General features: G+C 38.5%; 9 protein-coding genes and 3 pseudogenes across 9 annotated transcripts; 8 read left to right on the forward strand and 4 right to left on the reverse strand.

Moving 5' to 3' along the window:
* The first annotated feature begins 13,062 nt into the window (after positions 1–13,062).
* Positions 13,063–14,189, forward strand: LOC121055790. The gene has a single exon (XM_040529050.1). It carries the CDS (start codon positions 13,108–13,110, stop codon positions 13,978–13,980), a length of 873 nt encoding a protein of 290 aa, XP_040384984.1. The 5' UTR covers positions 13,063–13,107; the 3' UTR covers positions 13,981–14,189.
* Positions 14,190–19,262: 5,073 nt separating this feature from the next.
* On the reverse strand, positions 19,263–24,271 carry LOC102708755 (glutamyl-tRNA(Gln) amidotransferase subunit A). Its single transcript, XM_040528552.1, has 14 exons — positions 24,258–24,271; positions 23,370–23,634; positions 22,623–22,715; positions 22,421–22,537; positions 22,108–22,332; positions 21,946–22,028; positions 21,749–21,849; positions 21,210–21,333; positions 20,962–21,116; positions 20,741–20,877; positions 20,489–20,659; positions 20,161–20,385; positions 19,842–20,075; positions 19,263–19,694 (listed from the first exon to the last, which is right to left on the reverse strand). The coding sequence occupies exons 1-14, from the start codon at positions 24,269–24,271 to the stop codon at positions 19,596–19,598; spliced, it is 2,043 nt and encodes a 680-aa protein (XP_040384486.1). The 3' UTR covers positions 19,263–19,595.
* A 2,286-nt stretch (positions 24,272–26,557) lies between these two features.
* LOC102701308 lies at positions 26,558–30,621 on the forward strand. The gene is made up of 2 exons (XM_006662906.3): positions 26,558–26,933; positions 29,635–30,621. Exons 1-2 carry the CDS (start codon positions 26,632–26,634, stop codon positions 30,128–30,130), a joined length of 798 nt encoding a protein of 265 aa, XP_006662969.3. The 5' UTR covers positions 26,558–26,631; the 3' UTR covers positions 30,131–30,621.
* A 72-nt stretch (positions 30,622–30,693) lies between these two features.
* On the forward strand, positions 30,694–31,526 carry LOC121053194 (germin-like protein 11-1). Its single transcript, XM_040529114.1, has one exon. It carries the CDS (start codon positions 30,702–30,704, stop codon positions 31,383–31,385), a length of 684 nt encoding a protein of 227 aa, XP_040385048.1. The 5' UTR covers positions 30,694–30,701; the 3' UTR covers positions 31,386–31,526.
* A 2,376-nt stretch (positions 31,527–33,902) lies between these two features.
* Positions 33,903–41,196, reverse strand: LOC102709038 (respiratory burst oxidase homolog protein B). The gene is made up of 10 exons (XM_006663435.3): positions 40,460–41,196; positions 40,203–40,359; positions 40,048–40,096; positions 39,452–39,565; positions 38,507–39,325; positions 38,210–38,421; positions 37,796–37,898; positions 37,514–37,593; positions 35,432–35,937; positions 33,903–34,351 (listed from the first exon to the last, which is right to left on the reverse strand). Exons 1-10 carry the CDS (start codon positions 41,094–41,096, stop codon positions 34,242–34,244), a joined length of 2,787 nt encoding a protein of 928 aa, XP_006663498.2. The 5' UTR covers positions 41,097–41,196; the 3' UTR covers positions 33,903–34,241.
* A 29,219-nt stretch (positions 41,197–70,415) lies between these two features.
* On the forward strand, positions 70,416–72,385 carry LOC102709322 (annotated as a pseudogene).
* Positions 72,386–74,752: 2,367 nt separating this feature from the next.
* LOC121055815 lies at positions 74,753–76,548 on the forward strand (annotated as a pseudogene).
* Positions 76,549–90,774: 14,226 nt separating this feature from the next.
* LOC102701867 (probable xyloglucan endotransglucosylase/hydrolase) lies at positions 90,775–94,651 on the forward strand. The gene is made up of 2 exons (XM_015842688.2): positions 90,775–91,343; positions 93,985–94,651. The coding sequence occupies exons 1-2, from the start codon at positions 90,859–90,861 to the stop codon at positions 94,382–94,384; spliced, it is 885 nt and encodes a 294-aa protein (XP_015698174.1). The 5' UTR covers positions 90,775–90,858; the 3' UTR covers positions 94,385–94,651.
* A 2,382-nt stretch (positions 94,652–97,033) lies between these two features.
* LOC102702141 (aminopeptidase P1) lies at positions 97,034–106,866 on the reverse strand. The gene is made up of 16 exons (XM_040528732.1): positions 106,662–106,866; positions 106,454–106,517; positions 104,714–104,853; positions 103,662–103,946; positions 103,415–103,537; positions 103,046–103,297; positions 102,144–102,230; positions 101,900–101,967; positions 100,707–100,770; positions 99,839–99,973; positions 99,678–99,758; positions 99,120–99,174; positions 98,522–98,626; positions 98,353–98,424; positions 98,089–98,213; positions 97,034–97,603 (listed from the first exon to the last, which is right to left on the reverse strand). The coding sequence occupies exons 1-16, from the start codon at positions 106,773–106,775 to the stop codon at positions 97,436–97,438; spliced, it is 1,938 nt and encodes a 645-aa protein (XP_040384666.1). The 5' UTR covers positions 106,776–106,866; the 3' UTR covers positions 97,034–97,435.
* A 3,132-nt stretch (positions 106,867–109,998) lies between these two features.
* LOC102709606 (UPF0481 protein At3g47200-like) lies at positions 109,999–113,830 on the forward strand. The gene is made up of 2 exons (XM_040528553.1): positions 109,999–110,625; positions 113,090–113,830. The coding sequence occupies exons 1-2, from the start codon at positions 109,999–110,001 to the stop codon at positions 113,828–113,830; spliced, it is 1,368 nt and encodes a 455-aa protein (XP_040384487.1).
* Positions 113,831–120,536: 6,706 nt separating this feature from the next.
* LOC102709885 (UPF0481 protein At3g47200-like) lies at positions 120,537–123,258 on the forward strand. The gene is made up of 2 exons (XM_006663437.1): positions 120,537–121,175; positions 122,521–123,258. Exons 1-2 carry the CDS (start codon positions 120,537–120,539, stop codon positions 123,256–123,258), a joined length of 1,377 nt encoding a protein of 458 aa, XP_006663500.1.
* A 5,946-nt stretch (positions 123,259–129,204) lies between these two features.
* LOC102710164 lies at positions 129,205–130,831 on the reverse strand (annotated as a pseudogene).
* Positions 130,832–144,179: the final 13,348 nt, after the last annotated feature.

The following is a 144,179-nucleotide window of genomic DNA, read 5'->3' on the forward strand; positions in this document are numbered from 1 at the left end:
TGCACCATCTCAATAGTTTAACCCCAAATCAAGGCAACACTATCCAATTAACCTTTTCCCTTCTCTCAAACTTGTGGGCAGACGTCACATGCACTTGCACCCTCGCCTCAAATTTTCACCGTATGACTTTTTGCTAAGCCATCAACATTGATGTAGTATGATAACACCAGCACGCTGTTGTCGCTAGGATGGCAAATCTATCACGCCGACCTTGTACGGCTCGATATAAGTGTTGGTGGTCTAACTAAAAGGTTTATATAAATAAAATAATTTATTAAAAATGTTTAAAAATAAAAAAATCCGAGAGAGGGGGCTTTAGTAAAACAAACAAAGGAAAAGAGCATACATACATACAAACAACTTTTTTCATCTTATTTGAAAAAAATTATGATTATTATTTTTGTTTTAGTTAGATGATAAATAATGAATAGTTACTTATATGCGACTAATATTTTTTAGATTTTTTTTAAAAAATTAAATAAAATAGATGGTCAAATGTTGAATACGCAGATTGTTTTTTCTGGAGGAGAGTACTAGCCTACTCTCTTTCTCCATAATTTCTCAGCTGCATTGTGATGTGTGAGTCCTAGGGAGTTGGCACGCATGTGTTGCTGCAATGGGGAGGATGCATGGGTTGGAATTGGAATCCTCAATATTGAGGATTTGAAAAGAAGAGGGGTAAATTAATTAACTAATCAGATTCCGTGTGTGTGCAGGGTACGCATGCAGGAGTTGTAAAACCCAAGGTCATGCACGGTTTCAGTTGCGTGCCAATGTAAGAATATTTGTGCACACGCGCACGTATACGTACGTACGTGTGACGCTCGTGTTGGGCTGTGTGAGCAACGAGAAAAGATGCACTACGTAGTTGTAACTGTTGAGTGTTAAGTACTCTCTCTGTCAATACAAGACTACTAGTGTAATTTAGGTTTTAACTACTTGATGACAGATGACGCAGGAATTTAAAAGACTAGTATGCCCTTCATTACTGTAGAGAGAAAAGGAAGATGAGGGATAGAGATGAAAACGGTTAGAAAACTATCTCTCTCGTTTCCATTTTTTTTTTCAAAAATGATAGAGGCGGAACGAAAGGATATCGACATGGTCGAAATTTAACGAAAATATATCAACAAAATTTAATGAAAGGATATCAATCGGTAGAGAGAAATGCATGTTGAAAGCAACAATATATAGCACTATATATACAGCGTAAGGATAAGCATATGACAATAACACTTTGTAATTTGTACTCACATCATATTAGTTAATAATGAACTAAGTACAGAGAACATGAGAGAAATTGTTGTTTGGAATTATTGAGTTAGATGGGCTGATAGGCTGTGTGGCTATGTCTGTGCGACTTAGGGAGGTGTGGGTTTTATGGGCATTCGGGAAATTTTCGGAATGTTATGTCCTAATATGAAATTCCGATAAAACGGTCGAAAAAGTGCATTACTGTTTTTGGACAACTTTACTGTTGTAATTTTCATTTCCGAGAATTTTCTTTACTAGCTAAAATGGACTGAAAAAAGCAAAAACGACAACTAGTACAATCAGGATTTTTCATACCATTTTCAATCCTAATGAGAGGTGTTTCTTGTTCAATAGCTAAAACATTGAAGAAAAATTAATATTCCCTCCAATTGTTTAGGACAATATTGAGGTCAAAATAGAACTTTGAATATTAATAATTTTAAAATATTTAGTTTTAAAACACTAGGATATGCATATATACAAGTCTTAAAAAGTACTTTCATAAAAGTTAAAAAATTTGTCATAGAAAATCATAGTTAAATGTTGTGAATTATCAAACTAGGGGGGAATAATGAAGTGGTGTTAAAATGTCTTGTTTATCTCATTTTTAAAGCATGATCTTTGTTAGATATTTCATATATATTTTAATATATAATACCGTTGACTTTTTATTACATGTTTGGCTGTTCATCATACTCAAAAAACATGTGGAAAGGTAAGTTATAGTTTAAATGTATTTGATAATGAAATCAATCATAGCAAAGTAAATAATATATCTCTAAATTTGCGTGTAATAATCAGATTTTAATTTGTTCCTTCCATCTAACACATACAACGTACACCATTTAAGAGATATATCATGTATTAATATGAGTTACCAAAAAACCAGAATGAATCCCCTGAGATGTTTGAGACTTTGAGTGCATGTTTGTTTCCCATCTACTTTTTTTATAGATCTCTGTCTCATCGAATGTTTGGACACTAATTAGAAGTATTAAATATAGACTATTAATAAAATTTACCCTATACTATGGACTATTTCGCGAGACGAATATATCAAGCCTAATTAGTCCATAATTAGCGAATGTGATGCTACATTAAATATTTGCTAATTATGAATTAATTAGGCTTACAAAATTTATCTAATGAAATAGTATTTATTTATGCAATTAGTTTTGTTATCCATCTATATTTAATACTTTAAATTAACGTCTAAACATCTGATGCGATAAAAAACTTAAAAAAAAAGTCTCCGAATCCAAACATTCCTCGGAATCCCCTGGAAGAGAGGTGGAGCCACGGTGAAGCCCCAGCAACAGCAGGAGCACGTACGTACACACTGCTGCAGTGCAGTTGTCCTGTCCAGTGCAGCGAGCTGTGCAAATCTAGGGAAGAAGAAGAAAAAGAGAAAAGAGAAAGGCGATGCGAGCGACGAGGGGACAAAGGCGTTCAAAAAGGAGGTGGGAGACCAGGAACGCTGCCGTTGAACGCCCACGTCGCGGTCAGCGAGCCTGAGAGCCAGACCCAGCACGCACACGACGGCGACGACGACCAATAATACCTCACCCACGCAGTGCAACGCAGCCCTTTCTTCTCGCACCGTTGTTATTAGGCCTGCTAATAGGTTTGATAAAAATAGATTAAATGGGTCAGTTTTAATTTGGATCGTCTTTGGTTTGGTTTAAATGGATTGTTACTTTAAATGGTATGCATTGGATTGGGTTATAAAGACAAATAGATTGATATGGACTGGATTTGGTTAGCTGATTTTAGGTTCTAGATAGATTTAACCCGTGGAGGGCAAATGGATCCTTTAATTGTTAGATAATGGATAAGAAAATAGCATATGTGGGACCTATGTGTAGAAATTGATCAAAATTTGCACAAAGTTGCTTTTATACTTAATAAATTATCCCACCAAATTTTAGTCAAATTTGATAATTTTTTATAGTGTGAACGCGAGTTTTAAAATTTTAGGTCCGAGTTTATACATACCAAATGGCTGCATCCATTTCGCAAGAGTGGATTGGATCTATTTTAACAAAATAGATTGGAGTGAGTTGGACTAAAATCGAAATTGGATTGGTTTGAATTGGATTGGATTGGATTTTAATAAAGAATAATCAGTGCGGGTTGTTTTGGTAAACTAACTCGCAAAGAGATGGATTGGAGTGGATTTGAATTGGATTATACTCCATTAGCAGGCTTAATTATTATTTAGATAATTATCTTAAATTAATTTTCTCCCTATATTAGTTATTACTTTAACAGAACGCATCTCTCATGTATATTTTGTTAATATTCTAGAATCATCTTCTCTCATATTATTTTTTATTCTCTGCTCTTAAAATTGGATATTAAGATAATATAGCTTCTCTTTTTAATATGGACAATGCTGTAGTTTTAGAGGATGAGATAAGTATCTGCTAAAATAATTTTTTTCATAACATACTCTATCTGAAAATAGACTTGAAATAGGATATCAGATGGAAATGTTCGCAATGAGGGATAGAGGTATGCTTTTGGATTTTCTGTCTCCCTACGTCAAACCTCAACTGTTGGAGTGAGCTTGCACCCTGATCATAAATCCCAACGCATAGCATCGTTGCTACCGGTCAGTAAGGTGAGTGAGTCCACCGTCGTTCCCTCCAAGCAGAAACCATTCTTGGGTGACATGACTTTGTTTAGTTGTAAAATAATTTTAGGTTTGGTTGTCGCATCGGATATACAAACACATATTCAAAGTATTAAACATAGTCTAATAACAAAAAATTATAGATTCTGCCAAAAAAAAACTGTAAGATGAATTATTAAGCGTAATTAATCCGTCATTTGCAAATATTTACTGTAGCACAACATTATCAAACCATGACGTACTTAGGGTTAAAAGCTTCGTCTCGCAATTCAGACACAATGTATGTAATTGTTTTTTTCCTACATTTAATACTCCATGCATGTGTCCAAACATTCAACAACGTGAAAATTTTTGTTTTGAAAACTTAACAGGTAATATGGATGAATGGTTAAAGTACAGAGATATGGGGGATGAAGTTTTTTTGATGACCATCCAAATGGAGATATAGATGAGTTGTTGTTTCTGTGATGTTCTAATATGAATGATCAGTTATAGTACAAATAGATATAGAGGAGGATTTTTTAAATGGTCATTCAAATAGAAATATAAAAGATTAAATTTAAATGAGCTATTGAGTATGTTTTTAAAAATGTATTATGGTAATCTAACCCTATGCCTCGTTTAAAAGAGCTTCTGCTATGTATAATTTGTCTTAAAATCTCTGCTTCCTAGACATTAGATTCTCACCTGATTTTTCAGAAATTGAATTTAGATAAAGAACTATAAACTAAATGCCGAGAGGGCCATTTTTGCTTTTTAAAAAATATAAAACTTTTATATCATATTCTTAGCTATCTAAGAGTCAAGGATGAAAAATAAAATACGATAAAAAAATTCAAAATCAAAGTTAAAAATTTAAATTTTGGATTATAAGTATTCGTAAAATCGAAAAAATGGGATGCGAGAAGCTGACCTAGAATGAGTATAGTTCTGCACTATTTATTTTCAACATTAGACCATTTAAAAAATTATGATTAATATTTTTTATTGTGTTAGATGATAAAATATAAATAGTATTTTTACGTGCAACTATATAATTTGTTATAAGTTATTTATATAAAACGAACAATCAAAGATTGGATAGTTAAATCGACAGATACACATGAACTGGGACGCAATACTTATGAGTGTTAAGGTGGTGTTTAGATGGGGTAAAAAAATTTTAGTCCATGTCATATTGAATGTTTGGAGACTAACTTAAAGTATTAAACATAGACTAATAAAAAACTACTTTTATAAATGAGAGCTAATCGATGAGACGAATTTTTAAGCCTAATTAATCCAATAGCAAATGTCTACCGTAGCATCACATATTCTAATCATGGATTAACTAAGCTTAATATATTCGTTTTGCAAATTAATCTAAATTATGACATGTGCTTTGTAATTAGTATATATTTAGAGCATTCCCAACAGCTCATCTATCCCATCCTCTATCCTGAAAATAGAGGATGAAGACTGCAAATTAAGCTGCCATTTATATTTAGAAAGAGAACCTTCATATTTATATGATCTCTCTCCATCGTCTAAAGAGATATAGATGATATCATATATGAATGATCTAGTGGAGTATAAAAAGATATGAAGAATAAAACTAATTTAGATGATCATACAAATGAAGATATAGATGATCAAATTTAAATGAATTGTTAGAACGCTCTTGAAACTTGCAAAAATCTGATGTAGTGACTATAAATAATTTACTGTTTCCAGCAACACCTACACTTTTCGGATGGAGGAGGAAGACGACCCCGTAAACCCGACACGTGTATGAGAGAGAGAGAGATGGCATCGTCTTCTCATCTGGGTACTACTCGCCGCCTTGTGCTCCGCGCCGGCGCCAAGATAAACAAACGCACACATGACATGCATGCAACTTGTTTCCAGGTCTCGATGCATCAGCTGTCCACTGCACGTCTGCAGCTGGAAAAGGAGCGCCCATGGCCGGCCCCAGCCCCAGCTACGCCTACTAGGAGAAGCAGTAGTAGCTCCAGCATCTACAGCCCGCCGGCCGCCCGGCCGTGCAGGTCCGGTCAAAGGACCGGCCGGCCGGGCGCCGCGCCGCGCCGGAGCCGAGAGAGAGAGAGAGAGAGCGAAGCCATTGGGGGGAGATCTCGAGGCATGCAGGCAGCCATGCTTTTGCAGCTCGCTGTTTTGGAATTTCCGCCAACAGTATGTATAATAGCAGGCTATAAATCAGTTATAAACATATTTTAAATAGATAAGAGAGAAGAGAAGTGAGCTACTAATTTGTAGTCAGCTGTAACACGAACTTCAATACATAATATGTGTATAACATGTGGGACATGGTGGTATATGTTTTATAGGTAGCTATTATATGAGTTGGCTATTAGATTGGCTATAGGTGAATTGAAGCAAGTTTATTACTCTAACTAACTATTAGCTTCAAATTATCTTACAGTCAATCTAATAGTTACTTTATATAATACTACATCTGTCCCGAAATAAAATCATTTTTTGTTTTTCCGTGTCCAACGTTCGATCATTCGTCTTATTTGAAAAAAATTTGTGATTAATATTTTTGTTCTTACTAGATGATAAAATATAAATAGTACTTTATGCGTAACTAATTTTTTTAAGTTTTTATACAAATTTTTGAAATAAGACGAATGGTGAAACGTTGGACACGGAAAAATGAAAAATGATCTTATTTCAGGATAGAGGTAGTAGTTACTTACAATATATACTACTCCCTCCGTTTCATAATATAAGATGTTTGACTTTTTTGCTTCCAATCTATGATCATTTGTCTTATCCAAAAAATTATGGAAATATCATTTATTTGCTTGTGACTTACTTTATTATTAAAAGAACTATAAGCATGACTTATTATTTTTTATATTTGTATTAAATTTTGAATAAGATAAATGGTCAAACGTTGTAACTAAAAAAGTCAAACATGTTACATTATGAAACGGAGGTAGTTACTAATATCTGATCCCACTCATTATACACACGTTGTGTTTTGGAGTCTGCGCTGCAGCTGGCTGTCTGGCTATAAATCTATAGCTCGTCACTTTTCTCTCTACTCTCTTATCTTCTTAAAATATGTTTATAACTGACTTATATTCTGCTATTTTACCTGCTCTTATATTTACGTTTGTAAATTAAGATTACATTTTTTATTTTAAATTTGAATTAATTTCTAGGTTTTTATTATAATTTATTTTTCAACTTACTTTTATGAACATGTACATAAAAGTTGCATTCATATATTATTTTCTATTTGCAAATATACTATTTTATTTATAATGTAAAAGCAAATACTTAGGAGTAAATCAGATGATCTGGAACTTTCGACTTTGCACTGCACCACCATGGAAAAGACCACTCCAGTGTCGTCACGCATGCATGGATAGGACGGCACTGCGTGCGTGCGTTCGCGCGCCTCCCTTTCCGTTAAGTTTTTTTTTTGCTTTGACCCGAATTCATAATTCATTCGTTGACTCGTTCGGAAAGGAATCGCTCGAGTAGTGCACATGAAGCAAAGGGGCCTTCTATTGATCTAATTCCTACGTCTGCACAGATCGGTTGGAGCAAAGTAGGGCTTTGTTTCAAAGTTTGGTCACGTAGTCATCATCGATCCAACATCTGCTTGTGACTTAATTTTGGGCACTTTTGCTATTGATCAAACGTTTGAATTTTTATTCTTCTGTCAAACACGTGCATAATGTATGAGGGTTGGGGGCATGGGTGTGTATGAGATTTTTAACTTGCATGCACGTCTTTAGATTATCATCTAACGATAATGACCGAATTTGATTGATGGAATTAAAATTTTTAAACATTTAATCACTAGGCGGACCTAGTTTTGGATAGTAGTTCCCGAAATTCGGATGTTACGACAACTTTTAGGAATCCCAGACAGAAGAAAACCTGAAGAAAACGGATTCTGGAGGAACTTATAGCAAGTGATATAAGGAATACAATGGAAAATTCTTTAGGACGGATTAGAGAGGGGAGTAAATAATCCACGGTAATAATCCGATAGCATCTACAATGCTACACCTTGTGGTGTCGGTAAGAATAAAGAAGTAGAGCATCAGGGATGTGTTTTCTCATTCATTAAGGACAAAAGATGGCTAATATAGATTTAAAAATATACTTTATAAATATGAGAGGATAAAATTTTATATGAAAACTTTTCTGAAAAACACATAATTTAGTAGTTCGAAAACTATATAAAAAATCAAGAAAATCAAGAAAGAACTACCAATAATAGAATACAACCAGATATACAAACAGCGAGCGAACCGAGCAACGCTCAGGTCACTAGCCGCGCAGGCGCATGAGCAGCTCACGTGAGTTCAGTCCCTAGAATCGCAACTCGCATGTCTCACACGGGGATTTTCCCCTCACACGCGTGCTCACCTCAAAATCCTAAGCGTGTGATACAGACGCGCACGTATGTGTGCACGTATATTATGGTATGAGTGTGGTGTGGGTTCACGTGCGATCCGAGTTGTGCCCTTTAAAAAAATATACAAACGGCGATCCGATTATAAGACGATAGTGACAGCTAATAATAGAACGCAGCCAGATGGTGAAATTTTTTTTATTTTTTAAATTTTTTAAGAAATAATTTTATTACTAAACCTTCGGGGAAAATATTTTCATCGTATGAACTTTTTGGCCACGCCACCAACATTGACGTGGTCAAACGGATTGCACACCATTGTCGACGACGTGGCAGCATTGTCTTGCCACGCCACTGACAATGGCGCCACGCGATGCCAAAAAGGTTGTGTGGCAACGCTGTCTTGACACGCCATTGTTGGTGGCGAGACCAAAAGATTCAGATTTGAAAATATTTTGCCCGGAGGTTTAGTAATAAAATTATTTGTTAAAAGGTTTAAAAAATAAAAAAATTTCCCAGATGGTATTAACGACGATGGCAGCTAGGGAAGGGAAGGAGAGAGTTTAGAACAGCCACACCAATCTCGGAACAATTAATCCCAACCTCATGCAGCCCCCTGTTTCAGCCATCGGACAAACAGGCGAAATAGCGGACAAAATCACTGTTCCAAAAATGACTGAAACCCCATCGCTAAACTGCATCCAGACGAACGGTGTTTCCATGCGACTGACTTGACGACAACGGGAAGAGTAAAGCCTAGGCCGTTGGTTTGGTTGGAACTTTCAATACACTTGTACACCCAGAGTCCCTTAAAAAACAATCTTTTGATTTTCATGTTCATGATCATCTATTTTATTTTAAAAAAATAAGAGATTTTTAAATAATTAGTCAGACATAAAGTAATATTTATGATTTACCATATGATAAATACAAAAATATCAATACCATTTTTTTTAAATAACACGAAGAGTCGAACATCGGATATGAGGACTGAAAAAATGATTTGTTTTGAGGTGAACGGAGTATTTTCTAGTTGATGCTCCATTTTTTCATTTTCGTTAGGTTTATAAACCAAAATTTTATTTTTTTAATTTTAAATCTAGAGTAGATCTTTAGGTTTTTTACCATGGAGATTTTATATCGTTAAGAACAAATTCATAAACTATTTTTTATTTACAAATATATCGTTTGTCTTTTTTGCTAAAAAAAAACAAAACGATTACCCATTATATATCACCGAGCAGAGCAATGCCTGCAGTGCAGTGGTCTCTGGTCCAAGCCATGCATATGCTGCTTGGACTCGATCCTTTGACAGATGGTACGTACCAACCTAACGACACATGATTGTTGCTGCTGGCCTTGTTGTTGTTGTTGTTGGTCCAACGCAACCAAAACCTAACAAACATATCAACTTTTTAGCCTTTTATCACTATTGATGATGAATGCATGTTTTGGAAGCAGGTGATGGCATGAATGCAATGCATGATGATTTGAGAAATTCAGTCTTGCAGAGAGGACTGACGATATGATCGAGCTAATACGGTTGAACATTCATGCGTCGACAAGTTTCATGAACCAAAAACCAAAACCAAGTTTTGCACCTGCACCGCTTTCTTGGACCTTGGAGTAATCAGCAGTACACAGTTCTTGCTTGATGAGTTGCCCTAACTTCTCTTCGTTCTAGAAGGCTAGCCGGTGTTGTTCCAGAAGGCATCACGCATGAACCGTATAGCAGTGACACTGTTATTGTTTTTTTAGTTCCAAAAATTTTTCTTAAAAACATCACCATAAATCTTTGGAAATCTAAATAGAGCATTAACTATAGATGAAAAAAATAAACTAATTACACAGTTAGGGGGAAAATCGTGAGACAAATATTTTAAGCCTAATTAGTCTATGATTAGTCATAAGTGATACAGTAACCTGTATGTGCTAATGTGCTAATGACAGATTAATTAGGCTCAAAAGATTCATCTCGTGGTTTCCAGGCAAACTATGAAATTCGTCTTTTTATTTACGTCTGAAAACTTCATCTAACATCTGGTCAAACGTCTAACGTGATATCTAAAAATTTGCTTTTCCCCGACTAAACACACATTGAGCATCAATGCGATCGTCTCAAGTCCAGTGCTAAGATGAAACAGTTATGATAATTTGGAACTGTGGTATTTCCATATATACCTTCTTAATTTATTTATCTGAATGCAAGGATCGTTTGTAGTCACTGTAATTTGTAACGGGTTTACTATTAAAAACTTTATTTGACACCGTTGATTTTTAGATCTATAATCTTTCGTCTTAGTCAAAAACTTTTATGTAAATATGTAAATTTATATGACATTCTTAAAATTTCTTTAGTAATAAATAAAATCATAAGAAAAAAATTAATAATTATGTAAATTTTAAATAAGACGAATGTTAAATATAAATCCAAAAGTCAACCGTGTCAAATAAAAAACCGGATGGAATAAATATATCATAGGATTGTAGGAGTGAGAGGTATTTCCATAAGAGAATTAAGAAGAATGGGATAATCCGAATGTATCTTTTTGGTTTTTTACGGACATAAAACTCTTGCAAATCAACGACTTGATTCCATAGCAAAAGCTTACATTCAACATTTTTTTTGGTCAACCTAGCTAGCAACTTTGCTTCCTGGCAAAGTTTAGCATGCCATCAAGAAGGTTTATCGTTGGAGAATCGAGTGCCTTACGATAATATTATTTTAGCCCTATGATAAAATCATCGTCGCAATATAGTCAGTTTCAAGAGCTCTACAAATGTACAAAATTACTTTAACCCTAAATGTTAAAACTCCACTATTTAGTCGTTTCTTATAACTCTACAACAATATTACTTTAACCAGACACCAATGTCTATCACAATGACTTGATTTCCTTGCAACCGATGTGTAGCTAGAGTTTTTTTTTTCATCAAATGATTTGACTCCATGGCACAGATGCATGCAACCATAATTTGATTTCACAACAATACTACTTTGGCTAACTTCTAAAATCGCATGGGACACTTGAGTTGGTTCCAAGTGTTCTACGGCAATATTACTTTGAATTGGACACCACAATGACTTGATTTCATTGCACAAGTATAACTTTACCAATTCTTATCAATCTAGCGGTTTTGCTTCTTGGTTAAGTTCACTATGCCATCAACAAAGTTAATGGTGTTCACTAAATCAAGTCCTATGTGACAATATTACTTTAGCCAAGCGCTACAATTATTTGTTGCACTATTGTTAATTTCAAACGCAGTACAACAAATGCCCAAAAAAAAATATACATGCCACACTTTAGCAAGCTCTCAGAGCTCCATGGTAATATTAATTTAACAAGACACCAAATTGTTCAACAAATGTAGGCAACTAGCTAGACAACCAATTGTAGTGGTTATTTTTTCATCAATAGCTTGATTCTATTGCACAAATGTAACTTCAGTATTTTCTTGACCACATGTTATCGAAAAGTTTTCTTATCAATTAAGTGCTCCACGATAATATTACTTTCGCTAGCCTCTAAAATACACTCCAATCATCGATTAATTCCTTGAGTAGCATATCGGCAATTTTAATAATTTCTTTACCACACTTCATCGAGAAGTCATAAGGACAATCTAGCGATCCACGATAATATTTACTTTAGTCAAATCTTATATAAACCATTCGTTACTCTTTAAATCGGTTCCTCGCCCTTAAAGCAACCACACAACCTGCATAAAAAAACCCCTATAGTCCTACACACACAAAACCACTACCGGACATGCTACACAATCTTGAGGTTAGTACTGAGTTACTAACCGATCACAACCACAAGGCACATTGCGTCCCTGAACCTGGAGAAGAACTAGCTCATATCCTATGTCATTACGAGATATCTTATATATGGAACCAGGAGAATATGATATATTTATTAGTGACATAATAATAATAACAGAAGAAACATAACTAAAGGAAATGGCCACATTCTTTATCTCTTCTTTCCAACTTATATCATCTCATTTTTCATATGCCTTTCTCTAGAAATTTATGGAAACATTATGTTAAAGAAATCATATCAATTTATTTTCTAAGTTTTTCTAACTAATAATTAATTAATAACGGCGGCTACTCAAACCGCTAAATGATATGTTTTGCTAAATGGTATGCTTGTTTTAAAGTTTCTATTTAAAACTTTATCATATTGTATTTCTAAAGTAGACTTTTAACATTTTAATAATTATTTCTTTTGTTTATATAACTAATAACTATTACAAAATTTTATCTTTCGGCTACGAGAACAAAACGCAGCCAAAATGCTACTCCGCTGCGACCTTTTTCCTAGCCTCGTGTGTCACACACTCAGCGTGGTACTCGTAGCCAAAATGCTACTAGTTGTCACGTTGGCCCGCACGCACGCTCGACTCATCCCCACGTAGTCCACGGTCACACTTGGCAAGTCCCTCCCCAAACCTTATGCACGCCTCGAAGTGGGCCCCACCCTCTGACACCGCCTGCATCTTTTAACATATCTATCTATCTATTAATTTATATTTATATTTATATACAATAATTATTTATTTATAGCTGGGAAAAAGGGCACAACAAAAATTAAATAAAGAGATGCCAAGCTGTAGTGACGAGCCACGCTAAGATCCAAAAGAAAAGAAAAAAAAAACTGCCAGTCAAAGTGTCAAACCTGCCACCCCCATGTGGGCCCCACCTCCACCCCCTCTCCCCTCCCCCCTCTCTCTTATACCCACCTCCTCCCACACCACACGCATCTCTCCCCCAACCTCCACCGCCACCGCCACCTCGCCGGCGTCCGTCGCCGCCGCCGCCGCCATCGCCATGAAGCAGTGGAGGTCTCTCGTGTCCCTGCACTCGTCTGCGCCGTCCTGCTTCCCGCAGCCGACCGCCGCGCCGTCGCCGTGCCCGTCCCCGCCGCGGGAGGAGGAGGGGAAGAAGCAGCGGGAGGAGGAGGCGGCGGTGGTGAGGCTGGTGGGGAGCGACGGGAGGGTGAGGACGTACAGGAGGGCGGTGACGGCGAGGGAGCTGATGCAGCAGCACCCGAGGCACCTGGTGTGCCGCGCCGACGCGCTGCTCATCGGGGAGAAGATCCCCGCGGTGGCGCCCGGCGAGGAGCTGCAGCCCGGGCAGGCCTACTTCCTCCTCCCGGCGCACCTCTTCCACTCCGTCCTCTCCTTCGTCTCCCTCGCCTCCTCGCTGCTGCTGCTCCTCTCCGCCTCCACCCCGTCCGCCCGCGGCGCCGGCGCCGCCGGCGGCAAGAAGCAGCGCCCCTTCGAGCTCCTCCGCACCGCCTCCGGCACGCTCCAGATCAAGTTCTCCGACGACTTCCTCCTCGTCGACGACTCCGCCGCCGCCGACGGCGGCGGCGGCGGCAAGGCGACCGACCCGCCCGTGCTGCGCGGCGACAAGAAGCTGGAGAAGGAGTACGAGGAGCTCGTCGGGTACAGCAAGGCGCGCCGGTGGTCACCCAAGCTGGAGACCATCCAAGAAGTCGTCGCCGCCGCCGCCGCCGCCACCACCACCGTGGACGACACCACCGCCACCGCCACCACCAGAAGAAAGGGTCGAGGCCTCCCCTTCCTCGGCAGGCTCGGCAGCCGCCGCCGGCGAGACCCACCCACCACCACCACCACCACCACCACCACCACCACCCTCGTCTGCGGCAATGGCAGCGCGGTGGCGTGCTCCGGCTAGACCAAAACCTAATTAGGGGGTAATTAAGGGGGGTGATTAAGGCATTAATCTCGATCCAGCTCTGGTTTAGGCGACGGCACAGCTTCGCCTGTGCCCGCATTTGTAATTACAGAAAAAAAGTTTTGTCTTGGTGCTAATTTGTAAATGGATTTTCGTTGCATTCTGATCAGAAAAAAAATGAGAAAAAGGAGGCAAAGATGGATGGTGGCAGGCAAAATTTCTCCTCACTTTTTGCTTTCCCCTTCTCAGTTTCTGGTTTTGTTTTTAAAAAACTTTAAAGCAAGTTTAAACTGCTTCTCTCCATTTCACATCCTGTGTGCGGCAGTGGTATCCCAAAAGCCCAAAATGATTTAAAATATCTTCTAGCTTGCTCGGAAGGAAGGATTTTTGAAGAAATTTCGCGGGAATTGATGGTTCTCTTTTTGATGAATTTCGTGAAAATTGAACTGATTCATTTGTGAGGATCCTGTATAAAATTGAAAATTTCGTAGACATGTTCGTGCATTGTGATTTCAAATCAAGTTCGAATTCAGCTTTGACAAAACCGTTTGATGGAGCAGTGCACACTCACACACTCACACACCGAGATCTCTGCATCCATCCATCCACGAATTTTAAACCAAAAAACCGCACGTAGCACAAGCTTTGGTCAAAACTACAGTCCAGCACCGCATTCAAGATTTTCAAGGCACGCACGAATTTTCAGATGCCGTTTTACCGAAGCAAAGTCAGCCGGAATAACCGAATTCGAATACAAATCCAGTCAAAAATGCTCATCATGACAGGCGGTCGTTAGGCAAAAGGAACCCAAAAAATTGAAAGTTAGAAAAGGAGGTCCAAATCACTACGGTGTAAACCACGTACTACGTAATTAACCAGCGTTTCCAAGCGGATCAAAAGAGAGGCATATTCGAATATGCCGCTACGCATTACGTAATCTTATTATTCCCGATTAGTACCAAGAGACTATTTTTTGTTCTTTTTACTAGCCTGGAACGAAAAATAAACTCTTGACTAAGAAACTCCTAAACTAACTTTAAATTTAGAACTAAAAATTTAAATTTTGAGTATTTTTTGTTAGCCATGTAGTAACTTTTTTTTACCAAAGTCTACAGTAATTACTTTTTGGTCGGTCACTGTGCACTGAAACGCATGTGTGGCATGTGACCGCGTGTGGTTCGATGAGATGTCGAGATGGGAGCAGTTTGACCAGGGTCAAAATTAAAGCCAAGATTTGAAAAAAAAAAGAAGGAAATTTAAAAAAGAGAGAGAGGAGGAGGAGGAGAGCACGTTCTCCGAGGCAAACAAATCAGAAAAATTCGGGCACAATAATATGATACTACTCCTTCCAGCTCACTCACTCACTGATCGCCGGCTCCGATTCAGATCTAAATCCGGGGCGCTAATCACACGCCCTGATCGCTAATCCCGCTTTGATTAGGGCTCGCCTAATGGCGGTCGCCGGTCAAAGCCGTGACACTATCATGATCCCCCTTTGCTTTTTATTTTTTTGATTAGAATTCGGTGTGTGTGTGAGAGAGAGAGAGAGAGGTGAGAGTGCCGGCAGGTGGGGCCCGGTCCCCAGCCTGTCAATGTTGAGACTAACGGAGTAAGTGTGACCTAGGGGACCCTAGGGCTATTTTGTTATGCGATGACACGTGGATCCAGGGTCATCTCGGTACCCATTGTACTAAATTTTTAGATTTTTTCTTAAAGTTTATTTTATATACGACTTTTAGATCATTCATATATATATATATATATATGGATTTTTATTCATAATTTTTTATTTAAAAATATATACTGAAAAAAAAAGACCAAACAAACAATCACCGTATAAGGTAGAAGACGAGGGCTGCGCTTGGCCCCTCCTTTCCAACCCAAGGATTCCTCGTTTTTTACATACACGTTTTTCAAAATGTTAAACGGTGTATTTTTTTAAAAAAATTATATAAGAAAATTTCTTTAAAAATATCATATTGATCCATTTATAATTTTATATAATTAATAATTAATTAATCATATATTAATCTATTAATACTTTTGCACGCTGGATAAAACTAACACCACCCATCCAGTGAAAAAGAACGCGGCCGATGGCTTTTTGTGGCGGTGAATTTTCGCACGAAATATTTTAGATAGAAGATTTGTGTTGGATTAGTTTTGACTATATTTACACGTGGCGACTTGGGTGTGGTGGTGTGCCGTTTGACAGGGAGGGAACCGGGAATCATGTGCACTAATTGAGTGTGCTAATGAGCCGGTCAAAGCTGGTGCTTGCTCTGGATGCAATAAGACTTCCCCTTTGCTTGCGTTGAACTCATCCATTATTAAGAGATTGAGCTATTTATGAACTAGGAGTGGGCGATTAGCTATTTATGAACTAGTAGCTACTGGTATATGTCAATGGCAGGTAGGCTCATGTTAGTAAGATGTACTATCTTTATTGTATAATGTAAGACTTTTTACCATTGATTAAATTGTTAATAAATTTAGATATATATGTAAACAATACACATTAATCAAAAGATGAATTTAGATATAGATAAAAGTTCTTACCATATGAAACAGAAGGAGTACTTTGATGGAAAAGATTAGACATTAAAGGAAACATACGGTGAGTATTGTGAATCTAGATTGCAAAGAAGCTAAAGTGAGTGTTTGTTTGGACTTCTGGTCTGAGCTACTTCGTGGCCATGTTTTTTGGAACTAATATAAGTTTCTTTAGAAAATTAAATAATTTATTTCTCAGGTTCATAACTATTGTTATTAAAAATTAATTAAGTGTTTATGGCTTGTAGCATTTCTCCCGAGCCTGGTGTGAGAGAAGAGGGGACAAATGCCATAAGGATGCCTCCAAAGGGCATCAACATCATCAAAATGAGGAACAATCATCAAGCTTTCATCAGTAATTTCCTATCCCAGCACACAACCAAACCGTAAAAAATCGAGGTGGTGCTAGACCACCGTATCGGATGATTTTTTAACCTAGACGGTGCTAGATTTGGCCACCGGTGACCACCACTCGAAACCTCTCTCCAAGCGGCCATAGTGACCACGAGAGGAAGAAGGGAGCCCCGCGCGCTACTGCCCTCCTTGCACTCGCCCTGCTCTGTTGGCAGCTGCTTGGGTGGATGGGAGGAGTGGCGACGACCACCGGAATAATTAACTTTTTGTCACTCTTGTATTTGGTTATAATAGATTTGTTACTGGATCTATATGTCATAGATATATGAAGGCTCACATGTTATAATAAATCTGTTATCATCCAATTTCAAAAGTGGCAAAAAGTTAAATACCCCCACTCGGTTGGTCGTTACTCGTGCCGCCCTGGAACCGAGGGACACAAGGCCTCAAAATACAATTGAGATTCTCTACCTTTGTCGAGAAAAATTAGAGAGGAACGGTGTCGTGACTTTGAGAGTATTTTTAGTCGTTCGATTCGCAACGAACGCGCGGGATCGATCGCTGCAGTGACAATAAATAATGTATATGCTACACTGTTAAACTGTAGAGTGTTGTAGCACCAGACTCATTTTACTGTGTGTTTTTATAACTTTTCCCAACCAAATCAGAGAATCCGAATTGCCTAAAATAAGGTAAGCTTCGACCTTATGTTTGAACACGGTCTTAGTTTTCCTGTACTTATTCATTTCTGAATTTTACAGGCATTGATTTTCATACCCTTGTGTGAAATTCAAACTTTTGATAGGAGTCGGCAAATTCTGGATTAGGTGTACTGCTAAACAGGGCTTGCCTAATAAGGACCAGAGACCCTGCCTACCTGCCAGTTGGGTGTGAGTGCTAACTAACAGAGAGCATGAGAAAATTTCATTTGAGAATAGCAGTTAACTGCACACGTGGCGCCCGGAGCAGCAAGCATGGAGTCATCACTGCTGAAAAATTAAAGTGTAAATTAAACAACTAATTAATCAAATGGGCCCCTAGACTATATCTATATTTGTAATGGCTTGTTTGGCTTAGAAAGGTAGCAAAGCAGTGCAGTGCTGAGCACACAGGGAGTTTTGACCTGACAGTCAAAGATGGGGCCTTGGATCCGGGCTTCCAGCCACCATTATCTGCTCCATCCCATCACCTACATTTGTTTAATTATATTAATTAATTATTAATTATGTAGGTTATGGCCTGCCACTTGTGCAATATAGAACACCCATCACACCGTCTATATTAGCTGTGCTATTCTGCATAGTCAATCAGCAGAGAGGGCCATGCTGGAGTAATCTATACAGATGTGTATTATACAGGGTAATTTTGTAGCTAGTGTATAGCATGGTTCATTTTTTTACAAGATGTGAGCTGCAAAAAACCAAAAACCAGGTGAAGCCTAAGTTAATTAATTAATTAGATGGTTGATAGATCTACCTTGGTTGTATTTCAATTTGGGGAGTGCTTGAAGGTGTGGTTGGCTAGAGCTTGTCGTTGGCACATAGAAGAATATTAGGGAGTGTTATTTTGCGGTTGTAAGAGGGAATGTAAAAGATTATTTGATTTGTTTGACATCTATTTATTGGTATAAGCGCTAAACTTAATTACTATAAAATTGAAATTAAACTTGCATATATAAATGTTTTGGAAAAAGAAATGCATCGTTTAGCCGTTTGTGAATTGTGAGTGGAAAAGTTGAGAAAAGAAAACTGAAAATACGCTATGTATAAGAACAAGTCTAAGAGAAAATTTAATAGTATAGTTAACTATTAGCTCTAAATCATCTATAGTCAATCTAATAGCCAATTCATATAATAGTTACCTATGAAACATATTTTACACTATTAATATCAAGTCCTACCTATCATACACATTTTGCGTCTTAGAATCTGTACTACAGTTAGCTACAAATCTATAGCTCGTTACTCTTGTTTCTCTTCTCTTATCTTCTAAAAATATATTTATTTATAACTGATTTATAGTGTGTTATTATACCTGCTCTAAGTCATTAGTGTATATTAGTTATTAATTACTGTAAAATTTGAAATATATTTATTTAAATTTAATATTTATTTATTTAACTTTTTAGAGAAGCTTTCTACATAAAAACATATTCTGACCGTTCGGGAAGCGCACTGACAATCACACATTCACACTGTTAGTCTCGCTCGTATGATTTGTAATTTGAAATTTTAGAATTAATTTAGTTGCATTCTCATTTTATTTATATTTTTTATTTGTATTTTAATTACTCAGCCTTAGTTTTTAAACCACTAGAAAAATATATGTATGTTTATTTTTAAAATTTTCAAATGATAGGACAATGACTACCCGGTGAAATTGACAAAATATTGCCGGTAGTAACTTAGCCCCTCAAAATAACCCAACCTGAAATTTATCATGCTTCTATGAAGATTTAAACTCATTACCTTAAGTTCTACTTAGATCATTGCAACCATTAGACTATACATATCTTTTCACTAAGCTGTGTATACATATATAAACATTTCCTTTACTTTCTCCAAATGACTTGCAACTGAGACAGATTCTGCAAGGTCATATTACTACATCTCATTTTTCTCGATGAAACTAACACATTGGGTTTGATGATCTGAAACTTCAGCTCTGATGCACACGCCCCCATCATCACTCAATAATCAGGCAGCTTCTTACCGGTGTACATTGTCGTCGGGGCCTAGATCGTCGATCGGTGGCCGCTGTGTGTGGTGGTCGGTGACAGATTGGTACGCCATTGCCAGGGCTAGGGCCTGCGCAAGATACACGGATCAAAACGACAAGCCATCATCACTACTGTTCTTCACGCCAACACAACAGAAAAAAGGTTTTATGGTCTGAACTCTGAAGGTACTGGTGCCATCTAACAAGATGTCCTGAGATGATCAGAAAGCACTTACAATGTGGTCATGGTCAGGAGGAGCGTAGATGCCTGTGGTCACGGTGGTTCTTCTCCTCGTGCCGGCTTCGGGTGGGTTCTCGATGCTCTTGAAGCCCGTTGGCACCACGGCCACCGGCATCCCCACAAGGTTTCCCAGGCAAACGAGCTCCCAGTCAGTCACATTGCCAATGAATGCGTCGACGGTGAAGCTCTCTCTGACTTCTTTTATCAGTTTACACCGCGCTCGCTGCGCCTGTTCATTAAAAGAACAAGGATACAAATGATGACGAGTCCGATAGGCAAGTATAAGAGAGGGGTGGATATGCTTAGTAAAGCACCTGCATATAGTCTACTGCTGGGATTAACCGTGCACGGCGAAGCTCCACCGGCCATTGGTCTTGAGCTTCATAGTCATCATCATGTCCCTCACGTTGCCAGTTGTCAAAGTGTGCAAGCATGTCAACATCCATTGTGATGTTCAGAATGGACTGGACTGATTCGACGGTGTAATTCAGCTTGAAAGGCACAAGCTTAACGCCCTTGGCCGAAAGAACGTTAACAACCTGATATGATGAAATCAATAAGAATTTTAAGCATATCTGACGAAATCAGGATTGAGTAATATAAATAACTAGGCTATTGCGTACAGAAAAATCTCCCAACTACCTCCATCTCAGCACTGTCAAGATATCCAACAGTGAGTTGTGTGATGTCAACATGAAAGGGATCCTCTATAGCAACTTCACGAGATGAAGGATCGCTAGCATCCTTGCCACGAATTGCATCAAGTACGACAGCACAATCTATTGCACTTCTGCAGAAAGGACCAAGTTTATCCTGCCATATAAACCAAGATAATCATCGTTCAAAAGATCGACTTAGATATGACTGGGGAAACATAGACTTTGCATGGAATACCAAGCTCTCTGAAATGCTCATGACGCCGGTCCGTGCAACTGTTCCAAATGTTGGGCGCAAAGCAGTTACTCCACATCTAGCGGCTGGATATGTTATGGAACCTGCAGTTTCTGAACCTATTGCAAAAGGAACCATTCCTAGTGCAATGAAAAATACTTTGTTGAGTATTTGAGCGCATATATTCATCTTCTTACACATGTAAATAGGCTGTAGAAATTAACCTGCAGAGGTGCTAGCTGCTGGCCCTGCTGATGACCCAGTAGAAAACTCCTCAATGTTCCAGGGGTTTCTTGTTCTTCCCCCAAACCATATATCATCGTAGGCAAGTGAACCTGTTACAAGTTTTGCTACAAGGACTGCGCCAGCAGACTTCAGTCTGAAGAACATGGCATACACAAAAGAGGAAGTAATTAGAATTGATTTTATAACATTACTCAAACACGAAGTACATAACCGAGAACAAACAAACCTTTTGTAGACAAAGGCTTCAATATCAAGAACTTGGTTCTCAAAAGTTTTTGAGCCCCAAGTAGTCTTGTAGTCTGGCACTGCAATTATATCTTTAAGGCCATATGGGATGCCATGCAAGGGACCTAAAATAAAGATTTGTTAATGCAATTTTTGCTGTTGACCATAACATTGGTATGCAATGTACTTGCTTCTAGTACGACTTCGACCAAAACAGTACCCTAATAATGGTATAGATGAGAAAACTTTTAAAGGCAAACAAAGGAGAGAATCCCCACTTGTAACACAGTCACAGACATGGATTCATCTACGGAAAATGCCAGTAATTAACATTATGTTCCACAGGTTTCAGGATAACAATGCACTGCAAACAAGAAGCTTCAATAGTGTATTATGTAAAAAAAATTTGGATCATTTCCACATGTGAGCTACATGTGCCATAATATATCAGAGACAATAGACAAAAACAAGATCAAGATTACATGAATATAGTGATAGGAGATATTATCTGTGTGGATCTAAAGCAGATTTGCTATGTACCAAGATATTTTCCTTGCTCCAGCAAGTCATCTGCCTCTTTTGCTTGTTGGTATGCTAAATCATCAGTGACAGTAATAACGGATTTGATAACAGGACCATACCTATTAAAAGGAGTTACATGACCAAAATAATACTACTCTTGAGCCTCTTATAAGTCCATATGAAACAAATGACGAAGACAGAAAAATGGGCTTAACCTCTTTAATCTCCTTAAGAACACATCAGTAAGTTCATGTGATGTTAACTGTTTTGTCCTGATTAGCTCTCCGAGCTCAATTATCTGACACGAAGATGAGCGGATTGAGAGGAGTTAATTTGAAGTATGTAGCCTGTATGATAAGATAGTTAAAAATACTGACCGACATAAATGCAATATCTTCATCTTTAATAGGGCGATATACTGAAGAACTATGGGGGTAGTCAAATCTTTTTCTCTCACTGATTTTGCTTTCATCACTCCATGATGATTTGAAGACCAGAGCAGATGGGTTATGCAATCCACCGTTCTCCACAGCTACCAATTTCCGGTTGTCTCTAAACGCAGGTACATTAAATTCTTTTGCACCATCTTCCATCTCCCGTAACTAGCAGAACATAGGTAGTGTAGACACACAAAAAATTAAATTAATGCACTACTTGGCTGTGGAAACTAAAAGAATATTTCGAAAATACTTTTGAATCGTTGAAAAAATCAGCATCAAAGTACTTCATGGAACCCTTCAAGGCAATCACACCACTAATTGGTTCTTTTCTGAAAACATCTTTTGCAGAAACAGCTTCCTTTGTATCCTGAAAATGAACAGACAAATTGATATCTCAAAAAAACAAAGGTGCAATGAAAAGAAACTGAATATCCAAAAAAGAACAAACATGCCTTCCAAATCTTGTGGTATTTGGAGACAAGAGTATATGAGTGGCTCTTCCCACAGGTTGGCAAGGGTAACCATGAGCACTTTGTTGGCCACGCCTGTGTTTCAAATAAAAACAAATAAGTAGCCATAACAGTGCTTTCAACAGGAAGAGTTACAAATGGCTGACATTAGGCAAAGTGAATCGGCCATGAATTGAGGCTCTGAACAGGAATAAACGCCGAGTTATCAACTTTTAAACAAATATTATACTTTCTATTATCAGTCTAAATAGTTAAAACTTAAATGGAGAAGTTTATATCTGTATGAACCCTTGGTTGTGGCCAAAAATCACAGGTGCACCCGGACATTTTCAGCCATTAGACAAACAATCTTAGAAACGACACCTGAACTTACTCCTGAACTCAGGAAATTTCAGCACAGCAGCAAAACTAGGGTAATCTACTAATCGGCAAGTCCAAGACCAAGAGCAGGTAAAACAACCTATATTAATTGTCAGGACTCTCACTATCCACAGCCCCCGGTTTCTTTGACCTGACAAGATCAACAAAAATCTCTAAAGTGCACCGAATGATAACGCAGTCGCAAAATGCCAAGAACATTCTTGTGCAGTTTCAGCAAGTTCAGAGATGCAATCAACAGCATGGTGGGGGAATTGGGGATGCAATTAAAAAAAACAGTAGGACCGGTTTGGGATTCCAAGAACTAGTCAGAGGGGGGCGACAGGAGGGTGAGAGAGCCAAGGGGCTTACCATTCCGGCGAGGCTCGCGATGCCGCCGGTTCTTGGCGCCGGCGCGGCGGTGGCCGTTGCCGGGACAGAAAAGGAGAGGAAGAGCAGGTGGTGGAGGAGGAGGAGCAGCAGCAGGAGGCGGTGGAGGGGGCGACGTGGATCCCGCATGGCTGACACTTGGCGGGAAGGGGGGAGGCAGCGAGGGATGGCTGCAGCCTGCAGCCTGCAGCCTGCAGGAGGGAGGACCGGAGGAGCAGCTGCTTGGGAAGACGATTGTAGTGTTGGCCTATGTTATCAAACCAGATAAGTTAAAATACTTTCTTATTTTATAATTATAAAACTCATTTAATGATCTCGTCAAGTCAGTAATTTTGCTAATATGATACCTTATTTAATGTGTATTACATCTTCATAAAATATAGACTGGTCTTAGTGATTACTATGATATTCATGCTTAAGTCCTTCCCTTTCATTTCTTTGTCACTTTCATCTATGTTTTTTTGGGTTGTTGGAGATTTGGGTTTTGATTTTGATCTTCATGTGTATTTTGGGGTTGTTGAAGATTTGGCTTTGATTTTGGCCATGTTTTTGGGCTCCAAATTCTAACTCCTAACTCAAAACTTCTACTTTAATACGATCTATGTCTTGCAGGAGCTAAAGTGTAACTCAAAACTGTTTTGCTAACTTGGTCAGCTCCAGAACTTCTAAAAGAGTGCACTGTGCTAGGTCGATAATAATACCTTTGTGGTTTTAGTAGCAGATGAGTTTATATAATTAGAATACTAAATTAGAGAGTAAATTAGAGAGTGGGTCTTTTAGAGTGAAGTGGAGCTGTGTAGAAAAAAAAACATCTCCACACATGTAGTTCATTTTTTATGAGCAACTCTACTAACTCTGTTCCAAAAATACTGAATATTTACCATTTGCGCACAACTCCGGTTCTAATCAAGTTAGAGTTGGAAGCTATAGTTATGTCAAATGGGCTCTTTATTTACATCTTATATTGTGAGTGTGACTGTTATCATAACTACCTTTAAAAACAAGACTATTTCACGGGTTCTGTAATTATATGTTTCAATTATATCTACGTACGGCTATTTGAAAAAAAAAGCATGTTATGAGTTAGCCACGGTCATATATTTTCTATTTTTAGAATAACATTTATCTAAACTTTTCAAACATTGACTATCAATCTACATATGCTAGGTTTTATTGTAAACTAAACATTTGACATGTAATTAACCCTCACAGTTTTAAAAGTTTGAACAAATCCTATCCTAAAAGGCAAATATTCAATTGGACATATTTTTTATGGAAGGTGGATATATAATTTGTTAGCCTTGAAGTTGGTGGTTTGTTCACAACCTATTATACCATTATACCATTGAAATCTTTTATGGTTGGTTAAAATTTGCAAGATTATGTGTACTTTAATAAAACCATCACAAACTACATATTTATGTTATTATATTGAACTACATATGATAAAGTTTGTATCATAGTGTTGACGTCAAAAGTTTACTGATGATGTATTATACACGAAGGCCTGAAAGTCAATCTAAGACCGTTTCAGTGCATGACCTAAATTTCTAGAAAACACGGGCGTGCCAGTCAGTTTGATCCTATAACTAGTAACATAGGCGTGCCAGCCATTATCTTTATAAATCACTAATTAGATTGTTGTCATCTTGAGTTTTATTTTGAGTTGTCTTCTTTGAAGCGTCACTTAAAAAAAGCTTTAGATATTCACAATGCTAATAGGTCATACTTGTCTAACAGAAATCACAAAATTCCGTCGCTATCCACTGCACAAATCACAAAATTCGGCCCTCCATTGGCCCACGCAGGCCGATCATGCGCTGTGCAGTATGGAAAGCAACCAGAAAAAAAAAAGCAAATAGAGATTTATCCACAGTCAGTAAACACAATTAATCTAGGGATAATGTGATAACAAATTTACCACAACTAGATTCTTTCACACTAGTAAATACGCATTTGCTTATGCATACTGTTAATATTTTTCTTTAAGAAAAGCATTCTCTGCAAAATTCTACTTCTCTGTTCTAGAATGTAAGTGTTTTTAGTATCGTCTAGATTCATGTGAATTCTAATGAATATTGATGAATATATAAAACCATACATATATAGATTAATCATAGGGTTGGGCAATATCAAAAAGTTTTTCAATTTGGATCAAATGTATTACTTAGGATTCTGACTGATATAATCGTATAGTCATATCCGCAATCATTAGATAAATAATCATCATATTGTTTTAATTCTAAATACGCTATAGTGTCCTATATATTCCGTATTATATTTGAACCCGTTTGCAATATGTGAACATGCTACAAGTTATATGGACCCCTAATTAAGCCCAACTCCTTACTGATTTTTTTTTTGCAGCCTAGGACTAAAGATAGACCTCATTTCATGGGCCCAAACATTTCTAGGCCCAATGACCGCACTCCAGTCCGGGCCCACCTCCACTACCGGTTCCTCGCGCTCGCGGTTGATTAGAAAAAAAATTTGCATCGAAAAAACAAGTAATTAGTCAGTGGACACTGTAAGATCATAAATTTACTGGAGGACAGCATAAAAATGTAATAATTAGCTAGTAGACACTCCGGCCATTATTTTATTTATTTCTAAGTTAAAAAATTTAAAAATAACGAGATTACCCTCGGTGGCCGGGTTGCCGCTGTCCTCGCCGCAGCTGGGTCGCCGCTGCTGCCATCGGCTCACTCGTTCTGTAGGCTAGGGTTTGGATGTGGTGTGGCGCCTAGACCGACCGGATCTAATTTAACCGGACCCAGTCGGCATAGCGAGTTGACCACCGAGGACAATCTCGTTATTTTTAAAATTTTTGACTTAGAAATAAATAAAATAATGGCCGGGGTGTCTACCAGCTAATTATCATATTTTTATGGTGCTCTACAGCAAATTCATGATTTTATGGTGTCCATCGGTTAATTACGCGTTTTTTCGATCCTCTAGCAAATTTTGCAAAAAAAAAAAAAAACATTCCACGTGTTCGCGGTTCGCACTAGTGACAGCCTGGCACGATCTTGAACCGTCCGATCGAGATCCGACCGCCCGTGCCTCCCCAGCCACGTCACCTCCCACCCCCGGCGGCCACGTGTCCCCACCTCCCACTTCTTCTCGCCGCACGCCGCCGCCGCCGACCGGATACAAAAAAAAAAAAAAACGCGGCGCCGCGCGCAAGTCCGCGAGAGCGAGAGGGTGGGACGTGGGAGTCTGGGAGACGCTGCGGCGAGCGGAGATGGCGAGGGGGAGGGGGTGGGCGCGCGGGGCGGTGGCGTTCGCGTGCGCGGCGGCGGCGGTGGCGGCGGGGAGGAGGTACGGGTGGGACGGGGAGGCGGCGTTCCGGAGGCGGAGGGACGCGCTGGGGCCCTGGGCGGCGCCCGCGTACGTGGCGGCGCACGCGCTCACGCTCGCGGTGTGCCCGCCCTACGCCATCTTCTTCGAGGGCGCCGCCGCGCTCGTCTTCGGGTTCCTCCCGGGCGTCGCCTGCGTCTTCTCCGCCAAGGTGCTCGGCGCCTCGCTCTCCTTCTGGATCGGGAGGTACGGACGAATTTCTACTTCCCCTCGTCGTGTTTTCGTTTTTTTTTTGGTTTCGTTTTCGTCGCGGTCATCAATGTTTGTAGGACGTGAGATCTACAGATACTGTATCTGTGTCCTGATCTAGCAACCCCGAAGGGGGCAAAAATGTGTGTTTGGCATCGATCATGACAATTTGGACAAGAATTTTGAGGGAAAAAGTGAGAAAAAAGTATGATCTTGGATGAGTTGAGAGGAAAAAACCTGACATTTTGGTCCTTTGGGGTTTCTTGTGTCCTAGTAGAAAGTTGTAAGATTCTTTACTTGTTCCATGTAGATTTGTGGGGATTTTGCTTTATATTGACTGGACTGTGCTGTGCTTATGGGATTAAAGAAGTACCGCGATCTAAGGGAGATTTGAGATTTGTTGCATTTCATTTTTTGATCAACGGTGGTTTGGTAGGTTCTAGAACTGAAAAATTGCAAATAAACTACTCTGTAGAATATTCGTCCTCTTTGAGGAATTGCCAGAATACATAAATTCGGAAGCTACCGAGATGAAAATCAACTCAGCTGTCTAACCTCTTTTTTTTTCCTCCAAGTGTGCTTATGTAAATCAGCAATAGATAATGTACTACTGCAGTAGGAACGATAAGGGAACTTGGACTTGAGATCCAGAGGGACAATGATTCAATGGTTTGAACAGAACACAAGGGTACACTGCTAGCAGCTTTAGCCAGTAATTGACAATGTGTCAACAGTAATTATTTTAGCCCAGGAGAAAAATCAGTGAAATGATCTAATGATCAGGCATCGCATTAAGCTAGCATATACATGTAAGATCATGAATTAGAGATTCTACTCTAGTGCCGAATTGCCACACACCTCATTCAAGACTTAATTCATCATCACTGAGCAATTATTACCAAAACCTGCCACATATATCATGCAAGCATCCCAATACGGAATGAGGCACGTCACTTTGCAAGAATAAAAAGGGGTAAACAAACAACTCACAGTACACCTACCAGCTGCTAGTATCAAGGCAAAGCACGTCAATGATGACGCTGCTCTTGAAAACCTATTCAGGGCTGCTATGTGAGGATTCACCAGTGATGGTTTATGGAGATACCATTGCTGCTAACAACATGGTGTGGTACACCACCGCACAATCCCGAGAGGCAGTTGAATGCCACCCAGAGAAAAGACCTAATCACCTAGCCAAGGTAGATGAAGTTGCAGCACGAAGCACATGCGAATGTGCCTGGTCTAGACCACCACAACTGCGTGCAAACACATGATCAGTTCCTCCAATTTGCAGATGACCAGCACACACACAGAGAAGCCATGCCATGCCACACAACCACAACCCTTCATGCTGCAGGATTGACTAACCACATCACGCTTCTAGCAGCAGCACCCCTTATAACCATGTGCTCAGCATGGCTGGTGCACATGTTTGAGTTTGGGAAGAAGGTGGAGTTCACCACAAGAGCTCAGGAAGAATGGCAAGATTCCATATATTGAGCCTTAAGACTGGAATGGTCACCGCCCCCTCCACCATGTCTCCTGAACACACAACGTAAGCTCGCACATGGAAGATGAGTGGCCAGTAGAGCAAGGCACCCCCTTCACCCCTGCTTGATAACTAGGGGAAACCCTCACGTCATGGGTTTAAAAGGCCTAAAGCAGGCCTGAGGCACTCACATTATCCCCTTTTTCCTTTCTATTCTGATGAAATCTAGGTAAAAACTTGAATATTCCAACAATACTAACTATCAGCTTGTGCACAGCTAATCTAGTTGTGAGGAAAAATCATAAGCTGACTAATAGCGACTATGGTTATCTTTTAGCATCACTTTCTGATGCTGATGTTGTATAGGCTGTCTGTTAATTGCCATAACATTCAGCACTAACATGATTTTTTATAGCAAATCCAAATATTGTCATCTTTTGCAATGTACATAACCTTTTTCAGGTCTGCTTGTTCTTCTGTTCTTGAAAGTTGGATGCACTGTGGACGTTTTTACACCTTTCTTTTTATTATGGACAATAAATGAGGTCAAATTTCAGCTAATAAGAAACCATAATCTCTTTGCTCTAACACATCTTGATGTGTACACTATGCAGGAATCTAGATATAAGGCCCACTATATGTTGATGACTTGATTGTTTTGCAGATTGATGTCCTGGATAACTTTTTTTTTCCTGGCTAAATAAAGAAAGTAAAATCCCATCTTACGTGGTTGGGTAAATGAACTTGACAACTAAATTTAGAATGTTATATTTTGGCTGGTGATGCCATGCTAGTTAGCTCTTGCACTTATGCTGGTTCCATACTGAACATTGATACACTGAAAAGCGACCGTGCATATTTAACTATACTGATTGTCTCTTCAGCCCCAATAGCATCATCACGTTAACCAGTCTAAGTCTATAAAACTGTACTGGGATCTGGATGTACATCCTACTATATGTCCTGGATCACAATCGTTTTATCTTGATAAAGTAAGTAATTTCCCCATCTCTGTGTTTATTGGGAAATTGTTCTATGTCCATTCATTTGTAAATAGTCCATCAGCTTCTGTAGGGCTGTAACCATGGATTTGTGCTGTTACCATCTAGACTATATTTTCCTTTTTATTGCTTAAAAAGAAACTTATAGTCTTTCTTAATTATACCTTTAGTCCTGGCTCTCTTTGCTAATCTATCTTAAAATTTTCAGGGCAATTTTCAGAATCTTTACTTCAGCAATGGATTGGTTAAAGAGTAACAAGTACTTCCATGTTGTGGTTAAAGGAGTTGAACGTGATGGCTGGAAATTTGTGCTACTTGCTAGATTTTCTCCTCTGCCTTCCTACATCATTAACTATGCTCTATCTGCCACCGACGTTGGGTTTTTCAAAGACTTTCTACTTCCCACAGTAGTTGGTTGCTTACCGATGATCCTACAGAATGTTTCGATTGTTAGCCTTGCTGGAGCTGCAGTGGCTTCGACCACAGGATCTGAGAAATCTCGAATATATTCTTACTTGTTCCCGGTCCTTGGGATAATGTCTAGCGTTCTCATTTCGTGGAGGATCAAGCAATATTCTTCTGCCCTTGTTATTCCTGAAGAGCTTAAAAATCCGTCTACTAATGGAAAGGCTAATGTGGAATGTAAGCCGACTTCAGTACTGTCTGAAAATACCAACTTTGGGGAAACTAGGAAAAGAATGTGACCATCACAATTTCTTGCATATTTGCACTGTGAAGAGCTACTAGTACAAAACATGTTGAGTTAGATGCAGACCAAGATGCCACAGAGGTCAATGACTACCGTAAACTATGCTGTCTGTTTCATGCCATTGTTTTTGGGGCATTTAACAGATGCTCAGTTTGCTACTCTCTTATTTCTGCCTTTAAGCTCTTCTCTTTCTGATAGATGCTATTGCAAGGTGAAACTACGTAGAAGTTCAGATGCTGTATCTAAGTTTAATATGGCGGTTTAGGATTGTCTTGTTAAATTATATCCAAGGAAACCAGTATTGGTTTTTCTTCCCCATTTGTACTAAACTCATATATAAACTTCATAGAATCAAGTGTTCTATTGGACCAGAATTCAGAACTATTGCTGCTGTTCCAAAGTACAACAGCTGTATTAGATTTTTATTTATAAGCAGTTGTACATATATACTCTTCTTTACCCACAATCCAAAGCAATTTCTGTAGTGAACTCCAAGAATCTTAGCACATTATACTCAGACTTCTGACTTTGGTTGCACTCCTGTCTCAAACACATTATTTAACCCCATGTTCATCATGCTTCACTGTCTTTGTGTCCAACAATTCCAAGATATGAAGCTCTCCACTGTCCTATGTTCACACATTCTTCTCCTTGGTCTCTTTACTCCCAAAATCCTATCAGATAGCCCTCCTCTTCAGGATGTATGCCCTATGGCACCCCAGGGTGAAAGGAAGCTATTCATGAATGGTTTCCTCTGCAAGAGCCCAAGCACCATACTGGCCTCTGACTTCAAGACATTGCTGCTCAACCATGCTGGAGACCTGGAAAACATGGCCCGGTCATCGGTGAACATCGTCACCGCCACCGAGTTCCCTGGCCTGAACACCCTTGGCTTGTCAATGGCGAGGGCCGACATCGCGCCCAGCGGTGCGGTCCTTCCCCACTCTCACCCAAGAGCATCAGAGATGATGTTTGTTCACAGTGGAAGTGTGGTGGCAGGGTTCTTTGACACCAGGGGAAAGCTGTTTCAGAAGACTCTTGCTGAGGGGGATGTGTTCATCTTCCCTAGAGGCTTGGTTCATTTCATCATGAACTATGGTTTCAGCCTCGCGACAACTTTCTCGGTGCTCAACAGTCAGAACCCGGGTGTGGTTGGCATCGCCCATGCAATGTTTGCGCCAGATTCAGAGGTAGCGGAAGGGCTGATGACCAGAATGTTGAGTTTCAGAGACATGGGGATGGATGGATGATAACAGCACTGTCAATTCACCATGGTTTTACTGATGATGGGGTTTATTCAAGATCGTAGATACATACAGATGATGTTTTTTATTCCATCCGTTCTATATTATAAGACTTTCTAGGTTTGCTTAGATTTATCTATGTATCAATGTATATGTTTTGTATATGTATTTAGATTCATTAGCGCATAAATAAATCTAGGCAAGACCAGAAAATCTTATAATATGGAATGAAACGGAGGTAATAATTCATATCCGACAATTTCACTCAAGAGTGGTGTTGTAACCATGTTTATACTATATGATCCAGTTGCTCGATTACTCTTCAGCTATTGTGGTCCTGAATCTGAAAGATGCAGCATCTCATCACACAAATATTAAGACCAGAAACTTCAAAATATTCCCTTACAGGTGGCTGAAACGCAAGATCTTATGCCTGATCTCTCTCTGATTCTCTTCCTGTCTCTGCCAGTCTCATTTGTGCTTCACAAGCCCAGATTGCACCGTTCAGTTCGTTCTTGTGTCAATCGTGACGTGAAAAGTGCGTCAAGCAACAGCCATCCTCCTTGCTTCATCAGCCTTCCTTTGCCTTTTGCTTTACTCAGTGGAACTCTTACACCCATTTGTTTAGTAATTAGTACAGCCTTTTGCTTCTTGAAAGTGAGCAGCTTCTCTTTCTTTCTCTCCCTCCTGCCTTTCCCTTTCACCATGAAAGCTCAGCTCCTCTCTCTGATTAAGCCAGGCAACTTGGGCACCTGGCCAGTGTGCTACACACAGAACTTTGTGAGATGCAGTTGTAACTGATGCTGTTTAAGAGCAAGGCTAATAATATAGCCAACAAGCTAGTTATAGGCTTTTTTATAGTCTTTTTTTAAGCTTACTCATTAATGCAGGATTCATATATCTTTCTCACAGAGTTACTTGGTTTTTGTGCCCAAGTTGGCTATAAGATTACAACCCACCTTCACTCTCTCCTCCCCTCTCTCCTTTACATCAACATTTAGTTGGTTTATAGCCTGCTATTATACTTGCTCTAATCATTGAGAGTCACTGTGCTATATATTGCTGCCACACATGAATGTGTGGATAGCTTGTTAGGTGATCAATTTGTCTTGGGAGATGGAAAGATAACATCAATTTTGAGTCCCTAGTGTTCTTGTCAAGAATTTCTTTGATCAGTTACAGTAAAAGTGGGTCTTTGTGAAAGGTGGTCACCTAAAGAAACTTGTGGAGTTTATGTCTCCTCTTTTCGTTTTAGATGACTTGGTTCTCCCATCTTTTTCAGGATGAATTCTTCATCATTGACATCTTGGGGTGCAAATTTTGGAGGATTTTGAAACGTCGGTTTTGCTTCGCGGACATATTTCCTCGCTGATAGTGATTTTCCATGATAATGGCCTTTCTTGTTTTCACAAGCAAAAAATTGAGGAAGATTGAAAGGAAGACTGTAGTATTAAACAATATATATTGATCAAGAATATATAGAACAACAGAAGAGCAGATTATTCAAGAACTTGCCATATGATGATGGGTGAGAAACGTTTCTAGCTTTGACCAACTCTCCAAGACCAAACAAAGGTGTGCAATTTTTTTCTCTCTTAAGAAGTAAAAATGTCAAGAATATTAAAACACAAAATATTGACCCTAAGCTTTACTTTTAATAAAAATACTTTATGAATAGAATATGCTTGATGTTCAGGAACTAGCAGCCTCCAAGTTGATCCTGCAAACGGGAGTTTGTCAGTTTGTATGTGGTTTTGTCATAATTGCTATAGAATCATCAACATCGTTATTCATATAGTTACAGTCAGGGTGCACTACTTTGCATAGCTAAATTTACTTATTGATAATAGACAAGATTTGTATCAGTCAAGTACTTGGTTTATCCACGAAGTCAAGCTGAAACTTCTTTATCATGAGATAGATGGCAACAGGATGGTATGATAGTACATAATCTTGACCAAGATAACTGTATATGAAAAAAATATATTGAATTATCTGATTTCAGTAATAAACAACTAAGAAAATTACATCAAGTTTGGATTGTCTGTGACAGCTGGCAGAATTTGAGACTAACCTTGCCTATCACAATTCATGACTGGAACAGGGATTAGATAGAGTAGCTGTAGAAATAGTTAAAATGGAACTAAAGAAAAAAAACTGTTTTTTTATTAATTCAACAGTGCATTTACAGCCTTGCAAAAGCATTATTCTGCAATATGCTGCACTCCCCTCTTCATTATGCACTTGACAAAATAGAATGGAGTAAAACATTGAAGGAACAGAAAGAACAGATATTCCAAAAAGTAAAACCAAGATAACTACTCTACTTGCTCTGTGGGCCAGGCCTACCATCATGCTCATATCTTCTAGAATCCTAATATGTTAGCAGTGCTCATTGGTTGAGGACTTGAGGTGTGTGGTTGTTCATGTTTGTTGGCCACCATGTGCAGTGCTCCAATATCAGGTGTGGTCTGCAGGTCCACAGTAAAGTGTAGTACTTTCTTTCTTGCAATGTGCATGATTTTCTTGTCCTTGCCAAACATTGTTGATAGTTTTGACCTGATTAGGCCTCCATCAAACTCTCTACAAGCTACTAGATAGAAGCTGATTGATCAAATTGGCTAGTCTAAGTAATACAAAAGTATATCTGGGAGAAGATCTGTACAAGGGGGCATTGGATTATTCTTCCAGAGCAAAAAACTGATGAAATTCTCTGACCAAACTGGCCAGAATCAAGCAATACCTACTTTGATCTAGTCCCTCTACAGTTTCATATGTATGTCATATTTTGTCATATGTATAGAACTTTGTATGTACTAAACACCGTAGTGCGAAAACTTGAATTTTGATTCTTCCAGAAAACTAGAAATTCTCCTTGTGGAAGTCAAATTTCGTCGACGTCTTTCTCGAGAAGTCTTGCGCAAGCTCACGCAGTTCCTTCGTCAGCACCGGCGCTCCGCAGTAGAACACCCCTGGTGATGTCAAAGAAGAAGAAGAACGGTTAGTGTCATGTTTCAGAATTGCTACAGTACATGCACACAGGATAGGATGCTGATTGATCAGGCTTGTAGGTCTTATCCCCAATGAGAAAGGATTGAGATGATAACATCATGCCTGACAATGATACAGTTAGGTAAGGGAGCACTTCTTGAAAACATGCACAAGCATATCTTTGGAATCTTTTGGTTTCATGAGTGAAGAAGTCGAAGATAATTCACTCATGTATTGTTAATGTATATCTAGGTTCTAAATGGACTGTACATCAAGTGGTTGTAACTATCAGGAGGTAACAATGATTGGTCAATCCATAACTTATATACTAATATGATTCGTATTCAACCTAACAAACTTCCCCCCAATCCACAAACTAAAAATATGAATAAATCTCAAGCCTGATGTTGCTAATGCTATTCATGATGCATGTATTGCTTGTTAAAAGAATGCAAGACACCTGTCAAAAGCTTTGGCTAAGAAGTACCATCTTTTCACTTATTGGCTGAAACTATCAGGAAGCACTAACAATGATGTTTTTTGGGTTACCAAGCATTCAGTTGCAATCTAATTACCAATCAAAACTAACATTGACTAATATGCCCCACCCCCCCTGTTCTCTCTAGCAGGTTACTGTTCAGTCTTAATAACTGCTTCACCCAGTCCATCACTAGTTCAAATTGAACACTCAACCCTCAAAACTCTGATCATGCTTGTCCCCATCAGCTAGATCCCCCAGAAGAAAGCTATATGCCAACCCCATTTCAAATCAAACCAGCTCAGCCAACTATAGCATGATCAATTCTAATTTCAGGAAGCATGCAAGGATTAGCTAAAGCACAATTTCACCCCCCTTAAGAAAGTATGTGTATGTACCAAAAAATTCATTCAAAATTTTTGTATCCCAAGGTATTATCAAATTTTCCACTAGAAAATACAGTAACCATCGATACTTTCTCAAGTACGGTAAAATTGCTCTAAGTTAAGAACAATTGAGGAGCAAGACGACTGCGACGATGGCGGCGGCGGAGGAGGAGGAGGAGGGAGGGTGGAGCACGTACCGACGCGTTGGTCGCGGTGGTTGAGGGCGATGCGCTTGTAGACGTTGCGCCAGTTGGGGCGGGCGAAGTGGGTCTTGACGCGGGTGCCGGAGACGACGTCGACGCCGTGCTTGGCGTGGTTGAGCGACTGGAGCATGGCGATGAGCGCCGACCGGGCGTCCCCTTCCTCGTACACGCTGGTGCAGTAGTTGTGGAGCTCGATCACCCCCTTCTTGTCCGTCTCCGCCACCTCGTCCATCACCCCCCTGAACCACTCGAACGACCCCTGCTCCCTCGTCACCCAGTAGAAGTAGGCCCGCCGCGTCCTGAACGACGACGGCACCGACGCGTCGCCGCCGCCGTTCTCCAGGTCGCCGTCCAGCTGCCGCATGTTGTTGATGATGTCCTTGATGATGGAGATCATCGGCGTCGCGCCGATGCCCAGCCCGACGAGCAGCACGATGTCGTACTGCTTGTAGTCCTGCGCCGGCGCCCCGTACGGCCCGTCGATCAACACCTTCGGGAAGCTGCACCCCGACCAAAACAGACAAAAATTAATTCTTTTTGGCGCCAAAAACATTCATTTCATAAGTTTGTTAATTAAGCTAAGTTAATTAATCATCATGGGTTAATCGTAATGTAAAATGAAAAATGGTGTATTCTAGCAAGATATTTCTGTGGTGTTGAATTAGAAGACCCAAGGCAAGAGTCAGACGTGGAGGGCTACTAGATAGGGGAAAAAATGGAATCTTTAACCCTATATTTTACATTTCAATGATGCAGATAGAACATGAGCTGACAATATATGCTGTTCTCCTGTCACCAAAAGATTTTATTGTTTGTCCCTACTAGAAAAAAATATACATATTCCATTCTTATTCTACAAACAAACAAAAAGGAAAATCAATGGAATATGTGGCTTGGCACAAACATCCCCCCTTCACCGCCTTATCCTCAACTAATGGCCGTCTTCCACAGCACAAAAAAAAAACTTCACTTTTATCTTTTCTCTCCCCCCAAACTCATTACCATCACCAGCCACTATTCAATTAGTGCAACCCACTTAAATAATTTACCCTACCATTACACCGACTAAATTATCACTAACCTATCTACCAAATGTCAAAGATCATGCTCTACAGAACAACAAAGGTGAACTCAGAACACATATACTATATTCTATATATATGTATGCACATGATGAAGACAAACACAAGTGTCACCAACAGAAGGGAACACAACACAAAGCCATGTGAAAGCATGAGCCAGCCAGCTTTGTACTACTACATTTCTGTTCATGGCTGATGCAAGAAATGATCTCACTCTCTGATTCTCATTCTCACCCAGTGCAAGCTTAGGTCAGAGCCTCAGAGATAATGCAAGCCATGCACAAGAGAGAGAGAACACACTATATGCATAGATATTCCACTGGAGAAAAATTACTATATCCGTCCCTAAATATTTGACGTTGTTGACTTTTTAATGTATGTTTGACCATTAGTCTTATTAAAAAATTTATATAATTTCTAATTATTTTTATATCATTTATTTATTGTTAAGTATAATTTTATGCATATATATAACTTTACATATTTTAAAAAAATTTAAATGAGACGAATGATCAAACGTATATAAAAAGTCAATGACGTTAAACATCTAGGGACGGAACGGAGTGAGTATCTTTTAAGGTCAGAAATGGTGGCTACCGACTCATGTCACACTTTGATCATGCGTGGAACATATACTAATTAGTAGTGGTAATTATGTTTACACTGCCACTAGCACCATTAATCCTACCAACCACCAAACCTGCCATGAGCCACACACAAGTGTAAAAATGGTGCGCAACAGCTGACCCGATCACACTCGGTCGCAGCCCTGACCGGTGACCCGGTTCGGTCCGACCCACCGGGTCGCTTTCCCCCACACGCTCATTGCAAGGCTGGATCCGATCATGTTGGACCATGCCTGCCAACTACATTTTGTGCTCTGTTTTTTCCTTTTATTTTTGGGTGAGTTTTGAATAAGAAGGTGAAAAATTGAAGTCGACAAATTGATGGAATGCGATATTTTTTTTGAGGTATGGGGGGTTGTGTTTCTTACCTTGGGTTGGTCATGGCGCCGTCGCGGTCGTACTCCGCTCGGAGCAACCCGCTCTTCCCCTCTGTCGGCGGCCGGCATACCTGAATTCGTGTCGTGATATTATTAGTGTTTTTAGTTTAAGAAAAACGTGTAGTGATTTTGTTATAGCGTAAATGTTAGCAACAGTAACAACGGTGACGATGATAATATTAATAATAATAATGAGATTTGGAGGGAATTAAACTTGGATAAGATTGAGATTTGTGATGAATGGAGGAGGGTGAGATGGGACTGGCTTAGTACCCTTGAGAAGACGTTCTTAAGCTCCCGTGTCCAGTCACCGAGCGTCCTGATGTGGACGCTGACGTAGTCGTCCTGTGGAGCCGACGTGATTGAAAATGGGTGCCTGTAGGTGGGGACACATGGTCAGCACTCCATCTTTTATTGCAGATTACTATATGCAACAAAATCCATCCCATGGCTATCTTAGCCATCCTAATAATTGGAAGATGATGCTCAAAGTACCTCCACTTAAGAAACTTTTAATTGCTTAATCAAATCAACAAGACCCACAGGGGATTTAACTACTTTTTTTTTCTTAAAAAAAGTAGTCTCCTACGCCATACTACATGTATTTAGCCACATGGTTTTATATATACGAATATGACCGGACCGGACTGGACCGGACAGCCTTAATGGATCGGATGATGCGCTTACCATTGGAACGGCGAGACGGCGGCGCAGTTGACGAAGATGTATTGGCCACTCTTGTACCTGAAACCCTGTGGCTTGGAGAAGTGCAGCGACAGCACGTTGCCGGGGTACACCGCCACCTTGAGTATCTTCACCGGCCGCACGCTCGACCGGAGCGCCCTCGTCAGCCGCTCGCACGCGTACAGGCACATCGGCACCGCCAGGTACATCCACGTCTGTGCCACGTCAGCAAACATATCGCCCCGTCAGCACCGCCACGTAGGGTCGAAACACCAAGGACACCAAGTCGAAGCCACTTACGGTTTTCTTGTACCAATCCTTGGTGAGGTAGAGGTAGTGGCCATGGACGATGAGGAGGGCGTAGACGACGACGAAGAAGTGGTGGGAGTACCAGAAGGCGTTGAAGCCGGTGAGGCGGTTGAGCGGGCGCGGGAGGCGGAGGCGGCCGCGGCGGAACCACGGCGTGGCGAGGGTGAAGGCGACGGCCATGAGGACGAGCATGACGAGCCCCGTCCACCCCTCGGTGCCCTTCACGAACCACCAGTAGTTGGGCGGCCGCCGGTCGCCGAAGAACGGCTTCATCGGCTCGTACTCGGCGTCGGTGGCGTGGAGCAGCCGCGGGAAGTCGCAGGTGAGATGGGAGATGATGTGGAGCCCGGCGCCGACGGTGATGCCGACGGCGATCACCTTGTGGAAGTTGAGGTTGTCGTCGAACGGGACGACGCGGGCGACGGCGGCGCGGTTGCGGATCCAGGTGACGGTGTTGCGGCAGACCGGGAGGAGGATGAGCGCCATGTTGAACTTGAGCGTCTCGGCGCCGCCCTTGGCGACGCAGACGCAGTAGCCCATGACGTCGAACACGGCGCGCCGCCGGTACTGGACGAACTTGTAGGAGAAGAGGCCAGCGCAGACGGCGAGCCAGAGGAGGAGCACCCAGACGCGCCGCCAGTTGTCCTCCAGGAAGTAGCTGGCGCGGCGGTACCACCGCCGGAGCGGGTTGGGCTCCGCCGTCGGCCGGAGGTTCTGGCTCAGCATCTGGCTCAGGTTCCGGCTGTTCGTCGTCCCTATCCTCACCGACTGGCTCGGCGCCTGCAGCAGCAGCATCTCCAGGTTGTACAGCTGCAACCACAATACCGCCATGGTTGACTGGTTAGCTCCTCCATTCTTCGCTACATCCAACGATGCTGCGACGATCGACTACGACGCCATTGTTGCCGCCGCCGGCATTGACAGCGACATACATACCTCGATGTAGCCGAGGTTGCTGGGGTCGAGCTCCTCCATGATGAGGCGGGCGTACTCCTCGGACTGCTCCTGCACCTTGGACAGCTTGTTCGCCGACGCGCTCAGCGTGATGATCTGCATCACCCATCATCTTAGTTTAATCACTTAACCCCAAAAAGATTGAATCTTTCTCGGTTTTGGCTACCAGAAAAACAAAACACGATCTTTCTTAATCAAAATTCTGATACAACAATAAATTTAATTTAAAAAAATGCAAGTTTGGTTGGCCATTGCGATCGGGACACGAGCAAGAACTTGAAGTAGAAGACACCCATAAAAAGTCAAGCAGAACATGCCGTCCTCAACGGATCAGGATGTGCAGTTAGTAGAACTGGTCGATGATGCTGATGTGCAAATGGCAACCGGCAATTGAGTGTGAAGCTAGCTAGCTAAGCTACCATACTATCTTAGAACAAGAAACAGAGACCGAAACCGAAACCAAAAGCCTTCTTCGAAATACATGAATTTTACAGGAATTACCAAAAAATATATATATAATTCAAATTCTAAGATGGTATGTTCTTGGAGGGACACAAAAGTGGGTTTGGTTGGATTACCTCTTTGACCTCCTCTTCTGTGATCCTGCCGTCGGCGTTCTTATCAACCCTGTTCATTAATTACCGAAGCAGACAGTTGGTTAATCCAGGCGTTAATGGATGGAATTAAGAAGCTAATCGTTTGGTTAATGGAGATTAATGGCGGGGTTGCGTACATGTCGAAGAAGGTTTGGAGACGGCTGTCGAAGCTGGTGTCGGAGATTTGGTCCCAGAACTCGAGCAGCTCCGCCTTGCTGATGCTGTCGCCGGAGATGTTCCGCCGCCTCGCCAGCGCGTCGAACAGCTCGCCGGCGAACTCCAGCTCCTTCATCCCTGCGGTTGGAAGAGGTTTTTTTGGGTGATTAGTTGAAGCAATTGGTTGGAGGAGAGGAGGAAGAGGAGGACGAGATGGTGGTGTGGTGGTGAGGCGTACCGATGCACTGGCCGAACTTGGAGCGGGGGAGGAGGCCGTCCTTGGCGAGCTCGTCGAAGCGCTTCTCGACGGCGGGCCAGCCGGCGCCGCCCTCGGCGCGGCTGATGAACTTGAGGCCCTTGAGGGCGTGCGCGGCGGCGGACTTGGAGCGGTCGATGCGCGGGCCGCCGGCGCCGCCGCCGCGGCGGTTGACGGAGGCGAGGCGGCGGAGCTCCTGCGACACCTGCTTGATCCGCGACGAGGCGTTCCGGATGACGGAGTGGCCGAACGACGACGACCGCTTCTCCAGCGTGCGCGCCAGCAGCGTGACGTCGGAGTCCTCCGCGCCGCCCGCGGGCTTCACGCTGTGCACCGCCACCGAGTCGTCGCGCACGTCGAGGGTGATCTCTACGTAGTCCTCCTCGTCGTCGTCGCCGCCGCCGCCGCGCCGCGCCGGCGCGCCCGACGGCGCGGACAGCGGCGCCGACACCGACTCCGCGAACCTCGCGCTCTTCCTCATCCCGGACCTCTTGCTCAGGGGCCCGCTGTGCGGCACCAGCCTCTCCCTCTGCGGCGGCGGCGGACCCTCCGCGCCGGCCTCCACGATATCCCCCGCGCCGCCGGCGCCATCCGCGGCGCCCGCCCTGCTATGGTTCATCTCCACCTCTTCTTCTCCGGCGAACCAAGAATCACTCGAGAAATCTTCTCCAAGAAAACTCTGCTCTCGACGGAGGAACGGCGGTTTCGTGAGGAGGAGGAGGAGGAGGACGGTGAGGTGGGGAGGCGTTTGGGGCGTGGGGGATATTTATACCGACGTGAGGTGGGTGAGGGCGCTTGCCGTTTACCAGTCGCCGTGGTGGTCGCCGTCGTCTTCGTCGTCGGCTCAGCCGCGCGCGCGCGCGAGCGAGCGAGGTGGTGGGGTAGGTGCGTGCTGCGTTACACTGCTGCTCGCGCTGCGTTTCGTTTTTGGTTGTGTTTTTTTTTTCGCGGGAAATAAAATTCCGCGGTCAAGCGGCGGCTGACGCGGATACGGACCACGCGTATTTTTTTTAAAACTATTTTTCTTGTGCTGAATTTGGGCTCGTTTTTGTTTACTTTTTTTAATATATAAAAAACTTTTTTTTGTGGGCGTCCCATTTCACTTTGCTTTGTCTGCTCTTTTTGGGGTTACAGGAACAATGCAGGGTCCCACAATTTTCGATAGTGTTCGGTTTTAAATACATAATGTCGCTGACGTATAAACACATTATTAATTATATGTTCTATTTGTAATGCATAGGCAGTACAAAACAAAAATTTTCACGCTATCACATTAAATGTTAGATATAGAGTGTAAAATATAGAAAAAATAATTACATAGATTACGTATAAATACGAGACATATATTTTAAGCCTAGGTACGTTATGATTTGATAATGCAGTGCTACACTAAACATTTACTAATAACAAATTAATTAGACTTAATAAATTCGTCTTTCTGATGAATCTTTAATTTATTTATTATTAGATTAAGTTTAATATTTTAAATGTGTGTTTGTATATATGATGTGACAACCAAATCTAAAATTTTTTCCCAACTAAATAGACCTAAATAGCGACGTATAAACATATTATTAATTATTTGTTCTATTTGAACTGTTATATACTTATTAGTTGTGACTTAATTTATCATTAAAGATATCGTAAGCCTCACTTATATTTTCAGTTAACTGTGTAAGTTAATTACGTCCTCTATATATGAAATGTTGGAGCAGTATTTGTTTTCAGCGTCCGTGCGTCGTAGTAGTATAGTTGATCGTATCTCTTGTGTGCGTACGTATAAGTTGTGTATATGCGTTTTCGCCGTGCATCGCGCGTGAGTATCAGAGCATGGAGCAACTCTAGTAGTGTCTTTTTGTGCTGTAGCATTCAGGATTTTACATTTTTTTTCAATGCAAAAGGAAATTAGGGGATAGTAATTTCAAACTTTTGATATTTTGTAGATTTGATATTTTTTATTTTATTGAATTATTCTTTCATACAAAAATATAACTTAATAAAATTGTCGAAAGTTCGTTCCAAAATTATGTAAGCCTGGTCACATTTTTTTTTCCAATTTAAGAGAGTTTTCTCATGGACATTTTTGTCTCTAAATTTACGTAAGTCCGACAATTTTAACCGTGGTTACTCTAAGTGTTCTATTCACTTTCTTCTAGACGACTTCTCACCGACTTCAAATTCGTTTCATCTCCACACATTTACTTAACTCTTATTAATCACTTAGATACAACATTTACGTGAAATTTTTGCATTAAGAACACACGCTTCATTCGCACAGTTAAATATTTTTTTATGACACGATACTGTTAGAAATAACACCATAAAGTCATTCACTGAGAATGGCGTAAGCAAACGGGGAATGTGTAGAAAATGCCACTAAAATTTCAGTTAATCTCATTAATCACACGAATATTCCTTGCGCTAAATTGGTTAGAAACGGCAGTGGCAAGTGGATGCTCATGTTCTCACTGCCGGGTCAAGCCGGCCGATGAGAGTTCATTGCATTCTTACCGGTACGTACGACTTCTCCGTGTGGATCAGCATTTCAGTACTGTCCGGAGTACTACTAGTAGCAGAAGAAGAACGAGCAAAGCAGCAGAGTTTTCAGTATTCTCTTTACTCATTAAAGGGATGTTTAGTCGGAGAAATAAAAATTCTTGCATATCACATTAAACGTTTCATCGGATGTCGGAAGAGGTTTTTGGACGCGAATGGAAAAAGAATTTCACGGCTGGCCTATAAACTGCGAGACGAATCTTTTGAGTCTAATTAATCCGTCATTAGCGCATATGGGTTACTGTATTACTTATGACTAATCATGTACTAATTAGGCTCAAAAGATTCATCTAACGATTTGTCACATAACTGTGCAATTTTTTAGTTTTGTTATTGTTTAATACTCTATTTAGATGTTCAAAGATCGATGTAATGTTTTTGGGTGAAAATTTTTGGGAACTAAACAGGCCCTCTGAAAAAAAAGTACCAGATCAGCAGGTCCATATCCCATGCACGTCCTTAAAAGTTTTTAGAACTCCTCTTTTTTGCTAACAAGTAGTACCTGAACAGTTCATTTAATTAGTTAAAATTATTTTTTGTTTGCAAAAAATAATTTACAGATAAAACTTTTATATATGTATCTATAGCGACTCAAAAGCAAAAGCTGTAAAAAAACACGATGAAAAAACCATAAAATTAAGTTCAAAAATTTAAATTTTGGTTTATAAGCAGTTGCAACTGTGAATTATTTCAAAAGGAAAATATTTCAACATGGGTAAAATATTTCAAAAGCAAAATCCTGCCCCAAGTGCTTATCCAATTAGACGATCGATTTGATTTTTTTTTATGAAGGCATGGTTTTTTAAATTTGATCAAGTTATAAGGAAAATGTAGCAAATGAAATTAGTTTCTTTGAATCTTATATCAAATATATTTTGAGTATATTTGTTCTATGTTGAATGCTAAGTTTGTCTACAAACATGTTTATCTTAAAAAGTTGTTTTACTTAAATAAACTTAAAATGTTTTATAGCAAGAAACAAAGATAATTGTTTTACATGTTACTCATGCTAAATCGATCAAAATTTTGTTGTATTTTAGTTCTAATTTATTAATATATATATATATATTTGTATTTTGATGTGGACACTTCTTTTGGTAGTATACATCTGGGAAGTACATTTACAACTTTGTTTTTGTCATTTTAGTGTCATTTTCTACTTTTTTTGTGTTTTTTAACTTTAGAAATCATATCGTAATCATTTTGCCGATTTTATGTTTTTATTCTTAATTAATCTAGTATAGATTTCTACATTTACACATATTTAAACATTATTTATTTTTAACCCTAATTTTCTAAATTACTTGGATTCTTATGTAAATCAATTTGCTGAGTTTTTTAATTTTGAATTTATTTAATGCAATATTTTGTTTAGGTTCTGATCTCATGTTAATATTTATGTTTTTAACCTGGAATTCGTATATGTATTCCATCTGTTTATATTGCATAAAATGTTTTAACATATATAGATTTATCTATAGATTAATGTATATGTCTTGTATACACGTCCATTTCACTGGCATTCATAAGAATATCTGGAAGACCAAAATACGAGGTAATAACATTTTTATCAGTCTCCTAGAGTTGTATTTGACTTTCAACCCTGTAGCTCGCGTACCAGTATTTCTAAAAATATCGTCGGTCGTCAAGGGTTAGTAGCAACAGAGCCCACGTATGTATGGTCAACCACCGGCACGTACGTACATGGACAGCACATGTACTACGTATCGTACGTATGGTTCACATGCTAGATCTGCTCGTACACCGCACAAGAAGCTGCCGCTGCATGCTTTTCGTAGTCGCTTCTAGCTACCTTTATATATATATATATATATATATATATAAAAGAGATACTACTGTATCAATGTCCGGTCAGTTAATTCTAATTCCAATTTCTTCTTGGCTAGCTTGTCCTAATAATTATCACCACATTTTATTTATTTAGTATTTATACTTAATCTTTTCTCTCAAACCTTAACTTCTCCAAAATAATAAAATTTTATATTAAAGAATGTATAACAGGGTGACATAGGGCTCGTTCTTGAGACACTGTTGAGTATAATTTTCCTCTCTTTTTCCGCGTGCACGCTTCCCGAACTACTAAACGGTGTACTTTTTGCTAAAAAAGTTTATACGGAAGTTGTTTTAAAAAAATCATATTAATCCATTCTTCAAGTTATTAATAGCTAAAACTTAATTAATCATATACTAATGGCTTTTCTTGGTTTGCATGAACTGATTAGACTGCTTGGCACTCTCTCCTGCGAACGAGCCATAAACAAATCGTAAGAGCAGGTACAACAGCAGGCTATAAAATAGCTATAAGTATATTTTAAAGAGATAAGAGAGGAGAGAGAAGAGAGGTGGGCTACTAATTTGCAGCCAGCTGCACACGGGCTCTAAGATAAAATGTGTATGATATGTGGGACTATGTATTGATGTTATGTAGATAACTATGGTATAAATTGGCTATTAAATTGACTATAGATGAATTGGAGCGAGTAGATGGTCATACTATTGAACTTGCTATAAGAATTACCACTTTAAATTAATTTATATTTTTAAGGGAGGAAGTGAGTGATAGCTAAGAATTGAATTGAAGTTGGTTCTTCCTCGGGTTTCATAGTTGGTGACGTTTTGGATCAGGTTAAAGTCAAACCATTTTAAATTTAACCATCAATAACTTTTAAATGTATATATTCAGCTTGAAAACACTAAACTATGTTGTATGGATTAGCCTAAATGTACTTTCGTAAAATTAATTATTGTTTATTTCTTAATATTATGATAAAATATTATAGTTAAAGATATGTTTCAGAGATCATATTATCTTAAAAGTACTAAGAATTACATAGAACTAGATGGGAGTAGAATTTTTTTTATTGTTTAAACATTTTTAATAAATAATTTTATTACTAAACCTCCGGAGAAAATATTTCAACCATATGAACCTTTTGGCCACGCCGCCAACACTGGCGCGGCGAAACGGCTTGCACGCCATTGTTGGTGACGTGACCGTATTTGTCTTGCCGCGCCATGCCATACTGACCAGGCTGCGTGGCAGTATTATCTTGCCACGTCACCAACACTGACGTGATCAAAAGGTTTAGTTTTAGAAAAATTTTGTTTGATGGTTTAGTAATAAAATTACTTGCTTAAAAATGTTTATTTAATAAAAAAATTCATGGGAGTACGCTGCAGCAGCAGGCGGTAGATGCCGGGTTGGGGTTGGGCTCCAAATGGAATCCAGCCACCGCTCGCCGCCGGCTGGTGTTTCCCGGCCGGCCAGATATCCCATTTTGGACGAGACGATCGAGAGTTCGAGACCCGTGGCAACGTGGTGAACAGGAAACTAACTCAGGCTCATATACATGCATGCAGCCGAGTAGTACTCCGTCAGATTTTTTACTCGACGCTATTTATCTTTTCGATCATATGTTTACGTTCAACTATCCATCTTATTTAATTTTTATTTAAACATAAAATTATAAACCAGGCTTAAAATTTGTATAATAATAAATTAAATCATAAAAAATAATTAATATTATTTTTTAAATAATTAATACCATCCTAGGAAGATATGTCAATGAAAATTATACACTGAAATAAGTATATATAAAGCTTACATATATATAATCTATATATCGAAAGTTTGTATGTACATACTTTACATATACTAGCTGGATGCCTGTGTTTTGTAAATGATAAAAATATATTATGTTATTCCTAGAATAAATAGAAAAATATTTTTCATGAAATATGTAACTATCTTTTTTATGGAGGAAATATCCATATCAATTTGATTTTATGTGAATATCCATCTATATTTGATTGATTTTAATATTACGAAGTTAAGGGGATAAATTGTAAAAATACAATAAGAGTAGGTGTTGATGATAGATTCCCTGGCACCATTACTATAAACTTTTATAACTTTTATAGTAGTTCGGTCTGCTTCAGACCACCTCTCAGCTCGTCTATCTAGTCAAAAAGTGCCAAAAGAACACAGCCTTCATGCCTGTTTAGATCAGAGATTTTTTTATTAGGAGTATTAATTATAAACTGATAATAAAATTAATTGTATAAATAAATGCTATTTCATTAGACAATTTTTTAAAGCCTAGTAATCCACGATTAGCAAATGTTTACTGTAGCATCACATTCATTAATTATGAATAAATTAGGCTCAATATATTCGTCTCGCGAAATAGTCCAGAGTATGAGGTGGATTTTATTAATAGTTTATATTTAATACTTCTAACTAATGTCCAAGCATTTGATGTGACATGAATTAAAAAAAGTTGGAGGTAAACATATAGGGTCTCAAGAAGTTGTTTGGATCCAAGGATTTTTTAGTCATAGACGGATAACTAGGGGTGGACAGAAAGCTCATGGCTCGTTAGCTCGTTCGACTTGTGACAAACTCGGCTCGGCTCGTTTCATTTTTCTAACGAGTCGAGCTAGCATTTTAGCTCGTTAGAGATAACGAGCTAGCTCGAGCTAGCTCATGAGCTGCTCGCGAACTTAACGAGCTAGACCAAAGATACACGATTCGTCGATATTCATTGATTCCACCCCAAAAAACATATGTTCAATACTTTATAGGTTCGCCATGTGATTTGTTGGTTCAAACTTTAATATTTAGATACAATTTCATATGATTTGCACGTTTTAACTGAAAATTTGCTTGTATAATCTATTGAAAAATTGTTTAAGTTAACTTTTCATGCATGGCTCGTGAGCCTAACGAGCCAGCTCGAGCTTTGTAACAAGCCGAGCCGAGCTGGGTTTTTAGCTCGTTACGATAACGAGCTGAGCTGAGCCAGCTCGTTATCTTAACGAGCCAGACCGAGCCAAGCCGAGTTAGCTCGTTATCCACCCCTACGGATAACAAATAATTGCATAAATAAAGGCTATTTCATTAGATAATTTTTTTAAGCCTAATTAATGCATGATTAATAAATATTTACTGTAGCATCATATTTGCTAATCATGGATAAATTAGGCTCAATAGATTTGTCTCGCGAATAGTCCAAAGTATGAGGTGAATTATTAATAGTATATATTTAATACTTCTAAATTAGTATTTAAACATTAAATATGACTGAGACTTAGAAAAAGTTAATGGATCCAACCAGGGTCTAAGATCGTGCATGTGGCCAAGCTAGCTCGCTAGCCTCCTGTCACACCATGCACGCACACGTCTAAAGCCATCGCGAATTCGTGATCATTCGACGCAACTCAGCTAGCCCAATCTATAAATAATCTTAAAATATTGAGTCACCACATTCGCTCTCACGGAGTAAAAAATTCTATATTAATATCGAGAAAATAAGGAAAAAAAGTTTTTTAAGAGAAAAAGTACGTGGATTTTTTAATCTGGATCGGATTGGATTTTTGTGAACCTACATCGAATAATGAGTTTTTTAAGGAAAAACGTGATTTTTTGATTAAAAAAGAACGTGCGTTTTGGAATAGAAAAAAAGATAATGATTTTTTTGAACGGACAAGAAAAGAAAAAAAATCAGGTTTTTTTGGATCGAGCAAAATATGAGATAAAAAAGAAAATATAGTTTTTAGGAGAAAAAAGAACATGATTTTTTGGATTAAAGCAAGTGATTTTTTTAGAATGAAAAAAGCAAAAGATAATGATTTTTGAAAATTAGGTTTTTTTGGATTGAGCCGTCGAAAGAAAATAAGAGATAAAAAAGATAATATAATATTTTTTGAATAAGACAAGAAAAGGGAAGAAATCAATTTTTTTAATCGGCCCTGCTGCCATCTGATCATGAGGATATCATGCAAGATTAGATTAAAAAAATTCTCATATGCCTAAAAATATTTAATTTATTTTATAAGTAAACGCTATGTTATTTGAAACAAGTTATGAACGATCACAAATTAGTAATAAGTAATGTATATGAAAGTTACGTGATTGAAAAAGATGGAGGGAAGAAGAGATATTATGCCATAAATTTTGTATAGTTTTGATCTATTATAGTATTATTCTTAGATCTATTATGTTATTAAGGTAACATAACAAGAGTCTCTGTTTTAATTTGCATGAAGCATCAAATGTAAAAGTTTGATCTAAGTTAGGTCTGAGTCTAAAACTATATTGGCACTTTAATATTTATATTTTAAAATATAATATAAAACTATATTTATATTATATAAGAAATTTCATAACGAAGGTAGCTGTACAGTCTGCGCGGGCCACGATGCTAGTTCTTTCTCCTTAATCCACAGGTTTGCTGTGTTCTTTTGTGTAGATAAAGATAAATATGAAAAATTTTCTAATTATTTGATAGCTATTTAATGTTATAAACGATGTGTTCATGTATATATTTTGTATATATATGTATAGATTCATTCACACACATATAAATCTAAACAATCAGAAAGTCTTATAGTGTGGAACCTAGGGAATACTTTAGAAAAAAAAATTGAGAAGATGAACATTTTACCTAGTTTGAAAAAACATCCACATAAAATCATCAGAGTAAAAAAAATACGAAAGAACACCGTTTAGATGATGGATCTAGCTGAACGCGTGCTGAGCGCATCATCACTGGTTTCTGTGGTGAGCAGAAAGGCGAGCACTACGAAAGAGAGGTCGTCACCTTCACGTGATCGATCGGATCATGCGCCGGCCGGGAATCAGCGCCGCCGCCGTCGACGAACTAGCTAGCTAGTGCTCACACGAGCAAAAAAAAGAAGAAGAAAAAAAGCAGGTGAGATCGCCGCGATTGTGTAGTGCTCTCTCTCTCTCTGATCTCTCTCTCTCTCTCTGATCTGCCGATCTGGTCCGGCCATCTGCCTTAGCTCCGGCCGGCGTGCGCGCCATGATTGGCGCCTTTTTGCACCGATGATGGCTACTGCACTGCAGATTGGCGCCTTTTTTTCTTTTCTCTCCTCTGCTTGGAAGGAAGGGTGAGGATGCGAGTCATGCAGTGACGCGTGCCTGCCCTTTTTGTTTGCCAGATGGATGGATCGTCCTGCACGCATGGCTATGGTGAATAATCGTGTGCGCATGAACTAGGGATAAATCAGTCAACTCTGATGAAGCAGAACACCATATGAATACGATCGGATATTCCGATCAATTTCTTTGAATTAAAATTATAATTGTCATACACAAAGTTAAAAAAGATATTGATATATATATATATATATATATGAATCAGCTACTCACGCAGTCCAAAACTAAATAAAACAATTAATTATTATTAAAAGCTTGATGGCATCAAACAATGTTTAATTGCATGAAACGCCTCAAACCCATCAATACGAGTTTCACTGTATTCCCGAGGACTTGGTAACGGTGCCTAAACGTTTTACGGCCATGAAACTAATTCTCTCTCTTTCCTCGTAGATTGATACAAATATTCGCTTTTATGCTGATGTTTATCAAATATTCGCTTTTATACTGATGTGTCACCTAATTAATATGTATGACACCTCTATGAAACCCTAATTGAGATTGGCCTATTACTAACCTAAAATTCCTCCTTTTTCATGCGCACACTTTCCAAACTGTTAAATGGTGTATTTTTTATGAAAATTTCTTTATGAAAGTTGCTTTAAAAAATTATATTAATATATTTTACTTTTTAAATTAATAATTAATTAACCATCTACTATGTTTTCTGCGCAGTATAACATCTCCTTACTGAACGGGGCCTTAGTACCACAATTTGAACTATGCTATGATTTTTTCAGCGGAGGGATGGTGGTCGTACATGCGCTTCTGTTGAGGCTTCCTGTTCATTTTCTTTCCCTTATCGAGGCAATTTCGTAAATATCAACGAATTGACTGCAAGTTTGTTGTGCCTTGATAATATATCACCGTACATATATTTGCTTCAAACAATGCTGCATCGATATTTCAAAGTTCTCTGGTCCTGATGGTGTGTGGTCAAAACTCGGTGTTTTTGTGATGTAATGGGGTCGATAATCAACTGAAAACGCAATCTTTTTCCTACTATCTACATGAATTCAGCTGAATGAATTGTTTGCTGAGGGTTGAAAATACTAGGACCTAGAATTACAATTTGGCCGACTATCTTTCCAATCCTGAAGGTCAAGAAAAACAGAGCACCTGGTTAATTAAATTAAGATTAGATAGATTTTACTGTCCTGAAAAACACCTGATACTAAAATTTGTTAAAAATATCTAGTGTGTGAAGATACTAAAATTAGAGTTTTTTAACCATGTTTAAAAATGCATCTTGAGATATTATATTTTTTTTTAAAAAAAAATTTAGTAGCTTGAGATAAAATCTCGAATATACAGGTCAAAAAGCCCCTAAAGTTATATAAAGATAATATGGTACTTCTAATAACTTGGCGGAAACCACCTGCCGTACTGGCACTGGTAGAGCCACTTACGTTCTTTTTTACTGCCTCCGTCCCATAATAACCTTATTTTTTCCATATCCAACGTTTGACCAGTCGTCTTATTTAAAAAGTTTATAAAAACTTAAAAAAAATTAGTCACGTATAAAGTACTATTCATATTTTATCATCTAGTAACAATAAAAATATTAATCACAAAAATATTTCAAATAAGACGAATGGTCAAACGTTAGACACGGAAAAATAAAAAATAAAATTATTATAGGATAGAAATAGTACTTGTTAGGCCACATCTTTTTCAGAATTAAATCACAAAAGAGGCTTGGTTTCTTCTTTCTTTTTCTATTTGGACGCATGCATGAATGTTGCTGCCTGCCTGCCTTCATCTGAAGAGATTGAGAAAACAAAGGCTCAATGATTATTTGTTAAGATATTGGTTGGGAGGGGAAAAAAGAGCTGAAGTGATTTTCTACTGGAATAAAAAATATTTAAATTTATCCTCCCATCAGTTGTTGATAGGATATCAGAATTGAATTTTGATTATTTTTTTTTACAAATTTGATACTCACTCCATCCCAAAATATAGCAATTTCTAGCTTTTAAATTTCACCCAAGATGTAACAATTTATACACCTGTACATTATCTTCTCAACCAATCATAAACTTTCACTATTCAATTTCTTGGCATGTTTCCTTGTCAAAACCAATTACAACCTTATCCACCTATTTTTTAAATATTCATGTTTAATCATTAAACTTCTTATATTTTAGGATATATGAAGGCAATAGTTAATACATTGTTCCATGGTAGGTGGCTGAGCTTATGGTCATAGGACTCTGTGGCAGCTGTAATTAAATTTAGGGAGCAGCCGCACTATTCTCAAAAAATAATGAAGAAGAATCCCATTTGTTGAAAAATAGAAAGGAGGATGTCGGAATCAAATGATGCACGAACGACTTGGGAGTTGGAAGCATTCTAGTCCCAAATCTTAAACTAATTTGCAACTTTTTTAAGCAATATTTTGCACGCATCCTAAGATCATATAAACCTCCTCCCTCGATTTAAAAATTTCACCACTGCACATGCCTGTTGGAGTACTATAAATCACCCGTGGTAAGAATCTGCACTGGAGTGACAGTTGACACTTGCCATCAGTATAATTTCGACCAAATCACTCCCAAATTCAGGTCAAAACCTGAAAGGCCGGCGTTTCGCTTTCTTGATCGTATTATCTTAAGCATGGATATCTTAATTTTTGTAGTAGTATCCATCGTACGCATGGATAACTTAGTTACTGAGTTCTTTCCATTTTAAAAATAAATATATGCTGATTTTTTTGACATAATGTTTGACAATTCATTTTGTTTATTTTTTTCTAAAGAATCATTTATTTTGTTGTGAGTTGTGACATGTTTTATTATTAAGGCCGTGTTCGTTTGATTGGCAAAATACCCCATATTCTCTCGTTTTCCGCGTACATGTTTCCTAAACTACTAAACGATGTATTTTTTACAAAAATTTTCTGCAGGAAAGTTGGTTTAAAAAACCATATTAATCTATTATATATTTTTTTATATAATTAATAATTAGTTAATCATATATTAACCCTTTGCTACGTTTTTCGCGCCAGATAACTAAACCCCCTTATTCCTTACGTCGAACACGAACACGGCTTAAGAGTACTGTGGACATAACATATATTTTTTAACATGTTTGAACTATTTTTTTTTGATAAAACGAATGGTCAAAATCATGTATAGAAGGCAAAGCTCATGCATTAAAACATGCAGGCAATACTGTATCAACCACTTAAAAAAATCTACTTCTCTGGTCATGCTATCGCCTCCTGGTCCTTCTCTGCTTTAATTGAACAAACCCTGCTTGAACAGCAAACTCCCTGATGTCAAAACATTTGAGAGGGTCTTTGCCTGTCATCCAGGACAATCTTCTCAGGCATATTAAGTAGTACTATATTCTTAATTAACATTCATGCATCTTGGATCTTGTTAACATTTTTGACCTAATCAACAGGAACGCTCATGGAAACCGTGTCCCAGAATGCATCTGATCAGTCTCCCCACTAGCAGCATGCATTGATCGATGCACGCATGAAGTTTCAGGTTTCCCAATTTTTTTGCAAGTCCTTTTCAAAACTAAATTGTTGCTTCCATGCATGCACGTTTCCACACGTGTTTAACTGATTTTACTGTGTAATTTAGACTGGGCTTGAAGCTTCTTGTTCTGCACGAGCTTGAATTCAGCTACTGAAGGTCCTTGCAAGTGGCAAGAAGAAGAAGATGAAGAAGAAAAGAGAAGCTTCTTGAGAAAATACTTATAAAAGTCAGTAGCATAAGCTGCCAAGAAAGTTAGTAATTAATGGACAGTGTATTATTAATGCTTAATAAACTGCCCTTTGAAAACTCAGAGCAAGTTCAACAGTATAGCCAACTACTAGCTCTAATTTATTTATAGTCAATCTAATAGCCAATTCATATAACAATTGCCTACAAAACATTAATACATGCTGTAACTAACTACAAATTAATAGTCCACTCTCTTCACTATCCTCTTATTTCTTTAAAATATGTTTATAGTTGGTTTATAGTCTACTGTTGTATCTGCTCTAATCTTTGCCTTCTTGCAATTGGTAGAATTACAGGTGGTCAAATTGTAGTGAAAGGTAATCCATTTAGAAGAGATAAGTAACTTTTTTTTTTTCATGTAGCCCATAGAAATGCTTCCCTGGTTTCTGACCATAGGGTATTCTATGGAAATGAAATGACTCACCTACCATCATCTGGGCCAATTTCTTGGTCATGTACGTATAGTTTGATGCAAAAACAAAAATTTGGGGGATGGGTTTATATTTATACTTTGATGATGTACTGATCTTACATGCTGATATAAATATTAATCCTATTTCTTAAATAAGTATATTGCTTGACTACGTCTATGCTATTCAAGGACCAAGACATCTCATCGATTTGATTAATTCTTGGCAGTGAGAAAAGTTCAAAAAAGACTTGTTTCAAGTTGGTTACATTTTAGATGGACCTACTTTAACAAATAAAAGCAGTATGGGAGAAGGGAAAGAAAATAAAATGTCAAAGACATCAGCAAACCCTTGGTCATAGGACTTGAGCCACAGAGACCTAGATTCTTTGGATATAGTAGCATTATTATACACGTCATACATTAATTTTTTACTTATCAGCTTATGCACTATATATATATATGCTAATTCCCTGTCTTGCATAAGTGCGCTTTCTAAACTACTAAATAATATGTTTTGTGCAAGAATTTTCTATATATATATAACTTTATTCAAAAATAAAAAATATATAGTTTTAATATAGAATAATTAGTACTTAAGTAATCACTCGTTATTGTCACGGTTTAAAAGTCCATGTGAAAAAGGAAGAATCTCAACTCCCCAAAAAACAAGAGAGATAGTATTCAGCATTTTTATTGGAGTCTATTTACCTTTTTGGTTGGATTAGAAAAATAAAGGCAAGAAAAGAACAAAGGAAATGCCTTCTTTTTTAAAGATAAAACTTAGGAGCACCAGGTCATCGAGACCGAACAACAGGAACTAAATTCTTTAGAAAGCTGTACACGTCATACAATAAGCATATTAATCAAGGGCCCATTCAGAATGCCAAAGATTCAACATCTCTCTCTTGTTGGAGCCTGCTGAGGGGGTGTGATTGTTTGATTTTTTAATAAGAAAAACTAAAAATTATATTTGCAAACAAAAAATATTTTATGAATAAAAATTTTATATATACGTGATGTTAGTAATCTAATAGCTAAGTTTGAAAAATAAACTTCAGTAAAAAAAGCTTAAAATTAACTGTAAATTTAAGGTTAAAAATTTAAAATTTAGTATATAAGTGTAAACATAAACGAAAACACAGAAGTGTTAGTCCCCTTAAAGTAATTTTCTGTTATTTTCGAATGAGAATTCCACGTAAATACATCGCTCATTTTTTGCGGTTTTCACAAGAATTTTTTTTAAAAAAAGCAAGCAAAACAATCAAATTTGTCCCATGTCAAAGCCAGAGCAAGTTGGGAATTTCGGATAACCACACACATATAATGCAGCGTATGTGATGTGTCCAGCAACTTGAACTGACAAGCTAGCAATTGGCTAATTTTCCGGATGATCGATCTCCTCACTTGATCACCATCAAGCAACAGTTCACGTTGACAAACTGAATCGCGTGCCTGTTTTTGAATACTCCCGCCGTCGCAAAATAAACCAATTTTTTACTTTTTATCTATAATTTTTGACTCTTCGTCTTATTCAACAAATTTTTATGATTGATATTTTTGTTTTTATTAGATGATAAATCATGAATAGTACTTTACGTGTGATTAATTTTTTTCTAATTTTGACGGAAACCGAAAAATTTATTTTTTTTAGGACGGAGTAGTAAATTGATCAGAGCACCAAAAGCTATGTCGAGGTAGTTAAGTGTTGTGCCCGTACTTGTCATGTCCACGTCAGAGACAGCAGATTAACGATACTAGTAAATGTTAATTTAACCTGACATTCTGACATGGACGACTTCTGAAATTTAGGTACAACCCAATTTTTTCGCTTAGACTTATAAACAAAAATTAATTTTTAAACTTAAATTTAAAGTTTGATTTTTGGGTTTTCCGAAGTGTATTCCTAGCATTGACTTTGATATGCATATAAAACTTATATTTATAAATTATTTTTCGTTTGTAAATACGTTGTTTGTCAATCATTCCTAGACTCTAGCTCATCTCGCTCATGACCAACTGTAGCATATGTGTCATGTTGATGTGTGTGATCTTGTCTTATATAGTATGTACCTGTGTGCATGGATGATATGGCCATGGAAAGCTATTATACATAAGAGTATAATTATGCCAAACTATAAAAGTATAGATTAATTAAGGATGTACTATATAGTTTCGTTGTATGAAACGAATAGAACCAACTTATTCATTTGTTTGTTGCATTTGTCCCAGTTGTATTGTATAGTCATGATATACGAATCGCACATATTCAAAGTTATTTGAAGCACAGCGTTTCACTCTGTATTGTTGTTCATTTATTCCCATGAAACTTCAAACACAAAATTTGCTACGTGACACTAAAAACCTGTAACCTTCGCTGGTAGACACTTTAATTTTCCTTTTTGTTTCGCGCCGTTGACATCCAAAAATTGAGACCAATTTGCTAGTAGATACTGCAAATTAAATATCGCAACTTGAATTTGTTAGGTGGACGTACGTACGTTCGTACTGTTATATGCTGGAGTTGCTGTATACGTACGTACGTACCAAAACTAATTAACTAGCTGCATCTACAATAATTGTACTTGCAACAGTGATACGGTCCAATTATTTCAAGAAACAGGTGATACTACCTCCAGTCAACTTGCCAAGGAAATGAAATTAGTCCAATTATTGTACAAGACGCCTTGTAGCGTACAGCATCCAAAAACACGCAGCAGCAACGACGGCATGCAAATAATGGACACGAATCTTCCGACGTCAAGTTAGGTGACTTTGTGTCACTGACATATAAGTTCATCCTCGTGTTTTCTTTTTGATATTTTGTTTTTCGATAGCAGTGTCACGAAGTCAGATAAGTGCAAATGTGTCATACTGATATGAAATATTATGGATAGATAGTTTAAACTTTTTTAATTGTAGTGTCACGAAGTCAGATAACATAAATGTATTATACAAATATAAAATATTATGGATAGATAGCTTGACCGACCAAAAACACATGCTTTATAGGAAATAATCGTGAAAATTAGTAATTAAATTGTTCTTCAGCTTGACGTTGCATGCATGTTAGATTAACCAATTCGTACACATGCATGCTCTTTCAATATATAATCCTCTCCCTGGCGTGTAAGCATGGATGTTGGTACGTATATATGGCCCACAAGAAGTCGTCAACGTCACAATTGCGGGGAAAATTTGTTCACATAATTCCATATATGTCATAATAGTAGAGTAAATTATATTGGTCAAGATTCAAGCAATATATGTACATATTTGGGGTAGTGGTCGCCTAGTGATCTTCAAAACGGATGATTATTTATTACCTCAAATTAATCAGTTTAATTACCACGATTAAAATATGTATTATTAAATAAGGGATGGATTCCTGGATTTTTGTTATGTTTAGGTTGGACTCTTGACTTGCTCTTTGAAAATTAAAAAAAATTGCTGCTCAACGGAAACCGAATATGTTCACCTCCAAACAGGCAAAGATTAGCTAGGTAGCTACGTATACTGATCAAGTAATTAAGAATCATTCACGTCGAATAATAATTATCTTGTACTATATAAAATGGTAATTTGTTTTTAAGTGATGGAATATTAGGCATGCTAACTAATGGAGCTACGGTACGATTAAATCAATCATGGGTGGACTTCCAGTCCACAAATTAATTAAATAAGCCAGTGGATATGGTCGTTTTTCCATTTATACATGCCTTTGTATGAATCAAGGAATCAAAGTTTAGAATTTGTTTAATGCGGAACAACTGCTAATTAAATTGATTGATTGACATGTTCATACTAATCCTGCTGGAAAATATTCCAACCTAAGTATGGGAACTGAACTGTGAATTTCGGAGCGACAACAACGAGAGCTTCTTGCTCAATTGTTGCTCTTCTCCATAAAAAAAATCCTACTCTCCATTTCATAATGAAAGATATTTAATTTTTTTATTGTAACGTTTGAATATTCGTCTTATTTAAAAATTATGAAAATATCATTTATTTTTTTTGTGATTTATCATTTTTTATATTTGTACTAAATTTTTGAATGAGACAAATGATCAAACGTTAAAACCCAAAAGGTTAAACATCTTACACGATGAAACAGAGGTACTACCTCTGTTCCATAATAACTTCATTTTTTTGATTTCCGTGTCTAAACATTTGACCATTCGTCTTATTTGAAAAATTTATAAAAAAACTTAAAAAAATTAGTTACGCATAAAGTATTATTCATGTTTTATCATCTAATAACAATAAAAATATTAATCGCAAAAAAATTCAAATAAGACGAAGAGTCAAACATTTTATCTAAAAAACTAAAAAATTAATTTATTATATGACGGAGGTTATAGTAGCTATTAGCCTATCCGGCCCATTCCAATAGAATACCATTTTATAGCGTTTCTGGTTTAAAAATCATCTTATATATACCTCTACTAATTGAGTACTTGAGAAGTATTAATTATAAAAAATAATAAACAAAAATGACAGTCCATCTATTTGGAACCAAATTATAATGGCTTATACCTGCTCTGTCCAACAAATACAAGAAATCTTGACCCCTGTTTTGTCCAAAAATACACAGCATTCTAGAGCTTGTTTCTTCAATCATCCCCAATTTAAATTTCTTCTTTTCTTAGCCTCAACTACTCTCCCACGGCACCTTTAACCATTTCTTATTTAACCTAGGGACACTAAAGTCTTTTTCTTCTTTATCAATCTATTTAAAACTGTATTAAACCTCTAAGCATGTCAGCTATAACTCTACCTCTAGCTAGAGATAAGTACCAATTAAGGTCAATAGATATGACTTTTGATGCGTGTGGAAAAGCTTAACTACCAGCGAGCTTAATTAATCAACTAGGGCTGACTAATGAGATGATACCTGAAGACTAAAACAAGCCTGTCACTTCATCATCTCACTATCAGGATTGAGATTAGCTTCCAAAAGAAGCCCACTATAGCTAGCTTGATTTTCACTTTGAAAATAATAGGTGCCCCCTTATTTTTATATGTTTAGTCGTTTTAGGTGTGTCCCAAATTATACTCTTCAAGTTTAACCGTATTTATAGAAAAATATATCACACAATATTAATATACTATAAATAGCATATTTAGTGATAGATTTAATTAAATTAACTTGGTGGTGTAAATATTAGTATATTTTTCTATAAATTCGATTGTTTGACTTTGGGACACCCCCAAAAGTGACTTACTCCATCCGTCCCAAAATAACATTATTTTTCACTCATACACATGTAACAATACAAAATCTAAAAGACTAGCATCTTCATCTTTTCGCTCAATTTGAATTTTTAACCTTAAATTTGGGGTTGATTTTAATGTTTCCACCGACGTTTATTTTTCAGCATTGGCTTTTAGATTGATAAGGATACATATATAAAAATCTTATTCATAAATTATTTTTATTTACAAATATATCGTCCAATCACCTTTAGAATACCCTTCACTTTATCAAATCGCAATACAATTATCTCTTATTTATTCTCAATGCATTTATTATTTACTTTCAGAAACTCTAGTATAAAAGTAACTCATAAATAAACTTATTGATAAAAATGCTCTTATTTATAGCCTGATTATTATAATCATTAAGATGAGAATGACAAAGACAACTACTCTGTTAAGTTTCACCATTTCACACGGCTATCTGGTTAAATAATTTGACCCACGTTTCGCACGTGTCGTCAACGGTCTCTGGCTGGATTCTGGACGAGTACGGTCGTTAGGTGAAGCGGGTACATATTAATTAAGGGTTAATCACGCCTCTGGAACAGTGCTAATGAAACTCTGCATGCTACTACCTCTGTCGCATAATAAAATCATTTTTTGATTTCTGTGCCCAATACTTTGACCACTTGTCTTATTTAAAAAACTTAAAAAAATTAGTCACGTATAAAGTATTATTCATGTTTTATCATCTAGTAACAATAAAAATATTAATCAAATAAGACATTGAGTTAAAATCTAAAAACTGAAAAATAAACTTATTTCAAGACAGAGTTAGTAATTAAAGATTTTTTTTCGTCAAGCCCACGTGTACAACTCGCTGATAAAATAAATCCGACCTATTATGCCGGATCTATATTCCGTTCATCACTTGTCACTGGAACACATTTAAAATTGTTACGGACGATGGGTTATGGATGAAACTGAGGCTGGCTTTTGGTTATTTGTTAATACGGGTTTAAGATTATGATGTGTTTGGAAGCCCTCGGTAAAATAAGTATTTTGATTATAACTCATGCCTCAATCTTTTTACTTATACTTACGCTTATACTTATAAATAAAAATTTAAATTTAGAGTTAATTTTAGAGTTTTTTATCATATTTTATTTTTTACTTTTAACTTTTAGATAATTAAATACACAAATATATATGTGTGTTTTATTCCCGAACTATTTTTTGATTGCAAATATGTCGAAAGATCACGCCTCTATCATTTTAGGAGATCCTCAGTAACCATAGATCGAATCTAACATACCTTTTACAATAAGATGGCTGGGTTGTTCACGAGCTAGCTGTGTACCTACTTTTTTCTTTGCTAGGATCAATATCAGCGATACAGTTCATCGAGTTTTTTTTAGAATTAATATTATTTTAATGAAAAATCATAAAAGTAGTGGTCAGTCGGGGAAAATCGTGAATATAGGTGTCTGTTGAACGAGTATAGTTCAATAGGGGCCTATCGAATGGTCAGCGCATGAGTGAAAAGAAGATCGGGCTTCGACAGGGCCTGTCGAACTACCGCAGTTTGACAGGGCCTATCGAACTAACGCAGTTCGACAGGCCCAGCTAGCTCAGCATCGAACGGGTGGTGGGCCCTATCGAACTCCCTCCGTTCGACAGGCACTATTCGAACACCCACCGTTCGATAGACCCCTAAATTCACGATTTTCTCCGAATGGTCTCTACTTATGTGATTTTCCATTATAGTAATATTAATTCTCAAAAAAAATTCCAGTTCATCTATTAAAGGGTGCTCAAGGTTCTAAAATTAGTTTGTGAGTACTTAATTGTGAGAATATAGAAAATCTGGTTTTCTCAGCTTGTGAGTTATATTTATTTTTTCTAGATTTTACAACCGTAGAATTTTACAATCTGGATGAGAGTTCTGGGAAGCTGTAGATTCTCGGAGGAAATGTAGTTGCTAGAAACTCACCCAAACATATCCTGAGTTTATTCATTATTATTCAGGCGCACAAACAAAATAATTAAACATTATAAAATTGAAGGGTTGATTTGAAAAGCTTTTCTAAGAAATGCTATTGAAGAAAAGTTCTTGAAAAAAGGGTACCTTTTACCTAAATTTGGAAAACATGCCCACGATAATTTGTAATTTATAAGAGGAAAAGAGTGTGTCCTTAATCAGTCAATCACTTGATTAAATCTATCTCGAAACATTTCGACGATAATCCATAATTTATAAGAGGAAAAGATGCACCCTTAATCAATGAATTTTACTCTCATCCTTCCTTCTGTACCTCGAGATACCGGTATCTCGAGGTACCAAATTGTTTCTTACTGTTGGATCTAGCTAGCTAGGTAGGATGTGCACTGTTAGATCTAATGATCAGAAACGATTTGATACCGTGAGATACCGGTACCTTAAGGTACAAAAGGAAGGATGGGAGTAAAACTCTCAATCAATTCATTCATTCATTTAGAAAACTAATAGCTGCTCATTAGATAATTAGTGATTGCTGGTAGCCAGTCGTTATTCTTGTTTGAAACGAAAATGGGATACCCAATCGATATTGGCCATCCATCGATACTCCCATCATCAGAATAATCCCAATATCAACCGTCAATTTTGATGTGTCTTGTACACATACATGCTTCAATCTCATTAGAGATTTAGAGATCACTGAGAATGACACCAGCTTTAACTGTTCTTCTCTATGAAAAAGTAGCTGTAACTTAATTTTAGTCAGAATATCAGTTGAATTAGGTGCTAAGTCGTTTTGAGGCTAATTCGAGATTTCGAGCTGATCGTTGAGTTAACTCATTATATCTTTTGTCATTTTTGCTATTGATCAAACGTTTGATTTTTTGTTTTTTTTCGAACACACGCGTAATGCATGCGAGGGATCGAGGGAAGGACGTGTATGAGATTTTTTGACTTGCATGCATGTCTTCAAATTATCATCCAATAAAAATGACCGGATTTGATTAATGAAATTAAAATTTTCAAACATTTGATAAATAGGCAGACTCATCTTTTGCGGATAGAGCTGGGTCAATTCGTCTGATGATCAGCTCTTCTGTTTTATATACATGTCTTTTATTGATCTACTTGCGTCTTGTTAACTGATCAGATTTTGCAGTGGATTATGTCAATGTCATTAGTCAGCATCTGCCTGATTAGGATATTATACAGTAATATTGATCGCATACAGATGTTGCAATGCTAGTTGCACCTTTCTGTCAACTTGTTCATCATGTCTCTCTATGTGTAGTGACAATATAACTGCCAAATTACAATAATCTAACAAATCAAATTAACATTGGTATCCAGTAGTTAGAAATAAACACATGTATCAAAGGCACCTGTGTCGCCTGCCTAGATTATGCTTTCGTCAAATATATCTTCCAGTTTTATCAATGACAAAAGGTTAATAATTAACATGCTAAATAAAACCACAAATTCATTTCTGGCACCGCTTGCAACCAAAGGATATGATTGTACAGGCTCTAATTAAACCAGTCAATATACCAAACTTCTTGCTAATTAAAATCTTGCAGAATTTCATTGCTAAAATGGTGTAAAAATGCTGGTCATTATGATAAAGATGTTCAAAGCAAAGGTAGATTCAAACCCAACCTAGGCCACGTTCGGCAGGAGAAGAGAGGTGGGTTAGTTATCCGGTGCGGAAAACGTAGTAATAGATTAGTACATAATTAATTAATTATTAATAAAATATAAAATAGATTAATATGGTTTCTAAGACACCTCTCATATAGAAAATTTTTATAAAATATATACAGTTTAGCAGTTCGGAAAGCATGCACGCGAAAAACGAGAGAACCTATTATTACAAATGGGGGAGTCGAACACCGCCCCATGTGTGTTGTGTAAGGTTGAGGCATGAAAGATTGAATTTTGGCAGTAGCACAGAAGCTTCAATGATATTGCATCATAGGACGACAAAAAGAAGTGGAACCTTTTACTTTACTGATCGAAATCTTTCGCATCATAAGCCATAACGAACTTTGGCTAATTTTTGAAAAGGAGGGAACATGAGAAGATGTCAAAGGTGTGATCATGTCCCGATTGTTTCGCTTATGCTTATCCTTATACTCATAAGCTAAAGTTTAATTTTTAAAATCTTAATTTTGAAGTGGATTTTATAGCATTTGCTTTTTAATCTCTATGAACACGTATATAAAAGTTTTGCACATAAGTTAATTTTTTATTCTAATAGGCCGTACGAATAAGTATAACTCATCTTTGTGTCAACATTATTTTTTTCTTTTTGAGGCAGAAATATGGTCAGAAAATAAAGATCGTGGACGAAGAAATTTCCATGTAACTAATTTTAGAAAATTGCATGGGTTCGGCAAATGGACGGTTCAGATCGCTTCATCAGTTATTCACACGTTTATATATTAGTACAAAGTGAAAAATCATGTCGTCCGTCGGTAGATTATATGTTTCGGATGACAAAAAACCTCACTTTCTAAAATATTTCGCCCTCCTTTGGGCCTTTTCATAGGTCAAATAGCGTTATGAAGAGATATTTTCTCTGTTCAAAAAGATGTTTTGTCAATTGGACCATTATTACTGGCCGGACAAAGCAACATCATTTTAGAGAGCAACCATGTGTCCACTTGTAATTCATTTTTGGATTTGTCAAACCAATATTTTTTAGGGGATAACAACCAAATAAGTCATTTATAATGCCAGTTCTTAAGAAAGTCGATGAAAATGACGCAAAAACAGTAGTAAGTCCACATCAAATTAGATAGATATGGATCAAAACCATCCAAATTAATGCACTATACCCTGCTTTTGTTTACTGCAGAAAGATAGTGATTTTTTTTTCTTTTTGTAAAAATGGCTGCAATACATTGGATCTATGCCAAGCAGGATTTCTTGTTGCCTGCCCATTGTTTGTTGCAAAAGTTTTGAGACATCGTATACAAGTCAGGTCACGTTTGGTGGTGGGGGTGGTAATTAACTTATCCAGCGCAAAAAACATAGTAATAGATTAGTACATAATTAATTAATTATTAATTTAAAAATATAAAATAGTCTAATATGACTTTTTAAAACAATTTTCCTATAAAAAATTTTCATAAAATATAGTAGTTCGGGAAACGTGTGGACGGAGAAAGAGAGGAATCTGGATTAGATAACTACCGCCAAACGCAGCCTCATAGATATCTAAAATGGTTAATGATGTAGTTTTGTGAAACTTTGGTACTAATACCTAGAGCTATATACCACATGCCAAAACCCACGTGGTTTTATACAATATATGAACTATATTATATGTAGTGCCATAATATTTTACTATAAAAGAGTACTTCTCATATCCAATCATGGAACTGCACCCAAGTTTGTGGTGCGAAATTAAGTCCAACATTTTTACTGGCCAATACACAACTGGGATATATGTGTTGGTAATTCTTCTTATGTTTTGTACCTCTATTTTTCTGTCATTCCAGGTGCATTAACCAATAAAAAGGCTTATGTAGAAACTATATACTGTCTTAAAATCTCAAGGATACAAACAGTAGGGAGTCCACGTCAAATTTATCCTAGATTGGCCTAATGCAAGAGCTTGGCCACTTGGGTTTAATAGACGGTTTACATATGAAACAAGTTAAAAGCTTTGGAATAGCAGTAATGGCAAATGAAATGATGGTCCAAGGAACAGATAAGCCAGTTGTTTTTTTTATTTCGTACACTTGTATTGTTTTCTTGTCATTTCCAAATACAACTGGACCTGATGAGGCTTGGCAGAATATATACAAGGGATAATGATAATGATCACCAACCCTCTCTGTACTGCACTGTGCTATCTGTCCAGCCCCTAAATCTAGCTAGCCAAACATAATAATGTTAGTTCACAAACACAAAAACTATCGAACTTATCTTTTGGCTTCTGCTTATAAGCTAAAATTTGAATTTTTAACTTTAAATTTAAAATTGATTTTGAGATTTTTCATCATAGGTTATTTTATAGCCTTAACTTTTAGATCAGTATGAACACACATACAAAAATTTTATTTATAAATTATTTTTCATTTGCAAATATATCGTTTGGCTTTTTCCTTAGAAGCCAAACGATCACCCCCTATGTTAACAACAAACAAGAGCATCCTCAGCAAACAACCAAAACAACCCTAATTGAAAATAAAAACAGTTTAGGGGTTTTAGGTGCTCCAGCAAACTACCAAAAGCACCTTTAATACCTGATTTTTAGGTGCCCACAAATAAAAAAAAACAACCACATTCCTATCCTGATGTAAAATAAATTCACTCAACTTTTACTCCCCTCCCTATATAATTTTTCTACTGGGAAGGAGTGGGATATTTTTACATCATGAAAAGAGAAAAGAGGGAATGGGTTGACAGACTAGTGTCATAACCAAAACTGAGCCTGGCTCTAATTATACAAAGCATGAGACAGCACCACCAGAAGATGCTGCTGATGCATTGCTTGCGTCACCTGTACAGAAACTGCAAGAGGCAAACTCACACGAAAGAGATAACCATGCTGTCACTGACGCTGCTAACATAGTAGTGTTGCTAATTTTTATTTAGCTCGACAGTAAAACAGCTTCATCGATTCAGAGATGCCTCCTTGTCTCAAACCATGGGCGCATATGGTTAATCATTTTTGACGTTACTGCACGAACAAAAGGCTGACGAAACAAAAAAAATCGTTGATGTCGTTGTCAGATTCAGAGCCAAATTTTCAGTGGTGCATCGACTTCAGTTTGTTCTTCAGACTGCTCGATCTTTATCTGTAAAGTTGTGACAGGTTCTATCCTTTTTTTTTCCAGCTCTGTTGTTACTTCTGAAATCAGGAACTGTAAATGGTTTCTACTCGGTTACTACAACATTGTTCTGGATTAATCTGTGCTTTTTAAGAGCAATGTTTCAGCGTCTGAAAGTCTGAACCTGAAGCTGTCAAAGAGGATTCAGATTAGCCGTCAGCTAGTCATAAACGCGTCCCAGCTCCAGCAAGCTCGTGAAAAGACTTGCAGGTTGGAATGTTTTGTCCCTTGTTGACATGATAAGGAAAGATGTCTCGTGTGTTCTGTTCAAGATGTGCATTTCCAAAGAACAGATTGTCTATAGGATTATTTCCAATTCTTTTTCCAAAAAGAAAACAATGTGTGAGTGGTTGTGTTTTTTTTTTTTGGCTGAGTGCACTTTGCTGCGAAAAAACCATATGTTTTGATTTGCTTAATGACTCTCTCCATTATCTAAAAAAAATGAAAATTTTGTTTCAAGATAAACCTTAGGAAATGGAAATGGTTTCCCGGGTTTAATATCTTGAGAATTTTCAAGATATATAATTCTTGCAGTATACCTCATTGAGGGGAACAAACAATTTGAAATACTGCAAAATCAGTTTTTTTTTCAATTACTTTACCATTAACTGATTCACAGGTGATCTTGGAAGAATATTAGGTGGAAGACCAGGCAATGTTAAAAGTTTTCCATTGTGAAGCCGGAAGCCTTCAATTCTTGGGTCCAAGTCCAAATGGTTCCCTGCCTGCCTAGCTACAGAGGCATGTGGCACCACCCTGAAAAAGGGCATATCTCTGTCCAAATCTGAAGAGTTTTGACTCAATTTGGATTTGGTTTCATCTTACATGCATGCATCCATCCATCATCCATGCAGCCATAGATGGTTGGTGAGGAAAAAGGAGAGAAATTTCTCTAACCCTCCTCCTTGTTTGATTGGATTCCTTGCTTGTCTTCAATTACTCATTGAGTCAACATCAGATCAATTGGGTCCTTCTTTTAGTCTGAATTTGGGGCATGTCAATATTAATTATAAGATTGCTTGACCTAGGATTTGAGCTGCTAGGGTTAGTAGGATAGAAATGTTGACCATCACTCTGTTTATCTCTCAAGATAAGGACTTGTTTATTTTGTTTTCGTTCTTTTTGACCCTATAATATTCAGGGTTAAGTAGGGTATGGTTAGCTGGTAGTAAAATTTTCCAACTAAGGTCATGTTTGGTATTGAGCATATACTGAAGAGACAGAAGAGTAGGTATATTGATTGATTTGCAATAACCCAATCAATTTCCCAAATCAATTTTGAGTTGATCAAACTGGTTAGGTAGTAGGACATGTGCATTTATGCATGGATAAATCCACTTCAAATTTCAACTGAAGGAGGGTTTGACCAAGAACTTTTTGTTCAACAAGTAAGCTACTTGCAAGTATGACTTCTATAACACCAGCGAATTTGTTATATTTTATATGTAACCACCTGAAATGGGACTTGAAAAAATATTGATACTTTTAGAAGGAGCGCCGCTACAGGGAACTTTTACAAACAAAACTTTTAACCATTTGATTTAATTACTCACAGCATGCCACATCAGTGTTTGTGTGAGTTTTGGGAGAAAAAGTTTGTACGTGTATACTTTTCAGTTTAGAAGAGGTGAAGAAATAAGTTCTCAGAGGACATTTTTCCCTAGGGTTTTGATTTTGACAGGGACAGTAATATAACAAAATTAAGAAAAGATGCTTGAACTCTTGAAAAGAATGCTAATTGAAGTTCATAAAATGAAAGTCCACACATGCAGTTAGTCCATGTGCTACTATTGCAGCCTTACAAGGTGCTTTGAAATGTACAAAATTGATGATTTGCTTGAATTTTGACATATTTCATCAGTCACGTGGTAAAATTCAGTGTTGGAAATAATGCATGTATGTGCTAGGCCTAAGACAGCATTAGTCATTTCACACACATGCCTGACTTGGGCAATCTTCGAACATCACTAATTCACTGTGTATGTTGGTTTCCAGCTGGTGCTTGACAGCAGAGGAGCAGAAGAAGAAGAAGAAGAAGAAGAAGAGTGCGTTCTCCGGTGTTGCAAGTCAGAAATATTGCAGCTGGAGAAGGGCAAAAGTTTCAATCTTGGCAGCTTGGTCTTTCTTCTCTTTTCACTGCATATCTTTTTATCCTGGCACAACGAGTTCTTCACTTCTAATGCAGACAGCTGATCCAGAATTGCAGAGTTTGGTAAGGTTGCACTGGTTTTAGCCCCTGTGACAAAGGCACATCATGTTTGTTCATGAGATCATCAGCTACTTCTAGCTAGGAGTATGCATGGTCTTCAGACTTCAAAGTTCAGAGTGTGAGAAGCTAACTAGCTAAGGCTTTGCTGCAGATTACTGATGGTTTGGTCCAAAAGGAAAAGTTTGGCATGCATAGGATACCAGCTGAAGCTGCTGATGAAACCTGATCTGAAGAATCATTTTAGTATATTGTTCAGGTGAAATCTCATTGTCAGAGAAATCAAAAAGGGCAGATAGCAGCAAGAATCTTCAGTAGGCTACCAGACACAACAGCCTAAGTAGTTATCACAAAAACTAACCTTGATATAATTGGTTTTGTTATTATCTTGTGAAACAAACAGCTATCTCAGGTCTGAAAACCGGTTTGGTCGTGGCCAACGACGACTCTGAAACCGTGTGTTTGTTTGTGCAGCAAATTGCTGACCAAATCCTCTTGTCGCATTGAGAGTTCTCACTGATTTGGTTATGCACTAGTGGTTAATAACTTCACCCGACTCTACCTCAATTTCTATTATAGTAGTACTTTTTTGTGATGCTATAGTACCATATGATTAATTTTTCAGGGTGGTTATTCATGACAGGTTGATTAGAGCAAGCTCTGAAAATTCCATGTCAGACGTTTCCTTGTGGTTAGTAAGAATCAAAATTTCAGTCTTTACCCAGCTTACTTACAATTACTGACTAATTTCTTTCTTCTTTGTTGATTAATTTTTAAAAAAAATGCGCTTTTGTTAATTACTGCTTGGACTTAATTTTTATTGTCAGGAGAGAGCTGCTAATTAGTGTTCACCATACATAAACAACAATGATCAAATTAGTGACCTCACTGGGGCAAATTTTACTGGCGCGGTACATTGTACAACGATCAAGTTAAACCCATGAATCTTACGGACTCGAAGTTTTCCAAATATAACTACAAAAATTTCAATTTGATTTTGTATTTATGAGCAACCCAAATTTAACAAAATCCAAAACCATTTGAATTGGGCCGTTGCATGTTAACAATTGTAATAACGAGCCCGATAACGAGCAGAGGCCCAGATTTCGGACGGCCCAGCTCATAACGCTTTGGGCTTTCTAGTGCAGCCCAATTACCGTCAAGGTCGGTTTAATCCCCAAACACTCGAAATATCTCGCGATCAATTTGTTTTTTTTACAGAAAGTTGAGGCGGCCCATATAGCCCATATAGCAAAGGGGTTCAGTACTCGGGCAGGCCCAGGCCCAGCCCGTACGTGGCCGTTGTCACCGACTTGAGTTGTTCCGGATGACAGATCTTTTCGCGAAATTTAACTTTTATTCCTCAAAATGTACCGATGTTAACGCATTGAACAACTTTCTTTTTATCCCAAATTAACAATATACCCATCGGGAAATTTAACATATCTTCTGATGCATGTAAAACGAAGTATTTAGTTAATATATTGTAATCTCATTTAACAACGTTCTTTTTATGTGTATAATGATTCGCATAAGTTAAAATCATAGCTCATTTAACAACCCAATTTAACAGAAATCCGCTGTAAATCATAGGTCATGTAATAGAAAAACTTAATCATATGAAATTCAGAAATCTTTTTATGTGTATAATGATTAATTTTATAAATTTCTAAAACTCAATACATCACAGCATCATCACTTTTGGTAATTATAGGAACACACAATATATAGTATAATTATGGGGGTATATGTATGTATATTTATATTTTATAAGAAGTTTTCAATATAGAATGAATTTTTGGTGAGAGCGTAGAGTCGATATGGGCTAATGGATTGATATAGATAATTCTGAATACTTGGATTTATCCCATTAGACAATAAGTCATGAGTAATATATAAGAATATAACAAAAATAAGAAGAATATCAATGCAACAAATTTGCCGCTACCCTTATATAAAAGGGATTAAACTCAGTAAAGATTGGCAAGAAAAAGTTAAAATCCCTCTCAATCATCGGGCCGCTTCCTCGCGGATAGGATCGGCAGATGGCATCGCCGCCGACGGCCGCGGGCGGCGTCGACCGCGTCTCCGACCTCTCCGACGACCTCCTCCAGCGCATCCTGCACTTCCCGCCGGCCAAGGAGGCCGCCTCCACCAGCGTGCTCTCCACCCGGTGGCGCTCGCTCTGGCGCTCCACCGGCGCCGTCAACCTCGCCGTCCACGTCGCCGGCCACGACCACGACGACGACCGCGGCTGCTGCTATTCCATTCCATCCGCGACGCGTTCGTCCGCGACGCCCACGCGGCGCTCTCTGCGGCCGCCAGCGGCGGCGGCCGCGACGTCACGAGGCTCACCATGCACGTGGAGTTGGAGTCCGGCTACCGATCGCTGACGGTCGACGACTTCCTGAACAGCAACGTGGATGACTGGGCGAGGGACCTCGACTTGGTCGGCAACGTGGTCTCCCACCCGGTGGCGCGCCGCGTCGAGGTGCTCGTCGTCGCCGCCGTCACCACCATCGATTTAGCATCGTTCGACGACGAGGAGGAGGCCGGGGCGGGCAGAGCGGACTTCAGCTTGCGCCTCGGCCGCCAGCCGTCGGAGACCCTCCGCGTGCTTGACCTGACCGGGTGCGGCGGCCTCTCGCCGGCGCCGCCCTCCCGCGGCTGACGACGCTGCGGCTGCGGCAATGCTTCTCGCAGATCGAAGATCTCCAGGCCCTCATCGACTCCGCGCCGGAGCTCGCCGCCGTGCACCTCGACTCCGTCTTCCTCGCGGGGACAAAAGAAGGTTGCGTCCGCCTCCGCTTCTGGGCGGCCACCGCGCTCGTGATGACCAACTGCGGCTCGGGCTGCTTTGAGAGAGGAGGCGGCGCCCTCGAGATCGACGTGCCGATGCTTCGATCATTCAAGTACACGGGCTTCCCGCGGCGGTTCTCGCTCATCTCGTCGGCGCCGGACATGGCGCGGGCGGACCTGCGCTTCCTTCACCAAGAGCACCACGACGTCCACAACGCCGACGAGCGCCGCGCGCTGTTCTGGCGCTTCCTCCACAACTTCGGCGGCGTCAAGTCCCTGAAGCTGAAGGTGAGTTCCCTCAAGAGCATCGCCGTCGGCGGCAGGGCGCTGCGTGCCGAGCTCCTCCTCGTGCTCCCCGGCGTCGAGCACCTCGAGCTGACCGCGCCGCACAATCCGGCGAGCGAGTCGTGCCCCGTGTCCATCGGCAACCTCCTCCGCTGCTGCCCCAACGTCCGCGACCTCGTGCTCCGCCTCAGCCGCGACCTGCCGCCATATTCCTTCAAGAACTCGACCTACGTCCACGATGTCCTGCAGGAGCAACGTCGAGCGGACCTCGACGTGTCCCTGCATCGGTCCGCCCGTCGTCGGCGAGGCGGCAAGTCCAATCCGCCGCCGCCGGCAGGAGGGAGGCCTCCTGGGCGACGCCGGTGGCATCCATGGCTTGAGCGGCCGATCCTTCGCCTGCCTGCGAAGCTCGCTGAGAAGAGTGAGCATCCAGTTTCAGTTTGAGCTGGATCAACCAAATAGCCTCGGCGTCCGGCTGATCAAGTTCTTCGCCGAGAATGCAACGTGTCTCCAAGAAATGTGCATCGACGACGGAAACGACAGGATCGGTGGCCACATCAATCCTTGGGTTGAGCGATGGGTTATTGCTATTTCATTGCCGCGCTTCAGAGCGTTGCCGCTTGAGCGTCAATGAATGAAGAAATTAAGGAGATGGATTTGCAAACGGATTGAAACTGAGGTCTTAGAGCAACTCCAACAGCTTTCCAAATTTTGTTTCTCAAATACTGGGTTTAGCAAGTTTGTAAACAATATGGCAAATGGATTTTTGTTTTATCTCCAAGAGTTTGGGATATTAAACTTGCCAAAAATAGAATTAGTCTTTAAAACCATTAGTAGTTGAGGGAGATCGCATCAGATTGCCGTTGCTCTCATCGCATCGCGTCCACGGCATATGTCGCATAAAACTATGAACATTTCATTCATGAATACTGATGTTTCAGTCAGTCGGTTTCATTTTTTTTTTCCGGCTGAAGTCCAGAGTTCATACGCACGTTATCTTCAGATGACGGGCCAGAAAAGTGAACCACGACCAGCGAAAACAAAACAGCGGCAGCAAGTCGGATGCAGATTTTATCCGGAGTCTACGAGCTGTTACTGAGATTAAATGCGTTTTTGATTTTGATCAGAAGACAAGGAAAACAAGAACGATCCGGCTCGTTTGATGTGTAATGGAAGGAGCGTCACGGCGCGGGCGTGCAGCGACGGGCAAGCTGGCGCAGGGCCGCGGCGCTGGACAGCGCGCGAACGGGCGCCGGGGCGCAGCGGCTGGCGGCGGCCGGGAACGGGCCTACGCGGCAGTGGGACGCCGGGCGGCGGCAGCACGGGCACTGGGCGGCACCTCCGGGCGATGGGACCACGACGCCGGACTCCACCCAAAACAAAAACGTCGCACGTGAAGGTTCGAGAGAAACTCAGCCTCTCATATATGCGGGCAGACGAGAGGATATATTATATTACTAAAATTTAAAAATCTAGACGACAAACTGTTGGAGGCATTTTTTTTATAATTTGCCAAAAAACAGAGATGATAAGTTAGAATGGGGAGCTGTTGGAGTTGCTCTTAATACGATATAATAATATGTGGTTTTTTTGGGGCTTAGTACTCTCCCTCTGGTCAATTTTACGGTCCCTGAGAAGGTCCATGAACCTCCTGATACCTAGGTATTAGGAAGTACCAAACTTTACACTAAAATTTTGTTATCTCTCAGTACATACTAAAGTATTATAAAATTACTCTTAAAAGAATATTTTTGGGGCAGTATTTAATTTATTAGTACAAAAATATGTATAGTTTCTCGACATGTCGAAATGATTTATATGGCCAAGTTTCCGACATGGACAAAAATACACTTGCGTAAGTGTTAGTGTTTTTTTAGTTTATAGTACATTAAAGAATTTAAGTTGTGAAAGTTATTACACATTTGGTACGCCACGGTGATATACGATGGCGCGACACTCGTTAACCAGAATCATTTTTTGCTTGCACATGCAATGCATTTTGTCCATATGTATCAAAATGTTGTTCAGATATCAGTCACATGTTTAAACAAAATCATAGTGCAAAGTTTCATTGAAAAATAATAAATATACGTGTCCGACAACATAAATATCTACGATGGCATATGCAACCCACCATAGACAGTAGCTGTCTTTTTGGTACCACATCAGCTAGTTAGTCTTATGTGTACATCATTTAAGGAAAAAAAAAAGAACAAAACCGTCGACTATTTCATCTACGACGCGAGCGCGTGCTCCCAAGCAAGAGGACAGCGCAGCGCGTGTTGTTTGAGCCGCTGTGGCTCATCGATGACTCGGAAGATCATGTGCGGGCACGAGCAATGCCACCAGATTTTTCTCTACACGCGCCATTTTTCATACTCCATCCTCTTTCACATCCTCACATCCCAATCCTTCTTCGGCGACTTGAACACGAGCATCATGGGGAGGAAGGAGAACCCAGCGGCACCGACGCGGAAGGGGACTGTGGCAGCGCGAAACTGAACGATCAACGATGGTGTAGATGCGGAAGGCCAGCGGGGTTGCTGCAGTGGCGCCCGAGCAGAGGAGCTCGAGCTATACGTCGCTGGCGCCAGGCCGCAGGGGACGGGGTCGCGTGGACCGAGCAGGGAGACGGGAGCTTCACGAGTTGCGGCTAGAGTAGAGCGGGAGGAAAGCAACACCACCAGCCAGAGCTCGAAGTGATTCTGTGAGGGAGAGCGTAGTACTGTGGTGGTGTCATGATCCCGCATCTAGAGGATAACGAAGCAGCGGCTAGTGGATTAGAAGGAAAGGGAGAGCGCCGGATAGAAAGAAAGAAAGATCGGACAAGCCCAAAAGATTATACAAATATTCTTTTTTTCAATTGGTTTATGTGAATTATTTGAATATATTAAGAATTCTATTAAACACAAAAATAGCCACCAAGATCAAATTATGTACTAGATCACCATAATTTATGTGTCAAAGGACGAATTAAATACAAACTATCTGTTTAACTATCTGTGTACCAAATAGACAACCGTTATCTAAACTATTTGTACTTGCCTTGTCTATGGCTATTTCGCATCGGCTAAGGAAAGCTAATCAATTTGTAGAGAAGGGGAGAGCGATTAGTGGGCTAGTGATTAAAAGGAAAATGGGCCGGCTTAAAGAGGAAGGCCGGCGTCCGTACTGAGAAAGATTAACGATTACTTAATTAATTAATCCACAAAGCTCCAAACCCTAAACCACCTCCGGATCGATCGAACGAACGAATGCAATGGATCTCGACCAACCCCAGATCGCCGCCGGCGCCGGCGGCGATGACCGGCTGAGCAAGCTCAGCGACGGCGCGATCGGCCACATCCTGTCCTTCCTCCCGGCCAAGGAGGCGGCGCGGGCCGCGGTGCTCTCGTCGCGGTGGCGCCACGCGTTCGCCGCCGTCCACACCGTCTCCCTCGTGGAGCCCGACCCCCCCGTCGTCGACTACGAGGAGCTCGCCGCGTACAGCCCCGGGTGGGGCCCGCCCCGCGACCCGAACCCGCCGACGCCGACGCCGTTCTCCGCCGTCGTCAGCGCCGCGCTCCTCGCGCGCCACCGCCGCCTCGTCGCCGTCGTCCCTCTGCGAGCTCTCCGCCTATCCATGGTCGATTACGACAGCAGCAATTGCTGGACGGTGGACCAGTGGATCACGTACGCCACGAGGCAGGCCTCCCCGGAGTACGGGCTCGAGCTTGATCTCCGCCTCCGCCGCGTCAAGCTCTGCAGCCGCCCTTGCACCCTCCGCGGCGCCGGCCGCGCCTACGGTGACCAGCAGGAGCCCTTCGTCTTCGGAGAGGATGCTGTGTGCGCGAGACACATCGGGGACGGGGACGATCTCGCGGCGGCGCGATCGCATCGGAGCCCGGGCTCCGACGACGACGAGTCCGACGCGATCTCCTTAGACGTCGCGAGAGATTGGATCAAATTTAGACGGGTGCACAAGCCGCCGGAGTACACCGTCCCGAGGGGCCTCTTCTCCTGCGCGGCGCTGCGCTCGCTTTCTCTCGGCCCTTGCCTTCTCGCGCCGCCGGCGACCATCGCGCTGCCGTCGCTCGAGACGCTGGTCCTGGCCCACGTCTCCGACGCGGGGAGCGACGTGCACCGGCTCATCTCCGGCTGCCGCGCCTCGCCGACCTGACGCTCGAGGCCTGCGACACGGTGACCGAGCTCTCCGTCGCGGGGCTCCGGCTCCGCAGGCTGGCCGTCCTGTGCTGCCACCGCTTGGACACCGTCGCCGTCGACGCGTCAGAGCTCCAAGCCTTCGAGTACAGGGGCGCCGTGCCGGAAACCTCCTTCCTGGTCACCACGCGGCACGGCGGCTCCGGCTCGTCGACGAGCGTCGCGTACTGCGTGGTCGACATCTGCGGCCAGGAGGTCACCTCGCCGTCGGAGCTCGCCCAGCTCAGCGCGTTCCTCCGCCTGTTCGCCGGCGCCAAGCACCTTCACCTCGAGTCCATCCGCCTCGGCTCCGTCATCGACAACGCCGCCGCCTTCGCCACGCTCCCCGCCTTCTCAAGCCTCCGCGACCTCGAGCTAAGGGGATGCCTTCCCGACGACGACGGCGAAGCCATCGTGGCCGCAGTGACCAGGCTCCTCGAGCACGCGCCAAACCTGGAGGCGCTGTCGCTCGTCTTCCACCCGGAGCCTCTCCCCGCCTGCGACCGGGCCCATCACACGTACCGCAAGGAGGAGGAGATCTACGACAAGCACCTTCTCAGGTACAACCGGCACAGCGTCCTCGCCGGCGGCGGCGGCGGCGAGGCGCCGTCGTGCCTGAGGCGCGGGTGAGGGAGATAAACCTGGTGCACTACCAGGGCGGCGCGGCGCAGAGGACGCTGGCCAAGTTCTTGCTCCGCAACGCGCCGGTGATCCGCGAGCTCGGGTGCGTGATAGCCAAGGGGCCCTTGTGGATTCAGGACCAGCTGATGCGCGAGATCGAGGGGTGGGTGATGAACAAGTCGGCCATTGTCACCTTCGGTTGAAGCTTCTTTCTTGCTCCGTTCGGAAGACTTTATTTTTCTTACATAAGAACCTTTTTTTTTTGTTAAAGCAATTAATATATTATAATTTGACAAAGTGAGTAAAAATATTGAAGTTTGACAAAGTAGTCCGTAAAGTTAAAAAATTAAATTTTGACTTGTAATTATATCAGCAAAAAACAAAAAGATGTGATATATATAAACATGGGAGAACCTGAATTGACATAATAATGCCCAAATATGACAAGATATATTTCTTCAGAGAATATGCAGAGATAGATGTAACAGAACGAAAGCTAAGGTAGAAGAATCAAGATGCAATGCCACGTCGGACAACACAATGGGGCAAATTCAAACTTGGAGCGTCTATTTATTTAGATTGACTGCAACACCGGAGTTTCTTTTTTTTTTGCCTTATTTTTTTTCTATTTTGTACTAAATTAATCTCGGCTCCACCTTGATCATGTATTTATTTTGCCTTATTCAAACTTGGAGCATGTATTTATTTTTTCTACTATTTTGTACGAAGTAGTAGATAGAAAATGCATAGACCCTTGTTCAGTTTCTCTCGGCTCCAGGGCCAAATTTCCACCTCCCATTTCTGGGCCTTGCAGTCAGGTTAAGTAAGTTTGTTATTTTGTCTATGCATTTTCAATTCATATGTCAATTTTACATTCATCGAGTTTCTTATTTTGTTCTTTAACGGAACAAAGTGTCAGGCTTTAATTGTGAATTTCCCCGTGCCTTAACAAATTACTCCCTCCCTTTTTTATATTTTACAAAGTTGACTTTTGGATGTATATTTCGACCGTTCGTCTTATTTACATATTTTATATAAATATGAAAAATTATAAGTCATACCTGAAGTATTTTAGTAATAAATTAAATCACTATAAAATAGTTAATAATTATATAGAAAAAAAGTAAACAAAGTTAAATACAATAAATACAGGGAGCAAGTTGCAAGCCAGTTGTTTTAAGAAAAAACTTTGCATATAGGACTACTAACGCCGTTCCAAAATGATAATAGGAGCTAACTGAAATACAAATGGGCCATGATCGTTTTTCTTTTTCAAGAACTAGGGCCAACAAATATAGCTCAAAAATGTGGCCGAGCTATTAAACGAGCCCAGCCCATCCTGTTTCGCCACCGACTCTCCGAGCCGACCGCGTATTGTCCATCCGTCGCACTCCAGAACGCAGCTTTAAAGCAAACCCAGCAGCTTTAAAGCAAACCCAGCGACTCATATAAAAAAAATCTTTCATCCATATCACCATGTATTCCAAAATATCATGCATAATATATATCAATATTTATTTTATTAATATTTTACAAACATCCACTCTCATATTGATATTGACTCTTCTCTTGTGATTAGATATTGAAATATGTATGGAGAAGAGAGAACATTCAAATTTGAATGATCTCTCTTTAATGTAGATGATCATCTATTTTTGCATTGTGGGATGCATGATCTGCTAGAGCCTATTTTTCGTTTCATATCATCTATTTTCAATATAAATGATGCGATGCATGAGCTGTTGGATTTGCTCTTACAATAAAACTTTTATATAGCCATCTAAATTCAATAAAAAAATAAATTTTAATTAAAAAATCTATAAAATTTAAAGTTAAAAAATTTAAATATAGCTTATAAACATAAATATAAGCGAAAAGACAAACAACCCCTTTTAAAGTGTGACGTGGATTGGCGGCTTGGTCGAGTCGGGATACGCGTAGCCCGGGCCCAGGAGGCCCCGTTCGAATAACAGCATATACTGTCTCCATAAAAAAATACTTTTAGATTTATACATCTAGCGTATTGACCATCTGTCTTTGAAAAATGTATAGAAAAACTTAAAAAATAGTCATGCATAAAGTACCATTTATATTTTATCATGTAATAACAATAAAAATATTAATCACAAGAAAATTTTAAATAAGACAAAGAGTCCAATATTATATCTAAAAACTGAAAATTAAACTTATTTTGGGACGGGAGTATATAATACGGATCCGTGTAACATATAATGGACGAAGTACTCCCTCCGAATATTATTAGTTGACACAATTATTTATGTTTAACCCTTTGTCTTGTTTAATTTTTTTTTTCTAAATATACAAAATAATAAATTATGCTTAAAGTTACTTTGTTAATAAATCAAATCATATGATCTAATTAATAATTGTATAATTTTATTAAATAAGACGTGGGGTCAAAACATAGATAAAATTCAATTACGTCAATTAAAAATCCGGAGAAAGTATTAATTTCTCCGTGTGACACGACACACGACGTACGTACGCACGCACGATGCCACGACATGAGTGTTTTTCGCGAGGCTCACAACTCGTCTCCTCCGGCGATCGATGCCCATCAAGCTGAGGACACTTCCACGCGGCGGCGGCCATGTCCGTTGCCCTGCGCCGTTGCTGGGTCATGGGTCATGGCGAGAAACCATGTATTGCTGAATAAGGAACGAGCCAAACCAAAGATACTAGGCCCATCAGCCCAGGAGGATAGGATCGTAGCGCGTAGAAGTTAAAGAAGTGTAGTTGTCTCGCACCACTACTAGGGCTTCTTCTTTTCACCATCTTACCGTCTCCACGTTCCTCTTCTATGAAACACAACTTCAAATGTTGACGTCAACACTAGTAATGGAGGGGGAGAGCCTCAGTTTTGTGGATTTCTAATAAATTTGTCTTTCATTTCATCGATACGCAACATATCCTCTCAAAATTCTCTTATAGCAAAGTTGTATATATAGTACTTCCGTAGAACTTTTTCCCTCCTTTCTCCTTTCTTATCTCATCGTTCTAGAATCAAGAGATTGTCGTAGCTTGGCTTCTGTTCGTTCACAAGACTCCTATTAGATATTGTTAAAAGAAGTTATTCAACAATTATACATCAACAGATCATCTTGGTTCTCGGCTCAATCCTTCGTGTACGATTAATTTGACTTAATTTAGTTTATCCCCGTACTAATGACTAATCTCTAAATCATATCTTCAGATGTACAATCGAAAATTTTTAGGTCTGAAGGTACTTGGTTCAGGTTTTTTTGTTCTCTAGTCTCTACCTAATATCTTTTTTTACAATTAATATAAAACATATTATTATATATGGTGTTGGAAAAATGGCCCTAAATTTTATCGCACCCTAAGATCTCTGAAATGCTAGGAATGGCCGTAGAGAATCCCATTCATCCACATGCAAGCATTGGTTGAGGCTCCACTGCTCCAGGCTCCACCACCGGCGACACCAGAAGCTCTGATCTCGTGAATTCGGTGGCCATACTTTAAGGGTCGGAATAAAAAAAAATAGAAAAAATATAGGATTCTGATAGGAATGTAGGAGTAAAACAGAGGATTGTAAAACACATGAAAAACGTAATAATGACTGTTTGATTAGACCATAGGAAAAACACAGAAATTTGAGGAGAGATATAGACTCAAAGGATTTTTTTCATGAGGTTCAACCTCTTGTTAAATTTCCTCCTAAACTTATATAGGAAGATACATTCCATAGAATTTCATAGGATTCATTCATTTGATTTAAAGAACTTTGTATGAAAAATTTCTATAGAAATGAAATCCTTTAAAATTTCAATAAAATTCGTTAGAATCAAATGGGCCTTAGCAGTTTTTCATGCCAGCCACATCCATCGATCGATCTCCTTCGCCTTGGTCTCGTTGCCAGCAAGCCAGCTTTTTCGCTTAGGCAAACAGTTTCCAAAAACTTTTCTTAAAAAGATAATATCAAATCTTTAGACACCTAAATAAAACATTAAATATACATAAACATTAAAACTAATTATATAGTTGTTGGAGAAATGTATGAGACGGATCTTTTGAGTCTAATTAGTACATAATTAGCAATAAGTGCTACAATAGCCAACATATGCTAACGACAGATTCGTCTCGCAGTTTCCATATGGAATCTGGAATTTTTATTTTATAGTTAGACTTAGTTTAATACTTTAATGTAATCGTACCGTCCATGTAACATTTCTCAAAAAAAAAAGTTTCCCAATTAAACGCACCCTATATGTCCCTACGCCTGATCGAGTTAAACAGTGCAGTGCGGCGCAACGGGGCCAATTAACTGCAATCAATCGATCACGCGTTTCAGACGACAGCAAAGAGCCACCGCGCGTCGCCGTGGATGAATAGAGTAGTAAACCGGATCCATGTCGGTCGCCGGAGCGGTCCAAGCGTATATACCATGTTTGGATGGGAAACGGTCGGACTATATATAGCTAATTAAGTCTGGGTTTTGATTGAAAACCACGAAATTTCAGCCGACTTATGTTTATAAGACAAAATTTAAATTTTTTATCTTTAAATTTAAAGTTTATTTTTATCATGGTTTATTTCCTGGTCGGTACTTCTGGATCGCTAAAAACACCTTTAAATTCGACGTCGATCGAAACTTTACGGAAGTTCATAAAATTCGATAGAATTGTCGTACCGCTGGGGTTGAGACCTGACGCTCAACCGGGAAGGTGAACCGTGAATGTAGCACTCAGAATCATTTTGCCGACAGGTCTATATTCGATACACTCATCGGTCTCTCTGAAGTCTCGATCACTCTGCATCCGTGCCATGCAAGATCACCGATCGATTCAGGATAGAACGAGAGATTACTAATCCGGGAACTATCCAGCCCAGTTTCATCTGTCTGCCGCTGGCTCGTCAGCCTCAGATCGAGCTGACGGAAGAATATATTGTGCTGCCGACTGGAGAGATTACTAGTTTTTCTTCTTTATAATCATGAATTTTAAACTTTTGAGTAATGTGCCATCGTAACTTACATATGAATCCAACTAGTTTTGGAAGAATTTTTTTTAAAAAAGTTGAAGATTCCACACTCACCGATTGTAAAAGTATAATAAATTAAATTCTGAGTAGTATGTGTTCAAAGCTATTTTTAAAAACGTGTAGAAATCAAAATTGAACCTTCATGGAAATATTACATATTTATTTATCTTGTATTTTTTATAACAATTTAGATGATGTATAAGAAATAGGAAGACAAATCGCTTGAGAGTTTAAGGACTCATTTCAAACATAGGATTGAGAAAATGTAGAAATAGAAAAACATACAAGATTTTGATAGGTGTATAGGTGCAAAACAGATAGAAAAAGAGGAATGGTCGTTTGAGGAGACCGCAAGAAAAACACATGAATTGAATAAAAATAAAATTTTCAACATGTTGGACTATTGTCAATTGTTAGAGATATGACCCGAATTATATTCTGCGATATATTTAGATTATATTATTATTTTCTAGTATAACTCCTAGTATTTTTTTCTTTAGGATTCCTAGAGTTCCCAAATAAGAATTATAATATTTTTTATTAGGACTCTCGTATTTTTCTTTATATATCTCTTGTAAGTTGTGGGGAAGGGCACGATGGCCCATTGTATTCTTCTTTATTGAAATCATTTCATCATAGCGGTTATTGCTGGATAACGCACATATTTTTTCCCGCAAGGGTTTATATGTTAAATTAAGTGTCTCCGTTGTGTCTTCGATCTGGTCAATTTTACTAACATCCATCTGGTCAATTTTACTAACAAGTGGTATCAGAGCATTTGAGTCATTACTAGATGCATTGAGTTATTACTTTTCTCTAAAATCTACATGCATTGAGTCATTACTTATGAATCTTATACGATTTAGAAAGCTCCAACCATTTGTGTCAAATAGGAAAAAAATCACATATATAAAATTTGAATCCTATGAAATTTGTCCACAAATTGTTTGGCCTATAATCATTTCACTTGGTTTAGGGGGTCCTGTTGTTTCCAGCCACAAGATCATCCATGAGCAGTTGTCCGGTGATTGAGAGACCCAGCTGCAGGCTGGAGACAGATGATGGATGGATGGGGATTGCAAGCAAGCACATCTGCGTGGCTGGCCGGCCATGCTTGCTGCCACCGGCATATATCACGAGATATATGATCAGAATTAACTGCTAATAACTTGTCATCATCGATCCTGCCATGCATCGATGATCCATCTACTCAATAATGCAATCGCATCGTATCAATATGCTTCCTGAAATCATGAAGCTGCGTCATGGATCGATGCGTGCGTGCATTGTACTCGGCGTGCCCATGAGACGCATATATACATGGATGGGGTATTGGGGTTCATATACGTGTATGCATAGTGGATCATGAATTTGGCTGTATTCTTTTTTTGATAAAAGATTATCTTATTTTTTAGAGTTATTGTACAGTATAAACGAAAAATGTAACCACTGTGGAGTTAAAAGTCTATTTAAAAAAATAAGATGGTGAAGAAAACCTACACCGTTTACAAGTTCTGAAATCGTGGGCGCAAGAAGCCGATAAAAAAATCGAAACGGATCACGAAATTCATTGGGTCACGAACGAACTGGTGATGGATGATCTGCGTGCAGGCTGCAGCTGCTTCCTAGCTGAGTTGGTTTGCATCCAGCCCTGCCACACTGTCCATGATGCCCTGATCGATCGACGATTTGGATGCCAAATTGGCTTACAGTTCGTACCACGACGTGCGTGCGTGCACGTGGCCTCCGGTGTCATCCGGGGCCCCTGCTCGATTCATCGATCGAACCCAACACAACTGCTCGGTTTTATTAACATCACACTGATCCACCAACGAATCTAATACGATGCTTCCGAGCAGATACGAGGCCCCGTCTATTACGAGGTGGTCTAGATTAGGGATAGAAAACGGTCGGAGACACTAATGCTTAAACTATTTTTTGTTATTATTTCTTTTTCTTAGAAACAAAACCCGAATAATAGAGTTAGCATCGATAATATATTGGTATTACTGGAACCTCGAAAAATATAGGAAGGGTAATTATTCTAACAGAACATTAGAAATCACATATCACTCGAATAAGTAAGTTATAGTCATGTTTACATTATGAATTAATGAAAGTCATAGATATATATGAGCGAAGATTCATAGAGGTAAGTACGATTTGAAATTTCATAACGACATTATAGTGCCAACAATGACAATAGAAGGGCTGTGGTTACTATTTTTTATTCGGATGTTTTTTTTTGTATTATACGGTAATGCATGAAAGCAGTCTAAACACTGAAACAGACAAAAAAAAAACATACACCATTTTCGTTTCATTTTTTAAAAATCAACATAAATCAGTTGGTACAAAACATAAAGGATAGCCGGCATGGTGGGAATTTACATAGTGCTTTCTCCGTTCCAAGTTATAAGACTTTTTAGCTATTTCTAGATATATCTATTGATCAATGTACAGTAGCTATATATATATATCTAGATCCATTAGCATCCATATAAATCTAAATAATGCTAAAGGTCTTACGTCGTGAAACGGAAGTAATACCATTTTTTCCATACAGTAAACCAGTGCTTGTTGAGTTAATCCTACAAGCTTTTTGTTCAGTAAACAAACTTGTTCATGCATGGATACCAATGTGGCTTATACTATGGTGTTTCAGAGTTCAGTTCAGGCATAGGCCGCGTTCTTCCCACCCCACAAGTTAACTTACCTCTCTCGTTTTTCACGCGCACGCTTCCCGAACTAATAAACGGTATATCTTTTGTAAAAATTTTCTATAGCAAAGTTGTTTTAAAAAATCATATTAATCTATTTTATATTTTTTAATAATTAATAATTAATTAATCATGTACTAATTTATTACTACGTTTTTCGCGTCAGAATAAGTTATCTTATCTCCTCTTCAACGAACACGGCCATAGATATGTATAATTATAAACCCAAAACTAAAATTTATGACTGAAAATGTTATTATCGTATGGAATTACCCTGGAAAATCTGCATGATTTAATTGGTATCTAGCTGCATGTGTGATGATGTGATTATTCTAAGCAAGTGGAAGGATGCTGCTTGCACAGTGAGAAGATAGCGATGCATGGATGCATAATTGCATATGCAGGATTCCTCCTTGCTTTTTTCAGGTGCTTGCCGTACAGGTTAGATCGCTGGATCTCCCTTTTGACTGCCTAGTGGGGCCCTGGACAAACTTCAGTCCTTTTCTAACTTTAATTTTAATGTACTGTGATAACAGCTGCTTGTATAAGGGATGATCGTTTGATTTCCAAACAATATATTTGTGAATAAAAATATTGATGAATAAATATTTATATATGTTTTAGCGATCTGAAAGTCAATTCATAAAACAATCTCCGATGAAACCTCTCCTAAAAAATACAATCTAAATTTAAGGTTGAAAATTCAAATTTTGGTTTATAAGGACAAACATAAACGAAAAAATAGACTCTTAATTCTGTAACAAAGTTTTGGCATTTTTAGCCAAAAGCTTAATTCTGGCTAAGCACTAAACAAAGCGGATTTTGTCCTTCAAAACTTGCTTGTACAGATACATTATTATTCACAGTATCATCCTCTCTCCAGTATTGAAACGTATGGTCACTTTCAAAAGTGTCATTTGATTATTCATCTTATTAAAAAATAAAAATATCAAGTTTTCTTTGTTGTGGCCCATTTATTATTAAAAGTATTTTAAGCATGGTATATTTACAATATTCTTTTAATAAGTTAAGAGAAGTAGTAAGACGTTGTGTCGAAAAGTTAAATTGTCATACATTTAAAATAAAGATAACCGTTTTCATATAATTTCAATCAGTTCATCAGTTTAATAACATATACTCTCATATAACTCATTTTGGATTTCTCAAAGAAAAAATTACTCATATTTTGATCCAACGGCTCAAGGGCAAGCACGAGGATTTACCCTAACAAGAAACTGGCAGCACCATCGGCGTGAACACATGCAAACACAAGGAGTATTATGTTAGTTATATACTCTCTCCTTCTCTAAATATTTGATACCATTAACTTTTTTATATATGTTTGACTATTCATGTTATTTAAAAAATTTACACAATTATTAATAATTTTTATATCATTTTATTTATTGTAAATATATTTTTATGCATATATATAACTTTACATATTTAAAAAAAGTTTTGAATAAGACGAATAGTCAAATATTTATAAAAGAATCAACGACGTCAAATATTTAGTGACAAGACAAGCATGGTTGGTGACTTCAAATTAAAGCATATATACATATAAAACATTAGTCTCAATCGACGATGAGGGTAACATGGGGCCGGCCTGACGGACCGACAACATGTGCCGGTCGATTCGATTCATATTTCGACACATCTAGCCTCTATCATTATCATCGTCATCTTCTCCTACAGCACATCGATCGTCCCTGACTGGTACCATGTATCTTTTGTACATTTGTGACAGACAGCGGTAATTAATCAGCATGTGGCACTGGTTAGCGTATATAGTTAATGGGTGATTTGGAATTGGCTGATCGGTTTACTTAATTGGCCCATTTTTTTTTAAACTCCCACGTTTCAGACTACAAGATTGTTAGTTTGTGTTAAATCGAATATTTTCAGATTTGATTGTGTTTGTATAAAATATAGGCTATTATCCGATAACATCAAATTAGTTCCATCAAATCCATCGATAGATACGCTTTTCATATATTTATTTTATGTTACAAATACTATTATATTTTCCATAAATTTGTTTAAACTTAAAGATGTTTAATTTACAACGGTGAATAAAAAGTACTAACTGGTAATATAAAACTGATAAAGTATTAACTTAAGATGCTTAGTTTAAAAATCAAATATGGTCCCGACATCCTCGCTCGTCAGCTGCGGCATTCATGCCATAACGGTATATACATTGCACCTCGGCTTGTACGAAAAAAAAAATGACTTGTTTTTGTTATCTCTGGCTCCCAAAGCTAGGACATGTATGTACATGGTTTATACTCCTCTCAGTGGCAGCTAGCACTGGTAGTTAATTCAGCTTGCAACGGTTAGTAGGATGCCACGTTTACAGGGGCACGTAGAGACAATGCTTCTTTCGGCCAGATGGAATGAATAACATATATACATAACTATAGTTTAATTAATTGGGTTTAGAAATGTAGTCGTTCTAGTAAGTTATAAAAGAAATCTACTTTAAAGGTCGCACTGATATGACAAAAATGTAGTATTACTTCAGTGTACGAGAGATTAGTTTTTCCTAATAGTAGACATTGTCTTCGGTCAACTTGGATTTACATTACAAATTAATCTTAGCTGGTACAGAACGGAAATTAGGCGACGGCAGATTCGCTATTTTCACTGTGGCGAATTTTTTAATTTTTTAAACCTTTTTAATAAATAATTTTATTACTAAACATTAGATGAAAATATTTTCACCATATGAAACCTTCGGTCACGCCAATGTTGGTGGTGTGACAAGACAACGCTGCTGCGCAGCCTAATTGACGTGACGGTGTTACCACACCTGTGTCTGTGGATTGGCAAAACAATGTTATCACGCCAAAAACTCTGCGTGACAGTGTTGTTTTGCCACACCAATGTTGATGAAATGGTCAAAAGATTCATATGGTGAAAATATTTTCCCCCGAAGTTTAGTAATAAAATTATTTATTAAAAAATTTTTAAAAAATAAAAAATTTCTCCTGTTGATCCCACAAATTATCAATCACCACCACACATTAACTCGAGCGGTGTTTGAATTAGGGGTGGATAACGAGCCAGCTCGGCTCGGCTCGGTCTGGCTCGTTAAGATAACGAGCTGGCTCGGCTCGGCTCGTTATCGTAACGAGCTAAAAACCCAGCTCGGCTCGGCTCGTTACAAGCTCGAGCTGGCTCGTTAGGCTCGCGAGCCATGCATGAAAAGTCAACTTAAACAATTTTTTAATAGATTATACAAACAAATTTTCAGTTCAAACATGTAAATCATATGAAATTGTATCTAAATATTAAAGTTAGAACCAACAAATCACATGGTGAACCTATAAAGTATTGAACACATGCTTTTTGGGGTAAAATCAATGAATGCCGGCGAATCGCGTATCTTTTGTCTAGCTCGTTAGGCTCGCGAGCAGCTCACGAGCCAGCTCGAGCTAGCTCGTTATCTCTAATGAGCTAAAATACTAGCTCGGCTCGTTAGAAAAATGAAACGAACCGAGCCGAGCCGAGCTTGTCACGAGTCGAGCGAGCTTACAAGGCACGACCTTTCTATCCCTAGTTTAAATCGGGGAGGTGGATTACAGATTGCGATAGCTAGTGCCACGTGGTTAATATTTGTACTGACCATGTTCTTTTTTAGCTTTTGAATGAGAGATGAAAAAATATTTGATTTCTAGGATAGCTATTTTGATGTTATAAACGATGAAATTGGCCACCACAAAGTTTAAAATCTATTTTAGAAAGATAAGATCTTAAACTTATATATAGAAATTTTTTAAAACAAATGTTTAGCAGTTTAGAAAATTTCCTTGCAAATCTAAAAAAAATCAAAATCAAAGAACTCAGCCATTAATTTTCTACGATTTATCTAAATTCATATTAATATATATATATATATATTATATCAATTAATATGTATATAGGCAATACTAAATTAAATGTCTAATGCGAACGGCACTCTTTCTTTCCAACCAATATTATGCGCATGTTTACAAAACAAGCTTTAAAAATAAAATCAATTCATTTTTCCTATAACTATAACTAATAATTAATTACATATATCGATATGTTGTTTCGTTTTTTGGGCCACCGAACCCCACCACGGAGCGCGGCGAAACGGACGGAGTACGTAACTGTACGTTCGAAGAGAGCTCGATCGATCAATCCCCGGCCTGCCGGTACATGCGTAGGTGGAGTACAGTGCCACCGTTTCAAATTACAATTGACACATTTGAATCACAGGAATAAAAAAAATAAAGAAATAAAAAAAATATAAAATTCTCACATGAATATAAGTGTAAAACAGAGAATCGCAAATGACCGTTTGATTGGACTACAAGAAAAACATAACAATTTGTGGAGAGATAAAGATTTAAATGATTTTTTCCACGAGATTCTGCCTCTGGTAAAATTTCTCCAAAACTTATATAGTACAAATTTTATAGGATTTTATAGGGTTCATTCCTTCGATTCAAAGGGCTCTCTAGGAAAAATTCATATAGGAACGAAATCCTCTAAAATTCTAATAAATTTCTTTTGAATCAAAGGGGCCAAGTATTTTTAGTATTTAATTCTTAAATAAAAAATAAATATTTATCACAATATTTATAATGCTATTTATTTTACCAGATCATTACTTATTTAATTTTTTTATTTTATAGTACTTCGTGATTTTTCGGACGGAGTGAACCGCAGGAGTACGTAGGGACGGCTGCTGATTGCGATGCGAGTTTTGAGAGGCGGGAGCATGTGACCGGCATTGACTCCTGCCAGCACGTCAGAACGCCGACCTCCCTAGCCCGCCACTACTGCTCTACTCTAGCACTGTACAACTCCGTCCCTAAAAAAATTTGTGAGTTTTGTAGTCCGAGTGTTTATCATCCATCTTATTTAAAAAATTTATTTAAAAAATTAGAAAAATAGTTATATATAAAATAATATTCATGTTTTATCATATAATAACAATAAAAATATTAATCATAAAATTTTTTCAAATAAAACATCAAAAACTTAAAAATTCATTTATTTTAGTACGGAGGTCCTACAGCGTGTGCTTGCTAGCTGCCATCTCCTCTATCGTTCTCTTCGGTCGTTCCAATCTTTTCTTAAAAAAATATCACATCAAATCATTAAACATAAATCGTACACGCAAAAAGCAACCATGAATTTGGGATCGGGGTGCCGACCGTGACCAAAACTACTATTGCCTTCTCTTTGGTATTTGCGGTTTCTATGTCCAATATTTAATTGTTTATTTTATTTAAAAAATTATAAAAAATAGTTATAGCTATTTATATTTTATTATCTAGTAATAATAATAATGAATATTTTAAATAAGACGAACAGTTAAATGTGAACATAAACAAAGAAAAATGTACTCTTTCTAGAAACTGAAGTTAATATCTAAAATTTCATTTCTATTTATACTTATAAGTTAAAATTTAAAATTTTAATCTTAAATTTAGATTTTCTTATTATAGTTTATTTTTTAACTTTTATTGTTAGATCACCGAGAATATATATATATATATATATAATTTTTATTTATAAATATATCCTTTTGTTTTTTTTTCTGTAACTACCAAACAATCATCCCTGGACACCTTCATCGCCACCAACGTACTACAAATACCACTATACAATCAGGCAAAAAACTGTAGCATGTGGCTGGCTCAATACGTGCGTGCTTAGAAGCTTCTCGTGACAGCGGTACACGTCGTAGTTAGTAGCAGTACGCATATACTTTGTTGCTGTTTCCATGTGTCGTAAATGATGCAGCATGTTGCAACTTGCGTGATTAATTTGCTATGTAATCAATGGAGTTTTAAATCCATTAATCCTGTGTCAGGTGGATATATACTGCTGCCATGCAATGCATGCCCATCCCACTAGGCCAACCTGACACGATCGATGATGCACAAGACAAAACCCCCTTCACCTCACAAAACTCGTCCGTGCCCCCATGTGGTCTGGCCAACTGCTGTGAACTTGCTCACTCTATCACTCCCTGGCTAGTCTGTTTTTGAAACTAAACAGGTCTTAGAGACCAAAGACCGCAAAATATTTATTTTTATTAAATTTAATAGTATAAATAAAATTAACTACTGTGAAACTAAAATCTACTTTGTAAATATTAGGCAATAAACATTTAAGTCGAAATAGTTTATAAAAGTTACACCGTTTAAACATTTAGAAAGAATAGGTATAGAAACCAAGAAATAATCTAGAGAATAAACAGGCTCCTCTCTTTGACACACTAATAACATACCTACTTACATAGCAATTATAATGGGCTCATGCCATTAACTATACCGTCCATAGCGTTTTCCAATATGCGCCTGTTTTTCATTCGTTCATTTTTTTTCCCGGAAACTAGAGTTTTCTGACGAGAAGACGCTCTACACGTACGTGATGTTAAAAGGGGTGAGCGGACGGATCACTAAATAGAAAGTCGTACTGAAACCAATTATCGTAGATAAAATTGAAAGAATTTTAAATATAAAGTGATTTATAAGATAACTTAAAATATTTATATTTTATACCAGATTTAAATTATATCTTATATATATATATTTTAAAACCGGGACAACTATAGAGATTAGCTTCATGGTAGAGTCTACAAGAAGAATAGATGGATTAGTTAATTACCAATAGATAACCAGAAAACGGAAGCTCATCAGATGAGCAACCCAAAGCTGAGCTGAGCTCTCACTATAAATATACTTGCAAAGCTCCCCTGCTCGGAGCGCACACACCATCGCCACCTCCTCCATTGGCCATCAGCCAGGAAGACACAAGAACAAGAAGCTAGCCCCAAATGGCGACGGCGGCGGCCATGGCGGCTGCCCTGGCGGTGGCGCTGGTGGTGGCGACGGCGTCGGCGGCGGCGCCGCGGAAGCCGGTGGACGTGCCGTTCCAGAAGAACTACGTGCCGACGTGGGCGGAGGACCACATCCACTACGTGGACGGCGGGCGGGAGGTGCAGCTGTACCTGGACAAGTCCACCGGGACGGGGTTCCAGACGAGGGGTTCCTACCTGTTCGGCCACTTCAGCATGCACATGAAGCTCGTCGGCGGCGACTCGGCCGGCACGGTGACGGCGTTCTACCTGTCGTCGCAGAACTCGGAGCACGACGAGATCGACTTCGAGTTCCTGGGGAACAGGTCCGGCGAGCCGTACATCCTGCAGACGAACGTGTTCTCCGGCGGGAAGGGCGACCGGGAGCAGAGGATCTACCTCTGGTTCGACCCCACCAAGGACTACCACTCCTACTCCGTCCTCTGGAACCTCTACATGATCGCGTACGCATGCACCCACCCATTTTATTACTCCCTCCCCGTTTCGCATTATATTAATTAATTATATTATATGTTTACTCTAATATTCTCTATTATACGTTCCTACCTTATGCTAATGGGTTGAATGAAAATGAATTAAATGATTTGAGTTTTAATTTGGATGATCTTTGGTTAGGTGTAAATAGATTATTACTTTAAATGAATTGGATTGGTTTAGGTTACGGAGAAAGATGGATTGGTATGGACCGGGTTTGGTTAGGTGATTTTAGGTTTTAAATGGATTTAACCCATGGAGGGCAAATGGATCCTTTAATTGGGTCTCTAATAGATAAGAGAATAGACATACATGGGACCCACATCAAAATTTGCATAAAGTTGCTCTTAAACATAATAAATCATCCCACCAAATTTCAGTCAAATTTGATAAATTTTTATAGTGTGAATGCAAGTTTTAAAATTTTAGGTTCGAGTTTATACATACCAAATAAGTGCATCCATTCTACTAGAGTTTTGAGTGGGTTGGATCCATTTTAACTAAATGGTTTGATGTGGGTTGGACTAAAAATAAAGTTGAATTGATTGGATTGGATCTTAATAAAAAATAATTGGGGTGGGTTGGTTTGGTAGACTAGCGAAGTAAAAAGATGGATTGGAGTGGGTTTGGATTGAATCTAAATCTATTGGCAGGCCTACCTCCGTCCCATAATAACTTTATTTTTTGTTTTTCGGTATCCAACGTGACCATTCGTCTTATTTAAAAAATTTTTGCGATCAATATTTTTATTTTTTCTAGATGATAAAATATGAATAGTACTTTATACATGACTAATTTTTTTAAGTTTTTTATAAATTTTTTAAATAAGATGAATGGTAAAACGTTGGAAAGGAAAAATGAAAAATAAGATTATTATAGGATGGGGTAGTATAAGATTTTCTACCATTTCGGTTATTGAATATAGACATATATATTAAATATATATATTAATATATAAATAAATCTAGACAAACAAAAAGAATTTATAATATGAAACTGAGGCAATACATCATTTCTAGGCTTAAACTTCTTTGATTGAACTGAATTTATAATAACATACTAACATTCTCAGCACTATAAATTAGTTCTAACTAATTCAACATTGATTATATTTTAATAATATCTTTAGTTTATGCTAAAAATATTGCTATATGTTTCTTATATACTTAGTCAGCATTAAAGATAATTAACTTGGAATAAAACTAAAGTGATATAATATAAAACATGGATTGCTCGCTAACCTCACTGGCCGATTCTTAGGTGCTGAGCAGCTTGAATGCTTTTAACTAAGTATTTATGGTACAAACGAATAGATTGCATTAGTTACTTTTAAAAAATAAAAAAATGACTTACAATAATTTCTAAGAAATTTATATACTGTTTTTAAAAATTAAATTTACTTTAAGAAAGCAGAGCCTACGTAATTACCTCCCACTGATTAAATTGCGTTGCACTAGTAAAGAACCTTTTTTTCATCAGTGAGACACTAGTACCAGTACGAAAGATGCTTTGAATCCATCATAAATTATTTTGTAAAGAGAAGGAAGGGCAAAGCAAGGCTGCACGCTGACACGAGATTGGCGCGCCATGTGCACTCGATTTGGCGCGCGTGTACATGTCGTCCTGACCATGACGAACATGAAAAGAAGAGCGGTGGGGCCGGTCTCCCCGTGGGGCCCACCCCCTTGCCACGCCCCTGTGCTGCACTCTGCACAGTGCAAAACAAGATGCAGATAGCTGCTGTGCACCACAGTTTTACGAAAAGCATTCAATTTATCGCTGGATAACAGTAACAAAAATTTATTTCCAAAATTATTTAATTCATTTAGTTAAGATCAAAGGCAGACCTAAAACAAAATTGAGGGGTTCCACTCATTTATAGATTAGACTTTGAACTAAGATTACACTGTACGGGTAAATTTGGATCGATTGAATATATATGGTGAAAATTAATAAAATTTAGCTAAAATTTTTTCGGAGGTAAACCCTTACACTGGCATATTTACAGATGAAGAATAATTTACGATCAGAAATTTTTATATCCCTGCTTGTCGATTAAAAGTAATGTAAAAAAATATGATAGAAATTATAAAATTATCTTCAGATTTAATGCTGAAATTTTAAGTTTTGGCTTACTAGTGTGAAGCTATGAGCGTAAGCTTAAAAGAAGATTAAAAGAAAATGTGTATAAAATGCAGCCAGCATCTACAAAATCCATGTAAAATCTGAGGAGGTCCAACAACCTGGCCCTGGCCTTGTGTAGTTCCTAATTTTTTTTTTCAAAAACATCATATCGAATTTTTGGACAACTAAATAAAACATTAAACATAGATGAACCAAAAAAAACTAATTGCACAATTATGTAAGAAATCTTGAGACGAATATTTTGAGCCTAATTAGCACATAATTAATCATAAGTGCTACAGTAACCAATATACACTAATGACGAATTAATTAGGCTCAAAACATTCGTCTCGCGGTTTCTAGGCTAGCCGTAAAATTCGTTTTTTCATTCGTGTTCGAAACCCTTTTGAGATCTGGCTAAACATTTGACGTGACACTTTTTTTAAAATAAATTTTCTCAATTTAAACCCCAGCCGAAATTTGCAGGTTTTTCGTGGACGAGACGCCGATCAGGGTGTTCAAGAACAGCAAGGACCTCGGGGTGCGGTACCCGTTCAACCAGCCGATGAAGCTCTACTCCAGCCTGTGGAACGCCGACGACTGGGCCACCCGCGGCGGCCGCGAGAAGACGGACTGGTCGCGCGCCCCCTTCGTCGCCTCCTACCGCGGCTTCCACGTCGACGGCTGCGAGGCCTCGGCGGAGGCCCGCTACTGCGCCACCCAGGGCGCCCGCTGGTGGGACCAGCCGGAGTTCCAGGACCTCGACGCCGACCAGTACCGCCGCCTCGCCTGGGTCCGCGCCACCCACACCATCTACAACTACTGCGACGATCGCGACCGCTACCCCACCATGTCGCCCGAGTGCCACCGCGACCGCGACGCCTGAGCCCTCCCTCCCTCGCCGGCGACGGCCGCCTGCCTCGGGATTCGCGCGCGCCTATGTAAACGTTTTGGGTTTGGGCTTAATTTGATGTACTTATTACTACTATGTGCCATCACCATGCCATGCCGGTGTGCTAATTGGGGATTTGATTCTGCCAATTTATTTGGTGATTTCGGCTTGTGCTTGTGTACGCCGTGTGGTCGGTAAATCGATCATCGATTATTGCTACGGTAATTAAATGAATTAATTTGGTCTTGGTGCCTCTTGTTGCGTTGTGTGAAGCAAAAGCATATTCTGTCGATTTTTAGTTCGTTATAAATATCTTACCAAGAAGGTAAATCCTAGGGTGAAAATACGGATAATCTCTCTTTTTTACTTATGTTTGTATTTATAATCCAAAATTTTAATTTTTGCCCTCAAGTTTCGAGTGATTTCAGGGATTACATCGTATCTTATTTTTAGTCTTTTTTAATCACTAATAACATGTGTATAAAAATATTATTTATAAATTATTTTTTATTTGCAAATATATTACTTAATTTTTCTACGAAAAAGTCTAAACAATCGCCACCTAAGTTAGATTTTGAACTCAAGACATCTCCTTTTGCAGTTCGTATTAAAAAAAAAAAGAAGAGGCCATGTGAGAATCACATAACACAGGCCAAGATATTGCTGCTGGTGCATGCATTTGCAATGGTGGTATGTCCATGGAATGGAACGGTGCAATGCATATGGCGGTACAGCCGAGACCATGTGCTACAGAGGCGTGGCAGCACTGCCACTGCAGCAGTTAAAACACCTGCATCATGTACTGCAGCGAAGAGAACCAAAGTGGGCCGGTGGTTGAGCAGGAAGAGAGACGTGTCACTTGACCGTACTATCAAAAGTGTGTTCTTTTCACCGTATTATTTGTTGGCTTTCTATGTATGCTTTTCGACCCCCTAAATCCTAATAGTGTATTTTTTATAATTGTTTTTTATATAGAAGCTGATTGTCTAGTAGATTTTTAAATACGTAGTGGTTAATTACATATTTATAAAACTCTATACGATCACAGAATTTATTAGATCTTTTTTCATCAATCACCCAAGCCCAAATCTGAAAGGCTGTAACATTGGCCAAAAATTGTGATAATATGTCAGCGGCTAGCAGAGCAAGAGCGACGCGGCCGAATGGGGTTGCGCCAACGCCAAAGCTATAGTAACGCGCATGCGCCTGCAACTCGTGTCAGGGACTGAGGGTCAGCAACTCAGGCCATCCCGACTACTTATCTAAATTTAATCATTTATACGTTTATTTAGATGATCATCTAAAATTTTATTCTTCGTATCTTTTCGTACTCCACTAGATCATCTATATATGACATACTTTATATCTTTTTAGAAGATAGAGAGAGATCATCCAAATATAAAGGTTCTCTTCTAATATGGATGATCTCCAAAATATATAATAGAATATCCGTTCTATTGGAGCTCAATTTGTAGTCTCTATCCTCTATTTTCAGGATAGAGAATAGGAATGATAGCTGTTGGGATGCTCTCAAGGACTTTAATCCTTTCACAACATTATTGCAAGGAAATTACTTCTGAAATTAACCGCAATTAATGTTGTAAATGGTAAAATTAATTATAATTAAATTAACTGCAATTAATGTTGTAAACGATAAAATTAATTATAACAAAATTAAAAATAATTTCTAGTAATACTGATCTAGAGCCTTGATCGATCAGATGATGAGCACAACTGTGATGTGATGATGAACATGAATTTCATTGTGTTGGTGTGGTTGCTGGTCTTATAACGACTCGTGTTATTGCGCCAGTCACGTCGATGTTATAGGGTTGAACTTTGATTATAAAAAATACATAATATATATTTATTGAAACTTTTAAATTGAAAAGTTTATATCTTTATCTTTATATAAAGTCTCTAATAAATATAGAAAATGTATGTCTTGTTTTTAATTAGAAAGATAATTTCTAATATATGGAAACAATACTGGTAAGATATTTTTTAGTGATAATTTCTAGTATATGGAAACCATATATTGGTAAGATAATTTTTAGTATATATAGAAAGTTTGGCTAATATAAATGTAGGATATTTTGGCTATGTATTTTATTACTAAAATTCCTATTTGATGGGAAAGAAGCACACCGAAAGAGAGGAAATAAAGAGAAAACAACATAAATAGTGAGCTAAAGTATGTAATATTCAAGTATAAACGTAAATACAGGCTGCTTGAAGATAGAGATGAAGGATTTTCTTATTTTTTATAGCTATTTAATGATATAAACGATAAAGTACTGTTACGGAATTTAAACCCCGCCTATCACCATCAGACTATGGCCCTGTTTGGTTCTTTAGTTCTATGACTAAAAATTAGTCAATGGACTAAATAATATTTAGTCCCTACTGTTTGGTTAGAGGGATAGACTAAAAGTAATTATTTTTTAAATCACAAATCAGCAACAACAACGACTAAGCAGCAACAGGAGCGATGGCTGCCTCCGGCGTGGGCCGCGGCATCTGCGTAAGGAAGGAAAATTAGCCCCAATAAGTTCCTCCTAAAGGGACTAATAGCCTAATAATATCCTTTTAGTCCCTCCTGTTTAGATTTTTAGGGACTAAAAATGACTAAAAGAGCCTACGATGTCTGGTATGGCCGTTAAATTTCTTTATTTATCCAGTGCTAATCATACATTCTCGATACACCACGATTTAAAAGCAACAGGGCTAAAAGAAAACGTCTGAATAACTGTACAAATGCAACCATATTCAACGGAGGAAAGCATTCAGTCCTGTCTTATTTCTACCTCCAATCCTCACATTCAATCTTAGCAGAAAAAAGGCAAAGAATGATTTGCGATGTTTTCTGCTATTCACACTTATTGCAAGTAATTAAATTGTGGGATAGCCGTTTATCTACGCATGGCGTGCCACAAATCATCTGCAGTTCTGCGCATCTAGGCACGAATGCACGAATGGTTGCAGTTGGTTGAGACCCTGCGCCGTGTGCCCATCTAGGCAAATGCCGACCAGCTAGTTGATAGCTTAACAGCTCACAGTGATAGGCTCAGTAGCTTTCCTTAGCCATTCCTTCTCCTGCTCATTCAGGTAAGGCTGCAGAATTTTTCGGCAGTCTGAGTGATACGCGTTTACCCATTCAATCTCGGCAGGGGTCAGCAAAGTGGTGTCAATCAGTTTTGTCTGGTATGGAGCCTGCATAACCAAGAGATCCATCAATACACGAGCAAACGCATGCATGACAAGAATTACATGTTAATGAACTATTGAACTGGTGAGGAGCAGCTCATATGTCGAGATTAGAAAAAGGCATGTTCTGCTAAATTTGCAACGACTGGGACAAAAGGAGAAGCTAGAGATTATTTAGAACGTATGATGGGATTACTCGCCAGGACACACACTACACATTAAAATTTAGTTGGGTATAATGATCCTCATGCATGAAATTCTATCTTACATACTTAATGCAAATACTGGAAAAAGAAATGGCAACAAGGCTTAAAAATGGTTATACAAGTATAAAGAAAAGCAGCATTCTAACAGTAACACAATATATTATCAGCAGGAATCCCTTGGTAATTGAAGACACTTCACAAAATATGAGACTTGGAGAAACACCTCTATAAACAAGTAACAAAGAGAATAGTAGTTACCGAAGTGTATGAACAAATAATACTTACCCATGTTATATGTTCAAATGCCAAATAGCCCTTATCTCCAAAATTAAATTTAGTATTGGCCTCTTTAAGTATCAGAACATTCTCCAACCTTATACCAAAGCTTCCATCCTCATAGTAACCAGGTTCTGGAAGAAAATATTGTGCAAGTTCAACTTTACACCGATAATTGCAGCAACAGGACTATCAACTACAAAGTAGTTTCACACTGAACTATTGATAGTCCTATTTAAAATAACTAGTGGTTCGTTTAGGATATTTACTGACCATCTGTTACAGTCATTGATGCTTGCAGTGGTACATTTCTAGCAGAAGGTCTGAAGCTAATTAGGTGAGGACCTGGATTAAAAGCATAAACAGTATGGATTAAACATGTCATGGTAGCCCTACAATGAGATAATTTACTGTCATAGAAGAGGATGAACCAGCATCTGACCTTCATGAACATTCAAATAAGATCCAATTCCATGGCCTGTACCATGCCGGTAGTCAAGACCACTTTTCCAAAGTGGTGTTCGTGCGAGAATATCAAGAGCATGCCCTGTTGAGGTTTAAGCTAGTAAAGCACTTCATCACAATTCATAATAGAATGACAGGGATTTTGTTTAATATAACTTGCAAAACTAAGTGTAATACAATGAATGCATTGGTGTCAGAACATGGCAGTATAAACTGTTTTCTTAGTCACAACTTTCTGTTCATCCATTTTCCTTCCCGAATTAAATGATAGGGAAATTTAACAAGATTTTTTACCACTAAATAACATTAGAGACTAGTGGAATCTTCTTACAGTTTCCAAAGGTTAAAGAAGCATTGAACATGATCTTTGAAGAAATGAGGCTTTGAGAAAACATGATGTCGCATGTTTATAAGTTAAGGCATAAAGAACAAATGATTGTATCAACTCATACACTATTAGGTCACGTTAAAACCTCGCGGTACATCTGGCGACCATTTTATCCTTAGGGTAACACATGATAAATGTTAAATGTCAAGTTCATGTGTATGGAAATAGGAAAGCTCAAAACACTAACCTGTGGTTCCATTGGGAAATACAGCAATATCTAGTGCAATGTGTCCTTTCAAAACCTATATCGAATGTTTGATATCACTTGCATGAGAATAGAAAAATAGTAACAAAAAAAAATCAAAACTACATGGATAATATCTATTATACAGTCAAGCATTTAATATGTTTATTTGTACAATGGAAATAAAATAACAAGGCTGTAATAAAGTCAACATGCCAATTTTGACAAAACCAATAGCAATATGGACTGGAGAAGTAATTGAATATGGGAAATGATGAAACCTAGTAATGGAGCAAGGTTCCAGGCAGCTCAAGGAATGGGTAAAGTTCCAGTTCTAGTCAGATGCTAGCAAGGTGCAGTCTCCTAGAACTTAGAAAGCACAGAAAATTAATGCAAATTCAAACAACGAAGAACACATGACAGATAAGCAAGGATCAAAGATATGCTTCAACAAATGATACACAACAAATATGGTGCTTAATTCCAAATAGGACTTAGTATGTGGCATGTCATTCGTTCTAAATAAAATAAAATTTTAGAAAGTGAAATAATAAAACTTACAGCCGTATAGCATGACTTCTCATGCTCAGAGGGTTTGCCAAAATGTACAGTTCTTGTAATGTCTGTAGTACCATCAAGATACTGCAAGCGTACCACATAAAAGAGTTAGACTAGTAATTCCGCTACCATAAAATTTTAGTTTGGACTGAAATGTACTCAACCTGAGCCCCAGAGTCACATAGATATATTTTATCAGCATCAAGTTCAGCACATGAACTAGCTTCCGGTGAATAGTGAATTACTGCTGCATTTGGTCCAACGGATGAAATCGTAGGAAAACTCAGGCCTTTGAAGTGCTGCAGAAATATATTATCCGTTAGCCAAAAGTTGTACTCCGTATAGCAAGAGACTGCGAACTGCAAAATGCTCTCGGGCAATTCTTTCTAGTTTCTATATTCATCTAAAAATAACGTAAGGACAGATGTTCAACTAAAATGCATGTTTTATTGTTGTTACTATGACATAACACATGGTAGCAGAGAAAGTGGGACCTGTTGGAGACCCTCAATATCCTTAATAAAGAGCTCAGAGTGAAAGTAGAATGTTTTGTGTAAAACAATTTTACAGAAAAGATTCTGCGTTCACTCTTGAGCTTTGCACTATGGAGGGCGGAGATTGGAAGTCTCTGACAGTTCCCTCCCTCTCCACCTACCGTCTGTTTACATCAAAGTAACAACACATATAATTTTATCCAAGAGTACTTTTTTTCAATTATGCTTACTGATATACCCTTGAGAACAGTAAGCATTCCTCTAAAAGAACACAAGACATAAAATAGTTAATAGTAGATTTTCACTGTTTTAGTAGTATCTTAACGGGTTCAAGTGAAATCACATTGTCCTTGGCTATATTAGTTCCAAACATGCAACGGGTATTAGTGGTTGCTAAAACCAAGTCATAGGTAACTATCAGAAACTTGTTTATATTTAACAATTTCCACAAACCAAGAAGTGTACTTTTAACTTTGAAAAATAAAGGTTAACACCGTTACACTTAAGCTTGAAAAGGAGTGATGCTTTAGTACCATACCTCTTTAGATGCACGGAAACCTTCGAGTTTATCACTCACAGAAACCTCGGTAAGTTTTACTTCCCTATAGGAGTGAAAGAAAATATTATCGCAACCAAATGCACACTGCTGTTCATAAATAACAAAGCAAATAATGACTGATTGCTATCATGCATAGACCAAATGATGTATCACAAAAATGGTGGGATTCATTATATATAATCAAAAATCAAACTCAGAACAAAGGAATTATGGAGCATTGAAACTTCAGCCTTCAGGAAATTTGCTAAATGTAAATGTTGTACTCCATATGGTGTTCTTAGCATAAGCATGCAGTGCTGAGATGCAGCAGTGTAAAAACAATAAAGGAACCACATTTTAAATATGATACAAAAAGGAACAGTGCACTTTCTCAGGTTTGCAACCAAGTCAAGTTGCAGAATTGCACATGATGTTCAAGAAAAGTCTATCACAACCTCCTTAGGCAAAAATATAAATAAGTAAATAAAAATCGATGATTGTCAATAAGACAAAACTACTGTTAATTGTACATATGATTTAGACAGTTCTCAGAACCCAAACCTAACATGGATAATAGTCTTAAATCCTAATCTACAAAGAAAAGTTGGCCATATTTTGATAATAGATGATTCCAATTTGCATGATCATAGTCCTTCCAATCATAAATATACATTATCTTCTAGGTGTGCCTTTGACTATAATTATATTCTTTACCAAAGTTTCACTTTGAACCATCCTTGAAGTGTTTTGTTCACTTTGGGTTGTTATTGTTGCCAAATTTTGCACTTTGGACCAGGTGGCCCACATGTCAATGAAACTAACCACCTTTATTGTCCATGTGTCACTTACATGTGGACCACTCGGTCTGATGCAACATTTGGAAACAATACCTACCCCAAAATGAAAAAAAAAAAACTTCAAGCATGGTCCAAAGTGAAACTTTGTTAAAAACATGTGGCTCAGAGTGCAATTTACTCTTTTTTTTATTATACTACAAAATCTAATAAGTTTATGATACTATGGAAGTACTTTTCAAGACAATATCCATGCATACCATTTGGACGTTTTCAAACTAAGTATTTTAAATTTAATTGATGACCAAAAGTTTCAGAAGTTTGACTACAGAAAAAGACAAATGACATATTTGTGGCTGGACCAAAAGAACCATAAGTACAATATCATAGCATACTCACATGTGCTCCTTTTTCTGTGAACCCTTGGCCGCACTAAAGTAACCAGAAGCTCCATAGTTCTCTTGCATCTGTCATCAAGACGAAAAGATCATGAGAGCAAGTAGCAAGTAATTAGAAAGATTGCCGAAGCATTAAATAACATTTCAAGTGCAAATCAAGCTGTCATGTCCTCAAACAAGAGCGTAAGAAAAATACTTGCTTAAAGCCCAAGGCTTGGTTGCATGAGAAACACATTTACACTAACCTGACTGTCAAGCCAAGCCAGGTATTGCACAACAGCCGCACCATCTCGAATATGTGCCTTCCTCAAACCATCTAGCTCTACAGGATTCTATACCAGAAATTAAAAAATATAAGCATACAGATTAATAAACAATAAATATTGCAATGGTATATAGCAGATTTTCAAACCATCCAGCTCTGTGGGATTTTATACCACCATGAGAAAAAAATATAGCCATATAGATTATAAATGATAAAACTTTTAATGATACATCTGATTTTCCATATATAATGGAACTAAAATAAATAACATGAAACAAAAGGAATACCTCAAGAAAATCAAGAAAATACACTTCTAGCGAGAAATGGTCTACTCCCATTCTTCTTAAATGTAAAGATGATGTTCTTCTAAACTGTCCTAGCGTGAAACACTTTGTTGATTTGAAGATGTTTGCTTAATATAAAACTTTAAAAATGTGACATGATCTTAATTTCGTTTGCGCAGATTGTCATTCCCTCCCACAGTCCTACCACAGTATAGGACAAGCTGTGGGGTGGTAATCTCTCACCTACCAAATTCTTGCTGAAGGCTGGTGGAACTAGATAGCCGATGTACCAAACATACCCTGTGTGGCTGATGTCAAGTCGTTACTGATCTGTTTGTTTCATTTCAACCTAGACAGGAACCAAGAGCTCTTGGTAATTGATTGTGCTCATATATACAAATACAACTCAGGCTAGGAATTTTCACTATCATATTATTGTTTTATTAGCTGGTTCCAAGCTACTTGAAATGCATGAACCCTCTCAAGTCTCAACACTACTAGAGTGAGCATAAATTAAAGACATGGTTTTTGTCTATTGGAAAAGATGCAGGTTTGTTCTGTTAAATACTACCATAAAAACAAAAGAAAAAAGTTTTACCTTCACAGCCTTTGGAAGAGCAATAGGTGATTGCAGCATCAGAACTTGATCGTCAAGTTTTGAGTAGAGTGCAAGGCAGCACGAATTTGAATCAATCCAAACTTTTGAATTCTCATTCATATCATTTTCCACATGTGAGGTACCATTAACTGCAGAACCTTTTAACTGTCCAGATGCAAGCAAGCTTACATCTGATTGAACCATATTGTAGTCTCTGATATCAATACCATTCTCAGTCATGTAGTTCTGGACCTGGACCAAATAAGAGCCACAGTTCACTACATGTCCTTCAAAATCATGACTGTGATTATCTAAAAAAAAAAGACATAATGAAATACTAGAAGAAAATGTGCTCAGTGGATTAACTACCTCAACAGATACTTTTCTCTTATCCACATAAAAGAACGCACTGTGCGAGGTTACAATAGAATAAGAATGAACCACTGGGCTGTAATGCACATCATTTCCTCTAATGTTGTACAGCCAGGCAACCTAGATAAGAATAACGAAAGTCGAAAAATTAAAACTGGCAAAGTTGACAAAATTTCAAACACAGTTGAATATATTCAATACTGTACTGAATAAGAAACAATGAAAAGAATAAGCTTAATAGTACCTCATCAAGAGCAGCTATTATAATGCCCCTAGCCTTCTCATTTAGTAGTTTTTCTCGTAACTCCTTAAGTTTTTCGGTAACACTACGCCCAGCATACTCTACAGGATGCACAACTACAGGTAGAGCCTCAGCCAAAGGACGATCCTTCCATATTTCATCTACCAAGTCAGAAGAAAGTTGAAACAGTATCTGGTGCTTCTTTGAAAATGCATGCTCATATCTCTGGGCAGTGTCAACAGAGATGCACCATGGATTGATTCCAATGACAGCTTCATCTGACAGATTCTAATTGCACAACAGCAAACACAAGCCACAAACGTTAGTCAGAAACAACATTATTCAGAACAAACAACAAGCTAATCACCAATAGTATTACACTGCAAATCAACAAGTAACTAAACTCATTCTCTCTAATCATAGAAGCATTGACATGATTGTTCATTTTTTCCTAGCAAAATAAAAACATCAAGTAGGTCTTTAATTTATGTTTGTATTTGGTAGGATCAAAATAAACTAATGTTCCCAAGCATAGCGATTTAATCAAACCAAACATGACGCTATTACTTGAATCTACTACAGCACCAGGAGGGAAGATAGTAGGCAATGAGGTATTACCACCACAATTGAATATGGTTATCTACAACATAACAAAAAGGACCACATCTAGGAGATAAACTTGCTAGAGTTGACAAGAATAAAACCACTTTGGGATATCACAACACAAAAACTGTGGCAGAATTCAAAAGTCAAGGATTAAACCTTTGGCTTGACTGTTGAAAAATGATACTAGCTCTGTTTCACAATGTAAGACTTTCTAGCATTACCTAGATTCATATGAATGCTAATGAATCTAGACATATATATAAACAACATACATTGATATATAGATAAATCTAGGCATAACCAAAACGTCTTACAATATGAAACAGAGGGAGTAGGATATAACCAAATAAGTTCATTTCTATGGACAAGTTTTGTGAACCAATATTTTTTATGTTAGACTTCTGAAATTAATTTCATGAACATGCTCAATAAGATATGTCAACACTTACATCAGCTATCCAAACTTCAACAGGTGGATCTTCTCCCATACGCATCAATTTCCAGCGATCACTGAGTTGCTGCTCTGCTTGCAAGAAGTAGCGTCCATCGGTCCACAGTAGTGCATCATTCATAGTGACAAGCGCCAGACCTGTATAACAACACAAACTCAATATAGATTGAACTGAGAAACTAATGCAACTCTGGGAGAAAACGAAAGAAATCAACAACTAGTTCAATAAGTTGCATCCACACTTTATGATATTCAACTCCATTTCATAATAGAAATAAAAATTAATTAAACATTCCCAGTACAAAAGCAGGTTATCATTCGTACTTTAGTCCAGATAGACTAAACCAGAATTATATATAGTAGAAAAGTTATCATTTATTTGCTTACTATTTGCTTGTTTCAAACAACATATAAAACAATCCAGTTCAAAAAAGTCTGTTAATTGTCAGAAACATAGCATTTTCATAAATCAATTGATTTTAATGCTTCAATCATTAACCTCAACTAGTCAACTGATTTCTGATTCATGAGGTGTGTCAGACTGAATCATATTGAACAGAGCAAAGAGGGATCAGCGACTATCCTACAATAAATATGTTTCCTAATAGAAAAAAAACTTTGAAGTACCACTCCAAATGATAAAACTGTCTCCTCAATGGCATAAAGTGCAATTCTAAACAGTCATGACTAATGGCTGAATTTACCATTGCATGATTAAAGCGCCCCATTAGTCATACAAGTTTGGATGGATTGGCACTTGACACTTTGACAGTCATTACAAAGATGTCTGATGTGTGGCCCATGTTTGCATTTGCTTTTCTGCCCAGTCTAGCATGTGACAACAAAAGCAAGAAACCATGCTATACTGTTAAGCAAAATCATGACTAAAATAGCCAATCGTGCCATACCACAAAAGATCTAATCCTTCCATAACCCATGAAATGACTTCTTTACATAAATATAAATTTGTTTCTTGATCTCCAATCAACTTATGTTTGGTTGTTAGGAGTTACAAATTTGATGAGTAGTAAAGATATATTTATACATTAGAAGTAAATCTACTTAAATATCTCTAAAAGAGAGCAATCAGACATGCTCATATCTTTGCATCTAAAAAATCAATCAAGTTCATATGTTACTACAAACAGAAAATAGAATTTCAATTAATAATATGTATTCTGATTAATCATTAGTAACCTTGTGATCCAACAATCATATTCCAACTTTTACAACACTGATTTAATGATCATAAAAAGCTTGTACCTAGCTGTGGTAATAAAGCCATGTTGTATCACGCAATTTAATAACCTCCTTGACACAGCCAAATGGTTACACCCACTTCTAAATAATACGCATATGGCTAACGTACCGAAACATCCTGGCATGAGACTGATACTAGATATTAGCAAGAATTAACCATTTCAACGGCCCATTTCTGCCATCCGCACCCAATCAATTGATCATCCTGTCTCCGCCACTCATGCCCCATCCACCATCCAATTCAACGGCATGTCCACCCACACCCATCCAATAGAACTGTTGCAGAATGTAATACCGCTTCTACAACAGTAACCTAACCAAATCACACAACCCCAGTAATGATCAAAGGCAATTATACGAACTCATCGCGACAGACTCATCCTGATGTTATTGGTCTGGTGCAACCATCTGAACTCGCAACTGGCTCATCAGCTTAGAACCAAAGAGACGGATGGATTGAGAGGACTCCCCAACATACCAGCGCTCCCGGTGAACCCGGAGATGAACTGCCGCCGCTTGTCCCGCTCCGACACATACTCGCTCTGCACACCAATAAATCCTCAATCACCATCACTTCCCAGCAACCAACAGCAGAAAGGGATCGCCCGGGCAGAGGAACCGAGCCCGATCGGATCTAATCCCCCCCCCCCACCCCGATCCCCCGCGGCGGCGGCGGCGGAACTGACCTGGTGGGCGTCCTCGGACGGGATGACGAGCGCGTGGAGCGGCGGGGAGTGCGCCGCCATCCGCGCCCGCAGCTCGTCCAGGAGGGCGTCCCTCGCCGCCGCCGCCGTCGCCATTGCGCTCCGCCCGCCTCGGCCTCGCCAACCTCGCTTCCTTCTCCGAATCGGTGGGGGTTCTCTCTCTCTCTCTCTTTTTTTGGTTTTCTGTTAACGAAAGAAATGATAAGCGAATTTTGTCCAGGCTGGAAGGATCCGGAGCCGTGCATTGATGGGCGGACCAATCCTGATCTTTCACGTCTCTGTTGCCGGGCCGGGCCGGCCCATGATGATGATTCGGCCCAACTAGAAAACGGAGGCGGAGCTGGGCCGTCAACGAGCACACCTTGAACTGGACGTGTAGCTCAGGTTGGGCTTCATTCAGTCTCTCGGAGAAAAGTTCTATGTACGACGGTACTCAAGATTACGTTTAAGCATTCGTCTTATTCAAAATTTATATTCAAATATATCAAATTATAATACATACTTAAAATTTTTATAATAATAAATTATATTATAAAAAAAATTAATAATTATATAATTTTTTTAATAAGACGAATAGTCAAATGTGGACCTAAAAGTCAATGCGTCGTATAAAAAAATATGGAGGGAGTATTCTCCATTTCTTTCTCTCTTTCGTGTTTGTATTATTATTACCTCCATTTTATATTAGAAGATAGTTAGATCATTCTTATATTTATATAGATGCTAAAGATATATTAGAAGATAGTTGGATCATTCTTATATTTATATGGATGCTAAGGATATGTTACAATGGTTGACGTGTTGATATGTCATATAACAGTTTGTGTATTGATTGTGTACAAACTACTTCATGCATGCATCCACCTACGACCAAACAGAAGTTTGATCTTTTGTACGTTTTTCTTATGCTTGTTTAAGAGAACACTTGAGGTATGGCGTATAAGAGAATACAGTCATATTTCAGGGACTGTAACATATCATTTCTATTTTATTTCAAGCCTTACTTAATTACATGCCTAAAAGAACTCCCTCCGATTGTCTAGATCTAGCACGGGCCATATTATAAGATTACAAGGATATTTTTGTGGGCTAACTCCTTATGGGGTGTTTGTTTCTAGGGGCTAAAGCTTAGCCTCTAGTCATATCAGATGTTTGGACATTTATTATAAATAGTAAACGTAGTCTATTAATTAAACTCATCCATAATCTTGGGCTAATTTGCGAGACGAATCTAATGAGCCTAATTAATCCATGATTAACCTATGTGATGCTACAGTAAACATTTGCTAATTATGAATTAATTAGGCTCACAAAATTCATCTCGCGGATTAGCACTCATTTATGAAATTGGTTTTTTTATTAGACAATGTTTAATATTTTAAATTAGTATCCAAACATCCGATGTAACATGGGGTAAAAAGTTAGCCCTAACTAAACAACCCCTTAGTACTCCTTCGGTCCCTGGGTTGGGCATGTTTTAATAAATCTAAACACATATAACATTTATCGATCGATTGATAAATTATGAGATAGATGGGATTAACTATTACTCCTCATATGAGAATATTGCTTTAGTACACACCCTTTAATTTGAGCAAGCATCTTTTCCCTTTTAAACAAATTAATTGAGTATGAATACTCTGTTTTCCATTGAGTTATTTTTTTCATGAATTGATCTAAAAACCAAGGATGGAAAATAACTACCATAAAAAATATTAAAATTTGCTTCAAATTTAAGATTAAAAATTTAAATTTTAAGTTATAAATATAAGCAGAAGCAAAAACATGGATGCAAAGGTGGTGGCTTGCCAGAGCTTAAGATGATCGTGCAGTTAATTATGACGCAAGTTTGAGTTCTTCCATGCTGACAACAAGTACATGAGCACTTGAAATTATTTTGGGTTATTTTCCATGAATTGATCTAAAAACCAAGTATGAAAAATAAACTACTATAAAAACATTAAAATCAATTTCAAATTTAAGATTAAAAATTTAAATTTTGACTTACAAATATAAACAGAAACAAGAAGATTAGGTGACATGGTGATGGCTTGCCCGAGCTTAAGATGATGGTGCAATTAATTATGCCCAAGTTTGATTTGGGTTATAAATATAAGCAGAAGCGAAAAAAAAACCTTGTAGCTTGCTGGAGCTTATAAGATGATCATGCAATTTAATTTGAGTTCTTCCATGCTGACAACACGTACATGAGCACTTGAAATTATTTTACTAGCTAGTATATATTGTGGTCATTGCTAATATAGCAATGCCTTGCAAGCATCAACAATCAAAGAGGGAAATAAATACTAACACTCTTTTGTTAATTTATCACTTAGTCCTAAACTCATATTAATCTGTCGTCCATCATCTTTAAATCTGAGTTAATTTAAGTTTAAAAAAAGTATGTGTGCAGTCGTTTTCCATCTGCCGTTGGTATTTCTAAGCCAGGTTGTGGTCGGTTTTGTTCGAAATGGTATGAGTACTAAATTTACAAAGCCGAGCGCACAAACAATTTTTTTTCCTTCTAGACATATATATATCTCACGACCTAGCTAGTGTGCGAAATGGTAAATTCAACTGAATTTTAAAGTAGGCATGCCAAATATGCATTCAACATCCAGAATATATATGGATCCGAAAATGTCAGATACATCACAACACAAATTAAAATTGCGTTCGCACAACCGAAGAAGTGGTATATCATGATGATGTATACGGGCCACGATCTACCATGTTGCTCGATCAAATATATAAATTTGATACATGCATGCACGACACCGATTCATGACAACACAATTAATTAATCTGGCAAATTAGTTGATCGAGCAATGTCAACTATGTATGTGGTATTATTATTATTATTATTATTATTATTATTATTATTATTATTATTATTATTATTATTATTATTATTATTATTATTATTATGCAAGCAGTTCTTCCATCCTGCGCACATGGGTTCACATCCTGATCTACCATTATTCCTCTACCATAGACACTTATATTTGTACCCTAGAAGAATAAGACTTATGTATTAGTGATTATAATAATACTACATTAGACATGCTGTCAAAAAGAACTGATTATCTGACGTCAAAGTTAAAGAATCTATGACTGACATATAAGCCCATAGACAATGAGATCCTGTCAGTGACCATGTTTGTCTAACTTTATGTCATAGAAAGTTAGCCTGCGACCGCAGCTGAGCTGAATGCCATGCGTCTAAAAAGGAACACTTCCACACGAAATCACGAACGCAAACCGATCTAGCTAGTAGCTGCACTGCATGCATGCGCAGCGGTATCCGTCCGCAACTGCAATGCCCATGGATGCCAGCAGCAGCAGCAGCTGGGTGGTCGACATGGAGGAGATAGCCATGGCCGGCGACGAGGCCTCGCGGCCGGCGGAGACGGAGGGCGCGCGGTGGGCGGCGCAGTCCATCTACCGTGTCCCGGAGTGGATCAGGGGCCTGAGCAGCAGCCACGCGGCGGCGTACCGGCCGCAGGTGGTGTCGCTGGGGCCGCTCCACCACGGCGACCCAAGGCTGGCCCCCATGGAGGAGCACAAGCGCCGGGCGCTGCGCCACCTGCAGCTCCGCCGCCCGCTCGAGGGCTTCGTCGCCGCCGTCGAGGAGGTGGCGGAGCAGCTGCGGGCCGCGTACGGGCCGGACCTCGGCGACGAGTGGCGCCGTGGCGACGACGGCGACGAGAAGAAGAAGAAGGAGGAGAGGTTCGTGGAGGTGATGGTCACCGACGGCTGCTTCTTGCTGGAGCTGATGATGATGGGCAATCACCGGGGAGATTACTTGGCCAACGACCCGGTGTTCGGCGTTCATGGGAGGGTGTACGTGTGGCCTTTTATCCAGTCGGACATGCTGGTGTTGGAGAACCAGCTGCCTCTGCTCCTCCTGCAGAGGCTCCTGGCTGTTCTTCTCGACATACCGCCGGTAAAAAAAAAAAACTTTACTCTTAATACTCAATTACCTATGTATAGGGGCGAAACCAGAATTTACTAAGCCTAGGGTTTAAAGATAAAATAGAAATCTTTTGATTAAATTTTAACTAAAAAATAGTAATTTCTCAATGATTTTTTTGTCAGGCATGGGGCTCCAGCCCAAGCTGCCCCACGCCTGATACCACCCCTGCCCATGTACATTGGTATTTCGAGACATTCTACGGTACTTTTGGGAGGAGCTAAAGAGCAGTGTTAAGTGTGAGTTATCCTCATAAGTAGTACTACCTCCGTTTCGTAACGTAAGATGTTTGACTTTTTTGTTGCAATGTTTGACCATTCGTCTTATTCAAAGATTTAGTATAAATATAAAAAATAATAAGTCGTGCTTAAAATTCTTTTGATAATAAAGTAAGTCACAAGCAAGATAAATAATATTTCTATAATTTTTGAATAAGACAAATGGTCAAACATTTCAAATAAAAAGGTCAAACATCTTACATTATGAAACGGAGGGAGTAGTAACAAGATATTCGAAGTCCTCAACTTCTTAACTTATCCAAACAAATTACACCCCTCTCCTAGTGGTTTTAGCTTGACATGATCTTCATTGCAACATGGCGATAGATCTAGGGGCGGATCTAGCATGGGGTGGCGGGCTCAAGCGACCTCTATTTAAGTCATCAAACCCCTCATTAGGATGCACTAAAATTGTTATGGCAAAGATCAATGGAAAGGAGAGCTGAAACTCTATCTAACTTGTTTAGACCCCTCTAACCTTATTAGGCAGTTCCGCCACTAGATAGATCTATAGACATATGTGAAATTTTCTATCACGTGAATCAGGAATCATGCCACCAAAGAATCATGGATCGTTACCACATAGCGCGCTGGGAAGCGAAAGAAGGTGCTAAGAAGCCAAAGTAATGTTGGTGATCTGATGCGCGTCGGTGTAAAGAAAGTAGTTGATCGTTCTAGCCCGACCTTCTCCTCCACATACATACACCTCACGGTACGACTGTGTCGATCAATACCGTAATCTAACAGTGCCTCTACTGGTACCCACATGTCTAGCGAAGGAACACCGAGCACGAATAGGTAGGGTTTTCTCACGCATAGAACCAGCCTCCTCGCCCTTGTATATATAAGACCCAAAACTAGAGTCCTACTCGAATCTCTATTTGAATTGAGGCTGTATTGGATCAACATCCAATTCTCTTATTTTGTCCCATTAAATATGCAACCCATAGGTTCATGAATACTCGGTTGCAACCCAGAAACTTTTTTGGTTCACATGCCAACAGCGGCTCCTAGCAGAACATATTGATCTGTCGAGTAAACATAAAGATCACATCGGCTAAACCTATTATGTATCTTTGTATTAATTCCTTTGCCTCATGATTTATCGTCTTTTAAATAGCTTAATCATCCACTCAATTTTGTAAGATTACCTAACTTGTGATTGACTTCTCAATCGACTTTAGTATGATCATGCACTTCCATAATCTATAACATTGAGGGATCCAGAAATATCTCTTCAATGAAGAGGCAAATTCGATCTTGATTATTTACATGTTTCATGCACAAGACTAATTTTGTACTACTCAATCACGAAGTAGCATTTAGTAGCCTCTAAGAAATGTTGGGAACTATTGTAATCTCAAGTCTAAGGATTATACATTAATACTCAATGAGAACATTGATAACACATCACATGTAGCTCTCAATATCTCACATTGGATCTATCCAACATCATATCCACCAACATGTGTCCAAATTATCGATTTGGTATCTCAATATCATGATGCATGAGACATGATCATCAATTAATACATATGTTGATCATCTAATCACATTTGTTCCATAGGTGATATTTGATTCGGAAACCTTTGAAGAAATAATAACATACAAGATAAAGATTCTCATGAGGAAATCACATATTCAATAATCAATAATAAGTTATCTATCTAAGCAAACAATACATGATGAATATATAAACATAGTATGTAATACAATCATCTCTATGATTGCCTCTAGAACAAGATCGACCCACATGTTAGTTTCTTTCTCACATTTTTCTTCTCCCCTTCTCTCGTGTAGAGGTTGGTTATGCACCTGATGAGGACCGGCTACATGTATAAGAATGTCGAGGCGTGTTCGCTGACCCCTCTCATAGTCAGTCTCAAGGTGTGTAGAGAGCCAGACTTCTAGCTCACTCACCAATCTGATAAGATACATTACTGTGCGGCAAATGGATCTAGAGGCCTAGCGTCTCACTAGATCTTCGTGGGTTAACTCTCACGGTTCTAAAAGTTTAGATTGTAAAATAATTGGTGGTAGAAATCATGGGTACATTGAACCTTTGTAATAATTGAGTTGGGTAAAATAGATTTAACTCTAAATGCAAATATGCTACTGGTATGTTTCCAACTAATAAAGTGATGATGATACAACTGCAGACTGTTGAGCTAGATCGAATCATCAACCATTTGGTCCTTCGATTTCTTGGGCGGAACCTTCAAGACGATGTGGTTGACTATGTGCCACTTGGGCACCACCCACTTGACATCTACCACACTAGCCTTGTCTATGCGAAAGGCGCTTATGAAGTCCGCAAGTCACAACCTGAGCACTCCATGTGTGAAATCATGCCCACAGTGATGGAGATGCATGAGGCGGGTATCAAATTCAAGCGTAGCAAGACAGATAACCTATTCGACATCCACTTCAAGCGTGGTGTGTTGAGTATGCCTGAGGTGATTGTGGATGACTCCACCGAGTGTGTCTATCTCAACTTAATGTTGTTTGAACGACTACACGTTGGCACTGGCACCCTTGTCACATCCTACGTGATCTTCATGGACAACATGATCGACTCAGCCAAGGATGTTTCACTGTTGGGCTCCAAAGGGGTGCTCCGGAACCTATTGGGGAGTGATGAGGCTGCAGCAAAGCTGTTCACTGGCACTTTGTCTAGAGGAGCGGTGCTGGGTCCAAGCCGTGAGCTCCACAATCTTCAGCGGAATGTCAAGGCCCACTGCAGGAGGCAACTGAATAGGTGGCGAGCCAATTTCGTGCACACACACTGCAGTAACCCGTGGGTGATAGCCTCTCTCATCGCCGCCTTCCTCCTGCTCGCCGCTGGTCTCATGCAGACTGTGTATACTATTTTGCCATTTTACGGTAAGGGCATGCACTAAAGTTGTGTGATTTTGTTTAGTTAGTTTCGCCATCAACGGAAGCATATATCTCATATGTTTGTGCATAGTTTGTGAATGTTACCATTAATCATGTGGTGAAGTTCTTAATTTTTCTTTGTATGGTTTCTTTTGATCTATAATTAATTAGAATACTATGCTAATTGTTTTGGATGGGATGACCAATGGCAAGCCCTACTGTGAGCCCATGACAGTGTACTAGTGAACGATATTTATGTTTACAGATGCCATGATGATGTCATAACCCCTACTTAACTACTAAAATCCAGCATATGAGTTGTATCGAGTGATACTGATGTATCATATTGGATTTATATGTGGTATCAGATCTAATACTTAGGTATCAGATATGGTACACCCATGTATACAAGTATGATCCCTTAGTACCAGACGTGGCACCATACATATCAAATACAACATTGGTGTTGAGTATCACACTTGGTAGAGGTTGGTAGTAGACATATTACTTCTCATTTTCTCACCTCAACCACGACAACTCCAACTTCCTTGTCGTATCTACCTTTCTCCTTGTCAAACTCATTGATTATGAGAGCCCAATGACTTCATGCAGCCTCACTAATGCCTCCAGATCTGGTGTAAGAGGGTTGAAGATGATGAGGGACGAAATCAGCGTTGGGAGACTACTTGAGGGATCCTTTTCGTGCGATTAAATATAGCCCATATTTAAGTATTTTTAATGATAAAACAAGTTACAACAAAATAAATAGTACCTACATAATTCTTTGAATAAAAACATATGAATAATCATACATTATATCCAAAAGTTAGTGTCGTCATATATTTTTATAACGAAGGTAGCAATTTGGAGCAGTAGCTTAGGTTCTCTTAACTGAAAGGAATGCTAGCAAACGTTACAGATATCCTCTCCGGCTGTAATTGATCCTGAGTTCCTGAGCCATGAGTTCAGAGGAGAACGACTCCTGAATTCCCAATCTCACTTGTCTTCAGCTCCGACCTGACTCAAGATTACATTTTGGCCGACATAAACGACTAAACGAGTGAGACATGGAGTTTGGTCCAACTAGAAAACGAAGGTTAACTAGCCGCCAACAAGCAACACTTGAAGTGAGGAACGAACCTAGGTTGAACTGAGCGAGCAAGCTTGTGTTCATTTCCACTAGACATGAACATTCATAGCATGAATGGCACATCTCTATGCTAAATACTCCCTCTACTTTCTTTTTATTTGACCCAGTTTGCTCTGCATTTAATAATTAGTCTTATTTAAAAAATTACATAATTATTAATTATTTTGTTATAATTTGATTTATTACTACTTTAAGCATGACTTATAATTTTACATATTTGTACAAAGATTTTATATAAGATGAACAGTCAAACAAATAAAAAATCATTATTTTAAGGCGGGAGGAGGGCTTAGAGACGAAGCAACACGGAAAGCCAACGCCAGTGGCAAAGCAACATGGAGAGCCACATTTGTGAATTTTTTAGAGAAATATTATTCTTTTTATGGAAAATTGCAAAAATATAGGCCGTCCGAGCGAAATCGCAAAAATAATATCCTGTCGAACTTCGGGTGGACGATATGGTGCTGTCAAAGGGGAAAAGTGAGACAGGGTGCCCAGTCGAACTCCCAATGTTCGACTAGGCCCACCATCTGGATCGGCTATGCTGTCGAACGGCAGGAGGACGAGAGGCTAGCCCCTGTCGAACTCCAGGAGGCCAACTGGGCATTATGACTAATTGTGTGGAAGGGACGTTGTTTTCTAAATAAATCAAAAGCTAATTACCAGAATAAAGCATGACTGCATGCATGTATATCTTGTGCGGTTGTGCCTACCAATCGGAATAAACTCCATTCAAAATATTTTTGCTGACGACCATCCCGCGCCCGGCTAACATTGTGCCCTCTGCGAGGGTGGGAGGAGGCTAGTTTTCTAAACTTTTGAAACACAAAATTAAATTTTTTAAAAAATAAACAAAATTAAAAATCGAAAAAAATCTGAAAAACACGTTGTCGACGATTGGCGTCGGCAATAAACTTACGGGGTGGCTACCAAGCTTGGAATTCGATGGTTAATGATGAAGAGGGAGAGGGTTTACCCAAGTTCAGTCTCTCAACGTGGCGAGATAATACCTTAATCCTGCTTAGCGATTGTATTGCGCAGATGGATCTCTCTTGCCCTCAAGAGGGCACCCCGTACCCCTTATATAGTGGGGGAGGGTTATAGATATGATAGAGGTCTAATCTAAGATCTATCCCAATTCGGTTATGGATCGGGTCCGAGCTGCACGGCATACAATCCGGCAACCACCAAACTCCTATCCGACACCATACAGATATATTCTCCTTCCTATTCGGTACCTCATTGACCGTACGTATTTGTATAGTCTCCGGATACCCCCGGTGTAGGTATCCCACACACGTAAAACCAAAAAAGTATACAAACATTGAAACTAAATAAATCAAATATACCAACAAATGATTTATTTAGTTTCAATGTTTGTATATTTTTTTGGGTTTTACGTGTTTTTCATGATTTTTAATTTTTTTACGAATTTAATTTTGTGTTTCAAAAATTTAGAAAACTAGCCTCCTCCCGCCCTCGCAGAGAGCGGAATGCCAGCCGGGTGGGGCGGTCGTCAGCAAAAATATTTTGAATGGAGTTTATTCCGGTTGGTAGGCATAACCGCACAAGATATACATGCATACAGTCGTGCTTTATTGCGGTAATTAGCTTTTGATTTACTTAGGAAACAACGTCCCTTCCACACAATTAGTCATAATGCCCAGTCGGCCTCCTGGAGTTCGACAGGGGCTGGCCTCTCATCCTCCTGCCGTTCGACAGCATAGCCGATCCAGATGGTGGGCCCAATCGAACGTTGGGAGTTCGACTGGGCACCCTGTCGCACTTCTCCTGTTCGACAACATCATATCGTCCACCCGAAGTTCGAGAGGATACTATTTTTGCCATTTCGCTAGGACGGCCTATATTTTTGCGATTTTCCATAGAAAGAATAATATTTCTCTAAAAAATTCCACATTTGTTTACTAAAAATCCCGTTTGGACGAAAGAATGTTCAGTACACATTCTATTACCCTTAAGGAGCTCACAACCTTATCTTTTCACTTCTACAATTTAAAAAAAACCATTTGGCTTTTAGATCATATTAAATTTAGAGTAGATTTTGAGAGTTTTTTCTAGTAGTTTATTTTTTAGCCTTAGCTTTTAAATATCTAAAAACATAAATATAAAAGTTTTATTCATAAATTATTTTCTATTTGCAAATATGACAATTGGTTTTTTCTTGAATAAGGTATACAATAACCTCCTGCGAATGCAGACAGACCGAAATTGAGGCCTATTCTACAAGATATTCATAAGAAACAAGCAATCGTCTACATAGCTGCACACGCAAGCATATCGAGATTTTCGTTACCGGCGTCTCACTTCCACAGCAGCAGTTTCGGAGCTCTCTACGAGGCTATCACCAGGAAAAACGTGCTGCAAGGTTGATCTGAGACGGTGAATTGGCAGCTAATTAATGTCAAATTAGTGTCATAAAAAAATCTGATGTGGCACTAATTAATATCAAATGAAAGAACAACCACTGACAATGACATAATGGCTATTCAATTGGCACGAGCACTTTTTAACTGTAAAATGATAATTTTTTAATTAAACATTATATATTGAAGTTTCCTAATTGTTTAAAAATATATTTCAAGCTTTATAATAGTTAATTATTAATTAATTAATTATTCACAAATCGAGTGTCTCGAAGGAGCTAACAGCTCAAACAACTGAACTGGATAGGTCTAAGAGCAAGTTTAACAGTAGATATAATCTTATATATAAGTACATGATATTAGTCTACCTGAAAATAGTCATAGAGTTAGCACGTATAATAAATTAACAATGAGGTTATTTATGACTCAGAGGGCCCCTTTGAATCATAGGAATGAAAAAACGGAATAATAGAAAAAATATATGATTCTGACAGGAATATAAGTGTAAAACAGAGGATTACAAAACACAGAAAAAACGTAGGAATAACCATTTGATTGGACCAAAGAAAAAACACATGAATTCGAAGAGAGATAAAGACTCATATGATTTTTTCCATAAGGTTCTACATCTTGTTAAATTTCCTCCAAAACTTATATGAGAAGAGACATTTCATAGAAATTTCATAGGATTTTATTAGGTTCATTTCTTTGATTCAAAGGACTTTGTACGAAAAACTCTTATATACAGGAATGAAATTCTCTAAAATTTCTATGAATTTTGTTTAAATCAAAGGGGACCTCAAAATAGAGTGACTAATGATCTAATTTGAATAAACATGAACGAAAAGACACACGATCCCGTATGCAACCACGCATACATGCACGTCATGGATGATGGATGGATCTGCTCGTGAGAGAGAGAGAGGGAGAGAGAGAGAGAAATCAAGTAAAGGATCCACGTTTTGCGCTGCAATCTACGATGGATCTCGGAGTAGAATGGAGTAGTAAATGTTTGATCTCGGCATGTGTGCAATGGTTTGCATGGACCGAGCGCTAAGTTGTCGGGGTGCACTTCAGTTGGAGACAATTCACGATTTGTTATTGTTAATTCTGTAATTAACCAATTAAGTCCCAGTTAGCCCCAGTCACCAGATAAGTTCTGTGCGATGCAGTTTTCACCCGGAGTCGTTGTCCTTTCAAGAGTTGACATCCTCGATCAGTCTGGCAGCCCTCTCAAGGGCAAATACATACGTTTTTTTTTTAAAAAAATCAAACGACATAATTATAAATAAAAAATAATTTATGAATAAAATTTTTTATATACGTATTCTTAGCGATCTAAAAGCTAATGCTGAAAAATACACTTCATTAAAAACACCTAAAATCCGCTCTAAATTTATAAATTTAAGATTTAAAATTCAAATTTTGACTTATAAACATAAACAGATGCGGAAGACGGCGGTGGAGGCTCATGACATATGCTTTAGCTACTGCTATGACTCTTAATTTCAGAATTCCAAATATTGCTTCCACTTGTTCAAAGTTCAGTCAACAAGAGGATGAAGTTCACCTATTTTTTTCAATGTCAATTTGCTCGACTAACTTGGTTTGTTTCAGACTCCCATCTCAAGGCAGATGCTCTAGCGCAAATGCAAACAATACATGATATTTTGGCTGACATTTTGGCATTTCTTAAAACAGACAATGCTCTGCAAAAAAAATGCTATTATGCTTTAACACATCTGGAAAGCATCATAAACTCAAATCTAATGAATGGAAGAATATTCATGTTTCCAATGCAGCAGAAGCAATGGTTACAACTTACAATCAAACCTTACTTTCAGAAAACAACTGAAGAACCTGACATAATTCAGCAAAACACAAATGACTGCAACAACTGTTTGCTTATTCCTACAATCCTACAGGTACACGATTCTTTTTGTAGATTCTTCTTGTAGAGACAATTTATCTGGTTTTGGAATTTTTATTCACACTCTCAAACACACACAACAGTTTTATTATAAGCTATCTCTTCAAAATATACTTCCGCTGCTCAAGCTGAACTTGCAGGTTTAATACTAGCATATAACGTGTGCTCAAGATTACAAACCCAACACCTAATCTTCATTTTCAGATATTCAAGGCCTGGTGGACACACGTTAGAATTCTCAGTTTGGACAAAAAGCACAACACTGGTATGTCTTGGACCTCTTCTTTTTCAGCTGCAGATCTTAACAGGAGACCACTCAACATAAGATGGATCAAGAGAGAAGCAAACAAAATGGCTAGCTACCTTTCAAGGAAACAAAGAGATACAACAAACTCTTCTAGAGCTCAAGACTTTTGTCACAACAACAATGATTTGTGTTACTCTCCTACATGTCCGATTATGGACAGTCTACTAATGTACCCCAATGGGAGATGAAAACATATATAATGTACCCCAATGTAATATGTTTTTAATTCCAATTCTAGACCAGCTGGAGTGATTTATTCGAGTGAACTCATGGACTCAGGATTAGATCGTCTTGATCTTAAAGGACATGTCCCTAGGCGGCATAATATATTGTAGCTGCACCGGCTGATAAGCCGGGTCAACCATATGTGAGAGTGTCTCAACTCTCAAGAGCAAAGGTCAGTATTTCTTTTGAACAAAAATCGTCGTTGGCCTTGCTGTGCGTGCGAGAAACTAATTAAATTGAGGACGTACCGTGATCGAAGTCGTTGGCCTTGCCCGTGTATATAGGGAGTGGATTTTAAACCCTCGAGAGGGCATTTCCTCGTTTATTGCATGCTATCTAAATAGTCATAATAAAAAAATCTGAAAAAAATGTGAAAATAGATACTGTAAGTATATGTATACTATTCAGAGTTTAATTTGTTATTTTTATTGTGGACTGTATTGTATGTTTATGTAGTGATATATATTATGTTAATCTATCTTCATATTTTTTTTATATTTTTAATGACTATTTGGATAGCATGTAATAAATGAGAGTATATCCCCTCGAGAGTTTAGAATACTTTCCTGTGTATATATGCAGCCGGAAAGAAGCCATAGCTATAGGTAGCAACTCTTATCTTATCTGAATTTTTGATACTACTATTGCCAGCTCTAACTAGTAGCCAGTACGTAGTTTAGCTAGTTCGCACGAAAAAATAAAGAGATCAGTTTATCAGTAGTGAACTGATCGAATGGGTGAGGAAGCACCAAACGGAGGAGCAGACAACGATCATTGCAGGCATGACAGCAGCACCAGCTGGGTGCTAGAGATGGAGAAGCTCGTGGGCACCGGATCGGAGAAGGCGGCGGTGGTGGACGAGGAGCAATGGATGGAGCAGTCCATCTACCGGGTGCCGGAGTGGATCAAGAGCATGCACCGCACGGAGGCCTACGAGCCGCGGATGGTGGCGCTGGGCCCGCTCCACCACGGCGAGCCCAGGCTGCTGCCCATGGAGGAGCACAAGCGCCGGGCAACGCTGCACCTGGTCCGGCGCAGCGGGAGGCCCCTACGACGGCTGGTCGACGCCGTCGAGCAGGTGGCGGAGGATCTGCGGGCAGCATACGGCCGGGACCTAGGCGAGCAATGGCGTGGAGACGAGAAGAACAAGGCGCGGTTCGTGGAGGTGATGCTCACCGACGGCTGCTTCTTGCTGGAGCTGATCCAGATGTGCGATGGTCGGTTCGATTACCTGTCGCATGATCCGGTGTTTGGTACTCACGGAAGAGTGTACGTGTGGCCTGTTGTTCAGTCCGACATGCTCGTGTTAGAGAACCAGCTGCCTCTGCTCCTCCTCAAGAGGCTCTTAGCTGTTCTTCTAGACATACCTCCGGTATGAGACTACTGATCTTTTTTTTTTTTTTGAGACTACTGATCTTGGTTATGTGCCATTTTCTTTTCTTTTCTTTTCTTGCCTTAATTTTGCGATGCCTTTTGTTATAAAATCTGACACCGAAACGACAGTCGGAAATAGTCCCATATTAGAAGATTAGAAACTCAAAAGCACTAGCTTTTGGGGTGTATCACGTCAGTATAAAATCTCAAAAGCACATAATATAGATACAACCTTTATAAGATGACAGCTAGACATAATATTTTGGTAACCCCACGAAACGGATTACAACCGTTCCTACCAGATCTAACGTAAGTACGTAAAGTCTATTGGGATATCAATGACCTTCGATCGGTATCACTGGTCAATCGTTTCCTTTATTTAAAAGAGGGTCTAGAATATAGGTTAATTTATTATTATCCCAATACCAAGTTAATAAATAGTGTTCATAGCAGGAGCTTTTTTTACCATCCTTACAAAAATAACTTGAGGTATCACCATTTTTACTGTGAGCTTTTTTATCATCATTGAAAAAATATTTTAAAGTATCATACTTTTTATACTTTTTAGTATAAAAAGTATAGTACCTTAAAGTACATTGTACCTTAAGGTATCAAAAATCTGTACTAAAATTATTAGTACTTTGGGATACTTTTTAAGATAATAAAATAACCCTTTTAGTGTAAAAAATATGGTACCTTGAGGTACTAGATACCTTAAGATACTTAGCATAATAAAAAATCCCTTGTAGCAAATGCAATAGCAGTAGCTGATCTCTGCCACCATCTATATTTACAGGATATAAAAAACCAAACATAGCGTATTGAAATAAACTTAGTGACCACTATAATGCTTAGCGACCACTATAGTACCCTGCTTTATGCTTTTTTAGGCGGCTAATATACTTAAGCAATGTTCTTCATAGATGAATATGAGAACTTAGAATTGTGTAACTTTTTAGTATCTTATTTGTTTGTTTATGTTATTTAAATTATCAAATGTATTAGTAATTAAGTCTGTACCCTAACCTTTCGAATTTTAGGTGAAAATTGGTGTTGGTATGGATATATAATAATATAAATTTACAGTTAATGTTTTTGGATTTCACTATTATATTGGAACACCCGCTACCCACAATCTGCTACCAAGACACTAATCTACTGCGTACTATATATTTCTTAGCTTGTCTAACAATACATATTCCACATAAACTCTAACATTTTTACCGCTAACTTAATTTTCTAATATACTAAACACCATTATTTGCCATCTTCATTAATTTAGGGACACATGAATCTGTCATCAATACTACTAGTGGCACTGATCATGTAGAGATGGGTTTCAGGTTGTCGAGTTAGATCGGGTTATCAACCATATGGTCCTCCAGTTTCTCGGACGGAAGCTTGAAGAAGATCTGCTGCAGGATGTACCACTTGGGCTCCACCCTCTGGACATCTTCCACACAAGCCTTGTGTATGCGAAGGGCGCCCACGAGGCCCGCAAGCCACTGCACGATTGCTACAAGTATGAAATCATGCCTACGGCGATCAAGATCCACGAGGCCGGCATCAAGATCAGAAGCAGCAAGACAGACAACCTCCTCGACATCCACTTCGAGCACGGCGTGCTGAGCATGCCCTCGCTGGTCGTGGATGACGACACCGAGCGCACCTTCTTCAACCTGATGGCGTTCGAGCGGCTGCACGTCAGTTCCGGCAACGTCCTGACGAACTACGTGATCTTCTTGGACAACATCATCGAGTCGGCCATGGATGTGGAGATGCTGAGCTCTAAGGGGGTCCTCCGGAACATGCTGGGCTGCGACAAGGAGACGGCGAAGCTGTTCAATGGCACCTTATCCAAGGGAGCCGTGCTAGGCTCAAGCCGCCAACTCCACACGGTGCAATGGAAAGTGTACAGACACTGCAGGAGGCCATGGAACAAGTGGCGGGCCAGCCTCATACGCACCTATTTCAGGAATCCCTGGGCATTCATCTCTCTCGTTGCTGCTGCCATCTTGCTTACTGCTACCATCTTCCAGACCGTCTACACCATTGTGCCGTTCTACAAAAGCAAGCCATGACAAGACGGCAGCTGCTTCATCTATGTATCACCCGCAAATAAACGTCTTTCATGTAGCTAGCACAAAAAGGTTAATCCCTATTGATTCACATTCTCTCGGCACAGCTGCACCCGCCACAACTGCCTTCCACCTCACAGGCCATGTTGGCAATGGTAGGGAGGCAACACTGGCAAATCTCGTCGATGACGATGGGAAACTCACGAGAGCAGCAAGACTACGACAGAAGCAGGGCAACAATGTTGTAGTGTCCTAGTGTGGTCGGATAGGCAGGGCGTTCTCCAAGGAGAGAGCCGAGGCAAGACGGCCGCCACCGGCCTCCGCTATAGCCTTTGATGTGATTATGTCACCTGAGTTAGTAGATGTGTGTTCACTAGCACACAACCATCCATCAGTAACACCTCATCTATAACGGTTCAAATATAGCTGTTATACATAGATGAAGGGAGCGGCCAGCCCCATGTAAGAAAACTTCTTAGTGACACTTCATAACTCAAATCAGTGACGTGTTTTTCCGTGTCACTAAATTTACCTCCCGCCAACTCTTCAGCCTCCCATTCAGTGTCTCCCTCGACCTCGAAGCAATGATTCAACAAATTATCAACCGTCGGAACCAATGGTGTGGTTTTTCTTGAGTTAAACAAGGTTCATCAACTAGATCCAAAGACGAGACACATTATTCTTTGCTTTAGCTTCATCATTCCGGAAGAGCGATGCAATATCCCCTTTCCTCTTCATGTTTTATCTAAATAAAAATAGTCCAATATAAATCCTATAGTAACAATTAACAAGCAAATAATGAGTGAACCATTAACCATATCTATTATCTAAGAGAGAGAGATTGAGTTGGCCGAGCTAGCACTCAGGCTCACAGCACAGCAATCCACTAAGCCAGCTTTTCCGCAAGGGGCAACAATCCCATCACACTTTCCAGACAAATAGACAAGAACTGAGCTCCTACAGCTTTATACTCTCTTCGTTTCACAGCACAATACTTTATAGTGTTGTTTAGATTTATATGGATACTAATGAATTTATACATATATATAAATTATATACATTCATTAATTGATAAATTTAAATAAGGTTAGAAAGTCTTACAATATGAAACAGAGGTAATACTATTTTATTTTGTCTTCAACCATCTTTTTATGACATGATTTATACTATGAATTCTTTCTTAATTTTTATAGAAAATAACGTAATCCTTATGTTATGGAACAGAGCAAGGCCGTATTCTTTCTTCACATTATTCTTAGTTTTTCCTTGGTTTGTACGACACTTTCTTATGTGCTAAATTATATGTTTTTTATAAAATATTTTATATATAAGTTTATTATCTTACCTTCTAAACTAGATTTCTGACTTTTGTAATACTTATTACAATTACATGAACTATTAGGGCATGTACAACAGTACGGCTGTTATGTATTTGATATATACAGACAACCAAATAGATAACTTATAGAATATGTGGTCTATTTAGTTATCTGCAGTATATTTAATATTTTATTTTTTATGTTTTGTATTTGTTGCATGCAATCAATGCACGAAATATTTCTCTAGAAAAAGATTATATACAACTTGGGAGCATGTGTCCAAGCAGTAGACGAACGAAGAGACGATGATCCAGTTTTTTTGAGTTAATGATGTCACGTAGGGTGGCTAATCTGATATGTACGTATATAAACTGCTATTGTCTGACTACTGTATATGGCCTTAAAAATTAAAAAGTAATGAGTTAGAAAAGAACTGATCCAACGTATTGTGATGTTCTTACCGTGCCAGACTGCGAGAAAATAATCAACGACCTGACGGAGACCGAGGTCATGCTCGGATCTCTATGGTGCCTAAGGAATCACACAGCCAGCTAGCACCTAGCATGCAGTGCCGACCAAAGCAGGAAATCGAATAAGGTATAATTTGGCATTACATACTGTCAATCAAACAATAAAAAGATTTAAATAAGCTCTTTTACAGTGCTCCAACTTACCTCTCTAGGGGTAAGAGCTCAAATAAATCTTAGCCATTGATCGATCATCTATCCATTTTCTTCAAAAAAAAGCATTTTATTTATCTCAAATACAAGGCCACCATGCAAGAAGGGAAAGAAACCGACACGGTTAATTGTTCTTTCCAAACTTAATACATAATTAGTCATGTATGCCAACAATCAGGGACACTAATTTGGCACTAGATACCCATCATTTAATAATTTACGTGTAATTAAGTTTAAATGCCAACTTTGTCATATTTGATATCACACTTAAATAAAAATAAAATATAAACCTAGATACCACAAAATTAAATTAAATTTCATGAGTAACTTTGTAAACACTATGTTTTTTACATCGATTTACAATTAAGTTATGCAATATTCATTCTGAATTTCACATGTTTGAAATATTAGTGCCTTAATGCCTTTCATTGAAATTAACTGGAACATTATATTTTAAGTTTAGAGATGGTAGCCGTGAGTTTGATTTACAAATATTTACTTACGTCGTTAACCTGCTTGTTCTTAATGGCACATGCAACATAAATACTTTCTTTATGAAGTCTTACCTCTAGCAAGGTAAGACACCATATTACCCGTTGGATCAAACACCAACGAACGGTCCGCTATACTTGGAGCACCTTAAAAAAATCTGAGCATAACAAGATAATATACATTCTTTTGAAATAAAACCAGGGAGTAAGGTTATAGTTTACAAGAAGAACTGACTATGTATTATGACGGCAGCTCAAATCACCAAATGGATTAATGCCATCTGTACACATGGCAAAGCGCATGTTTTTTGGGTCCTCTAAGAATTCGTGGTAAATCCTATCGATTCTCCGCCACTGTACTGAATTTGCTAGGTGTCTTAGCTTGCTATCAGCTTTCTGTTCTTTGTCATGCCAACGCACTAGCTTTGCTTATTCCTTATTCGCAAATGTTCTCTTCATACACTTTGTAATTAGGAGATACCACACAACCTTTGTAGGTCCTCCCCTCTTTGACTTACTTCCTTCACCTCCACTTTTTGCTCGTCAATATCTATAAGCCCCACATACAGGGCAAGCATCTAAATCAGTATATTGCTTCTAATACAAAATACAGTCGTTCGGACAAGCATGAATTCTTCTGACTTCCAGGCCCAACGGACATAACACTTGCTTAGCTTCGTATGTCGTTTGCAGTAGTTTGTTCCCCTCTGGCAACATGTCCTTTAACAACTCAAGAAGTTATGTAAAACTCTTGTCGGACTATCCATTACTTGCCTTAAGTTTTATGAGTTCCAAGACGCATGACAACTTGTTGTGCTTCGACTTACATCCATCATACAAGGGTATCTGACAATCTTCCACCAACTTACTAAACTTCTCAAAGTCTCTGTCTTTGTCATTTGTGTCTTCAACAGCATTTTAGATAGACATTCATTGTCTAAATCAATGGTATCTCCGTCTAACGGAGAAGGTACAAACATGCTTTCTCGAGCTGCGGTGACGTTCACTGTATTTTGATCCAACACTTCTTCATCAGCTTCAACAGCAGGTGCCTCTTGCTCTCCATGCTTGCTCGAACATGTATAATACTCCATGAATCATCTCCTTATCAAATGAGAATGCACTTCTGAACTATTAGGGACCATCTTTTCATTCCTGCAGTCGTTACATGGATAGGATATGTACAGGCTCATCCTACTTTTCCTGTCATTGTCCGCAAATTTAAATTTGACAAATTCAGTGACCCCCTCTATACTCTGTGGATGAACAATAAACATGGTACATCCACCTCCGATCCATCTGCAATCAATAACATAGAAAAATATTATATGATGTTTGATTGAAAAAATATTATATAATCAATAACATGGTACATTTAACTATGTAGTTTTTACCTTCAATTTCTGCAAAAATTCACCCCCCTTGCCCTCCCAACCAAATTATGAACAGTGCACTGATAGAGATAGAGAACAGTTGGCAGTTGGGGATATTTATAGCACCAACTTAACTCAAATGGGCTTGAACTTACACCTTAGACGAGCTTATAGAAATACCCGTCACAGGTGATGGGATGTCACCTGTGACGGTGTGCAACTGGAAAAGCTGTCACAGGTGACGGTATACCAGTAACGATTTAAGGTGTGCGGCTCATCACAGGTGATGGGATTTCACCTGTGACGGCTTTCCATGTTGGCCCGTCAGTGGTTTCCATCACCAATGACGGGCCACTACCAGGCCGTGTTCAGGCCGCAGCCGGATGGCCCACTTGTGACGGCTAACATTACGACCTATCAAAGGTGATGGATACCATTGACCGGGCCATCGGCCTGTCAGTGGTACGTCGTCATAGGTGTGGGGTTCTGGTGTAGTGACATGGGTGGAATGCTAGACTCGAGTTTCGTAGAATGTACACTCGGCTAGGATTTGGTTTGTGGGGGAAAGGTGCATGTAGAGATTTTGGGTGTAACAACCCTTGCCTCCAAAATCCGTGTTAGTCCGTATTACACATTTAGCGGACTCACATTCGTATAGTATCCCGCTTATACTTTCGTCCTCGCATCATGTAAAAGGGTTAATCCAAGGATATCATGGTTGGAGCACTAAGGCTTATAAGCAGATCCTTACCCACCTAAACTTATAAGGTGATACTAAACCATCACTACACATCCATTTTTGAGCCACATGGACCAAACCCACGCTATTACTTGGCTTCAACCGAGTTGGGTGTTACAATGTGTCAATCCCATAGCCAAGCCCTCTGAATATATAGAGTTTCTAACCAAACCGCTTGTACCCACTAGGAACTCTATTCTAATCCCTATTTGAACTGAGTTCATATTTGAATCTCTACTTGAATATGTCGTTACAACCTACCAAGTGTGTGGCTACCCAAAACATATTTTCGGTCCACATGTCAACGTCGGTCCCTGCCAGGACATACTAATCCCCCGAGTGTACATAAATATCATATCGGTTGAATGATATCAATTAAGCTTGAGGCGAGATGTATGTTATTCTTTCAATACCTTAATCACTCTCTCGATCCTTTATTAGATTATTCAATCTATGATTAACTTATAAATTACCCAGCATAGCCATGGATTTATTTAATCTATTACATCAAGAGGTCCAGATATATCTCTATAATTTTAATGGGAAAAATCTCATCTTAATCATTTGCATCTCACTACATGTGTCATGATGAGCACAAAGACTAATTTTACAATTATCCAATTATGGAGCAGCGTTTGATAGTTCCTAAGTGAGCCGTTGTACAAGTTAGAAATGATGATAATCTTATATTTAAGAATCCTACACTAATATTACCATAGACCGACTCATAAAAGATTAGGTATAGCTCTTGGTGTGTCCTACGGTGGATCTATCCATTAACATGTACTCCAATATGTACTGTCCACGTTATTGATTTGATTTCTCCATACGTGATGCATGAGACATGATCACCGATCAATATTTAAGATGATCTTATAATCATATCTGTTCCATATATAATATAATAAGATATCATTTAGAATAAGCAACATATCACACAAAGAGACTTATGAATAAGTCACATATTCATTGACCATAATAAATTAACTATTTAATGAAAAAGAATATAAATTTATTATATTATATTATATTATAAACATGATATGTGATACATTCATCTCTATGATTGCCCCTAGGATATATGTCACTAACTCCGGTTCCTTATTAAAGATAGTAAAAAGCCTGTCAGACAAATATGCAATTTTGTTCTCCCCGCACAGACGTGGTCCGTGCATGGGCGCGGACAGTTTGGAGGAAAATTGGTTACCCAAACTGGTAGAGCACAAGAAGCAAATTTAACAGGAATACATACATGAAAATTCGGAAACCAAATTGCATAAGCATAACAGTATATCTGACCAAGTTGCAAGATTGACCATATACCAAGATGGTGCAGTAGTGGCACAATTACTTATTCGTGTAGAAGGGCATAACAGTGTAGACAGTCTGCATGAGGGTTCCAAAAAGCAAGAGGAATGCCGCGACGAGTGAGATGAACACCCATGGGTTGCTCAAGTAGTTGTGTAGAAAGTTAGCCCGCCACTTGTTCCACGGCTTCTTGCAGTGAACATTCACCCCGTGCAACACATTCCAGAGGCTGCTGTCTGGGCTCATCACTGCTCCTTTTGTTAGTGCCTTGTTGATCATATCGGCCACCATGTCATCGCTGCCTAAACCGTTCTTGATGATCCCTTTGGATCTCAAGAGCGCCACATCCTTAGCGGTGTCGACGAGAAGGTCCATGAAGACCACGAAGGCCGTCACGTAATTCCCAGAGCCAGGGTGCAGCCGCTCAAACGCCATTAGATTGAGGAATATGCGCTCAGCATTGTCGTACAAGATGATCTTAGGGATCTTTAGGACACCGTCTTTGAAGGTGACCCCCCATCCAAATCCCTTTACCGTACTCATCTCAAAATGTATTCCTGCCTCATGGAGTTCTGCCGCAGAAGGCATGACAGCTTCTGTGGTACACTCTGGGTGGTTGCAATAGGTACCCTTGATGCTTGTATGAAGAACATCAAGAGGATGAAGGCCCAGGTGATCATAATTGACACGCATTCCGTAGGTGACAGTTGAGCAAAGAGAAAATAGCACCCAATTGTTTATCTGTCGCTCACTCTGTGGCCATCAATTGTCAGGTAACACGCAGGAAACATTATTAACGTCTAAAAAATGCTCACAAAATAAATAAAAGAATAATAGGCATGCTCGATATCGATCGGCCACTCCTCGTGTTCATGAGTACCTGAAAATAGTCTGGATATGCAACATCCATAAGTTTCTTGAGAAGGAGAAGTGGCAGCTGGTTCTCTATCAACACCACGTCAGCTCTGATACCGTTGAACAAGTATAAGCCGCCGTGGTCGCCGAAGACAGGGTCGTCCGATTCGAAGTCCTTGTTGGCACTCTCCCCGTGCTGAAAAACACTGCCCATCTCCATCAAGAAGCAGCCGTCCTTGATCATCAGCTCCACGAAGCACGTACCATGGTACCATCTCTCGTCCAGGTTTTCGTACGCGTCCTGGAGCTGCTCCTTTATCTCCTCGACGGCAGCGATGAGCTGCTGCAGTGGCCTCCCACTCCTCCTGACGACTTGCGCCACCGCACGGCCCTCCATCGGCGACAGCGCGGGATCGCCGTGGTGGAAAGGCCCCAGCAACACCACCTGCGGCCAAGGGTGATAATGAGCCAATGCGTTTGGGTTCTCTCGCAACCCTATTGAACCCTTAAAAAATTTTTAGTTTAAAGCTCCGTACAATTTTATTTTCAACTTACGAAATTAATCGTTAAATTTTATAGTAAAAAAATTAAGCCCATTCTCATCCCTACCTGCGGCCTGTAGGCGTTGGGGTTCGTCGTGCTCTTGATGTGCTCCGGCACCCCGGTAGATGGAGTGCCGCTTCGAACCCCGTGGAGCCGACGAGCTACCGCCGGCTTGGCCGCCGATGTACGTCTCGATCTCGACGACCCAGCTAGGGCTGGCCGTCGCCTCGATGCCCATGGATGAGCCGGAGCCTGATGAGCTCAACATTTGTTCACTTGCTACTACTAGCTAGTACCAAACTTTGGGATTCATGGAGCCACTACCAGCCGCGTGAACCTGGTGAAGTCGTTGCGGCCTAGAGTCTCCAATTCGCGGCCTCGCGCGGGCCCTGCCTGCCATACCATCATATGCATGTGTGTGTCTCAGCGATCAACGAGAGTTGACGTGCAGTAAACTTATAATAATGCAGCTCATCGATCGATTGACGACAGAGCCAGCTAGCTAGCTATGTCCAAAGACAGCGTATTTAAACCAAGCACTGTACGTTAACCGGGAAGATTCATCAGGGATAAACCTACATCTCTAATTAAGGAACACTTTTGCTATTGATCAAAAATACTACTATAGATCAGTGGAAAGGAAATTTAAGGGACATTGATTGCGTTCATTGACTGCCTTGCTTTATACAAATTATTCTCAGATTTTTTATTTGGCTTTTACGCGCACACTTTCCGAATGGTTAAATAGTGTGTTTATTATGAAAGGTTTCTATATACAAGTTTTCGACATCTCACTTTTCTAAGATAGAATTTAAACTTTGTTCTAATTAAATTCATTGTGTACATTATTTGAATAGTTATCGAAAAATCAGATAATCTTTCATCTTTTATCCTTCATTTATAAAAGAATAGAACCATTATCTCTAGATTATTATTCAGCTTTTACACGCACGTTTCTCAACCTACTTAAATAGTATGTTTTTTGAAAAAGTTTTTATAGAAAAGTTTATCATATTACTTTTTTAGAGTAGATTTTTAACTTTGTTATACTTAATTTTATCATTTATGCCATTAAATAGTTATCAAATGATGAAATAATCTTTTCATCTTCTATCTTTCGTTACTAAAAGAACACAACCATTGATCTTTACTAATTTTAATTCATTTCTTAATCTGAGTGAAGGTAATCCATCTTTATAATTGATTGTGGGAAAACCACCGCAGAACATGGTTCCAGTAGCATATATTTGTATTACTACATCCCAGAAAACGTGCTCTACTACACATCTTAAATACATGTGTTCTAGCTAGCCATGTCACTTTAGCATACTCCGCAACACATCTTATATTCTAGCTAGCTGTGTTACTGCAGCATGATTCTTGTAACACATAATGATTCTTCTATTACTATATTTTCACGCCGGTTAACCAATCAAACTCCTGAACACGGGCTCGTAGTGGATCATTACACATGTAGTTATTTGTAGTAGCTCTTTCAATGAAACCGACGTTACAGATGTCAATATGGTATTAGAGCCATGACTTGTGGCTACTGATTAGTAGCGGCTCCAAACTTCGAACCGTTTGAGATGTCGTGACGTTCATATGTAACGGCTCTACATGAGAAGCCATTGCAGACAACTAGTCATAAGTAATGACTTGTATTTGATAGCCATTAGAGACCTAGCAAGATGTCATCTGTAAAGGCTAAGCATGTAGAGCTGTCACATATGAGTGGACCCCACTGGTCAATAAGGAGATACATCTCTAATAGATAGGAATAGTTAGCCACACTATTGGGGAACCGATCATTTGTGATGGAGCTAAATTCATATTAGTGACAGGTAAGGGCTTCATCAGTGATGAGTGGTCATTGACGAGGAGGTCTTATTATTGACGGGACAAATGCCATCACTGATGGGCCTCATCTTTGATGGGCCAAAACTAAGACCCATCACCAATCATGTTCATAGCCCGTCATGATTCATCCATGACGGACACAAATTACCACTCTGAAAAGATAAATACTGGACCTCTTTTGGCCCATCACCAATGACTCATCTGTGGCAGGCACATATTATGGTCTTTCATGCACTATTGTAAAACCATTCATCTGTAATGGGCCTAAACCCATATTTATGATAGAAGGTGGACTGGTCATTGACGAGGAAGACGTATTGGTAACGGGCTGAAAGAAAAGCCCATCATCAGTGATATTCAAAGCCCATTACAGATGACTCATCTATGACAAGCTTAGATTATAACTCTTCGCAGATCATATCTTACTACTTGAATTGGCCTTTCACAGAACTCCAATTGGTTATGCTGTTGTGTTGGATTCTGATGACGATGGTGAAGATGTTGGTCAAAAAGAGGACGGAGGCATCGTCAAGCAGTCAAGAAAATTATGAGATATTTAAATCATACTCTTCAATTTGGAATTTGTATTCTACTTCATCATCCATATGTTAGTTGGATATTTCGATGCTGCTTTTGCTGGATGTAGAACTGATAGAAAATTATTAGTGGAACATGTCATTTTCTTAGAACTTCATTGATACCATGGTTTTGTAGGAAACAATCTAGTGTAACTTTTATCTACTGTGAATCTGAATAAGGTGTTGCTGTTAGTTGTTGTTCACAGATTCTTAGGCTCATTTCAACTTTGAAACACTATGGTCTTACTTTTGAAAATGTTTCTCCCTTTTGCGATAATACAAATGCTATCAATATTGCTAAAAATACTATACAACACTCATGATTCCTTTCACTTTTTGAGAGATCATGTTGAGAAGAGAGATGTTGAATTAATATATTTGGATACAAAGTCATAACTTGCTAATATTTTAACTAAACCATTGGATACTTCTCATTTTGCTTTTTTTTGGAGAATTGGGGATTATCTGTCCTTCTAACATGTTTTGAGAGGGAGTTTATGTTTTTGATTTATCAAGCAAAATATGAAAACAAAAATAAAAGAGAGCTTGGTTTATACATAATATATATTCTTGTGCATGCCAACAATATAATTAAGATTTATTTGTCACTAGAAGAGCTTGTATGTATTTTAGTTTGTTATGAGACTTGGATATTGCTTTTAAATGAGATGATGCATGAAACCTAAATTCTATTACTTGAATTAAGAAAATATGCAATGTTAAAGCTAATGCTTAGTTTGAATGACTAATGCATATAGATATGCTTGTTGGATTGTTATTCCTCGAAATTGCTCATTAATTGTTCCAAACTGTGCGATAACAAATACTGCCTATATTTACTTTACGAGAGAAAAAAAGAATATTGAATCCTTGGGAATAGTCTTGGCAACAAGGACGTATTCGCAGTGACGAAACATTAGGTGCTTAATCCTTGGAAGCAGTCTTGATGACAAGGACATATCCAAAATAATTAAGAGATTTTATTCAATGGCAATGAGAAGAAGCTCGAATGAATGATGCAAGTATTTTAATGTTAGGAGCAATAGTTTATTTCATAAAGATGAATAATGCAAAAGGTTTATATGTAGGGGTTTTTCATTTACCCTATGTACTAGTGAGCATGTTGCATTTATTAATAATTTGAAATCATGAATTTTGATTCTTGACTTGAATTTGATTGAAATATATTTGATTCATGATTATACCTTAATTCATGATTTTTAACTAGCTAATAAATTTATCTTCTTTATCTTGCGACACATGATCTTGAATAACTCTCGGTATATTTCCACATTCTTCATAATCTGAATGTAATATGCAAATTCTTGATGAAATCATTATCAAAATGGGGAGAAGATAAAAAATTGTGCATCTTTTCAGCTGTTGAATTTCTTTCTAAAAAGGGGGATAATTTTTTTTAGCATTTGATGTTTTTGAGTGCTTTTTACCACTTCATTTATTATTTTCTTCAAACATCAAAACAACCAAAAAAGTTATTCGTTTGCCAACATGTTCATCAAGGGGGAGATTGGTCAAATCAAAGTGTGTTTTGATTATTAATCAAAATCTCTCACAAACTGGTGGTATCGTGTGACTAGATATCTCCGGTTAGACTGCTGGAATACTGGCGATCAAACCAATGGTATGTTGACGGTCAAACCACCAGTTGCCAAGTTGTTTTCAATTTTATCTAATCTTTTTGGTTTAAGATTTGTTCTTCAGGAATTTGACTTCTAGATGGTTTCTGTATGTATGGATACTGTTGTTATGCTAATTTTGAAAAGAACTTGTGCTCGGATATGGTTTCTTATTTAATTCATGTGTAGATGTGTCTTGATGCCTCAGGAGAGTGTTGTCGGTGATGGATCGGGAGTCAACTTGGGTGAAGATGGCTTCCGGATGATTTGGGTATCATGTGGGATGCTTCAGCTAGGGATTAATGCATGTGGTAATGAAGATTTCATGCGGCATACGATGGGAGATTGTGTGCGTATAAAAACCAGAGTTAAATGTCAAAGGAGTCCAAATTTTGGAAGATTGAAGTTTGTTTCGTAATATAGGGTAAGTCTGTTTCGTGTATGGGAAGGTTTCATGGTGGATTTGGTCTTCTTGTACGATTTGGATTCATGGATTTAGGTTGTGTATCTATGGGTATAAATAGTATAAGGGTGGAGGCCTCTCGGTATCGATTTTTAGGGAATCGAGTTGAGAGAAAAGTTAGGAGTTTCGAGTTTGTTCGAATTTTGAGGGAGGAGTGTTGTTATAGCACTTTGTAAACACAGATAGATCCAGTAAAGAATAATCTAGAGAGAATTCCCTGTTTGCCACTGAAATTATACCTGGTTCCTTCTATGCCATGCAAAAAATCAAACTTCCATCTGTGTCATTCACTTAATTTTTTATTCCTTTTGTGCCACTGCTGTTAACTTTTTCATCCAAGTCCGTTAACTTATTTTGCTTACGTTCCTTCTATGCCACTACATACCAAATGACCCGAAACATAGAATTGAAAATTGATATTTTCGAATAAAATTTAAAATTAAGACAACATAATTGAAAATTGATATTTTTAATATAATTTGAAAATTGATATTTTCGGATAAATTTGAAATGACCCGCAACATAGAATTAAAAATTTGAAAATATCAATTTCCCTACTTTGAATGGTACTAAAGAGCAATATTTGACGTTAGTCTCTAACTATCACAACCTAGGTATCTTTTTTAAACCTTTTGAAAAATTCCAAAAACTAAAATGGTTTTAAATCTCTGAAAAAAATTAAACGAGTAAACAAAGTGACAGAAAATCTCTAAAAAAATTGAAAATAGGCAAATTGATATTTTTCAAATTTTCAATTCTATGTTACGGGTCATTTCAAATTTATCTAAAAAAATCAATTTTCAAATTTTATTCGGAAATATCAATTTTAGTTCTGTTGTCTTAATTTCAAATTTTATTCAAAAATATCAATTTTCAATTCTATGTTTCGGGTCATTTGGAATGTAGTGGTATAGAAGGAACGTAAGCAAAATAAGTTAATGGAGTTGAATGGAAAAGTTAACAACTATGGCACATAAGGGGAAAAAAATTAAGTGAATGACACAGTTGAATTTTGATTTTTTGCATGACATAGAAGGAACCGGGTATAATTTAAGTGGCATACAGCGAATTCTCTCATTAATCTACTATCAAGAGTTCATCGTTTTTTGTTTTATCCGTCTAGGCTACGGTGGTTGCACTGGCGTCGGTGACAGGAGTCGAATGCAGGAAAGAGGTTGTTAGGAATTATTTAATGGGCCGGTCCAAGAGAGGAGTAATTCCTAGAAAATCTCAAAAGCCCACCTCATGATAAATGGAAATTCCGATATTGGTTTTGGAAACTTATCGGAACTTTGCATGCATGAGAATCTGGATATGATAGGCGTATCGGATCTTTTCATATGTGTGAGTCCGGATATGGTAGGCGTATCGGATCTTTCCATGCATGATGAGTTCGGATATAGTAGGCGTACTGATCACACGTCCCACAAATACTGAACCGCTACCTCTCTGCAAACACATGTGAAAACAATCTAAGATTTGACTTTTCCTCTGTGCTACGCCACGACCGTCGTCTACTCCATCCCCTCCGCCGGCGTGCACCGGCGATCGGGAGAGCAGGTCTCTGGAACTATCGCCCTCGTGAAGTCCTGCACCAGGAGAGGGCGAATAAGGTTTTTGGAAGCGCTTTGCGCGACTGCTCGCTGTTCGTCCACAATGGCTCGTCTTACTCGTCGATCAGTTGTGGCTCGTCGTCGTCAATATTCTATGCCGCGAGTCGTCTGTATTGCGCTCAATCCTCCTCAGAATAACCTTCGGTTCAGGTTAATTATCTTTAATCTAGTTATGCTTTTTCGCATACATGTTTAGATTAGATCTGTTTATTTTGGTTGATCCATGCATGTCCTGCCATGCTTTCGTTATACAATATCATGATTTATTTATATGATCGATTAAATTACTATGTGCTTATATTTTCAACAGAGGTCAGACCGACCTATCTACACCGGTCAGACCTTAGATATCAGGATGGTCAGATTGGACGATCAACATCGGTCAAACCGATCTCCATCTACTACGAAGGAAGCTTTTAATTTCATAAAAGTGTTTTCAGGTTTTGGTGTTCTGACCATTCACTCTCTTGATTGGCTTTAGTTTTATGTGTTCGGTCATATAGTTGCTGCATGCAGTGGGTACCCCGTACACATGGAAAACGAAGGGCCAGCGATCGAGTTTCTTTGTTAATTTATTGATACGACAAACATATCAAACTAACGCAAGTGAGGAAGTACTACCGTGTGCCGATGAAGGTCATACTCAGATCTCAGTGATGCCCATTGCGGCCATTTTGTTGCAAACTGAAGGTTAGTGATCAATTATTTAGTAATTGTAATTAGTAGTTTGATTAATAGATAATGGACAGGGGAACCGATATTGTAAGGATGCGTCCGTGCGGTCATACGGACGTGGGTCCCACCCCTTGGTCCCCTATATATATGTACTATTACAATCAATGGGAGACTGCTCATTCTCACTTTTTCACCATTCACTTCACAGCACGTTATCAGCACTGTCTAGAGCAATAGAAGACAAAAGGAGAGAAGTTTTCATCGACTATCATACAAGATCAATGCAAATGGAGGAAGAAATTTGTTTAGTGGATAGTTGCACCACTAATACTATACTCAGAGAAATGAAGTATTTCTATACCCTAACTAAGAGTAAAGGAAATGTCACAACCATTGCAGGCCGTGACGCTGTGATTGTAGGTTCGGGTTGAGCCACAATCATTTTACCTGTGGGTCCATAACTAATAATTGAGGATGCACTCCTGTATCCAGACTCAACTCGTACCCTATTGAGTTATAAAGATATCCGTCATAATGGTTTCCACGTTGAAACACATAATGACAACAGAAACAAATTTTTATTCATTACTAAAAATAATGGATACAACAAGCAAGTGCTTGAACAAATTCCTTCTTTATCTACTGGATTGTTGCATACAAGATAATTTTTCAACATGTTGCATACAAGATAATTTTTCAAAATCTTGATATCTTCAAGATTTGGCATGACCGCCTTAGTCATCCTGGAATAGGGATGATGCGAAAAATTATCAGCAATTCAATTGGTCATCAGATACAAAACACAAAAATTCCCAAACCTTCAGATTTTGTGTGCACCGCATGTGCCATAGGGAAATTGATTTTAAGACCATCTTAAAATTAAAGCGGAACCATTACAATTTCTTGAACGAATTCAAGGAGATATTTGTGAACCTATACATCCATTAACAGGACCATTTAGATACTTTATGGTTCTTATTGACGCATCTACTAGATGGTCACATGTATGCCTCTTGTCAACTAGAAACCATGCTTTTGCAAGGTTAATTGCTTAAATTATCAAATTAAAAGCACATTATCCCAAACATGGGATAAAATCCATCAGGATGGATAATGCTTCTGAATTTTCTTCTAGAGCATTTAATGACTATTGTGTGACTCTAGGCATTAATGTAGAGCACTCCATACCTTATGTGCATACACAAAATGTATTAGCTGAATCTCTAATCAAGAGAATAAAACTAATTGCAAGACCATTATTACATAATTGCAATTTACCAACATCCAGTTGGGGACACACGGTTTTACACGGCACAGAATTAATTCAAATTAGACCTACTGCGTATCATATGGCTTCCCCGTTACAGTTAGTACGTGGGAATCAACCAAATATTTTGCATCTGTGAAAATTCGGTTGCGTTGTATATGTACCGATATCACCACCATAGCGTACAACAATGGGCCCTCATAGAAAACTTGGAATATATGTGGAGTATAAATCACCGTCAATCATTAAATACCTCGAACCCCTTACAGGGGATTTATTCATTGCCCGATACGCTGATTGCATATTTGATGAGGCCAATTTCCTGGCATTAGGGGGAGACAATATGTACCAAAAAGAATGGCAGGAAATAAATTGGAATGCCACAGATATTCAGTCCTTAGATCCACGTACTATTGAATCCGAACGTGAAGTTCAAAGGATTATAAATTTGCAAAATATTGCAAATAACCACTAAACTCCCAAATCAAAATAAGAGGGGGAGAGGTACAGTTACAAAAGAAAAGGCTCCTAAAAAGCCACAGTGGAAACAAAGGAAGACCACTTCCAAATGAGATAAAAATCAACATTAAGTTGATAGACACCAGTTGGATCATGAAAATCCAAACCATATGGATGTTCAAATAATACATCATATACCCAGCACAAATATGCACAAAAATATAGTTGCTAGGACATAGGAAGATCCCAACTCAATTATTATGGGAAAAACATACGGAGTTAGAAGGGGAGAAAGAAATTTCCACTAATTATACTGATTCTGGGGAATCATTTAATAGAAAGACGACAATTGTTGACATTCATTTTTCTTCCAAGATTGCAAATGACCTTCAACTAGATCCAGAACCTAAGACCATGGCAGAGTGCATCAAGCGCTCAGATTGTATCAAGTGGAAGGAATCAATCGAGGCAAAATTAATCTCGCTCAAGAAACGAGAAGTATTTTCCGCAGTAATACCTACTCCTCGAAACACCTTTCCTGTAGGATCTAAATGGTTTTTCGTCCAAAAAAGAATGAAAACAATGAGGTGGTGAGGTACAAAGCGAGACTTCTAGCACAAGGGTTCACGCAGAGACCCGGCATCGATGTTGATTAAACATATTCTCCAGTTATGAGTGGTATAACATTCCGATACTTAATATCATTGGCAGTAAAAAAAGGTCTATCCATGCATCTCATGGATGTATGACCACATATTTATATGAGTCATTAGATTCGGATATATATATATATATATATATATATATGAAAGTCCCTGAAGGACTTAAAATTCTGAATCAGAACCAACATCGCAACATGTATTGCGTAAACCTTAAAAAGTCGCTTTATGGCTTGAAACAATTAGGAAGAATGTGGTACAACCGACTTAAAGAATTCCTTATGAAAAAGGGATATTCTAACAACGATGATTGCCCATGCGTATTCATTAAGAAATCCTTAACAGATTTTTGTATTATCTTAGTGTATGTTGATGATCTCAATATCATAGGAAATACACAAGATATTAATAAAGCACGCAATCATCTTAAGACGGAATTTGACATGAAAGATTTGGGCCAGACCAAATTTTGCTTAGGTATCCAACTTGAGCATCTCACTACAAGTATATTAATACATCAATCTGCATATATACAAAAAAAATATTGGAGAAATTTAATATGGATAAATCATATCCTTCCAAAACACCTATGGTAGTTCGATCCCTTGACATGAATAAAGATCAATTCAGACCCACATAATTTACAACAAAATAGAGAAATACATTTAATATGGATAAATCATATCCTTCCAACAATTTTCTATGAAGATAATTCTGCTTGTATTGTACAAATGAATACAAGTTATATAAAAAGCAATATCACAAAGCATATTCCTCCTAAATTATTTTACCCACATAATTTACAACAAAATGGAGAAATACAAATATTGCAAACAAAATCATGTGATAATCTTACAGATTTATTCACAAATTAAGTCTCTACCGTCAACATTATTCCGAAAATATGTTTGTGGAATAGGTATGAGACAACTTAAGGATTTGCAATAACTAATTTATATGAATACCTATAATACAATCTAACGGTATATCATATAATTCTCCTCATTTACTAAAGACTAGGTTTTTAGGGGGAGACTATATATTATATTATATATTATATAGTTTTCTTTACAAGAATGTTATGAAGATAATCCAACTATAAATTACAAGATTTAATTGATCAAGGGGGAGTGTTGCAAACTGAAGATTAGTGATCAATTATTTAGTAATTGTAATTAGTAGTTTAATTAATAGATAATGGACAGGGAACCGACATTGCAGGGACGCGGCCGTACGGTCGTATGGACGTGGGTCCCACCCCTTGGTCCCAATATATATATATATATATATATATATATATATATATATATATATATATATATATATATATATATATATACTGTTATAATCAATGAGTGACTATTCATTCTCACTTTTTTACCATTCACCGTTCACTCCACAACACATTTAAAGAGTAAGAGCTAACTAGTTCCAAAGCTAGTCTGATTTGCAATTAGTTTAATTAATTAGATGGGCTTGAGCAGTAGGCACCAACTAAAAAAAGGAGAAATGAGAAACAAGTGGAAATTTTAATTTGTTTTACGTGAACGTTTCCTTCGAGTCTTGTCATGATCTTATATACTTAATGTGCACTTCCGATCGATCAAGATATTATCTGAATCACAAATGCTATATAAACGGGCGAGTTCTAGAACATAAGCATATTTATGCTATTCAATGCAAACTTCAGGTTTAGATCGAATAATTATAATATCCTATTGATTAACCATACGATGGGCTAAAATCCAATTCGAATCCATCCCACCCCACATCGGCATCATGCAGCCCACCGTGCCGATCCACTCCATTTCCTCTCCTCCTGAACCCAAATCAAACCAGTCCATTTCATATTTCAACCAAACCCATCCCAAACTGTTAGATATCTGTGCTGGGAAGGAGGCGGCAATTTTTTCAAAAAAAAATCAAGATTCTGAAGATTTAATCCTTGGTATGAGTATAAATTTACTTCAAAAGGTTATTATTAAAGTATATCTAACTCTTATTTAGTACTAAGGGAATTAATTTCCAAAGAGGACAAGTTCGATGCGTCGGGGGACCCACAGGCAAACTAGTCAAAGTTTGATAAGGTGAGCTCTTCTACTGTAACAAGTTCCCATGATTCTGTAATGGCTCATACTCTTATTCCAAAAACTTATATAATTATCATTTTTTTTATTATGATTAGACTTATTAAAAACATTTTAATTTTAATTTTAATTTTTACATATTTAAATAATACTTTTTGAAAAACTCAAAGCGCCATCCCTCAGAATATGGAGGAAACGCTTTGTAGGGATGAAATGCCAAAAATATCCATCATCGCACAAGCCCCGTTGAACTTCCACCAACCTGGTAATTAATGAAGGGCAATATAATCTTTTGACCCCTGCCATTAATATCAGTGAAATTAAAACAGCCGAAAGTACATAGCTATATTTAAATAAAAAGAGAATATCATTGCACAATTTCATATCGTATCAACGTCACTCTAGCTTGTTGTATGTACACATCGTTGCGTCCAAACGTCCCATGTATTCCACGTACGACAACCTACTTGTCAGGCCTATGGCCATGTTGGCACGTACTTAATATAATCGTTACTACAGATATATGGTATTAAAAAATTAAGTACATGATAATGATCCAAATAAGGTCATGATTGGTCGAGAAGTGAATATAAGTAGTAAGATTAAATAAAAATATTGTGGTTAGTTAAGATGAGTAAATAGGTAAAAAATATAGCTATATTATGGATATTTGTTTTCCATATTTTTGGACAAATGGGGGCGGTAGAAATAGCTATGTTTTGGGAGGGGAAGTAGTAGGGGCGTGTTTGGTTGGTGATAAGTGATAGGTTATTGTCATACATATTTTTTGGGATATAGCTAGTGATCTAGTTTCTTATTTGGTCAGACGGATATGATGATTAAATTTGTTGTTTTGTTGTGTAGTTGATTTTGGTGAGAAATCATATGGAGGCTAGTTTTGCATCTTTTGAGCGGTGGATTGAGAGCACTTGTTATTTTTGTTATGAATGTATAGTTACTTGTGATTCAAATGGAGTTGTGGAATATTGAGATCGGTAGTAATAGCAAGGGGTGACAAGCAAGAAGTATCCGATAAGACTAAGCCTATTCAACTAGCTATGAAAATCCAGACGTAGGAATCAATCCTTACCATATAGCTAGCCGGTTACAGTCCATTATCTATCTTTATATCTTTCTTTTCAATTAGGGACCCCTTTATATACAAGTATATGTCGTACATAAGATACCTCATATCTGGTATCCCTGTTGATGTCAAAAGTTGACTCGATGACATGTTACACACCAAGGCCTAGGAGTCTTTCTTATATCGATTCAGTGCAGGACCTAAATTCTTAGAATGTGTGGGTGTGCCAGTCAGTTTGATCCTACAATAGACAGGATTAAGAATAAAGCAAGCCAATCGACTATCGAGCCGATAGGTAACTGAGAAACCAGCCGATTGAATATTGATGTAGTAGCGGTTGGTCGATAGGCTAATTGATCGGCTAGAATTCCAATAGAAATAAAATCAAATAGTTAAATAAACAATGAATCATTTGCTACAATTGGCCAAAAACAACTAACATGTAAACCTCGTAAGCCGATGCAACACAAAATAATTATCGATCTAAATAAACAAAGCCAATTGGTTTATAAATAATGCAGTAAGACAATCGGCTATTCTATTGATATACATATAATGAACATCGGCCATAACCAATTGATATTCGAATAAGATCTATAAAACATCTAGCATAATTTATTGTGAATAATCTTAGAAGATCGGACTAAACCGAGACAATTCAAGAACATGCCTACCAATGTCAAGCTAGATACTAAACAGATTTAGATCGCTACCAAGCCGATGAGCCGATGACTGATAACTTATTGGCTGGTACTCTGATAAAACAATGAGCAAGATACATCGACCTGATATAAATTATTTGATAAACACAATCTAATAGATCGGACCGAACTGAGATAGTATCAAATTGAAGATGTCAAATAGTAAATATCAAATCGATGTAAATTACCTACAGTGGTAGACCAGATCAGTCCAAGATACATGAGTAAACTAAGCTGAAACTGATACAATAACTAGCAACCTTACAAGCAAATCAGAAAATCGGACCGAACCCAGACAGTTCTGATCTAGCCGATATGATTACCGGGGCTAGCGGGACATAAGACGATGCAGCCCCGCATCACGTGCCAAGTTCTGCCGGTGATATACCCTTGGTGAGGAGGGTGGTGATGCATCGAGAGTAATTGGTCTATGTATTGAGATGTAGATTATTTTACAATGACCCTAGGTGTACATATTTATATCCATGGGTAGATAATAGTTCATGTCGGCCACATATTGACGTCAAAAGTTG

Source organism: Oryza brachyantha, chromosome 11, assembly GCF_000231095.2.
Source record: "Oryza brachyantha chromosome 11, ObraRS2, whole genome shotgun sequence".
Lineage (NCBI taxonomy): Eukaryota > Viridiplantae > Streptophyta > Magnoliopsida > Poales > Poaceae > Oryza > Oryza brachyantha.

What these genes read in the sequence shown, in the direction of transcription:
- LOC121055790 (XM_040529050.1), top strand. Translation starts at nt 13,108, where the DNA reads ATGAAGCAGTGGAGGTCTCTCGTGTCCCTGCACTCGTCTGCGCCGTCC.
- LOC102708755 (XM_040528552.1), bottom strand. An exon ending in GAAGCCTTTGTCTACAAAAG is followed by an intron (nt 21,117 to 21,209) that starts GTTTGTTTGTTC and finishes CATGTTCTTCAG; the next exon opens with ACTGAAGTCTGCTGGCGCAG. An exon ending in TTGACAGTGCTGAGATGGAG is followed by an intron (nt 20,386 to 20,488) that starts GTAGTTGGGAGA and finishes TCATCATATCAG; the next exon opens with GTTGTTAACGTTCTTTCGGC.
- LOC102701308 (XM_006662906.3), top strand. Translation starts at nt 26,632, where the DNA reads ATGGCGAGGGGGAGGGGGTGGGCGCGCGGGGCGGTGGCGTTCGCGTGC. An exon ending in CTCTCCTTCTGGATCGGGAG is followed by an intron (nt 26,934 to 29,634) that starts GTACGGACGAAT and finishes TAAAATTTTCAG; the next exon opens with GGCAATTTTCAGAATCTTTA.
- LOC121053194 (XM_040529114.1), top strand. Translation starts at nt 30,702, where the DNA reads ATGTTCATCATGCTTCACTGTCTTTGTGTCCAACAATTCCAAGATATG.
- LOC102709038 (XM_006663435.3), bottom strand. Translation starts at nt 41,096, where the DNA reads ATGAACCATAGCAGGGCGGGCGCCGCGGATGGCGCCGGCGGCGCGGGG. An exon ending in GCCGTCTCGCCGTTCCAATG is followed by an intron (nt 37,899 to 38,209) that starts GTAAGCGCATCA and finishes CCCCACCTACAG; the next exon opens with GCACCCATTTTCAATCACGT. An exon ending in TTAAGAACGTCTTCTCAAGG is followed by an intron (nt 37,594 to 37,795) that starts GTACTAAGCCAG and finishes ACACGAATTCAG; the next exon opens with GTATGCCGGCCGCCGACAGA.
- LOC102701867 (XM_015842688.2), top strand. Translation starts at nt 90,859, where the DNA reads ATGGCGACGGCGGCGGCCATGGCGGCTGCCCTGGCGGTGGCGCTGGTG. An exon ending in TGGAACCTCTACATGATCGC is followed by an intron (nt 91,344 to 93,984) that starts GTACGCATGCAC and finishes CGAAATTTGCAG; the next exon opens with GTTTTTCGTGGACGAGACGC.
- LOC102702141 (XM_040528732.1), bottom strand. Translation starts at nt 106,775, where the DNA reads ATGGCGACGGCGGCGGCGGCGAGGGACGCCCTCCTGGACGAGCTGCGG. An exon ending in TGGCTTGGCTTGACAGTCAG is followed by an intron (nt 101,968 to 102,143) that starts GTTAGTGTAAAT and finishes TCTTGATGACAG; the next exon opens with ATGCAAGAGAACTATGGAGC. An exon ending in ATCAATGACTGTAACAGATG is followed by an intron (nt 98,214 to 98,352) that starts GTCAGTAAATAT and finishes ATTTTCTTCCAG; the next exon opens with AACCTGGTTACTATGAGGAT.
- LOC102709606 (XM_040528553.1), top strand. Translation starts at nt 109,999, where the DNA reads ATGCCCATGGATGCCAGCAGCAGCAGCAGCTGGGTGGTCGACATGGAG. An exon ending in TTCTTCTCGACATACCGCCG is followed by an intron (nt 110,626 to 113,089) that starts GTAAAAAAAAAA and finishes ATACAACTGCAG; the next exon opens with ACTGTTGAGCTAGATCGAAT.
- LOC102709885 (XM_006663437.1), top strand. Translation starts at nt 120,537, where the DNA reads ATGGGTGAGGAAGCACCAAACGGAGGAGCAGACAACGATCATTGCAGG. An exon ending in TTCTTCTAGACATACCTCCG is followed by an intron (nt 121,176 to 122,520) that starts GTATGAGACTAC and finishes GATGGGTTTCAG; the next exon opens with GTTGTCGAGTTAGATCGGGT.